Source organism: Schistocerca nitens, chromosome 3, assembly GCF_023898315.1.
Source record: "Schistocerca nitens isolate TAMUIC-IGC-003100 chromosome 3, iqSchNite1.1, whole genome shotgun sequence".
Lineage (NCBI taxonomy): Eukaryota > Metazoa > Arthropoda > Insecta > Orthoptera > Acrididae > Schistocerca > Schistocerca nitens.
The window spans coordinates 623,889,088-624,033,266 of NC_064616.1; positions in this window are offsets into that span (position 1 = coordinate 623,889,088).

The window sequence follows — 144,179 nt, forward strand, 5'->3', positions numbered from 1 at the left end:
CTGAAATGCGACTGGAGAGGGAGGCTAGTCCGCCGTAAACAGGTAAGCATGAGAAATCGTAAAATGCTGTGTAGCTAACAGCCAGGACCTTCATATGATGTCAGTTATTGCGTCCAAACGTGCGTCAGCGGTAATCGCATCTTACAGCGTTCTATTCAGGCAACGATGTACTTCCATATCTCCAGTCATATGTTTTTGTGACGGTGAGAAAACGGTTAGTTACAGTTCGAAACAGCCGATGCAGTGTGACGTTCTTGATCAGTTTCGATGCGTTTTCATGCCGAAATATATCTGGCAAACACAAATACTGCAAAACTGTCCATTTTAAAGTTAATGAAATTATCTTGAGCTCACTGAGATAATCCGGAGTTGAAAGTTCACAGGCATCCTTTTAGAGAGCTACTTGATAATCCGATGTTAACCCACTTTATGGATATTCTATCAATTACTACGTTATTTACTTCTTAAACAAAGGAACAGCACATTTTCAGTACAAGAGTTTAGCAACAAATGCCACTTCCGTCTGAAGGGATTCAATTTATAAACAGCACTATCGACGTGATCAGTCATGAGTCACATCGAGAGAGGGCAATAACCGAAGAAAAACGTATCTTCCACAAAGTAACTGTAGAAATTTCTTTCAGAAAAATTAACACACTGTGTGGTGTTCTCGATGAGTGTACAAGAGGATGCGTAAGATTTTTGTTTGAGACCAGTTATCGTGTGAAATACTTTTCGTAGTAGTATTATCGGAGGAGTGTAGTGTGAGCAGTAGTAGTTACATTCTTTGTAGAGAATGAAATATGAAATCTCTGTAGTTCAGGGATTCGTTTTACTTTAGTAACATAACTAAAGTAACAGACGTATATTTTATTCGATATTTGTATAATTTTTACCATAAATTAGAAGTATGGGTTTTGTCGTAGGTTTATTATAAGTGGGTTGTGCTGTGAGATTTGTCGAAGTACTTTCATTCGGAGAATAGAGTGGGAAAGCCGCTGGGAATCCTAGTGAGATCCTCTCCTGGAATTCCAGAATATGCAGCAAAAATTAGTAAACAGAGAAGAATAAGGTAAGTACACTGCCCTTCGGGTCAGTGAGAAAATACAGAGGAAGAACTAGAGAAGGGAGCTGGGGAATGGAAACTTGCAGTTTGTAAGACGGCAGCTAGGAGAAGGGTAAAATCAGACAGTTTCACTTCGTCTATCAGCAACGGATTTCTCCAAGTGACAGAGTTTAGTGGAGAGTAGTCTGTTGAAGCAGCCCTCAAGAGTTAAGAAGCTTAAGTCAGTTGTAAATTCAGATAGAAGGAAGAGGCTTCTGGTGTTCTCCTGGCAGGTATAGGTGAAGGTCTACAACTGCAGGACGAGCACCGGGTCACCAGCATTGTGGACCCTCATCCAGTGTTGACTCAGCTGGCTGATAACATGGAAAAGTTATGTAGGAATTTTACAAAGAAGATCACATAGTGATTGTGAGTGGAGGTGGGAATAGTCTTGATATAGACAGGGGGTAGGGGATGGATAGTGACCTGGAACAGATAGCTACTGAAACGAGTGGCGCAGATGTGCACCCCGTGCAGCTGTGTCAGCGTCATACTCGGCCTTATCCTAATACAGCTGTTAGGCGTATTAACATGGGGCGTAGGTAGGCAATGATGAGAGAGGGTACGGCTGGCACCACAGTGGTGCCAGTTGAGCCTATCAATAGATCGCTGCTGCATCTCGACAGCTATGGGAAAAGGAGGTTGGCAAACATTATCACTCGTGGGAAAAGTCCTATAGTATTTTTTTTAGGCTGAAGTCAGCTGATGCGTATCCCTGCCTAAGGAAAGTCTCTCTAACAAACGAACAATCTTCAAAAAGTTCAGGTATCGAAGTAACGAAAGGACTAACATATTTCATCAAAATAAGAAGTATTGGAAATAAAGTTAATGAACATCTTATAGATGTTGACTCTTACACTATTGGTATGTCAGAGCACCACTTAAACAATGAAATAATTCAGAGGCTTCGTACATCGGGATACAGTTGAGTAGGCTGTTTTGCAAGAAACTCTTTGTGTAGTGAAAGAGTAATTTCCATTTACGTGAGAAACTCTATTCCATTTCAATCTATTAATGTATCAAATCACTGCACTGAACAGGTAATTCAACGTTGTGCAGGATCAGTTCAATTTAGTGAAACTAAACTTGTAATCATACTTACCTATAAGTTCCCTGACTCTGATTTCAAGACATTTCTGTTCAACCTAGAGAGAGTTCTTGGTTCATTTTAAAGAAAGTACCAAAAATTACTTGCATTTTGTGATTTTATCATTAGTTTTATAAGTGATTGTGCAAGGAAAAGAATGTTGGAAGATCTAAATTCATACGATCTAATGCAGACTGTACTCCCTCCAGCCAAAGTACTCTAGTGCAGTAGCGCGCCACACAGTGACCGTTTAAGAATGAAGTGGTACTGGTTGGTTTGCGCGTGGAATTTCTGTAGCCCATATTCGACAATTCTGTGTATTGACATATCCTGTCAGATGGAAGTGGGCTTCGTCTGTCCACAAAATCTTCCACTGCCAATCATTGCCCGCTTCCACGCTAGCAAGAAATTCTAAAGCAAAGATCTCTCTTGCTGGCATGTCAACAGGAAGCAACTCGTGCACATGGGTAATTTTGAATAGATAGCAAACAAGGATGTTTCGTAGGATTTTACGCACCGTGCTCAAGCGTGTGTCCAATTTTCGGGCTATTCTCCGTGCACTACACGTTTGCACACCACCACTCGTCTCCTCCTGAATTGCTGTTGCCACTGCTTCCACTGACGTCGAATCAATTCATTTCCTCCCTCTACCAAAAGAACTCTTCTTTTCGAATTTCCGAATCATTTTCTCCAGACCCACGGCAGTCATCGGACCAACGCCATTGTTTTCAAACCCTTCAGTGTCCGAAACTTCTGCAGAGTGACGTGTGCACAGTCATCATTCTTGTAATACAGCTTTACAAGCAGAGCGCGATCCTGCATTGAGACAATCATGGTGACGTCGCAGACGCGGAAAGAGGAAAAGCCGTGTACCCGGCGTGTTTATACCAACTTCAAAGGGTCGTGCGCATGACAGGTGTTTTCATTTACGTATACTGACACATACAGCGTCATCTGTTGATCAATTTTCACACTATTTTTTACCTATTATTTTTCTGATCAGTGTTGTTACTTCTGCAGCGTTTTGAAAGTTTAACTCTATAATCACCTTGTACATACACACATCAAAAAAAGTTTTGCATCACCTCGGTTCCGAGAGTTCCGGAACCTGTATAGACGATTGGAATAGAGATCAACATAAAAATCATTCCACCCTTTTTATTTCTCACGAAAACCGCACATTGCATCATGTACCATCATACAGCGAGACCTTCCGAGGTGGTGGTCCAGATTGCTGTGCACACCGGTACCTCTAATACCCAGTAGAACGTCATCTTGCTTTGATACATGTCTGTATTCGTCGTGGCATACTATCCACAAGTCCATCAATGCACTGCTGGTCCAGATTGTCCCACTCCTGAACGGCGATTCGGCATAGATCCCTCAGAGTGATTGGTGGGACAAATCGTCCATAAACAGCCCTTTTCAATCTATCCCAGGCATGTGCGATAGGGTTCATGTCTGGAGAACATGCTGGCCACTCTAGTCGAGTGATGTCGTTATCCTGAAGGAAGTCATTCACAAGATGGGAACGATGGAGGCGTGAATTGTCGTCCATGAAGACGAAAACCTCGCCAATATGCTCCCGGTATGGTTGCACTATCGGTCGGAGGATGGCAACCACGTATCGTACAGCCGTTATGGCGCCTTACATGACCACCAGCGGCGTACGTCGGCCCCATATAGTTCCACACCAAAACAGCAACACTTGATGGAGCGAAGGATCTGAGTACTTCAGAATCTACGCTCTAATTCTGTTATCAGTGACATTGTATGTGATCACATCACGGATGATCATGTCACTACAAAAGTTGCCAAAACTACACTTGAATTTACCCTTCCTAGTTAGTCCTTGTAAGTCGGTGGTGGTAAGTTCCTGCGGGAGCAAACTGCTGGGGTCATCAGTCCCTAGGCTTACACACTACTTACTTTAACTTAAACTAACTTACTCTAAGGACAAAACACACACACACCCATGCTGAAGGGAGGACTCGAACCTCCGACGTGGGGAGCCGCGCGAACCATGGTAAGGTTCAAATGGTTCAAATGGCTCTGAGCACTATGCGACTTAAATTCTGAGGTCATCAGTCGCCTAGAACTTAGAACTAATTAAACCTAACTAACCTAAGGACATCACACACATCCATGCCCGAGGCAGGATTCGAACCTGCGACCGTAGCTGTCACGCGGTTCCAGACTGAAGCGCCTTTAACCGCACGGCCACACCGGCCGGCTAACCATGGTAAGGCGCCTGAGACTGCGCGACTACTCCGCGCAACTGTAAGTCGGTGTACCACTGACGGTACGTCTTTTCCGGGTTTTTCTTAAGGCGAAAGAAATGAAATCTGCCTGCCGCGACCTGAATCTGCTGTTCGTAACACTGAAATTCACCATAGGAGAATGCATCGGGAGACGACGTAGGGTAAAGTTTTTGAATTAAGCGAAACACAGAGGTCCCCGGGCCGGACAGGAAATAATGAGATTTCACAGTACCTTGACTTCGATGAACTTGACAGTGGTCCTGGAACTAGGTGAGATATTCGAGCCATTCCTTTTCTTTGCATCGAAGTGCCGAAACGGTGAAATGTTGTTTGGTGGCACTTGTGGGGTCGGTTGGTTGGTCGGTTGGGCAGCCGACGCAGCTTGTGCAACAAGCAATTGCTGTACAGTAGACAGAAATGTGGTGATTTGCTGGTTCTGAAACTGAAAAATCTGATTTAGTTCCAGAGCAGGAGCAGTCTGCAGGTGAGGCAAAGGGGCAGGGGGTGGAGGGGGCGGGGTAGCCATTCTAATGCGAAGGATTTACAGGAAAATATGAGACAAATAGAAAAGCAATGTGCAAAGCCTCGGAAAAGAGAAATAGATTAGTTCTGCAGCTTCCCTCCTGTTATACATGCAAAAACAAGAACAAATTAGCAAATAGAATCACTTAAAGGTTTATTTTACATTAACTATGAGCTGTCTAACATCTGATATGCAAATAAATACAAGTAATTAGAAAACGGGTGTAACTCCACTCCACCCTAGTCACAACACTAACACCCTACTTGCTGAAAAGAAGTCTCCAAAATGTCTAGTGAACAAACTCGCCTATCCGTTTTGCCTAGGTACAACTGAATTTTGCGTATGTACGTGTCCGTATGAATAGCTCTGGCTGGGCAGATCCAAGTCATTTCGCTCTGACTGTGGTGGAATTCTTCTGCTATTATCACTGCATGTCGATCCCCATCCTCTGACGTTAGCATGATTTCTCCCGTACGTACATCCTCTATTCCGGTGAAGTGCACTCCACTTTTTAAATACTGAGGCCACAGCGCCTTCACTTCATCTTCGGTGAAGAGGTGTACCACCGTACCGCTGCCACGCCTAGGATCAGTTTCATCCAATTCCTTGGTACGCAGTAACCTGGGAAAAGGGAGCCATCATTATTCCCATTCCCCAACCCCCATCCTTCGAAAAGTCTGCAGTTACTTGACAGACATCTTATCAGCTAATGTAACTAAAATCTATATACATAAAACCTGTATCAACAGCAACCGACACCCAAGAAAATGTAAATTCAGAAGTAATAGAGCTGCATATCAGGCGCCAGATGACTTATACCTTCGAGATTGCTGGCCACCTTGTCTGCCGAACTTGGTCGCTGTGAGCCACCAAGACCTCATCCGCTGACATGAAGTTCTAGAGACTTCTACCTCCGGCTGTGTGAGAGCCGAACTGATGGTGTTTGGCGTACCGTCAACCCGACGCTATATCCGGGCTGCGCGTTAAAGGCTACTGCCCCTGACTTGCATCTGTGAGCAAACACAGGTGTCCATGGCCTACCTCTGGCGGAGAGGCCATGCCATAACTGTGCACTGCCACGTACATCCAGTGCAGAGCTGCTGTACTGTACTCGGGCGCACCCCTTCGACATCCACGAGAGTGCCCTCGTAAAATCAGTCGCTGATCTGGTGTTCGACGCCGCTGCGCAAGCTACTCCCGCCGCCCAGTGCCCTGCACGGTACTTCAGTGTTAAGCGAGCAGCCACGACACAGACAACATCCTAAAGAATTTTCTGAGGTGGACGAGTCAGTGCATCCCAAGGCTGTGTGTTAGTCCACCGCCCTCACCACGGCCGTGGAGAAGATGATTCAGTTGTAACACTTAAATAAATATATCTTTCTTTCGTTAAGGCCCAGAGTGCCAAATGGCCTTCACCACATACTCCACGCTTCACCATCCTGCAATAGCAAGGGTCTGTCCAGCCCATTCCAATACTTGTATCTAATGTTCTGTAGTTGCAGTCTTAATTTAGTATGTGGCTTTCGATGTATAATATTTGTGGGCCACGATTATAGTCACCAAGTAAAAGCAATATTGTGGCCTAGCAACATGGCACTGTATCACGCACTAGCAACAACGAAATGACTTGGTTTGAGGGGAAATAATTTACAAATAACTTTTGTAATAAATGAATTTGTTGTTATCGACCGAATGTAGTTGAATTGGAAGTTCACATGGGTCCTCAAAGCAATCCAGAGATGTGCGAATTTCACAGTGAGTTATCGGAATACTAACTTCTCAGTATATAACGTTTAACAAGACAGCACCCCTCTTATAATTCGGGAGAGGATGATAACTTCGAAACTAATGCACGATGGATTTAACATTCGTTAATATAATCAACATCCATTTAGTTGCAGTTCAGCAACCTACGATGTTTCCATTCCTCCATATGGAAGAAAACTGCTGCAAGTCTAATCGCGGAGTAACTGCGAGTAAAGTGTAAAGCAATTTAGCAATCAGTTCCGAAATAACCTATTTGATTCACGTAAGCTTCACTATGGAAAGTAACTGTAAAAATTTCAGCCAGTTTCTTCCCTATAGTGGAAACTGCAGACTAACCAGAATGGCGGAAACACGTTCACGCAAGGAACAGCTCATGGATTCCAAACCGCGAAAGCTTCCCATTGACAAATAGACATACCGACCTCCCAAAGATGCGAAAGTATCTCTTTTATAAAATTACGTTTAAAAAAATGGTAAAAGTTAATTGATCATAAAATAGGACAAACAACGCAAGTGAAGCGAGTTGGGTAAAGACTAAGGTTTACCTGTTTCATCTATTTACCCATGGTCAAAACATGGATAACACAATCTGAAATTATCTAACGCTGAATAGACATTGATGAGTTTATTCTACGCAAAAGTTATACTACATTGGTGCAGCTGAGAATAAGTGGCGAGACTGTGATTCCGTTTCCCTAACAAGCCAGAACAGCAATACTCTACCCCTGTCTCAGGTGACTCTCGTGGTGCAAGCGCCTGCAGATTAGTCATGTACGGCGCCTGTATTTCGTTATCGCAGAAACGAAATATGCAAAGACGCGATCTGGCAGTCTGTTAGAAGGATCGCAATTACCCTCTGATGGAATCCTGTAATCTTGTCAGATTCCAGCGAGTGGTACTCCCATTCACCAGTCACACCATGGACCAGTTTTACTCACTGATACTGCAGTGTGCTCAAGAAGATCAGACGTCAAGGCAGCAGATCTGATACGAATGGCATTGTCCTCAGCACAGCGACTTGTCAGAGATGAGTGATGTCTAAACTGCCGGTACAGCTAATACTTCACCACAGGCTGCCCAGTCAAGACCACTGCCAGTGTGAAGTAAAAGTTCAGTCACTCATAATAAGAGTCAAGACCAGATCTCCTCTCCACACTGGAGTCTGAATTAGAAAGCCCCATTTTTCTGCTTCTCCCTTTCCATCAAACCCTGGTAAACTAGAAAAGAGCACGCATGCAACTGCCCCCACAAAGGTTTTGTGCCAATAACATGACTCCACGAGCGCCATGACTTCCCACTACCTTGTCTACTGTATCCTCTGGCTAACGCTGACGAAAGTTAATAATATTCTTTTCCCTGCTGGAGAAGCAGCCAAACCCTGACTCCATCGATTGCTTCCGGTCAAAGGTGAACATGGAAACTCGAGGATTTTTATGGACGCCACCAGTTTACACAATGAGTATTTATGACACTGTCGAAAGGTCCTGGCCAGCCAACCCAGATTTGCCCTATGCCCCTGTCCGTGCCTTGGCCAGAAACGCTTAACAGGTAGATTCTGGTAGGCAGTTTCTTTCCCCTCTTCAACAGAAAGCATTGTAAGCACACTGGTGTAGGAAGTTCTTGAGACCAGCGTTCTCTCACTGGTAAATGCTTTGAGATGTTCATCTCCCTAACAGCTACACATAGCTTCGAAGCTCCAAATGTCCACTCCAAGATTTACTGTTAAATAACGAATCTGCCTGCTTGTTCTCAAATCCAGAAGATACTATTCAAAGGAGAGCTACCATAAACGTCCTGCAGGTATTAACAACCTACATGCTCCCACCAGTGCCTGCTCTTGTTGATAATTTCCTGTCGTCTCAGAAATATAGTGTGTATGGTGTAGTAATAACATTAAAGATTAGCCTCGAATATGAAAATAAGTGAGAGTGACTTGTCATCTCTCAATCATATTTCGAACATTCGAAATTGAATGTAGCAGAGACAGTCAACGTATTGAGAAGTTAACTGTCACCATCTACTAACAGCAAAATATACTGGTAAAAACGAAATTCCCGGCAGAACAGGCAACTTTTAAGTTATGCACAAGCGTCGTTTTCGTAGTGCAGAATTTGTGTGTGTGTGTGTGTGTGGGGGGGGGGGTCATAAGTTCATTTATGTACTTTTACTCAGACTGTATTTACAAATTAAATATTAATTATGAAAATTCATAAAATAGAACATAAATTCAGAGATCAGAGGTTTGTCTAACTACTGATGATAGTAGATCAGTTCTTAATACACACATTCACGTTACAATTGGTTTCTGCATTTCTGTTTTCTTTAATAGCTTTTGTTGTTTACAGTATAAAGCTATTCCCAAAAAGTATCAGGTATTGCTCACGTCAGTTACTACGAGGCAGAAATCGAACCTGCATTTTGATCGCACCTTTTTGACTCTTGTATAGAAAGGCTTGCAGTATTCGGCTGTGTCCATTTTTAATAAGTTATCACACGAATTGAAAAATATTAGCAGTATTCCTCCCACTTTCAAGTCTAAAGTGAAAAATTTTCTGTTGACTCACTCCTAATCTGTCGGGAAGTTCCTGAAAAAAAGTTAAGCAAATTATGTGATAGAATCTTGATTATGCTAATATACACTCATCAGCTTGTGGTCTATATAGAATGTGTGTAAATTTTATTTTATTCATTATTAACTTCCCTGAAGCTTAAGTCATCTCCAGAGTCGTTCCATGGCCATGGAGACTTATCCTCGATTTGGACCTACAGAGCTACACGTATAAGATACAAACAAAAATACTCAAAATTAAGTAAATGAACACTATTCAGTACATTGAAGGAGTTATAAAGAAACCTAACAAGGGTACGCAACCACACATCATCCTCCCGTCTCCCCGCCCCCAACACACACACACACACACACACACACACACACACACACACTCGCAGTGAGAGAGAGAGAGAGAGCCTTCGGAATCGAGACTGCAGCCATGCACGCGGTGCAAGAGAAATCACTGTCTTCAAAGTTATTTGCTTAACACACATCGAGTGATGTTATTGAAAAATAATATGTACAGTGTTTGTATGCCCACATTTATACTTGAGGAACGTGTAAATGAGGACAAGAACGTCGAAACAAAATGTAAGTACCTACTCATGAAAATATTTTCGCACAACAAATTACAGTGAACAAGCGAATTTTCCGATGAAATGGCTCTGAGCACTATGGGACTTAACATCTGAGGTCATCAGTCCCCTAGAACTTTGTACCACTTAAACCTAACTAACCTAAGGACAGCACACACATCCATACCCGAGGCAGGATTCGAACCTGTCATCGTAGCAGTCCCGCGGATCCGGACTGAAGCGCCTAGAACCGTTCGGCCACACTGGCCGGCTACATAAATAAGAAAATAATAAAAACCGCCAGTACAAATGGTTCAAATGGCTCTGAGCACTATGGGACTTAACATCTATGGTCATCAGTCCCCTAGAACTTAGAACTACTTAAACCTAACTAACCTAAGGACAGCACACGACACCCAGTCATCACGAGGCAGAGAAAATCCCTGACCCCGCCGGGAATCGAACCCGGGAACCCGGGCGCGGGAAGCGAGAACGCTACCACACGACCACGAGCTGCGGACAACCGCCAGTACCGTGTCGGCCCTATCTCCATTTTTTGTACTGAAGGATTACCAGAGATTATTGTTTCTGACAACGGACCACAACTTGTATTTGCCGACTTTCGACAATTCTGCCATGGCTACGGCATCCAGCACATCATAACAACGCCATTCATCCGTAGTCAGATGGTGTAACTGCCTTCACCCACACATGGGTTCAGGCTCTAAAGAAATTTTTGCCATCCTACTGTACTGCTCCTTGCTTTGCGACGGAAAATCTCTGGTAGAACTCTTACGCGCTCAATATCATTGTACTGTTCTGCATATTCAGCAGACGCTTCAGAAGCCGTACGTTCCACCACATCCTACAAGGTTTCAGCCTCAGTATAGTGTCGTTTTCAGAGTTTCTGGCAAGGTTAGGCATTGGGAGCAGGATGTGGTGAAAGACGTTTTAAGCAGGTTGTCATATACCGTCCAGGTCTGATGGGGATGCACTGGCGGCATCGGAACCGGTGGCAGTGTTCTTGGATTCGTCATTCTGCCACAGAATTTTTGTTCAGAGACCCTGTGCTGCGCAGAGATCCATGGTATCAGTCATCATTTCTGCCTCTTCACCCAGAATACTGCCGTCAGATAATGAAACTTTTCTGCAAGATGTAGCACACAAAAAAATGCGGAAGGATGTGACGACCTGTGTGACTTACAAGGCCATCACTCCACTTACCAGCTCAGGACTGGATCGGAACATCAGAGAAGGCTTGAATCCGTGGCAGCACTGTCACCACAACTATACGGCATCCTAAAAATAAATAAGGAAGAAGTTCCACTGCAGCCTGTTACGACCACCATGAACTCAACAACATGCAGGATAGTCAAACGTCTAGCACAGCTGCTAAAACCTCTCGTTGGTTACTGCCCACACCACGCTATGAACTCCACAGAATTTGTGAAGGTGCTCCAAGGGTTACTATTGGACAAGAAGGACCTACTCGTCAACTTTGCTATACATCGCTTTTAACCCATGTTTCACTCGAAGATTCCTTAGCTCTAATCAAGGGACACTTCAATGAGGACACTGTCAAAAACTTTAGACATGTACTAACCATCACCTATTTCAAACGTGATGGGAAATTCTATGAGCAAACAAATAAGGTTGCCATGGCTTCCCTCTTAGCTTTGCGTATTCCTAATCTACACATGGAGCACTTCGAGACTGTAGCGCTAAATACCACCCAACTAAAACCAAAGGCGTTCTACAGATACGTAGATGACACCTTTGTGGTGTGGTCGCATGGCAGAGAAAACGTGCAAGAGTTCCTTAGTCATCGCAATGGCATACATAACATCATCAAGTTTACCATGCAGATAGAAGAGGACAGTAGCCCACCCTTTCTGGATATTTAGATGAAGAGAAACCCTGACTACAAGATGGAACACACGGTCTACAGAAAGAAGAACGATACGGACCTATACCACAGTCCTCGGAGTTGCCATCGTCTAGCACAATATTACTCGGTACTAACAATCTTAGTACATAGAGTCAAATCCAATTGCGACGGGAAGAGCTTCCCGTGAGTTACATCTGCGAATGACTTTCCGCAAAAAAGGTTACAGCGAGATGTAAATAAGATGCGCTTTAGAGACTGATAAGAAAAAGCTAAACATGTGACGTCCCTGCAGTATGTGGGGCCTCAGACAGTCAAGATAGCTAGAATAATGGAGAACCACCAAATAAAAACGGTTTTCCACGCAACACGGAAAATAATGGACATGCTTAGCTCGCCCGAAGACCGGCTAGAACTGAAGACGCTGGGCGTTTACAGTATTGAGTGCGCATGCAGGATGCAGTAGATCGGACAGACACAATGATGCATCACACAGCGCTGTACGTAACACATCACAAACGCTCCACTAAGGCAGACAGACAAGGCCACGGTGGCAGAGCATAGCATCAACGAGGAACACACCTTCGATTTTGAACAAACAAAGAAACTACGCAGCGCCAACGGATTGTGGGACTAGATTGTCAAAGAGGCCGCAGGCATACTTCTCAAAACAATCTAATAAACTGGAAAAGTGCATTTCAACTCAGCGTGGGATTCCGCAATTGCAAAGATACGACAGGAGCAATCTATTCTGAAGCTTGCGGCGTCCGCGGACAGAATGACCAGACACTGGGACTCGACACCCCCACCACCATTGCTCCACCGCCGGCGCGGAACCATCTTCCTGAGGCGCCTGATTGGTCTGCCTACAGACGTGGTCAGCGGTCCAGCGGCTATATAGATACGCGGAACACCATATCCCGACACTCACTGAGTGGCAGTCAACCGTGGATCATAGGTACCCCTTACTCGCGCACGTTCACCAATAGGCACCCGCTTGCACGGGAGTAAAACCAGAAGTGTCTACCGGCTTTGTTTTTATTAAAACATTGACGGGCACTAGCAACGTGGTCTCGCAGAGTAGCAAAACGGCGTTTGGAAAGTTTAGCGTGGCGTTGTCTAACAACAGAGTTGTTGTGTCGTCTCGTCGAAGCGGAATGTCGAGCTTGGGTGGTGCCTTGGGGTCGCGTTTGTCTCATTCCGCCTATGACACGAGGAGCGTTCTCTTGTTGCCGTGGGCCGCTCCGCCCGCCTTTTCGGGCATCTCGGCTGCCGCAGAGCCAGGCTCTGCTCCCCTCAAGAATAGGGAAAAAGTAGGCCAGGACCTGGAAGCAGGCCGCGGAAACAAAGAGAGGTTTTCCGCCGCCTCCGTCCAGAACGCCGCATCTGTCATCATGTTATTAGAGCCAGCAGTGCAACCGGGAAACCCAACGGTGCCAACAAGGTTGTAATTGGCAATCCCCTGGCAGCAGCCCACCTTTCCGCTCCGGACATTACGACGTCCACACAAAATCTGAATACACATAGAACACAAACAAATAACTACATTGTCGGTATTTGCGATCCCCTCCCTCCTCTTTCCTGAGCCCGTTCCTGCTTGCCAACGCCAAAAACCGACTCGCCCAACACATCATCGATCTAAATTATGACCAACAGAAGTGCCATAAACCGACTAAAATCCTCCTCAAGCCCACAACTGCTACCCAACCCCCCACCCGATGCCAATTCCTTAAATCCCCTCCACGAAGGTGCGGCATGCAAAGGACGACCAAAAGGACAGACACAAGAAGAGCAGGAATCCCCCCCACCCAACCCAAATGACGCCCCCCCCCCCCCGGCCCCTGAGGAGCCTGCAGTTCCTGAGCCACTAGTAGCACCTGTTGTTGTCCTGGGAGGGAACCAGGAAACCGCTGCCCTGGAAGGGTACCACGAAACCGGGAAGGTTTTGGAGGGCTTTGTCCTGGCGTGAAAAACCTTTCGCCATCCGAGACTTCCACCTATTCGAGGGATGGAACCCACCCCAAACAGGTTTCAGACGGTGGCCAATGCACCAGAGGAACCACACGAAACAACAACACAGAGTCACACATCACACCGCTTCCCACCACTGACCGTCGCAGAGTTTCCCCGTAACTACGAAAAATTCCACGACTTGATCAAAACACACATCAACGGAGAAAACTTCAAAGCAAAACCTACAGGGGGGAGGGACAAAATCAAAATCACACTACACAGAATTGAAGGCTACAACACCATGAACAAGGCCCTCACTGACAAAAATATACCACATTACACGTTCCCCACCGCCTCGACAAGAGACAAAATCATCGTTATTAGGTACCTCCCCAGACGGCTCTCCTCCCCAGCAAGTCAAAACCGTCCTGACTGCCCAGGGATTTGTTGTAAAAACTGTTGAACAGATGGGCAAAAATGGGGCAGAGAACAAGTGGCCACTATTCCAAGTCACTCTGCCAGGCATACCCCAGAACAGGCGCGAGATCAAGGTTGTTCTGGCAGTCCCTGTCACCACGGAGCCGCTCCGCCGCAAGAACAAGGTGTTGCAGTGATTAAGGTGTCAGGGACTTGATCACACAGCTGCCAATTGCCAGATGCCCGTACACTGCAGAAAATGCGCCGAAACCCATGACACCAGGACGTGCACAATGAAACACATGGCCCCTCAGATAAGGTGAGCTCTGTGTGGGAAATACCACGCCCCCCCCCCAACCTCCCACACGTTAAAACAAGACACTACCACCCCATCAAACCACACAGAGAGACACAACAGGACAACACACAGAGACAAAACTTGGGTAAAACCAAATCCTTACACACCAAGGGCAACATACGCAGAAGTGGTTTCCCCACCAAAAAGCCACGGAAACGTCGATAAATCGACGCAAGACCAATCACCACAACACCAGACACACACGCAAGAACAACACCAGGAGAAACACAACAAAGACCAGGTCCACCAAAACAGAGGAAGTATTAGGGAACACCACACTCAGTCCACTCCCTCGGATCAGTTGTTAGGCATTATGGTCTGGACCATGAACCTCATCATGGAAATGATGAAGGAATTCAAGGAGGCCCAGAGGCAGAACACTCAGATCCCCGTTGCCCTTCAGGCAACAGTCCAGCAGTCGCTCCTCTCTGCGACTTTCTCAGTAGTTTCAAAACCCCATAATGGATAGACGACCAAATATTCAAGGCCTGACAATGTGCTTCTTTAATGCAGAAGGCATTGTTAATCAAGTGGTCGAGTTCGGAGAACTCATGAAGGAGTTCCCCATCGACATATGCATGATGGGGGAAACCGACCTAAAACTGGGAAGAAAAGAGACAGTTCCCAACTACGTTAGCTACCGTAAAGACAGGCCAATCCAAGGTGGAGGAGTGGCTATATATACAAAAAGAGGAATCCCCCACCACCAGGCATACTTACCAGCTACAAATAAAATCGAAGCATTGGCGGTGGAAGTAACAATTGTCACTGGAGCCCTAACCACTGTTGCAATCTACCGAACCCCACAAGACGAGACAGACGAAGGAGACACAGCTGCTCTAGGGCAAACTGAAGGGAAACTCATAACAGGTGGCGACTTCAGTGCCAAACACACCGATTGGAACTCTAGAGTAACCTCCAGAGCAGCGCCAAACTGCAGCGACTAGCGCGCGACCACCACTTCGAAATATGGGGTCCGGTCGAGCCCGCACATTTCCCAGATAATGGTGGTAGGCCAGATGTGTTAGATACAGCCCTCATTAGGAGGATCACGGGATTTGTGGCCGCAAGGACAATCAACCGAATGTCCTCCGATCACAACCCAGTGATTCTAGAGGTCGATGTGGGAGAATGGGTAGCACTCCCATGGTACCATACGTCTTACAAACGTACAGACTGGGAGCGATACCGAGAAACCGTCGCCTCCGATATCGCTCGCGCTCCGCCACCTACTGCCGAAACATTAGAACAAGCGCTACAAGACCGAACAGGTACCATCTTGCAGGAAGCGGAAGATGCCACTCCCCCACAAAGGGACGGCCCGCCCTCACAAGTATAACTCCCAGAACATTTGCTAGCCCAAATCCGACACAAGAACAGAGTGACAAAAGAGTGGAAGATCACCAGAAATAAGGCCACCAGGAGGCTGCTCAATCGTCTACAGAGAGAGATGGTAGCGCTCAATAAGCACAGAAACCAGCAATGGCAAATCCGCCTCACAGATCTCAAAGTAGACGATCACACACTTTGGCAAGCAACCAAGCAATTCGCCAAAAGACGCGCTAGGGTGCCGCCACTACACGGCGGGCCGGCCGGAGTGGCCATGCGGTTCTAGGCGCTACAGTCTGGAACCGAGCGACCGCTCCGGTCGCTGGTTCGAATCCTGCCTCGGGCATGGATGTGTGTTATGTCTTTAGGTTAGTTAGGTTTAATTAGTTCTAAGTTCTAGACGACTGATGACCTCAGAAGTTAAGTCGCATAGTGCTCAGAGCCATTTGATTCACTACACGGCGAGCGGGGTCTGGCCTACAGCATGCTGAAAAGGCCAACACCCTCGCCGACTCCTTCGAGAAACAATTTTAAGCGGCAGAACCCCAGGATGATGAACATGAAGAGGTAGTCCTACCTCAACTGGCTGTCTTCCTCAGTGTTGAGGAGGACCCACATTTTTCCCCCCCAAAAGACGTGGCAATAGTAATTACGTCCCTCCCCATAAAAAAGGCCCCAGGACATGACAGTGTCACCAACCAGTTAGTCAAAAACCTTCCGCCCTTGGCTATCGAATACCTCGCGAATGTCTTCAATGAGATTACTCCCACCCGTGAGTTACCAGCTTGCTTGAAACACGCGCAAGTGGTTGCGATATGCAAGCCAGGGAAAGACCCTTTATTCCCGCAGCACTACAGGCCGATTAGCTTCCTGCCAACTCTCAGCAAGATCTATGAGCGCCTCCTGCTAATACCCATACGAGATCGCAGCACCAACGAGCGCCTTCTGCCGGATTTCCAATTCCCCTCAACAGATCACGAGACTAGTGGAAGTAGCCACAGAGGGCTCAACCACAGAGGCTACTGCGGGATAGTGCTACTTGATGTAGCCAAGGCCTTCGACTTAGTATTGCATAAAGGGCTACTATACAAGTTATACACACAGGGGTTTCCCAGGAGCATACTCAGGTTAATCCAAAGCTATCTCAAGAACAGAACTTTCTGTGTAAAGGTAGAAACAGCGAACTCCACCAAAAGGCGTATTCGTGCTGGGGTGCCACAGGGATCGGTCCTGGATCCCGTTTTGTACAGTCTGTACGCTGTGGACACCCCCACAGCCCCCCTGGTGCACACTGCACACTATGCTGACGACACAGCTTTTTACACTCGTAATGCGAATAAGGACCTAGGCTACAAAGGGTTTTAGATGACACAGAAACCTGGGCCCATCGCTGGTGCATCACCATCAACCCTGAAAAGACACAAGCTATGCTGAGCACCCAGAGGCTTGGGAGACACGGACACCCACACTGCCCCCCCCCCCCCACACACACACACACTTCACCTACACCTACATGGATCCCGACTCTCCTGGCGCAGATCTGCCAAGTATCGCGGCGTAACCTTGTGCTAGAATGTCCACCCTATACCCAGTCCTCAACACAACCAGCACCCTTCCCTGCTCTGTACTAGTAAATGTATATCAGGCACTTATATAGCCAGTAATGGAGTATGCATGCCCAATCTGGGGATACATGGCGAAGCAGCATCTGGACAAACTCCAGAGGCTGCAGGACTGCGCCCTCAAGAGGGCACTGCATCTACCCATGGGATTCCACACCGACAATCTGCACGCCGCTGCTGAAATCCACCACCTGAAAGAAAGATTCCAAATTCTGGCAAGGACTTTCTATGAGAGCTCTTACAGATTTGGAAATAACCTCACACACTCCCTAGGTCGGTATGACATGTCCCATGATAAGCACAAACACCCTATGAGGATTTTTGACGACTAAATCGAAGAGAAAAATCCCAAAATCTCCAAGTTGTAATACCAATCCTTAATCCTTAAAGTACCCAACATCTCGCCAACCTCAGGCAAGTACTAGACTCAACCAGAACACCATCACAATACACAGAGAGCCTAAACTATCCAAGATAATCACACACACACATACAATGTGGAATAAAAGCCAACGGCTACAAACTTCTCCGTACGCTTTCCCAAGAAGGGGAAAGTAAAAGGTGTGACAGGGAGGCAATTTCCGACATTTCGCCCAGATATGATAGGTGCGAAACTCATTGAGACGTTGCTACATGACGACGCTACCGCTCAGCTTATGGCCTAAGAAGATTTTATCGATTGGATTCAGCATACAGCAGGGATACCGGAGTGTAACACTTTCCAAGGATATGAAATGAATTGATCACATATGCTCAATCATAGGTAAAAGGCGTGGCAGACTTCGGCGCATTGGTAGGATATTGGGAAAATACGATCAGTCTACAAAGCAGATTTCTTACAAGGCACTTGTGCAAGTCATCCTGGAATAACTTTGTGGAACCTAAACGAAATAGGATTAATATGGGATACTGAAGGTATAAAAAGAAGGGAATCACGAATGGTCACAGAAATGAGTGACTCGAGGAAGAGTGACACGGTCATTCTGAAAAAGCTGAGCTGGCAGACCTTTAAAGATAGGAGGAGTAAATTATTTTGCGAAGGGGGGACTAAACTGGGTTGGAGTTCATTTTGGAAACTGAAAGCTATATTCGGAAGTAAAACCGAGCGAGGTGGCGCAGTGGTTAGCACACTGGACTCGCATTCGGGAGGACGACGGTTCAATCCCGTCTCCGGCCATCCTGATTTAGGTTTTCCGTGATTTCCCTAAATCGCTTCAGGCAAATGCCGGGATGGTTCCTTTGAAAGGGCACGGCCGATTTCCTTCCCCATCCTTCCCTCACCTGAGCATGCGCTCCGTCTCTAATGACCTCGTTGTCGACGGGACGTTAAACACTAATCTCCTCCTCCTCCTCGGAAGTAAATTCCCAATGTGCTCTAAACAGAAAATCTACAAAGTGTGTACACTGCAATTACTAACTAATGGCAGCGTAATGTGGAAGTTAAATGTTGAAACGGTTAAAAAATTTACGGTTATCCAAAGAGCAATAGAAATATCCATGTTACATATAGTGAGGAGGGACATAAAAGCAAACAAATGGATAAAAAGAAAGACAGCTGAGGGCGAGACAGTGACTCTTACGAAGCTGAAATGGACGTGGGCCAGACTTAGAAGTGGACAGTATGATGGAAGATGGACGAAGGTGATTCTGTGTTCTATTCTTCGTAATGGGAGAAGATCAAAAGTACGACCAAACGGAAGACAGATTGATAATATAAAGAAAAAATTAGAACTAACTTGAGTGGGGAAGACTGAAGATGGTAATGTATGAAGGAATCTGGAGGAGACCTACATCCAGAACTGGATGGCAATGACTGATGACGATGATAATGATGATGGTGAACAAGTGAAATAAGTCACTCTTTACATGTCTGTTAAAAAATAACAGACCTTGTTTCAATAACATTTATATACGAGCTGTAGATATTTAGCTCGTCTCCTTCGAAGGCCTCTCCTTCACCAAGACATTTCTCCCAACTTGCGTTTCCATTTTGCCATGCAGTCTTGGAAAGCTTCCTGCGGAGTGTCCTTCAGTGCTCGTGACCAGTTCCCGTTAATGATATAAACAGTGTCGAAACGCTGTTCGCGATAATTTCAATTTTAGAAATAATAAAAAGTAACGTATAGTGAGGTCTGCGGAGCAGGGTGTATGGGAGACGACAATCACATTAGTTTTCACACACAATCTGAGTAATCACGGAGCTGAGATCGCAGGCGTGTTGCAGTGCTGAAGAACAACTATTTATTTTACTACAACTGTGGTCTCTATTTGCAAACATTCTCGAGACACCAATGCAAAACGAACCAACTGTAAGTCCAGCGTATTTCGTACATACTCTGAAAGTTAGACGATACTGGACGCGGATCAGAACCTCGGTTTTCTAAATGTAAGCACCACCACTTCTCGAAGGCCTTCCTGGACGGGAGTGATCTTCAGCTGAATGATAAACACTTTAAAATCGGGAAAACAGTTCTTAACGCTGCGTTAGGCCTTGAGCATTTCTCCGTAAGTCTTTGCTTCAAAAGATCGGACGTTTACGTAATTGTTTTCAGCTCTGTCATCCAAAGTTGTCACGTAAATCTGACTGCAAAAATTGCCACAAACATTGTAACACATTTCACTCAAACAACTATAGCTCTTAAGCTAAACAAGATATCAAGCACATGAAATGACTTGGTTTCTTGCAAAATTGTGACAGATACTCGGATATCAACTGAACGTCGCTGGAATTCTTCGTTGTGAAAAACAACAAATTTTGTGTGAGGGAAAACCTATAACGAACAGGAAATTTGTTCAAATGTGTATGGAAAATCGCTTTCTGTGTATTAAGTGCGTAATACGATAGACTAGAGGTAAAATTAAATGCGACGGGCGTTCAATAAGTAATGCAACACTGTCTGAAAGTAGGCAGGGTTTTCAGGATTTCAATACACCATATTATTCCCCACTCTTTTGGCTACAAACCCTCTTTTTGAAACTTCCTGGCAGATTAAAACTGTGTGCCCGACCGAGACTCGAACTCGGGACCTTTGCCTTTCGTGGGCAAGTGCTCTACCAACTGAGCTACCGAAGTACACAGTTTTAATCTGCCAGGAAGTTTCATATCAGCGCACACTCCGCTGCAGAGTGAAAATCTCATTCTGGAAACATCCCCCAGGCTGTGGCTAAGCCATGTCTCCGCAATATCCTTTCTTTCAGGAGTGCTAGTTCTGCAAGTTTCACAGGAGAGCTTCTGTAAAGTTTGGAAGGTAGGAGACGAGGTACTGGCAGAAGTGAAGCTGTGAGTACCGGGCGTGAGTCGTGCTTCGGTAGCTCAATTGGTAGAGCACTTTCCCGCGAAAGGCAAAGGTCCCGAGTTTGAGTCTCGGTCGGGCACACAGTTTTAATCTGCCAGGAAGTTTCATATCAGCGCACACTCCGCTGCAGAGTGAAAATCTCATTCTGGAAGCCTATTTTGGAACATAATCTCCGTTGAATGCGACGGCCTTGCGCCACCTTACTGGGAGGGCCTGTACGCCTACTGGTCGACATAGGAGACAACGTCTTACTACATCAATAACCAGCCCATCATCTACGTACTGTTTCCACCGGAATGCATCTTTCATTGGGCCAAACAGATGGAATCCGGAAGATGCGAGGTCCTTGCTGTATGGTGGGCGGGAAGATCAGGCCGATGAAGTTTTGTGAACTCCTCTCGGATGCACAGACTTGTTTGAGGCCTTGCGTTGTCATGGAGAAGGAGAAATTCGTTTGCATGTTTGTGGCGACGAATATGCTGAAATTATTTCTTCAGTTTAATGAGGGTAGCAGAATATACTTCAGAGTTGATAGTTGCACCATAAGGGAAGACATGAAACAGAATACCCCTTCAGAGTTGCAGAAGACCGTCGCCATAACTTTACTCGTTGAGGATGCGGCTTTGAACTTTTTCTTCAGAGGAGAGGTGGTGTGGCGCCACTCCAGGTATTGCTGTTTTGTTTCCGGTTGGAAGTGGCGAACGCACGTTTTAGCGCCTGTGACGACGTTAGAAAAAACTTTGTCACGGTCAGCCTCGTAACGCGCAAGCAATTCCACACAGATGGCCCTTCGTTGCTCCTTACGGTCTTCTGTTATGTGGCAGACGATCACACACCTTTGAGTGCCCCAAGTGGTTGACGGGTGCGTCAGCATTACCAACGTAGACGTCCAGTTGTGCAGCGAGGTGTTTAATTTTGATCCGTCGATCACCGCGAATGATTGTGTCCACACGCGATCTTGCGATTATGACAGACACCTCGCCCAACGACTCACCGTGCTTTTGTTCACTGCTTAGTCTTCGTAGACAATCTGCAAACGCCTGTGACTATCTGCGATGCTCTGGTTGTTCGCCAAAAGAAACGCAATGACAGCTCTCTGCTTGGAACGCAACTCCATTGCAGACACCATTTTGAAGTTTATGTACAGCGCTGCCACCTATCGGAACACCACGAAACTGTAGCGGCTGAAGCGGTTATCTTCCACGATGTCCCACAAATTTCGTATTTTTTCAACCAAAATTGGCTAAAAAAGTTTAATTACTTATGGAACTGCACTCGTATTTATATTTAAAACTCATTCGCGTATGCTGTGTAAAGAGGGAACGCGAACGAATATGTTAGGGAGACATTCTTTCGAATACCAAATTTTTGCTTGGGGCTGTTGCGCATTGGGCACCCGAAACGGACACAGCTGAAGGAATCAGAACACGTCGCAGGCACGGCCTATCTCAAAGCGTTATCAGCGTAGGCGGCAAAAAACTGCAGCCGCTGCTCGTGTCGTACGTGCCCTGACAACGACGAGGGATCGCCGACCTTGGCAAACTCAAGCCCCTAGGGCCTAGCCTATCCAGCATGTAGTTGCTAGTGATTTGCAGTCGCTACGCACCATGGCTGCATTCGCGACATTGCCGGCCAGGTCGGCAGATGGCAGCCGTGATACACTTAAGTGGTACTGCCTCCACCGCACAGTTATCACCGTGAAACGTGCAACACGTCGGCCAACTGTAGTCTACAAGAACGCTGCAGTTGTCAGGCTCATTCCTGTTAAACTCTCAGTCAAAATGTAAATTCGCTTAGCTTCCTGCTACGGTATATGTAGTGCAAATGATATCGTGAAAAGTATTTAGTTAATTAGCATTTCTGCTTTATATGAGAACAATAATAAAATATGTAATGGAACTTAAATAGAGTAAATTTGAGAGTAGGCTTTAAAGCCGATAAAAATAATCCTAAAAATGCTGCAAACAAATTCAAAAGAAAATTGTATAGATTAACAGTGAAGTCATAGAACCAGGATATATTTATGTATTCAGGGTTGCTGAAAACAATTACAGGATGGATATGAAAAGATATAAATGGAAGAGTAAAATAGTTCAAATGGCTCTGACCACTATGGGACTTAACATCTGAGGTCATCAGACCCCTAGAACTTAGAACTACTTAAACCTAACTAACCTAAGCACACCACATACATCCACGCCCGAGGCAGGATTCGAACCTGCGACCGTAGCGGTTGCGCGGAAGAGTAAAACTAGCTTGAAGAGTGTTTGGTAAACTACACAGAGTTTGCAAAACTATGCTTCTGAAGAGTCTGGAAAGAAAATTTTGTATCGTAGCCATACAAAAACTAAACACGTGTCTGTCGCGAACCACGTAGAATGTGGAAACCAGGAATACGATTCGTCGGTGGGTATAAAAGCAGTAGAGAGCGAACGTAATAACCGCAGGTAACGCGAGAATCGGGGAAAAATTTAGTGCGTGATGCAATTATGATCATAATGAAAATGAAACCGTGATCAAGTAGAAGTCGGAGAGAAAACATGATGGAGTGCCATGGATGCATACAGCTGACGATTTCAATAAATAAAATGTCCAGACAAGGCCTTTATTGCAACAGTAGATGGTAAATCACTGTTTTTTCATCATAATTTTGATCATGAGGACGGACATCAGATTGAAGATAGGGGAATGTGCACGTATTGGACAGTCTCATACTTTTGGTACGTCAGTATGTGTTACGATTTAGTACATGTCAAAAAACTATAATGATTATGAAATGTTGCAGTACACACTCTTTTAAAACACACATTTCAGTGCAGTGCAAGGGTTCATGGGATTGCATTTAAATTAAATTTATATTAGGTTAAATTGAAGACAGTATTATAACTTCTTAGAGTCATTTTGCACAGGCATGCATATTCTCTTTGGCTTTGGTAGGTATTTCCAGAAAACAGGGACTCCATAATCAAGTGTCTGCTAGTACAGTTTGTCATTCTTTGAGTTGCGGCGGCAGTGACTAGATCCAACGAATATGTAGGAGATACAGGTTGGTAGTATAACTGGTGTCATCTCAAACAGACACTTTTCATGAGAGTCATACAGAACATGACGCCTAAATTACAAGTGTAAGACAGTGGAGTCTTAAAGAAGTGTTTGCAATTGCAACTACATGTAGAATCCACAAATCACCATAAGATTTGCAGCGAAAGTCATTTTTATGTGACCACCATCTCCTATCTTTCCTGCTATGTATGCGAACAATGCGCAGGAAGAGCGATTGTTGGAAAGTCTTCGCATGACCTCGAACTTCTCTTATTTTGCGGTCAAGGTCATTTTGCGAGATATATCTGAGAGAAAGTAATATGTCGTCTGACTTTTCTTGGGCCTTGCGTTCTTAGATTGTTAACAGTCCCAGACTGACAATACTGAAGAATCGGTCAAAGATATTTCCTCAGTGACAGAATTACATTTCCTTAGGAATCTTCCAAAAAATCGCAGTCTGACAACTGCACTCTCAATAACTTGTTTCTATGTGATCGGTCAAACTCAAGTCGCTCCAGTCGAGACTAACTTTATTTTTACAGTTGTGAATGTTTCCAGTAACGGATCGTCAACTGTGCAACTGGCTAATAATGTGACTTACCTTTATGCGAAGTATGCCACTTTCATTTTGGTGAGGGTCTATTGCCATTTCCTGTACGAAACTTTGATCTTCTGAATACGTTTCTGAATTTCACTACAATTTGCTGTCATTCATTTACAGTATGTATTAAACTAAAAAATAAAAAATAAAAACACCTGCAACGTTAGCTATGTGATGCAGGACTGCCAAATGATCATTTTTCTTGAAGGAAAGTAGTAAACAAATGCCGATTGTGGCCCAAAGACCATATTGGTTCAATGTTCCAGGATATAAACAGTGATTTTAGTTTCGCCATATATGCCCCACCCAAAAATTTATCTATACCTACAAAACGAAATTTTCTTTTAAAATTGAAAAGTCTAATAAATATTCTCTATAAATAAGAACCACCAAACCTCATCTATCTATACCTGCAAAATGAAATTTCCATTTAAAATTTTAGAAATGTAGTAAATTTTTTCTTTATAACTAAGAGCCACCAAACCTCATCTATCTATACACTCAAACAAAATCCACATTTATTTAAAATATGAAACTCAAATAATTTTTTCTCATTATAAATATGCTCTGTCAAACTTTATCTGTCGATACCAGCCTTTGAAAATTTCATTTGACACCCAAAGGTACATTTCCACTGTAAACGTTCTAATTATTGAAAATCTAAATTTTTTCTATATAAATATAGCAACTTCAAAGCCAAGCTGTTTCAAAACTTAGAAAATTGTAGTAAAGGAAAATATGGATTGTGTTATAATCATTTAAAAATTATTGTAAAGAAAATAGTTATTCAAATGTAACTAGACCAGACTTGATGGAATTTATCGATTATTTTAAGATGAAAGAAGTGAAGAAAGAAATGAAGCTATTTCAAAACATAAAAAATTATTGTAAAGGTAAATATGGATTGAGTTACACAGATTTAGAAAATTATTGTAAAGACAATTGTTATTCAAATGTAACTAGACGGATTTGATGGAATTTTTCGATTATTTTAATAAGAAAAAAATGAAGAAAAGAGAACTAAGATATAAAAATATAAAAGAACTTCGATAAGTCTGTAAAACAGAAAATTTAAGGAATTATTCTAAACTTAATGAAGAAAGAATACAATAAAAAATCTCTAATAGGTCTGCATAAAATCTGTAAACCGAAATAAATAAAGCATTATTCTAAACTTAATGAAACACAATTAATAACTCTTGTCAAAAGATTTTAAGGTAAAATTATAAACAATGATAACGATTAGGAAAAGAGTCTTTAAATGATATTTGTAAAATCTATAGAATAAAATATTTTAAAAATTATTCTAATCTTAATCAACAACAATTAATTGATTTCATCAGTAGACCAGAGAGTAATATTAATAATAATGAGAATGATAATTATTTTCTAAAACTTATTGTAGATAAAAATCAAGAAATTAAACAATAAATTAACAGAAAAATTCACCAGGTTTCAATTTTCTAGATGATAATTGTGGTGTCACCGCCAGACACCACACTTGCTAGGTGGTAGCTTAAATCGGCCGCAGTCCATTAGTACATGTCGGACCCGCGTGTCGCCACTGTCAGGATCGCAGACCGAGCGCCACCACAAGGCAGGTCTCGAGAGACGTACTAGCACTCGCCCAGTTGTACGACGACGTTGCTAGCGACTACACCGACGAAGCCTTTCTCTCATTTGCCGAGAGACAGTTAGAATAGCCTTCAGCTAAGTCCATGGCTACGACCTAGCAAGGCGCCATTAGTTACTTCATGAATCTAAAGAGTCTCACTTGTATCATCAAGAGTGCTGTATACCAAAGGACGATATAAAAGTTAAGTGTTCTAGTAGCTACGTTCTTTTCTTTATAGCTTTCATCACGTATCCTATTTCAGACTTCACGCCTGTCAGCGTGTGTGTACGCATGCCCTTTCGGCTACTTCACTGTGGACTGGCTGCCTTGTCAGTCCACTATATTGGCGACGAGTCTCAAAAGGGACTTTAGCGTTCATATTGTCTTAATTTGCTTGTGTCATGGCTTCGCCACACTCTCCAGATGTACTGTCCGAATTTTATCGCTTGCAGAATCAGCAGACGCAGGCGTATTGGATGCCCTTGGACAGCTCGTCCAGGGTCAACGTGCGCTGCAAAACGATGCGGCCGCCGCCGCTTCATCGCTACCGCAGCCACGCCATGCTGTTGCACCTCAATTTAGGCCCTACGAGGCGGCCAACGAGACATGGCCGGAATGGTCCCGACAATTTTGATTTCATCTCGCCGCCTACAGAATTCAAGGTAATGAGCGGCAGCCGTTTTTGCTTTCGTGTGTAGGTGTGTCCACCTACCATGTGATAGTGAAATTGTTTCCCCAACGTGACGTAGCAACTCTGTCATACGAAGAAATTTTGTCTGCTTTAGATGCCTATTTCAAGGAAACAGTAAATGTCGTTGCAAAAAGGTATGTGTTCTTTCGTACAAAACGTACGGCTGGTCAGACTAATAGGGAGTGGGTTGCAACTTTGCAAGGACTTACTAGGGATTGTGCATTTGAATGTGACTGTGGGCTCCCTTATTCAGATACTACGGTGCGTGATGCAATAGCACAGAACGTTTCTGATGTTCGCATATGGGAACTGATTTTGAAACTCGTCAATCCCTCCCTTCAACAAGTGATAGACATTTTAGATAGGCAAGACACACTTGACTTTGCTCAGGACTCATTTGCAACTTCGCCAGCAGTGTGTCACATTAACCGGCCCGCCGGGCGCGCAGGACGGGACGCTAACCGGCCCTCGCGCACGTCCGCGCAGCTGCAGCCTAGCTCGCAAACATGTGTGCCGCGTAAGCATGCCACTGCAGTTCTAAAATCATGCCCGCGGTGTGCAACTAGACATTTGCGTGAGAATTGCCCGTCACGCCAAGCTATTTGTTTTTTCTGTAATAAGAAAGGGCATGTTCAAAGTGTTTGCCAGAAAAAGCTCAGATCAGACACTCACAACCAATCCAGGCCCTTTGCTTCGCGCCGGAATCGAACCAAGGACACTCAGGCTCGGGAACCTTCGCCCGTGGACATTCATGTAGTTAGTGCCACTCCGCCCAGTGTTCCTCTCGCTAACAGTGACTGTGTTCGTCCCACAAACAGTGTGCGTCGACGTCGACGCAACTCCCGTCACGTCGCACGTGATTCTGTACCAGTGTCTGTTCACGTTGCACAAAACAGTCGCTCTTGTCGTCAGCAGGACAATAAATTTTTTGTAGATTTGGACTTTGCCGGACAAGTGATACCGTTCCAGCTCGATACCGGAGCTGCAGTTTCATTGCTCAATCTAGCCACGTACAAACAACTGGGCGCACCTCCGTTGCGTGCCGCAAATGTTCAGCTCACGAGTTATTCCGGACAGAATATCCCTGTGTTAGGACAGTGCAGCCTTCTTGCAACATACCAGGGACAAACAAAACTTGTGTCTTTTTACGTTCTTCGTTCTTCTTCGGCCGTGAACTTGTTTGGTTTAGATTTATTTCAGTTGTTTAACTTGTCTATCGTCAATCAGGTCCTATCAGTGAACGAGACTGTGCCTTCCGCCAGTGTTTCTAGTCTATGTGACGAATTTGCAGACATTTTTGCACCGGGCCTTGGTTGCGCTAAGAACTATGCAGCTCATTTGGAACTGAAAGTAAACGCGCAACCGAAATTTTTCAGAGCGCGCAATGTTCCCCACGCATTGCGTGATGAGGTCGCCAGAACATTAAACGATTTAGAATCACAAGGTGTCATTGAACGTGTGCAGGCTTCTCTCTGGGCCTCACCCTTAGTAATTTTGCAAAAACCTTCCGGAAAATTGAGACTTTGCGTGGACTTCAAGGCAACTGTGAATCCACAACTTGTGACTGCTACTTTTCCTTTGCCCCGCCCAGAAGATCTTTTTGACAAACTGTGCCCGGGAACGTATTTTTCGAAGTTGGACCTAGCAGATGCGTACTTGCAAATACCGGTGGACGAAGAATCCTAGCGCGTATTGGTGGTTAACACGCATCTTGGATTGTACCGATTCAAAAGACTGCCATTCGGGTGTGCATCCGCCCCTGCATTGTTTCAGCACTATTTACAAACTGTTTGTGCATCGGTCCCTACTGCTGCGAACTATCTGGACGATATTGTGATCTCCGGAAAGACAGAAGCCGAACATTTAGCCAACCTACGAACGTTATTTCAGGTCTTGCGACAAAATGGTCTTCGCTTGAGGAAGGACAAATGTGTGTTTTTTTGCTCGTGACATACCATATCTGGGCCATGTCATAAATGCACAAGGCATACATCCGAGTCCAGAGCACCTCCGTGCCATACAGGAGTTGCCTTCGCCACAGAACTTGAAACAGCTCCAGAGTGTGTTGGGAAAAATTAACTACTATGCCAGGTTTGTGCCGCGCGCTTCTTCCATTTCAGCTCCGCTTCATCGCTTACGCCGTAAAGGTGTTCCGTTTGTCTGGACGACGGAATGCGAACGCGCCTTTCGCCGGTTGGAATCGGCGTTGCTTTCCAATACTTGCCTTACGCCATTCGATCCCCGGAAAACCCTTTTGCTGATGGTCGATGCATCGGCATTCGGGATCGGTGCTGTGCTTGCGCACAAAGATGGATCGCATGATCGCCCTATCGCCTTTGAATCCAAATTGCTCTCACCTGCGCAAAGAAATTATTCACAGATAGAGAAAGAAGCTTTGGCTCTCGTGTTTGGTGTTACAAAGTTCCATGATTTCTTGTATGGTCGTCACTTTACCATCATCATAGACCACAAACCTTTGACATCGCTTTTTCATCCGAACAAGCCTGTTCCTCCACGTACAGCGCAGAAATTCATTCGCTGGTCTATTTTCCTCTCGCAGTACCGCTACGATATCTTGTATCGGTCCACTGCTCAGCACGGAAACGCTGATGCGTTGTCCCGTTTGCCTGTTGCTGAGAATAAAGCATTCGATTCTTCTGAACTTGCTTGCATGTTCATTGATTCGGAGACCGATGACGTGGTCGAACCGTTTCAGATTGATTTTCGTCGTGTAGCTACAGCCACAGCTGCTGACCCTGTCCTTGCTACTGTTTTGCGTTTTGTTGCTACGCAATGGCCCTTGTCGAAGTCACGGATCGCGGATCCGTTGGTTCGCCGATTTTTTGCTCACAAGGAGAGACTTTTTGTACGACGTGGTGTTTTGTTGTTGCGTTCTGATAATGATCAGTCCAGAGTCGTGTCCCACGTTCGTTACAGTCCTCTGTCTTAAGGCTTCTTCACCGCGGACATTGGGGTATAGTGCAAACGAAACAACTTGCTCGTCAGCACTGTACTTGGTTCGGAATCGATGCTGCGATTACGAATATGTGCTCTTCTTGCGTGGCGTGTGCCGAACAACAATCCGCACCGCCGCGGAAATTCTTTGCCTGGCCGAAAGCCACTTCCCCTTGGCAACACTTGCACATCGATTTTGCTGGTCCCTTCTGGAATGCTCGATGGTTGGTTGTTGTCGATGCTTTCAGTAATTTTCCTTTTGTTGTCCGGATGTCTTCCACGACGTCTTCTGCCTCCATCCAAGCGTTGTCTGCTATCTTTTGCATTGAAGGTCTTCCGCAGACTATTGTTTCCGACAATGGCCCACAATTCATGTCTGCCGAATTTCAGTCATTCTGCAAGGCCAATGGTATTCAACGTCTGACATCCGCGCCGTTTTCGCCTCAGTCAAACGGTGCCGCTGAACGGTTGGTCCGGACTTTCAAGTCACGGATGTTGAAGTTGAAAGAGTCGCATTCTCAGGAGGCCGCGTTATTGCTCTTTTTGTCCTCGTATCGCTCTCAGCCCCGCGATGGTCGCTCGCCGGCTGAGTTGCTCCACGGTCGTCCTCATCGAACCTTGATGTCTTTGCTGCATCCGCCGCATCAGGTTCCTGTGCAGCGGCAGACTCCTGCTTTTGCTCCTGGCGACGTTGTCTTCTATCGCACCTATCGATGTTCACGGCGTTGGCTCGCAGGGCGCATTCTTCGCTGCCTCGGCCGCGCGATGTATTTGGTTTTGGGGGCCTCTGGTGAGGTGCGTCGGCATCTCAATCAGCTGCGCCTCTGTCGTCGCCTGGGTTCTGCCGCTCCCCGTCTGCTTTCAGCGACGGTGCCGTCCGGTCAGCGCCCTGGGGACCCATCTACTGGCTCGCCTCATCCCCAGGTGTTACCGACGATGCCTTCCATTTTGCCTCATGGCGTCGCGCCGCCGCCGCAGCCGCCGCCGGCGCCGCCCGCAGTGGACGCTTCGCTGCAGCCGCCAAGCGCCTCCCTGGGTCACGCGCCGCCGCTCGCTTCCCGTGACCAGCTGTCCTCCGCCATGGAACTCTTGCCCGCTCCGGACCAGATGTCGTCGCGCGTCGGCTCCCCCGACGCAATGGAGGTCGACCCTTCGGCCCCTCCTGTCTCATTACGGGCGCATACACCGCATGTTGACGTGCACCCTGGACTAGGTTTTCAGGCGTTTCCTAGCTCCCCTCGGTCCGAATGGCAGGGTGCGGGTGGCACAGCCTCGCCTGTTGTTAGGCTCCCCACCTCATCGCATACGTCAACATGGGGTCCTCCCCATGGCGGGCGGAAGCCTTATCTCACGACCGTTCGCCGATTTGCGGGGGAAGAATGTGGTGTCACCGCCAGACACCACACTTGCTAGGTGGTAGCTTAAATCGGCCGCGGTCCATTAGTACATGTCGGACCCGCGTGTCGCCACTGTTAGGATCGCAGACCGAGCGCCACCACAAGGCAGGTCTCGAGAGACGTACTAGCACTCGCCCAGTTGTACGACGACGTTGCTAGCGACTACACCGACGAAGCCTTTCTCTCATTTGCCGAGAGACAGTTAGAATAGCCTTCAGCTAAGTTCATGGCTACGACCTAGCAAGGCGCCATTAGTTACTTCATGAATCTAAAGAGTCTCACTTGTATCATCAAGAATGCTGTATACCAAAGGACGATATAAAAGTTAAGTGTTCTAGTAGCTACGTTCTTTTCTTTATAGCTTTCATCACGTATCCTATTTCAGACTTCACGCCTGTCGGCGTGTGTGTACGCGTGCCCTTTCGGCTACTTCACTGTGGACTGGCTGCCTTGTCAGTCCACTACAATAATGATTATTTAAAATCACCTAAACGAATTTATAGAAAAGCTTCAACTTTTAAATCAAGAATAATAACTTATTGAACTAACAATAATAACACTGTTGAGCCACAAAAATTTTTTAATCAAATTAAAGAAGAAATAATTACCAAATTAGAGAACATTTTAATACAAAGAAGAGTGATTAGAGTTAACATGACATTTTATTGTAATTTTAAAAGACAAGATGAAATACAAGAATTTAATTTTAAAACAACTAAACAAGTTTTATTAAGAACAAATCATTTAGAAACTTATTATAAGCAATAAACGAATAACCTATTAACTGGAATGGAAGAAATGAAAAAGAAAAGATCTGGTTGTCTTTATTTTCTACAGTAGTTTAGAATTAAGTGTCAACAGACACAATCCAGTTTTTGGTTCTTCCTTTATTGCTTTGTCAAAAGTAATTAAATATAAAAAGCTCTAATTAATGGAACAAACACATATCAAAAATGTTTTCTGTCGGTTATAAAATATGCATTATGTCTTGTAGATGAAAAGTCAGAAAGAGTTGATATTCATAAAAATTTTGGATTAGAATTATATTAAATTTTTCAAAAAGAGAAAATTAGTTTTCCTGTACTGTTAACAGATACTCAAAAATTTGAAAAGAAGTCAAATATATCAGTTAATGTTTGTGCACATGAGAGCAATGTAGAAGAAGAAAGAATTATTATATATACTCTTTACCATACAAAAAATAAGTAAGAATAATATGTTAGTCATTTAGATTACACATTCACTTCAGTCATTCTCATTCCATCTAAGTCTACTATTTATTCATGCAACTCAATTACTATAAAAGATATACGAACTACTATACTTTCCCATTATGTATTTTTTTTTTCGTTATGGTGGCACTAACGCTGGTGTATGGCGTGAATCTCGATGAGTGCCGACATCACCAGTCTGCTCACTGTCCTATGTCCAAAACAACTGCTGTGAAATTTTCTTTTTGCTGAAACTGACAGCATTTTCTCAGGTTGATACACAATTTTTTTACTCCAGCTCCTGAAAAAAAAAAGCACTCCTTCTTCAGGCCACGAGTGGCCTACCGCCGGGACCATCCGACCGCAGTGTCATCCTCAGTGGAGGATGCGGATAAGAGGGGCATGGGGTCAGTACTCTGCTCTCCCTGTCGTTATAATGGTATTCTTGACCGAAGCCGCTACTAATCGGTAGAGTAGCTCCTCAAATTGGCATCAGGAGGCTGAGTGCACCCCGAAAAAGGGCAACAGCGCATAGCGGCCTGGATGGTCACCCATCCAAGTGCCGACCAAGCCCGACAGCACTTAACTTCGGTGATCTCACTGGAACGGGAGTATCCACTGCGGCAAGGCCGTTGCCTCCAGCTCCTGAAACAAACATGAAAAAGCACAAGGTATTACCGATATTTGACTGCAAAACTACATTTCTTCCATTCTTCTCTTTCTCACAAATTGATGGTGTGTCTCGCTCACTCTGCAAAAACATACCCAAGTGACTCGCACATTCCGTGCTCATGCCACAAGTACAAACTATCGCCCAAGATCTACCACTCATGTGCTCCCAAACTACTCGCGAAAGTCCACACGAATATCATCACACAGTAGTGCGGAAAACCACATGTGAAAACCACACGCGAATAACAACAGTGAACAACAATCGTATAAGACGTGTTAGCTCATCTGTGTAACCACACTAGAGTAAAATATCCCATTCGCGAGAAGCATCACACCAAAGGCGACATCCATAGACAAAAACCACACGACAAATACATCGCGCCACTGGCAATGACAATAATGAGCCCACAGCGAAGACGCATTGCACTGGACAATGATCACAAACCACGCCAAAACACACAAGAAACTCAACACGCCTCTCATGTGGACAATGCACAACCATCCTGCAAAATTCCTCCAAGGGTCTCGCAAACTAATCTCAGCGATGCTACTCTCACACACTATACTACGAATTATATAGCAGATCGTACAAGGGCGTTTACTGCAATGCACGCACAATAAACAAGAAATTGATTGCAGCTGATCTCCAAGATGTTACAAGAAGAATTCTGTCCCTAATACTCGTGCACTTTTTTCGGATTCGAAGACATAAAATTCTATCGTTGTTGTGACACCTGATCCTGTCGTTTCGTGCAAACTGCAAAATGGCTATGAGAACATATTAACTCGCGCGAAATAGGACTCAAACAAACAACGAAGTTTCCATCGTGAAATCGGCACATTTATACTCTCAACAATTGTAGTTAGTCAGCTCTGGGATGACCAACTGTACATCTATAAACCTGATACATGTTATGAAGAAATATTGTACAATGAAATTCTAACAATCCCTAACTCTTACGACTATCAGTAATGGGAGAAGTTACTATGCTAAATACCATGGTAGAATTACAAAAATATCTAAAGAAATGATTGTAGTGATTAAAACTATTGTAACTAAATAAAACTTATGCTACTATGCTTATGTTCGGCTTTCACCGACCATAAACTATCTGTAGCTTGTTCAGAAGGTCAGTGGCATTGGTTGTCATTTCCTCACGCCCCTCGACCTGGGTTCGGTCCCCGCATCTCAATTTCCTCGACCTGAGCTCCATTTCCGTTTCCTCCGTTGTTCATTGGCGCCCATCTTCTATTGTCATTGAAACCGGATCCATGGTTTCGCCATCCGTTGTTTTGTCGTTCGTAGCCTTAATTACTCCTTCCATTCCAGCCTCTGTTGCGTAGTACATAATTATTGCGGTTCACATTTCAGTCTCTTCGTTGTTCAACTTCATTGCTCCCGAAATTTTCCGACCGTGAATGGTTTCCCTAAGGCGTTCCATTCCGTACATTTCCGTTCCTGTTATTGTAATGGTTATATTGTGGACGCGACATAGAGCCTGTCAGACTTTCCTCTGTTTTCTCTGATATTCTCGGCTCGGAATGCGTACTCTGATTCGTTAAGTGCGTTACGGAAAGTACTGAGCTCCACATTACACCTGCCAGCTAATACTTGTTGATATGCTGACGGAAGTTTGGTGTAACAAAGACGAATGATTTCACCGGTAGATACTGGTTCTTGTCAATCATTGCATCAAGGAACTTGACTGGGTTTTTGTAGCCTAAGCTCTCGAAATCTTTGTCAACAACCATCTCGTATTTTATGCACTCTTGCGTCTCCTTGGACTAGTGGATATTTAAGAAGCTGTCCTTGAACTCGTAACTTCTACACGTCGCTGATATTCCGCGCATTTTTTCCGCAACTGACCCTTGCAAGTGTCCGCAAATAAAGTCTAATTTGTATTTCAAAGGCCAGATTGGAGGTAAAGAGAGATTAAACTATGATATCTAAGTGCGTGGGTGAGTAAAATTACCCTCATCTCGGAAAATTTCGAATTTTCGGACTTGTAAGAAGTGTTGAAAATCAACTGGCATTTCATCGACAACTTCCGTCCTACTGAAAATATCTATCCTTTGGATGTCCTCGTCCGATGTCTCCTCATTTGTGCTCCTTCCACGGCTTCGTGAAAATACGAAGTTCATCTCACCATGTCCTCTGTTCGATGCTAACGGTATGCAGATATCCGTCCCGTCCGAATTTGTTTCTAGTTCTGGTACGTTCGCGCTTGGCCGATTTTGAATTTGTTTCCTTAGCGCCTCCTCCAATTTCTTCTCCATACGCGTTTTGATCGCTTCCTGTTAAGCTTTGAACGAAAGGAGAGTCCAGACCTCTTCAGAGTCACTCACTGGGGTTGCAGTTGTTACCTCCGAACCAGTCCCTAATTCGCGCAGCTCAGATTGTAATTTGTCCATGGCTGCTGTCGCAAGAAGGTCCGTGGCTTCACGTATTTTCGTATCGATGCGCTGCTCCGCGTCATTTTGCTGCTTTTCCACGCTTTCTACCTTCTTGTTTCAATTGATCACCGCCTCCCGTACCTCGTTGTTCTGTGCGTTTACTCGCTTTCGATGCACGTCTTGCGAAAATTGCTACCGCCTTGGCGCTTTCTGCTGTCTTCTTAGCATCACGTGCAGTCTTTAAACCTTTCATTGCCTTGGCGTTTACTTTACGTAGGTTTTCCTGAAGTTTATATGCCCATGACTTATGTTCCTCTCGCATCGGAATTACCTGAGCACCGATATTTTTAATGTCCGTCCTCGTCTTATTAATTTTCTCCTCCAATTTCTTCTCCATACCCATTAAAAACGCCACCAGATTGAAGTCCTCTACGTTTTCATCAGTATTGTGATCGGCCGATCTCATAGTTGATTTCAGCGGTGTTGTATCCGCATCACTGCATTCTGATACCGCACTGGCTTCTCTGTCCGGATTTCTAATAAGCACCTCTGTATTGATATTTTATGGTACGCACACACCTTCTGTCACACCCGATCTAACACTGTCTGTCCCCTCAAGATATGCCATGTGATTTCCTTGTTGCACGTCATCGCTGTTGCTAACACTGTTCAACGGCAACATCTCCCTATGTTCAAACTGTGGCTAAACTGTTTCATTGCGCTCTTCCTCCATGACGTACGCTTTATTTTCCCGCTCACAGTCTACTTGTCTCCGTGCCACACTCTCGTTATCATTCAAATTCCATCTCCACACAAACTTTAATTATCCGTGCAACATGTGCACAACCGTATTTTCTAACTCACAAGATATACGCAGTACCATACGCTGACGTCAAAAAAAATTAGCAAAGCAGTATGTAGTCCGAGACTACGACAATGGTACACTAGATTAAGAATGAAAAACAACCAAATACAAAACAAATACAATAGTAAACACCACAAAAATAATACGACAACGCCGTTAGCAACGACGGGAAAAAGGTCGACAAATGACACAGATGCCACTGACACAAATACAGTGTAAATAAAACAAATAAACACATAAACAATACAATCAGAGCATTAGCTATTACAACATACTAATGAACCATATTTTCCTTTTTTGTTTTCTTTTTATTTCATAATAATGGGGACCTGTTCGGGAAGGACTCAAAATGACAGCCCTGCAGAAGTGCCATGGACCTAGAATCTGGCAGCAGTTCACCAATTGCAAGCCTGCTACTTTCTTTCGTAATCAGGACTTTAATAAAAATGGCAAAGGTAATGTTAATCACAACACAAGGAGGAGTTGTGATCTAAATAAGAGTAGATTTATTCATTCTTAACATCACAAGACAAAAAAATTGACTAAAGAAACGTCACACAATCATTGTCATTTGATAAACGCTTTCACTAATATGGGGTCAATGGTGGACAAAGTGATCAGCTGGGGATCGACACACGACACTAACCGGACCACTAATCGCTTTATCTGACTTCATACAAGTGAATCCAGATTATGGCACAAAACTACACCACCATCAAGCATCTATACTCCAATATTCCAAAAAGAAAAATATAGTTCGAAAGAACAGGGTGCTGAGAAGTATATATTGGAGCCCTACGCCGTAGCAGCGAATACTTTACCCTTCTGCTGGTCAGGGTGGCACACTACGATGCGTTCAGCGACTGAAGTCATGGACGGCAGCAATCTGTTATTAATGGCGCTCCGGAAAAATGCAAGTACGCGGTCTTGCGTTCGGCTAATTCAGAATGTGGGTACTTCCCTATGAGTCTCTGAAACGCCGGTGGATTTCAGTGTGCAGGTGGACCTGTTCGCTGGTCTGCTAAACCAATTTCACTCCGTCCCACGACTAAGCGTGACGAAATATGTCAAATGTTGAGACGGCTGACTCAAGACAAATAAGTACACCCACACATTACTCGTTGTGTGTGTGATACTAGAAGCAGTATCTCTGATGGATCAGAAGGTGACTGGTACAGGCTCTAAGTGGCACACTAGCAAAGGACACAAGTCTCACCGTTTAGGGAGAGACCTGCAGTTCTTTACTAGCATAGTGCCAGTACAAGAGTGCCCACCTCACTTTCTCTCTGCTTTCCTCGCCAACTCGGTAGCAGAGCACATTTACCTCTTAGACTACTCCCAATTTAGCACAAAACCAATCACAAGCTGGAGCGCCTCATTCGAAGATGGGAGACTGCCCTTTGCACTGCATACACAGATTTGACCAATCAGAGATTTTCAAGTTAATTGGGAGAAAAGGAAAAAAAGATTCAGCTTCGCAGTCTCTTTCCCACGCGTTCACGCTGTGTCTTTTGATAACAACATGACCAGGATGGAACCACTGCCCTCCACATAAAGACTGTTATCTCCCCTATTCCACCCATTTTCGAACTTTCCAAAGAACGGCCATAAACTCGCTAAAAGCCTCGTGCCTTCACAAATATGTTTTGTAACAGAGTCTGGACGTCTGGGTGCCAGTGAACTGTCCCACAGAAATTCGCAGAACGCTCACAGTTGCCTCGTCGGCTCCCTTCCTAACAAGGGCCCATCCTCTGCTTTATTGGCGGTCTTCAAGGCTTTGGCCATTGCAGTGGCGTCCCCTTGGCGCTAGTCACCCTACCTGGACGCGACTGGCGATCGACCAGCGCCATCCAAACGTGTCTGCGCAATGAGACCGCGAAACTCGGCAGTCCGGAAATGTTTTCACCCATGTTCCACATAGGAAACGTGCTTCCCTCGGCCCTCAGTCGTCGTATGCTTTTACTGCAGTCGTATAAATCGGCACCCTTTTCCTTTGAATGCAGGTAAAGCTTACCGCTATTCCTTCACTAGAGCAAACAAGCAAGAGCGTTAACTATTGCCCATCATTTCATCATGATGTATGAAGTCAGATCATAATAAAGATCATCTTCTCTAAGAACATAAAGCGACGTGACAATGAATCAGAAGTCTTTGCCACCCACCGCGTGGATGCCTTCCTACTCAATGAAACCTTCCTGCAAACCCCACCACACCATCCACACTTCGCCCTACCTCCTCCACCGCTCCGATAATCCCCTCCCGATTGCGCGTGGCGGAGTTGCCATTGGGCACCACCGCCAGATCCCCGTTCGGCTCCAACCTCTCCTTCCCGACCCCACCGAACACCTGATCCTTAGTCTCTTCTTCCCCGGCCTTACCGTTACCTACGCCACCATCTATGTCCGCCCCAACGCCCCTATTCCCTTCGACTTCCTCTCCCACATCGACCGTACCTTCTCCTCCTACGTGATCGCCGCCGACCTCAACATCCATAGTCGTTCCGCTGCCCAGTTACGGCGGTGGCATCGGTTCCTCTCCTCCCTTCAAGGCGACCTCATTCCCATCCCACAGCACACCCGTCCCGAATCCAACTCCACTCCCGATGTTATCCTCTCCTCCCCCAACCTCCTTGGCCGCATAACGGTGGATGTCCTGGAGCCTATTGGTAGCGACCATCTCCCTGTTCTCCTCACCGTTTCAGACGGTCGTCGCCCCCGCCCCGACCCTCGTCATGACCCTCCCCCTAAGTACGTCCATGACTATTCCCGTGCCAACTGGAATGCCTACCGGGATACCCTCTCCACCCAGGTCGATAGCCACCCTTTCACCTACCACCACCCCGATGATGTCACCCATGCCGCCTCCTTTCTCCAGCAGACCTTGTCTGAGGCCGTGGAGGCCCACGTCCCTACTGTCGCCATCCACCCCCACCGTCATACCTTACCCCCCCCCCCCCAGGCCGTCCTCCTCCTCCGTGAATCCCGCCGTCTCTACCGTGCCTTCCTCCGCACACGTGACACGGACACACTACGACGCCACCGGCAACTCCAGCGACACATTCGTAATTTGCTCGCGGCTAAGAAACGCCGGGACTGGCGACAGACATGCACCAGTTTAACTGCTACCCTACCTATCAACTCGTCCAAGTCATCGACAGACTTAAGAGTAAGTTCGGGCGTGCCCCACGGAAGTGTGTTGGGACCCTTACTGTTCATGTTTCGTGTTAGTGACCTTTCAGACAATATTAACAGTAACCTCAGACATTTTTCATATTATACAGTTGTCTATAATGGAGTAATGTCTCAAAAATGCTGCATAAATATGCGGTCAGACCTTGATGAGATTTCAGAGTGTTGCAAAGATCAGCAACTTGCTTTAAAAGTTCAGAAATGCTAAATCGTGCACTTCACAAAAAGAAAAAACGTATCCTGTGACTATAATATAAATGAGTCACAGGTAGAATCGATCAGCTCATACAAATATCTGGGTGTAACACTTTTTAGGGATATGAAATGGAATGATCACATAGAAGTAGGTGGTAGACTTTGGTTTACTGTAGAATACTGAGGAAATGCAATCAGTTTACAAAGTAGATTGCTTACCAGTTACTCGTGCAAGCCATCCTAGAACATTGCTCAAGTGTGTTGGACACGTACCCAATAGTAATAACGGCGGATATTCAGCGCATACAGAGTAGGGCAGCACGAACGGTCACAGATTTGTTTAACTCATGGGATATTGTCACAAAGATATTGAAAGAACTGAACTGGCTGGCTCTCGGAGATAGACGTAAACCCTTTACATCTTGCTCCCATAGGGATCGTGAGTACAAGAATACATTAATTACAGCGCGCATGGAGGTTTTCAAACAATCATTCTTCCCGTACTCCATAATACACTACTGGCCATTAAAATTGCTACACTAAGAAGAAATGCAGATGATAGACGGGTATTCATTGGACAAATATATTATACTAGAACTGATATGTGATTACATTTTCACAAAATTTTGGTGCATAGATCCTGAGAAATCAGTACCCAGAACAACCCCCTCTGGCCATAATAACGGCCTTGATACGCCTGGGCATTGAGTCAAACAGAGCTTGGCTGGTGTGTACAGGTACAGCTGCCCATGAAGCTTCGAAACGATACCACAGTTCATCAAGAGTAGTGACTGGTGTATTGTGCCGAGCCAGTTGCTCGGCCACCATTGCCCAAATGTTTTCAATTGGTGAGAGATCTGGAGAATGAGCTGGCCAGGGCAGCAGTCGAACATTTTCTGTATCCAGAAAAACCCGTACAGCACCTGCAACATGTGGTCGTCCATTACCCTGCTGAAATGTTGTGCACCCCATACCATCACGCCGGGTGATACGCCAGTATGGCGATGACGAATACACGCTTCCAATGTGCGTTCACCGCGATGTCGCCAAACCCAGATGCGACCATCATGATGCTGTAAACAGAATCTGGATTCATCCGAAAAAATGACGTTTTCCCATTCGTGCACCTAAGTTCGTCGTTGAGTACACCATCGTAGGCGCTCTTGTCTGTGATGCAGTGTCAAGGGTAACCGCAGCCATGGTCTTCGAGCTGATAGTCCATGCTGCTGCAAACGTCGTCCAACTGTTCGTGCAGATGGTTGTTGTCTTGCAGACGTCCAAATCTGTTGACTCAAGGATCGAGACGTGGCTGCACGATCCGTTACAGCCATGCGGATAAGATGCCTGTCATCTCGACTGCTAGTGATATGAGGCCGTTGGGATCCAGCACGGCGTTCCGTATTACCCTTCTGAACCCAGCGATTCCATTTTCTGCTAGCAGTCAATGGATATCGACCAACGCGGGCAGCAATGTCGCGATACGATTACCCGCAATCGCGATAGGCTACAACCGACCTTTATCAAAGTCGGAAACGTGATGGCACGCATTTCTCCTTCTTACACAAGGCATCACAACAATGTTTCACCAGGCAACGCCGCTCAACTGCTGTTTGTGTATGAGAAATCGGTTGGAAACTTTCCTTATGTCACCACTTTGTAGGTGTTGCCACCAGCGCCAATCTTGTGTGAATGCTCTGAAAAGCTAATCATTTGCATATTACAGCATCTTCTTCCTGTCGGTTAAATTTCGCGTCTGTAGCACGTTATCTTCGTGGCGTAGCAGTTTTAATGGCCAGTAGTGTAACTGGTGCAATGGAACGTACCCTCTTCCATGGGCTTCACAGTGGTTTTCAGAGTTTAGCTGTAGATGTAGATTGGGTCTGAAAGGTATAAAGCTGTCCATTCTCAGTTTGCATAGTTTCGGCTAAAGACAGCGTGCACCTGAATGTTTATTAGATGTTGTCTGTGAATTTACTATACACTGAGAGTACTGCATCCTATAACTAATGCCCTCACGTGGTACAGCTGTGTCTGCCCGGTTGCCTACTCGGCAGCCGTTAACAGCATAACAACGCGCTGATGGTCAGGCATACAGAAGGCGCCAACTCGCGTAAGTGGCAACAACGTCGCCGCACTACTTTCTTGCACCAGTCACGTGTAAGAACAGCAGAAGTATGTTTCTGCTCGGCTGGTATTTAGGAAGCCGCTCAGTCCCACGACAGAGGGAAGTCAGTCGTCTGGCAGTCATCCACTAGTTGCAGTTATCCGCAGTTATGTTCGAGCTCTTCGTGAGGTATTAACGGCACCAGCAGTTTTTAGCGAATTACCAACGAGTTGCTAAGTAGTGGTCATTGGAGAGGCGCTCAAGTCATCTGCTATGGGTTACAAGTGTTTACTGACTTGATGACACCCTGCAAGCCAGTTGAACAGTATGTACTGTGCCTTGAATAGGTGTGGAGCCTTGGTTAGTTCTGTTACTTGTAGCTGTGTAGCATCTGGATAAACCGATATTCACCTTGATGTGCAATACAGTACACTGTGGCGACAGTCGCAACAGATAGTCGGTTACATACGTGACTGGGATATCAAACACATTTCGACGAAGCATTTACGCCATCGTTCTCTTGCTTTTATGTTACACAGCGCTGAAACTATTCGTTTCCGGACAAGGGTTCCTGCTTGAGAAATATCCTATTTGCCACGCGGCACAACATTCTAAGTATTATCGGCGTTCTTTCAGACAACATGTATGACTTCTTGCAATATGCTCAAATTTACTTTTACGTACGACCGTTTCCAGCCCTGGTGAATATCGAGTTGAATTCTGTCTACTGAGAATACCAGAATCCATCTGGTGAATAGCGTGTTGAATTCTGTCTACTGAGAACACCAGAATCCAATCACAACGGTGGTCCGATACTTTGTAAGCTTGTATGTTGTTCACCAGGAAGTAGTATGAACTGTTTAAAGGGTTTCAGTGACATAATCCGCATTTCGGCATCGAAATGGATTGATGGTAAAAAGTGAAAATTTGCGCTGGACCACGACTCTGAGCCGCATCTCTCGCTTAAGCCGAGCGGTTGCCTTAACCGCGTCAGCCATCCGAGCACGCCTACCTGCCGACCCAAATACTCAGCCTTTTACACCCTACTAGCGTAGCGTCAGCTACCCGTGAACCTCTCACTCGCTATTTCGGATTCCCGGAAGACATCGGGCTTGGTGTGCGACTGCACTGAAAGGAAGGATCATTGGTTCTAGGTGCGACGACCAATGATCCTTTCATACAGTGCGGATATAAACCAAGCACGATCTCTTGAGGAATCCGAAAACCCGAAACGGCGAGTTAGGGGTTCATGGGTAGGTGACGCTGTACTAGTAGGGTATACAAGCTGGAAATTTGGGTCTGATGGGAAGCGTGCTCGGATGACTGAGGTGGTTAAGGTAACCGCTCGCGATAAGCGGGAGATTCAGGTTCGAGTCCCGGTCCAGTACAGATTTTCACTTGTTGCCATTGATTCGGTTCGATGTCTAAATGCTGTTAATATCATTGAAAACCTTTGAATTGTATTTGTATGGCCGCCCCATCACATGAGGCGTCGGTTCTTTCGGACATGTCCGAAAGAACAGGCAGCACATATACCCGTGTAAGTATGAACTGTGTCAAACAATTTCCGAAAGTAGTGGGACGCCAGCACCCACCTGAGGTCGATTATTTGCCGTCATGTGTAGGTTGTCTTATGAAAGAACAGAACGAGTTAGTCTTAAGCAAAGGTTCTCAGTCGTGGCGCTCAATCAGAAGTAATAGCCATGATACAATAGTTTCCTGAAACGGATCCTTCTATTATCTCCAACAAGTTCCAGTAGTGCACTCATTTGGTGATGCTTGGCTTGTGCTTTCATTACTATTAATTCAAATGTTTGTTATAAACTGAGACCGGCTATTTACGTTAAATATTTAAAAATATTGCCACTACGTTGTCTTAAATGGATTTCTAAGTACCAATTCGTTTATTTTAACTCATGCTGGCCTATAGAGTGGCAACTTACTCGTTCTTTTGGAACACATGCCTTTAGTATGAAATCCTTCTCCCAGTCTTAGGTAGTATCGACAACACGACGCTGTGTGGCTTTAATTAAATTTTCGAAACAAATAAAAGAATTTTTTGTTCTGCCCGGTCACAGAACTGATCATCGTAAATCTCAGAGAACCCTTCCAATGGCCATCTTCGAAACAACTCCCATATGTGTAGTTCCGTGCCTTGTTAGCATACGAGAACCTATTCTAAAAGTTAAAGGCAACCTATTTCTTAAAAATGAGATATTTATACCAAATAAATTAATAAAAGATGGTTCTGGTCCTGATAACACACAGAAAAAGTCGGGCATTGTTGCAGAAGTAACGAAAAAGACGAAGGCAAATTTTAAAGAACACAAAAATCGCCAAGAATGGCGATGTTTTACTGACGCTCGAAACTTAGCACACACTTCAATGGGAGATGTTTTTAATTTCTTCTACAATGAAACTCTGTCTATAAATCTGACAGAAAATCCAAAGTAAAACTGGTCGTATGTAAAGTACACCGGCGCCAAGACACTATCAACACCTTCACTGCATGATATCTATAGCAATATTACCAATGACAGCGTCACTAAAGCGGAGTTGCTAAACTTAGTTTTCAGAAATTCATTCACCGAAGAAGACGAAGTAAATAATCTAGAATTCTACTCAAGCACTGCAGCCAACGTAAATAACTTGGAAGTGTATATTATCATCAGCGTAGCGAAGCTACTAATCACTCAGTAAAGGCAAGTCTTCTGGTCGAGACTGCATACTAGTCATTTTCCTTTCAGAGTATACTGATACAATAACACCATACTTAGCAGTCATATACAACCGCTCGCTCGACGAAAGATCCGCACAAAAAACTGGAAATTTCACAGGGCACACCAACACTCAAGAAAAGACGTAGGAGTAATCCGCCCAGTTCACTAACGTCTATTTGCAGTAGGATTATGGAACACATACTGTTTTCCAAAATTATGAATTACTTTGAAGGAAATGATCTATTGAGACATAGTCAGAACGGATTCAGAAAATATATTTCCTTTGAAACAAAATTAGCTTTTTATTCGCACGAAGTAATGACTGCGCTCGACAGGGATCTCAGATTGATTTCGTATTTCTAGGTTTCGAGAAGGCTTTTCACACCGATCGTCACAAGAGACTTCACATGAAATTGCATGCCTATGGAGTGTCGCTTCTGTTATGCGACTGGATACGTGATTCCCTGGTAGAAAGATCACATTAAATAGTTATAGACAGAAAATCATCGCGTGAAAGGGACGTGATGGCTGGCGTTCCCCAAGAAAGTGCTATAGGCCCTCTGCTGTTCCTAATCTACGTAAACTACTTAGGTGACAATATGGGTAGCATCTTAGATTTTTCAGCTTATGCTGTCATTTAACGTATAGCAAAGTCAGCAGAAGACTGAAACAACTGCAAAATGATTTAGATAAGATATCTTTTGTATGGTGCGAAAATTTGATTCTAAATAACGAAAAGTTTGAAGTCATCCACATGAGTAAAAAAAGGAATCATACAAATCTACAGGTTCAACTAAATACCTACGGCATAAAATTATGAACAACTTAAATTGGAACGCTCACAGAGATATGCTGTGCGGAAGGTGAACCAAAGACTGTTCTTTATTGGTGGAACTCTTAATACATGTAACAGGTCTATTAAGGATATTTATTACACTGCGCTTGTTCGTCCTCTTCTGGAGTATTCCTCGGTGGTATATTGGATCGTTACGAAATTGGATTGACGGACAGCATCGAAAAATTTCAAAGAAGGCAGCTGGTTTTATATTATCGTGAAATATGGGAGAGAGTGACACGTATATGATACCCAGGTTTTTCGTTGTGGAAAGATCTTTTCACGAAATTCCAGTCACCAACTTCTTCATACGAATGCGCTATATATTTTATTGACGCCAATCTAAATAGGGACAAATGATAAAATAGGAGAAATCAGATCTCGTACAGAAAGATTTAAGTGTTTATTTTTCCCACGCACTGTTGAAGAGTGGAACGGAAGAGAAATAGCTTGAAGATGGTCCGAAGAACCCTCTGCCAGGCACTGAAGTGTGAATTGCAGAGTAATCATGTAGATGCACATGTAGAGATGAAGGTAAAGCTATCATAAATCAAAATGGTGGTTTGAACATCGCGGTGTCTTAGACATCGACCTACTGGAGGTGGTATACCCTTGCCTTCCTCCGACCTTGAAATTGGTTTAGTTATAGGAGGACCTACAGGTTAATGTGAACTTCGAACAGCGATCTAGTGAGGCTTAAAGTCAGTTAGGTACTGATCTACAGACTCAAAAGGGCAGAAAACGACCCACTTCTTGGTGGACAGTCTGTTCTTCTTCATCTTCCAAGCTAATGTCTCGCTGTCATCAGGTTCGCTTTTTCCACTGGGATCAGCTATTTCATGATCTGGCAGTTGATTTTAGCGTTGTGAAGGAATGCCATTTCTGCCTCCCCAGTGGTCAATTAACCTAAGGAAGGAAAGTCATGTACGCCTTCAGTACGTGAGTCGTGTACAGTTTGTTCCGTGTGTTACCATATGTGAATGGTTGGCACTCAGTAGCTGAGCGCCCTTAAACCCCCCCCCCCCCCCAAAAAAAAAGAAAAGGTTGGCACTCCGTGTTTTCTGAGGTGGAGACTGGAGACCAGATTACGTGTCCAATCAGCGTGAAAAGTCGCCTGAAAACTATGGTCGGACTGGCCGATGTTCCAGACCAACGGTCGTTAATCCAGCGTCACGTTCGATCTGGGTGTGGCTGCCCTCCCTGTCATGTAAGCCTGCCCGCCGCGCCTTAAGCAGGGATCTGTTGCCGATTCTCCGTATCCTTGACTGCCTTTGTTTGTCCTGCTCCGTCCCCCCGCAGTCACTGTCTCTCGGTTTTCTTCCCTAGGTAACTGATGTTCAGGAGGATGCATCCATCACCTGTGTACAGTGGGACACTGATCTATCTCTCTGCCTGCACCAGCGTCTGAACTGAGTCATTACAAAGTTCTAGTTCAAAAACTATTTAAGGCTATTTATGATTCACAAAAGGAGAAGATTCGGCAACACTGCTGCTATGAGACTTCAAATACCCTACGAAGCTGTGACACACCATATGGATATGAGTGTTAGTTCTGTCAAACATTTCATACCTACTAATGCGCATACTATTACCAATGTTATTTAACGCTACTTGCTCATACGACGCTCTGAACCTCAACCGGCAGTAGCGTATTATTCTCCACCATCACTACCCTGCTGCCACTCAACAAGGGCATCTCCGCGACGCTCTAGCACTTACTAATTCATTCAGTGACGAGACGTGCCGTTCTTCGTTGGTTCTTCTCTTTCTTTTCTGTTAATGGTACTTGATAAGAATCCCAGATTGATGAACAAAACTGAAAGATTCAGTCGAACAAAATATTTTAAGCCATTTCTTTCGCGGCTAAAGAATATTTGCTTTAAAAATTTTGTAATTTGCATCTGGACAAACAATTATTTAGGGCGGTCAAGATAAATGGGACACCCTATATAAGTTTTTGGCAATAAGGTTTCATGTGAAAAGCAATGACGAAACTTGCTTTCGAAACGTCTCTGGTATGCACATTTATTTACATACAAGGTCAATTGCACCATCGATCTTCGGCAGGTGTTTCTGTATCTCGCTACAGTCTTGTGGGATTGCAGCTTTCCTATAGACAACAGCATCGTCTCCAAAAAGCCTCATAGAGCTTCCAATGTTATCCACAAGATCACTTATATATTCATTGTAAACAATATTGATTCTACAAAAATGGTTCAAATGGCTCTGAGCACTGTGGGACTTAACTTCTTTGGTCAGCAGTCCCCTAGAACTTAGAACTAGTTAAACCTAACTAACCTAAAGACATCACACACATCCTTGCCCGAGGCAGGATTCGAACCTGCGACCGTAGCGGTGGCGCGGTTCCAGACTGTAGCGCCTAGAACCGCAAGGCCACTGCGGCCGGCCATTGATTCTACAATCCTCACTTGGGGTACTTTCTACATCTCTCGGTTTCATCTTGTTAAGAATAAGGTATTACGTTCTAGCTCTTATAAATTCCTTAATCAGATGAAAAATGTGGTTCGCTACTCGATAAGCTCGTATTTTGTTCACTAAACCACAGTGCTGAGCTGTACTAGATGCCTTCTGGAAGTCAATGAACACGGTATCAACCGGGGCGCCTTCGTCTATGTCACTTTACGTTCCATAGACAAACAGAGTGAGCTTTTTCAGGAATCCATCTTCATTTTGATTTTCTTTCTCCTCAGACGTCATAATAGTTGAGTACATCGCGTGTTCCTTAATTCTATAGCAAATTGACGGTGGTGATATACATCTATAATTACATGAATCAGTTGGACGATCTTTCTTGAAGACTGGAGTGACCTGTGCTTTTCTTTTTTTTTTTTTTTTTTCAAAACGGTTAGGACGTTCGTTATTCTTTTGACATACGATAGACTACTGCTAGAAGGAGAGCAATTTATTTCTATTAATCCCTGTAGGATCTAACAGATATCTCACCGGGTACCATTGTCGTTCCACTGCTAGGCGATTTTAGTTTCTTTCCTAATACACAATCACCTTTTTCACTATCTGCGATTTCAGCGTTAGAGTGATGTTTGAAAGGAGGAACTGTGTAACAGTATTTCGTGGTGAAACAATTTTGGAATACTGAATTCAGTATGTCAGCCTTTTCTCTAAAGTCTACGGTTTCGATGCCATTATGGTCACTGGGCTACTGAATAGACGACTGTCATCCGCCTACTGACTTTATTCATTTATTCACAAGGAACAACACATACAAAAGATATTACAAAACCATTCTCAAGAATAATTGTAATAAAACAATAATAATATAACAATTGACACTAGTAATAACAATAATAATAATAGTAATCGGCATTAAAATTATATAGATTAGTTTATCACATTTGAAGCTATAATCAGTATTATCAGAAGCGGAAGGCATAAACAAAGAAGAGATTGAAACGACAGTGAAGGTGGTTGTTAGGAAAGAAAAGAATTTAAATAAAGAACTCTGCCGACGAGGAGGAGGGATAAGTTGCGGGGAAAGGGGACTGACGAGAGTGAGCTGCAGATGTTACAGATCGCTGTCTATTGTGATAGAAGGCGGACCATTATCTTTTAGAAGTTTGGCAGGCATTTAATTTCTCCGGTATTTTGGGGAAGATTGTTCGACAGTCGGGTACCTGATACAGTCAATGATGTAGAGAACAATAAGTGTTATAGGATGGCACAGAGAGGATTTTACTTAGTTGAGAACGAGTACTTCTGCTGTGCTGTTCAGAGAGCAGTGTAAGAGCTGAAGATAAGTAGGAGAAAGTGCAGTGATTGATACTTCACGTAAGATCCAAACTTCTTAGGATTTCTAGTGAGAAGGATTCTTCCATTATACTTCTTACGCTCAATTGGGCTTCGTTCAGCTTTTGCTTGTAAACTAGACTGTGACTTCGCTTAAATCATAACGAAGCTCTCTTTGCTTGCGAAGCATTTTTCTAACACGGGTATTGTCCAACGTTGGGTCATTACCATCCCTCACAATCTTGATCCGGGCGTCCTCGACTAAGATATACACACATCAAAAATTTTTTTTCGTCACCCCGCTTCCCAGAGCTCCTGAATATAGACGTTGAGTGTGGATATTGTATCACAGACACAGTCCGTTGGACTCTTCAGAGATGTCACTAAACCCGCCCAAAGACGTAAACATGCATGAGCAGCGCCTATTAGACGGAAGGGGTCCGAGAGCCCATCAGTTCCAGTCATTCCACCTGGAAGGTGGTACACGGCTCGTGTTGTTTGTAGTTCAAACTTGCCTAGACGGTCAATACCGCGGTTCGATCGCGTCCGCATTGTTACTTTGTGCCAGTAAGGGCTATCAGCAAGTGTTCAGGCGTCTTGGAGTGAACCAAAGCGATGTTGTTCGGCCATGGAGGAGATACAGAGAGAAGGAACCGTCACTGACGTGCCTCGCTCAGGACGACCAAGGGTTACTACTGCAGTGGATGACCGCTACCTACGGATTACGGACCGGAGGAAGCCTGACAGCAACGCCACCATGTTGAATAATGCTTTTCGTGCAGCCACAGGACGTCGTGTTACGTCTCAAACTGTGCACAATAAGCTGCATGATGCGCAACTTCACTCCCAAAATCCATGGCGAGGTCCATCTTTGCAACCACGACACCATGCAGCGCGGTACAAATGGGCCCAACAACATACCGACTGAACCGCTCAGGAATGTCATCACGTCTTCAACCGGACAATTGCCTTAGACACACTGTTCAGCGAGTGCAGCAAGGTGGAGGTTCCCTGCTGTATTTAAGTGGCGTTATGTGGGGCCGACGTACGCCGCTGGTGGTCATGGACGGCGCCGTAACGGCTGTACGATACTTGAATGCCGTTCTCCGACCGATAGTGCAACCATATCGGCAGTATATTTGCGAGGCATTCGTCTTCATGGATGACAGTTCGCGTCCCCATCGTGCCCATCTTGTGAATGACTTCCTTCCGGATAACGAGATCACTCGACTAGTGTGGCCAACATGTTCTCAAGACATGAACCCTATCTAACATGTCTGGGATAGATTTAAAAGGGCTGTTTACGGACGAAGTTACCCTCCAACCATTCTCAGGCATCTATGCCGAATCGCCGTTGAGGAGCGGCACAATCTGGACCAACAGTGCCTTGATGAACTTGCAAGTAGTATGCCACGACGAATACAGGCACGCATCAACGCAAGAGGACGCGTTACTGGCTATTAGAGGTACGGGTGTGTACAGCAATCTGGAGCATCACCTCTGATGGTCTCGCTATATGGTGGTACAACATGCAATGTGTGGTTTTCATGAGCATTAAAAAGGGCGGAAATGATGTTTATGTTGATCTCTATTCCAATTTTCTACACAGGTTCCGGAACTCTCGGAACCGAGGTGATGCAAAACTTTTGATGTGTGTATTATAAGATGCCTCAGAGTTGCGTCCATTTTTACTCCACATCTTCGCCCTCAGAGCTGAATTTGTTTATGTTGGCTATTCAGATACTTTGCAGTAACATCAGTTTATTAAGCTCTAGAGGAGATGATGCAAAAACATCCAGTGATCAGTTTCAAACAGCACTGTTGTCGTGCGTTGCAATAAATCTGGTGAAGGAATTTCCCAGGCAATACCAATCCGTAGCACACGTAGTCCAAGAGAAGTAAGTCTGTACACAAGTCCAAAAATGGCAAAACTATATGCACAGTGGAAAATTTTGACTCATTCAAATCAGCTGTCCTTAAGCAGACGATCAGCAAAACGCATCGTCGCTTACAAATCAGACGTAGTTAGTCTTCTGAAATTCAAAAATGACAATCACATTCAGAGGAAATAACTGCAAACTGGTCATTTCTTCACAGATTTGCAATTAAACTACACTATTTTAGTTATATCTACATCCACATGCATACTCCGCAAACCACCGTACGGTACGTGGCGGAGGGTACGCTGTACCACTAATAGTAGTTTCCTTTCCTGCTCCACTCGCAGATAGAGCGAAGGAAAAGCGACTGTCAACATGCCTCCGTATGAGCCCTAATTTCTCGTAATTTAGTTTCGTGGTCCTTATACGAAATGTATATTGGTGGCAGTAAGTTAAGTAATTCACACTGGTAATCCAGTCATATTACTTGATCAGAATACGTATCAGCAGTTCGGAGACTCTGATACAGGAATCACGTTGCACCTTGCGACCTACAACAGCAAAAGTATATCTGTCCCGAGGACGTGCACTTTGCAGGGCAAATGTAAAAATATGACTACATTTGTGCCAATGTTTTTTGCATGACTGCATTTGATTTGTTTGAATTAGATATTCAAGACTATGTATATGGTATCGAGACTCGAGTTTTTCGTGCCAGCATTCATCAACTGTGTGAAAGATATGGACATTCGGGCACGCGAAAGATTTTCAAGCGCACTGTCTAAAGACAATGCACAAACCAAATATTTACTACGCAAGTCCGACACCTAAGGCCATTTGCAAGAATTTGGTCTGCTGGTCCCGGCGGAGGTTCGAGTCCTCCCTCGGGCATAGGTGTGTGTGTTTGTGCTTAGGATAATTTAGGTTAAGTAGTGTGTAAGCTTATGGACTGATGACCTTAGCAGTTAAGTTCCATAAGATTTCACACACATTTCTGAGAATTTGGTTCTGAACTCAACAGATCGGAACAATATGGTGTTTTGAAACCCATTTCTGCAAGCCACTGAGCCTCTCCTCTAGTTACTACCAGGCAATCAGAGGAGAAAATCAGACTTGTTGCATACTTTAAAGCAACATTTAACTCTCAAACAGTTATTGATTCTTTCCTGTTACCTCGTATTCAGGACTTTAAGGGTCGCCTAGCAAGTGGAACATTCTTTTCCAGAATTGATTTAGCCGATGTTTACCTTTGTCTTCACGACCGAGTGGGAATGACACGTCACTAAATACAAGCCCAGGTAGTCAGAACAATAGAACTTTATTAGGTTAATAAACAAATACAACAACTGTCTGCAGGTGCGTAATTTGGTGCAGGCTTAACCAGTCAGAGTGCACTGAATATCATAGGAATGCCTGTAAGTGGCCACAGTCAACAACAGAATGAAGTTCAAAAATGGCTCTGAGCACTGTAGAACTTAATATCTGAGCCGGCCGCGGTGGCCGTGCGGTTCTGGCGCTGCAGTCCGGAACCGCGGGACTGCTACGGTCGCAGGTTCGAATCCTGCCTCGGGCATGGGTGTGTGTGATGTCCTTAGGTTAGTTAGGTTTAAGTAGTTCTAAGTTCTAGGGGACTTATGACCTAAGATGTTGAGTCCCATAGTGCTCAGAGCCACTTAATATCTGAGGTCATCAGTCCCCTAGAACTTAGAACTACGTAAACCTAACTAACCTAAGGACATCACACACATCCATGCCCGAGCAGGATTCGAACCTGCGACCGTAACAGTTGCGCGGTTCCCGACTGAAGTGTCTAGAACCGCTCGGCCACCCCGTCGGCAACAGAATGAAGTCCTGCAAGGCATAGGCTGCGACACGATGGATGCAGGCCACGTCCTACGACGTGGCGCAAAGGAGCCACTCGGCGGTGACCCGGCAGTTTGACACATGGTCTTTCACATGCTTCTCGATCTTTAGCTGTTTGGGCGAAGTTCGTAGTATGCGGTGTTCCGCAAGGTGATAACTCGGAACTGGTGTCGTATGTGGTGTGGCTCGAAGCGCTACAGGGGAGGCACCCGGCGAGGTCACAGCGATTCAAAATGGTGCTGGCGAAGTGCTCCTCGATCTTGGGCAGCAGACGCTGACTCCCGAGACGGTAAGTCATGTTCTTTAGGTAGGTTGGTATCTCTAAGTGTGTGTGGCAAGAGCAAGCCGTTAATGCTTATTTTCCCTTTGTATCAGATGGTTCAAATGGTTCAAATGGCTCTGAGCACTATGGGACTCAACATCTTAGGTCATAAGTCCCCTAGAACTTAGAACTACTTAAACCTAACTAACCTAAGGACATCACACACACCCATGCCCGAGGCGGGATTCGAACCCGCGACCGTAGCAGTCCCGCGGCTCCGGACTGCAGCGCCAGAACCGCTAGACCACCGCGGCCGGCCTTTTGTATCAGCTCAGGTATCAAAATATGGATGCGTATACACAAAACGGTTAACACATACCGAAAGGCGTAGTCCACTTAGTGGTGCAGTTACAACCACTTGGAAAACATCAGTTCTTAAGTCTGTGTCGTGTTTGTGGGAAGACTGTCCGACAACCAACACACTGATGTGTGTACATATTAAGGTACCACATATGAAAACAACTACAGCTATACCAGTTAGACCTCTTTATATTCACAGGGTTTCTCTCCTATGGCTCTTCAAGCGCATTTTCTGTGGTGTCTGCAATTCCGTTTTTGCAACGAGTAGCTGGAGTCCACCCACACAAATAATGCTCATCTCGTCTTTCATACGACGCACAGTGGCGACGGAAAGCGCCGGTTTGTTTCTCATTATAAACAAAACTATTTGTAAAGTTTAATTTTAGTGTGCCCATTCGATAGAGCGCTCCAAAATTAGTCTACTGCGTTATACGCTTAGTCTCTATTCATTAAGAGAATTAGTAAAACACGAAGAATAATCAGTAGAAAGCGATTAAGAAGCTCTTCTACATGGCGGTTGCAGTCAACGCGAACCAGGGCGCTGCTGTTGCTGCTGGTGTACTGCTTATTCCTCGTGTTTGATTGTCCCTGTTAATACAAACCGATAACAGACTAGAATAATTTGGGACCGCCCTGTAGAATGGGCACGTAAAATGCCACTTTAAAAATCATTTTGTTTGTGACGGAAAACAAACCGACGCTTTCCGTCGTCATTGGGCGTCGTATGAGGGACGTGATGAGCAATGTTTTCTTGGCCTGACTTCAGCTACACGTTGCAAAGAAGAAATTACAAAAATCTGCCGAAATACCAGAGAAAATGCGTCTGTCGTTTCTTAGGAGGGATCCCCGTTGTGTGTGTGTGTGTGTGTGTGTGTGTGTGTGTGTGTGTGTGTGTGTGTGTGTCTCCAAAATCTCTGTGATGAAGTGTTCTACTCACCGCTAATTGTAATCATTCTATTACTTCGATTGCGTAAGTGGATTTTCTTGTAGAATTTGCATGTCAGTGTTGGTAACGTTAGTGTTTGTGTTGTAGGAGCCGGCCGCGGTGGCCGTGCGGTTCTGGCACTGCAGTCCGGAACCGCGGGGCTGCTACGGTCGCAGGTCCGAATCCTGCCTCGGGCATGGGTGTGTGTGATGTCCTTAGGTTAGTTAGGTTTAAGTAGTTCTACGTTCTAGGGGACTTATGACCTAAGATGTTGAGTCCCATAGTTCTCAGAGCCATTTGAACCATTTTTTGTGTTGTAGGAAACGTGAAGATGAGTGAGTAACAGCCGGAACCGGTTGTTTAGTATTACTAGACCAGTGAGACAGTGTACTGCTTACTGCAACTTGAGTTTTCTTCTGTTTCCCTACATCTCTTCGGCGATGTCACCGCTCCTTTCCCGGCCTGTCCACGCCCAGCTGCCTCTAACGATATCAACACCGGCGGGACCATAAACTTTAACCTCTCTTCCTTTAAGTGCAAGTAATATTCTCACGGTGTACCCGCAGTAGCACTTTGCACGTTGACATCGTGGTAGCACTCCAATCCTGTGAAACGGAAAGCGAATGTCTTCTCCCTGATGACACAATCTGCAGAAAAAATAACTCGTTGGAATAAATTAGACTAGTTTACGAGTTCTCGTCCACCTTATCGCGTCAGATCATCTTTCATATTTAGGTATCAACAAAATGTCAGTACGTCAAATAGATAACATCTCTTTTATTGTGGGTCAGAAGTAGCCGCTGTCATTTTGAGTCTCTGAGATGAAATAATCGAGTGACACGATCTCCGCATAACATCTGAAGAAACCGGTCTAGCCCCTTTTTTTATCCTACGCACACACAACATCGCTGGTTTCAGTTCGTGGCCGGAAGAGTATTAATAGAAGCTATCTGCACGGTAGCTAGCGGATGAGTAATTACGTTCCTTATGCATATCACGCAATGACGAAAGATCGTGTTATGCTAGTGAAACTCTGAAAATAGCTGCATGTATAATTACGTTTGCTTTCACTTGCTTCGATGGCTGCTATGCCGCAATGTGTAGTCCTCGCCCTACTGCAGCTTGGAAAGTAATCTTCTAAAATCGTCCTCGTGATTCCAACTACTTAAATTAGGACTGTCACTTCAAAAAAACTTCGTTTTATGTTTGTCTTTGAAACATCACGTAGAACAAGCAATCTCCACATAGTGCTTAGCGCAAGGGTAAGGGTAACTGCGGGAGAAGGTAATTGAAGCTCACCAGTAAAGTTCAGATTCGCTCACCCTACGGTGCTGCTGCGATGAAAAGTTATCATATTAATTTGACTGACTCAGTCATCAACAGCTCCACTCGACATGCGGATTTACTCTGACGGAAAAGATGCCTACGTCATGGGCGTAAATTAAACGCAGTCATCGTTAAGTACATTGTCAAGTCCCTCAAGCGATTCATCCGCGAAAAATCTGAATATGGGACGAGCGCACAACGAAAATTTTCCAGATCAAAAGCCGCAGGAAATTATTTTGCATGTACACTCTGCAGAATATTTCAATTCGAGCGAGGTGACGCAATGTTTAGCACAATGCACTCGCAATCTGGGGGACGACGGTTGAAATCCGCGTCCGGTCATCCAGATATAGGTTTTAGGTTTCCCACGGTTTCCCTAAATTTCTCCAGGCAAATGCTGAGATGGTTCCTTTGTAAAGGCACGGCCGATTTCCTTCCCCAACCTTGACACAGTCTGAGCTTTTGCTCCGCCTCTGATGACCTCGATATCGATGGGATGTTAATCCACGACTAACGTGCTCTGGACACGGATCTCACCTCTCGTTGTTGCGATCTGCTCTAGAGAGGGCTGTGTTTCCCCATTTAACTACCCTCACTCAAAAAATACAGTCTTCACAGCCGTGACTGGAAACTGATCTTCCACTAGGAATGCTTCTTCTTGTCAATCTGATGAAACTTTTTGTCTCTGAAGCAGAAAAACAAAACGTAGTTATAAATCCTCTGTAATCATTGTAAGGGCAATTGTCGCTTACAACAGCGTAGCTTAGCGGTTTCCTATAGCACGATAGTGAACCATTATTGGCAGTTGGACTGTTTGCCTAAACCTGTATAGTGTCGCACTAAAAGTAAGTGTCCCACGCATTGCTGTCTCTATTGATCTGGTTGTCTTTATATATGAACAGGTCGATTTCGTCCTTTGGGACTGTGTTCTAAATGTGGCTGTTGAAATTCGAGTGGCCGGCGGCCTAATCAATAGAGACAGTGACTTCACTTACAGTAAAGCGTGAGACACAGCGCTCAGCCAAGTGAAGCCAAAACGTTGGCCAAGAACCATTTCTTCACCTGACGGAGGCGGCAGAAGCACCGAGGGACTGAGTTCGAGACCGGCACTCGGCTATCGCGTCCTCCCGCCACACCATTAGACGCAGCTTGCTACTTCACGCTGCTGGACACCCCAAAGACCTACAAATGTGTAAATGTTGCCCTCAATGTGGTGTCACCGCCAGACACCACACTTGCTAGGTGGTAGCCTAAGCTTGCTACTGCACGCTGCTGGACACCCCAAAGACCTACAAATGTGTAAATGTTGCCCTCAATGTGGTGTCACCGCCAGACACCACACTTGCTAGGTGGTAGCCTTTAAATCGGCCACGGTCCGTTAGTATACGTCGGACCCGCGTGTCGCCACTATCAGTGATTGCAGACCGAGCGCCGACACACGGCAGGTCTAGTCTAGAGAGACTCCCTAGCACTCGTCCCAGGAGTACAGCCGACTTTGCTAGCGATGGTTCACTGCCTACATACGCTCTCATTTGCCGAGACGACAGTTTAGCATAGCCTTCAGGTACGTCATTTGCTACGACCTAGCAAGGCGCCATATTCAGTAATCAGAATGAATTCTGAACAGACAATATTGTGAATCATGTACCGTCAAGAACGACGTTCATCATTAATGGATTAAAGTTAAGTAACAAACTAATCATGTCCGCTTTCTGAATTCTCATTTCTTGTCATGTTCCAGACCTCACGCCAGTATAGTTCTTCCCTCTTCACGCCAGCCTGCGTGAGCTAAAACGCGTGCATTATGGCCTCCACTAGTAACACGGTGTTGGCTCTTCTGCCAACACAACACTCAAGTGCCATTATTTAGTTCAAATGGCTCTGAGCACTATGGGACTTAACTTCTGAGGTCATCAGTCCCCTAGAACTTAGAACTACTTAAACCTAACTAACCTAAGGACATCACACACATCCATGCCCGAGGCAGGATTCGAACCTGCGACCGTAGCGGTCGCGCGGTTCCAGACTGTAGCGTCTAGAATCGCTCGGCCACTCCGGCCGGCGCCATTATTTAGTATTAATTATACTTCACAAATATGTGCCTAACACAATCACTAAGATCTGTTCTACAGACTGACCAAGTAGCACGTTGGTAGGAGCGGGCTGATGTGGCGGAGCGGTTCTAGGCGCTTTAGTCTGGAACCGCGCGACCGCTACGGTCGCAGGTTCGAATCCTGCCTCGGGCATGAATATATGTGATGTTCTTAGGATAGTTAGGTTTAAGTAGTTCTAAGTTCTAGGGGACTGATGACCTCAGATGTTAAGACCCATAGTGCTCAGAGCCATTTGAACCATTTGAACGTTGGTAGGAAGATATTTCCTGACTGCATGACGTACGCTAGCTGTTCCACTTGAATTTACACTTCTTCGACAGACAATAATTATGAGAACATCTGAGACTCTAGTTGTAACCGTTTGATAGCTTCTTCTTAGGTGGAGTGTCAAAGCCTTTAAGTGAATGGATGGTAGTGTCTCCAACTTGTACCATGTCCGTTGTAATATTAACCCAGTTGCATCAAATTGCGAGCTGTGGCCGCAGAGTAAAAAGAAGTGAAAGTGCATGGTAGTGTAAAATGTGTGGAGGTTCTCTACATACAGAAGACTGTTCAGGCGTCTACCACACGCAACAATCATTCTGGCTTATACATAAAACAATTATATTATATGATATGTATTAAACCTGTTTTCACGGCAGCCAGTAGGGTATATGAATATAGTGTCATAAGGTTAAGCTTTTCGTGACCAAACTGTGTAAAACTTTTCCGAAGGACTTAATATATTAGGGGGAATATTACCAAAGCAACTAAAAACAGAGTAGTGCATTGTTAATACATATATTTGTCTTAATTTATGTACAAAACACAAGTGGAACTGCTGATTACGGGCAGAATACGTTCATCGTATCTGATCGGGTTATTTACTTATTGCATTAGTAATATCCATTTTTCATTAACCAAACCAATACGAAACCAGATTATAGATATCAGAGTACAATAATATCCTTCCACGGCAGTATCGCTCCTTAATCCTTGTGATGGTATGTAGAACACAGCGGTACGACAGTGTCATTTTCTTCCGTCCGCTGTGATCAGAGATATTGAACTGTCACAGCCCAAGAGTTACCCGTGTTACAGCAGGGGTACACAAACATCCCGAGAGTATGCCGGTCCATAAATTCCACTCCATATTGTTGATCACTCTAGAAAGTGAACGGAACTTCAAAGTCCGTCGGGCAGGATAGGGTTAATAACAATTTCTGGTTTCAGCCCTGATCGGTCAAAGCAATCGAATTACACGTAATGTCGACCGCGATAAAGTGCCGTCATTTGAACGCGGCGAGAGCAACGGCTCCGGGCATGAGCGTTGTAGCAGCCTACTCGATGCTACAAGCCTCCTTAGACATCGCCACGTGTTAAGAAGTCACTGAAATCACCTCCCTTTGTCGCCTCGACCGAATTCTCGTGAGTAAGTTGATCTCTCTGATCTCTGTGGTTTATTTGAATAGCTTTTCCCCAACAGTATCTACTGTGTAAAGGTTTAATTTAGCTTTTAGAGTAACGGAACGTTGTCCGCCTTCTGTAAGCGCAATCTGTTTAGTAATTTCCAAGTAATGCCTGTTTCCCTTTAAGTTTCAGTGTTTTGGTCATGACTGTCTGGAGTGAATTCTTGGCTGCAACCGTAATTTCGTGAAACACTTGGTTCTTATAAAGGGTGAGCAAAATAAAATTGATCCGCAAAATCTTAGTAGCACTGACGAGGAATCGACCGTTTTTAACGAACAAGGTATCTGCTGATCACAGAAAATGCTGGAAACCGAGATTTCGATGCACCAATCGATTGCTGTCACACGCTTGCGCATTGTCTGTACCGAGCACTGCGCTGTGTCATTGCATCTGAGCACGAAGGTAATCACTTTATACAAGATTAAAGTAGACAAAATATCCTAAAAAAATCTCTAGTCAAGTCAGAGTTTCTGAATAGCGATATCAGTGCCAGACCACGCTGAAAATCAGTGATTTTTGGCCCTTCTGCGATCACGTCAAAAACGCTCACTCCCATCCCCTACAACTCGAAATATATACATGTTATCAACAAAGACCCATATACAACTTTAAAGTACATCAAATGTCCTCCATGAGACGTCTGTAACATCCAATTTACTCATAAGGGGGAAGAAACAATTTACAAAAAAATTACAAAAAAAATTCTCTGCGTTCAGTAGCTAAACGACACGTCGGCACCTGTGCATCTCTCATCGGTGCTATACTTTCGGTGTATTATGCGTAGCAGAGGACGTTTTGATTCAATTGATGAAAACATTAACATATTATGTTTACAGCACATTAGGTACATGACACTGAACAGAAAGATAATTGTGAAATGTACATACATCATGAAACTAGTGAATGTTGAACCCAAGATTGGGCCATCACCTCGTGTAGGTTCTGGATCTGGAAAAGATAGAAGGCATTTAGTGAGGGAACGTGGATACAAGGAATAGATGGGCTGTGCAGTGAACTGTCGATGTATGAATAAATACCTGTACTGATTAGTAAAGGTGCATGATGCTGCAAAATAATACTGAATTAATACTTTCTGTCGCATCAGCTGTTTTTCTGTATGAAAATCGTCGTCGATGCTGGAGCGCGACCCTTCACATTGCAGGCACAGTTTCGTGCAGAGTTCTGCTGGCCTAGATCCATACCGACCATAGCAGTCTATCTTCCGTGTGCGAGATATAAGCTGAAGTAGCCTCGCGTGGGTTGGGTGTTTTCGTGTGGTAATAGGGGGCCAACCGATTTTTTGTCGCCTTACACCCCCATCAGTCTGGAACCAAATATGTGAATGATGGGGGCTCTTTGTTGCACAGATTCGTATCGTCGAGTGGGCACACCCTCGAACAAATTTGCCTCTCATACCTCCATTATGTACGAAATAAGTACATCGAAGTGCGAGCCGCGCGGGATAGCCGTACGGTCTCAGGCGTCTTGCACGGTTCGCGCGGCTCTCCCAGTCGGAGGTTCGAGTCCTCCCTCGGGCATGGGTGTGTGTGCTGTCCTTAGCGTAAGTTAGTTTAAGTTAGATTAAGTAGTGCGTAAGCCTAGGGACCGATGACCTCAGCAGTTTGGTCCCATAGTCCTCACCAAAAATTCCCAAATATCGAAGTGCGATAGTTGTGTTCGATGAGTACTCTGGCGGACAGAAGACTACCAAGTATATGGAGCGCTTGAGGAGTTCGACCAAAAAGCAGTCCATGGAGATACAAATTAGCAGCACCATGACTTCAATAGTTTCACAAGTACATTTTCCATCGAATGCGAAAAATAAGGATAGAGTAATCACCATGCTGATGTCAAAATGCAATGACAGTGGAGTCGCCTAAAAGCAGGCGGCTAATGATGCTGACACACTGACCGTGTGGACGGCAGAATTCCTGGCTTCGGCTAACAAGAGTGTCGCAATTGTGGGAGAAGATTTTTATTGTCTGTTCATAATGATGGTTCAAATGGTTCTGAGCACTATGGGACTAAACATCTGAGGTCATCAGCCCCCTAGAACGTAGAACTACTTAAACCTAACTAACCTAAGGACAATACACACATCCATGCCCGAGGCAGGATTCGAACCTGCGACCGTAGCGGTCGCGCGGTTCCAGACTGGAGCGCCTAGAACCGCTCGGCCACCCAGGCCGGCGTTCATAATGATGGGTCTCCATACTTCCCCCAGTGTGCACTGCCTCAAGACGGGAGTGGTAGAATCCCTCAGCTCCTCTACCATCTGGGAACTGAATTGGAGAAGTGTTGCTAACCACATACTCATCCCCCATGCAATGAGTGGTTGCGACTACGCACGAGTTATTCAAACAAAGTTAAATTTTTCAAGATACTCTTCAAAACTATGGATCTCGAATCATACATTACTAAATGCAGTGGTCCTTCAGCCTATGCAAAGCTAACTACAGATTTTAAGGCTTTGTACATGACTGTAACAGAAACCGTAGAATGAAATCTTATTGCAGAAGTAGAAAACCGCCAGTCACATACAAATTGGAAAGTTTATTAAAACCCTTTTACCACGGTTTCAACGTTTACAAAAACGTCTTCTTCAGGAGGAAAATATGGACATTTGGGTTTCATGTTGTGGCAGAGGTACATTAAAATACAGCCACCTCCATATTAAATTAAAATATGCACACCATGATAATTATGATATGGTGCATTTTCACCAATGTACAGCTAGTGCACTAACTGGTTAGAAAGTTGTCTCTATGGATGATGGTACCGGATACGGGTTTCCATCTGCAGTTTATTTTTCTCCTGTAAGCTTCTGAACTCTCCGATGTTTTTCGGTATACAGAAGAAAAATAAACTGCAATGGAGACCCGGGTCTGAAACCGTCATCCACCAAGGCAACAGAACATCGCATTCATATGAAACAACCGAGCGAGGCGGCGCAATGGTTAGCACACTGGACTTGCATTAGGGAAGACGACGGTTCAAACCCTTGTCCGGCCATCCTGATTTCGATATTCCGTGATTTCCCTAAATCGCTTCAGGCAAATGCCGGGATCGTTCCTTTGAAAGGGCACGGCCGACTTCCTTCCCCATCCTTTCCTCAGCTCTGGCCGCAAAGAGACGTACTCGCCCTCACCCCTCACCAACCAAATTCCCGTTAAAGGCCGGCTGGGTGTGACTCTGGCAACCACGCCCAGGAAAAGCCTGCCCAACATCCTACTTGCCACCACTACAACCTCCATGTTCGTCTTAGACGCCAACTGTGATGGACAATTATCAGTGATGGGAGTCGATGGAGGTTGAAGCCATTCTACTTATAAGCCACTTTTTTAGTTTGTACCAACACCAGAGACCCCCATTCCCCCCTCACCAATACACAAGAAATCGACGAAGGTTGGACATTCTTGGACTGAGGTGTCTGTGGATGCTGACGCGCTGTCCCCATCTGAACCGCGTCCGTCACTTCATCCCCTTTAGGCAGGAACACGGCGCCCCAGAAACTATCGATCGGCAGGCAAATCTGCAGACAGCGCCGACATTCTACCAGGTTGGTTGCGACGAGGAAATACCTCTGGGGATTTGGCGTGGACTCCAGCGCCTCTGTTTCTCCTTCCTTTATGAAGTAGGGAGCTCTGAGGTATCTAGTGATTCATGAAATTTATGTCGAAAATACCGATTAGATGCCAGAGGAGGTGGTGTATTCACTGCAGTTGACAAAAATTTTGTCTCTACCGCGGTCGAATCTGTGTGTGACAGTGAAGTTATCTGGTTATGTATAACAGGTTTAGATGAAAACAAGTTAACTGTTGGATGCTTTACCGGCCATTCGAGTCCGCTGTTACGGTTTTAGAATCATTGACATAAAGTCTACGGTTAGTAGTGAAGAAATACCGATATCATGCAATATTAGCTGGAGGCGACTTTAACTTACCGAGTATAGACTGGGACGTCTCTGGATTTATTCCAGGGGGTACAGAAAGACAATCTTGAACACCTTTTCCGAAAATTGCCTTGAGCAGCTAGTTCGACAGCTCACATGCAATGGAATATTTTAGATCTTGTAGCTACGAACAGGCCTGACCTCATCGACGGTGTCGATATAGAGACACAGATAGTGACCATCATGCCATCAAAGCGACTTTGATTATTTAAGTCAATAAATCAATCAAGAAGGCTAGGAAAGTATTTCTGCTATAAAGAGCATCCCATTTAGACAATGAACTGACATCATTTAGTTCCAGTACGAGGGACGTAGAGGAATTATGGGCAAAACTTAAATGGATTGTGAATTATATTCCGAAGAAGTATATGTCAAGTAAGTGGATTAAGGCTGAAAAAACCCACCGTGTTTTAACAACGAAATTCGAAATATGCTGAGGGAGCAAAGGCTGTTGCAATCTCGGCTCAAAAGAAAACGCGCAAATGATGGCAGGCAAAAGTTAATAGAGACTTGTGCGTCTGTAAAAAGGTCGATGTTCGAAGCTTGAAACTACTTCTACCGTTATACCTTAGCAACAGACCTTGGCGAGAACTCGAGAAAATTATGGGATTACGTAAAGTCGCTAAGTGGGTCTAAGGCTTCTATCCAGTCACTCGGTGACCCGTCTCGTGTAACATAGAACACAACAAAAGTAAAGTCGAAGTTTTAAATTTCGCATTTAAGACATCGTTCACAAGGAGAGTCGTACAAACATATCGTCGTTTGACCGTCGCGTGGACCCCCGTATGGAGGACGTAGATGACGTAGTAATAAACATTGCTGATGTAGAGACACAACTGAAAGAGGTGAAAGCAAATAAGATCTGGATGGAATTGAAATTCGGTTTTATAAAGCATGCTATACAGCATTGGCCCCTTACTTAGCTTGCATTTTTCGCGAATCTCTCGCCCAGCGCAGTCCCGAGCAACTGGAAAGAAAGCGCGAATGACTCGTGTACATAAGAAGGGTAAACGAACGGACTCGCAAAATTACAGACCCATATCCCTAACATTGTTTGCTACAGAACCCTTGAACATATTCTCAGTTCGAATATAACAAATTTTCTTGAGACTGAGGAGTTTATATCAACGAATCAGCGTGATTTTACAAAGCATCGCTATTATGAAACTCAGCTAGCCCTTTTCTCACATGATATTCTTGTGAACTATGGTTGAAGGGCTGTCCGTGTGGGCGGGAGAGGTTGTGTGCTTCCAAGGAAGCTGAGAGCTATATCGGCGGTAGCGTAGCTACTGGCAGGTCCAACCTAGCCAGGCAGGTCTCAGCAGAGGAGCCAGACAAAGTGTGCCTCACAACGACCCGTCTTATTATATCCTATTCCCTACCCTCTCCTCAGTTACCATTCCTTTTCTTTCTCTAATTACCTTAACACACCACTGCCTTGTGGTTGGTCTCGGAAGTGATGAAGGCTAAGGGAGAAAACCCTGAAAGAAAATCTGGAGTGGGACCCCAAAGGCGGTTGGAAGGTGTACTACGTCCCCTTCCGGCAGCTCCTGCAACCGAAGTGATACCACACGTATTGGCTTGCCTTTCCTCTGGATATTATCATTTAGGTCGAGAGGGAGACCGTGATGATTGGGCAACTCACGTGTCTTCATATTTATCGCTCAGGCTTGTAGCATCCTGGTGAGGACACTTCAGCGACGTCCAAGGACTTCGGCACAACACGGGAAGAGGTAGTTACCGGTTATAAGCTCTGACTGATTGGCGTAAGACTCGAGTGCCAGGGGCCACTTCCGACGGTGGGAGAGATCATTGTATCTCATTGGACAGTTACCGCCCTCCTCAAGCTGGGCAGCCCCCAGCCAATAAGGTGCTGTCCCGCCACTATCCGCCTGCTTCACGGGGTGTGTGGAGCTTAGAAGTAATCTTCGACAAGCGGGTTGATATAGTACACCTACCAACAACAAAAATAAAATAATAAAGAAATCACTATTTCGTATTGCCACCTGGAATGTTAGGACCATGTGTCCAAGGTACATTGACGATGCCGAAGAGATTGATTTCATCCGTAAGACTGCCGTAATTGACAGAGAGCTCCATCGTTTGAATGTTGACATCGCGGGGCTGCAGGAGACTTGGCTTCCAGACGCGGGCTCTATCAGGGAGGATAATTACACATTCTTCTGGCAGGGGAAGTCTCAAGACGAGCCAAGACTTCATGGCGTAGGATTTGCTGTTAAAAACACTCTCCTGGACTGTACTGTGCCACCATCCGGTGGAACAGAGCGAATTATTGCTTTGAAAATATGCTCCTCAAGTGGCACTGTCAACATCCTAAATGTGTACGCTCCCACCTTATCATCCAGCATGGAAGAGCAGGATCTGTTTTATGATTTACTCAGCGACAGAATAGCCAAGGTACCTAGCACCGAGACACTGTATATTCTAGGGGACTTTAATGCTAGAGTTGGATCATATAATGACACATGGCCGAATTGCCTGGGACATCATGGGGTGGGAAAAATGAATGAAAATGGCCAGAGACTGCTTGAAGTTTGCTGCCTTTATGGACGCTGTATTACAAACACATATTACCAGCTTAAGGATCAGCGCAAGGTGTCTTGGAGACACCCGCGCTCTCATCACTGGCATCAACTTGACTTAGTCATAGCTAGGCGTACTGGTCTCAAAAATGTGCTACTGACACGAAGTTATCATAGCGCTGATTGCAACACTGACCACGCCCTGGTGGCGTGCACATTGAGGCTCACTCCTAAGAAATGTCACCACGCTGAACCGAGAGGTCACCCCCGTATCAACACAGATCATGTTCATGACACACAAAGAAAGCAGGATTTAGCCAGTAATTTTGAAAGTGCTTTCCCAGGAAACGTGCAAGCAAGGGCAACTGCCAGATCCTACAAATGGTTCTGAGCACTATGGGACTTAACATCTGTGGTCATCTGTCCCCTAGAACTTAGAACTACTTAAACCTAACTAACCTAAGGACATCACACACATCCATGCCCGAGGCAGGATTCGAACCTGCTACCGTAGCAGTAAACGTGCAAGCAGAAATGAATGTTGATAAGAAATGGACAAAACTCTCAGGTGCAATCTACAACTCAGCAGTATTGGCCTATGGAATAAAAGGAAAAAGAAATATGGACTGGTAAGAGCAAAATTTGGAAGACATGGAACCAGTCACTGAGGCTAAACGGAAAGCCCTGCTTGCTTACAAAAGAAACCCAAATGAAAGAACTCGATATGACCTACGAAAAGCAAAGAACAGGGCACAGCAAACATCCAGGAGATGCGCGAATAACTACTGGCTGAATTTATGTGCAGGTATACAGAAAACGGCCGATTCTGGGGATGCTAAGGCTATGTACGATGGTATTAAGAAAGCAATTGGACCAACTGCCAGAAAAACAGCTCCTCTGAAGTCCAAGACGGGTGAAGTCATTATTGATGAAGGCAAACAAATAGAACGTTGGGTTGAACACTACCTCGAGTTGCATGCAGCCCTTTGGTGATGGTGCAACGAAGAGTGGAATCAAACGGCTGACTTTCTTGTGCAATGCTGTTACTGTTCTCTTACCGCAAAAAAAAAAAAAAAAAAAAAAAAAAAAAAAAAAAAAAAAAACTGAGGTGCTTACTGTAGGAATGAAATTTGTATGATATCAGTTGAGGAGTCAGGGAACCAGTCTGAGCATAGGTTTCTTCTTTTGTGATAGAAATTAACGAACCTGTATCAGCAAGGAATTTTATTAACTTCTTGTTGATCATTAGTGAAAGAGAAAACTTCGGCAGTTGTGCTGTGAATGGGTTCAGCTGTCGCTTTAGCGTATGTACACTGAGGCGGTGTTGTTGGTGCAAGGCGGTGCGGCCTTTACAAACTTCCGCCGCATACCTTTGTTTACAGTACCGCACAAAACGCTTTTCCTTATGCGGACACAGAGTGCGCGTATGTTTAAAAAAACAGTATGATCACGCAGCGTACTGCATCCTGCTGTCTGGTGGAAAACATAAATACGAGCTTGTATTGTATGTATTGTATGTTAACCGGGGACCTAGATACGACGGGGAGGCTCCGTCCCCGCCGCAGCCGCAGTGGTCCACAACCCCAAGACGACCACCGCAGTCCATTTCACCACTCAACCACCCCACACCGAACCCAGGGTTATTGTGCGGTTCGGCCCCCGGTGGACCCCCCAGGGAACGTCTCACACCACACGAGTGTAACCCCTACGTTTGCGTCGTAGAGTAATGGTGGTGTACGCGTACGTGGAGAACTTGTTTGCGCAGCAATCGCCGACATAGCGTAGCTGAGGCGGAATAAGGGGAACCAGCCCGCATTCGCCGAGGCAGATGGAAAACCGCCTAAAAACCATCCATCACCGGACCGCAACACAAGGCCGACGGGATGATTCGTGCCGGGGACCAGGCGCTCCTTCCCACTCCGGAAAGTCGTGCGTTAGACCGCTCGAAAACCGGGCGGGCAAATACGAGCCTACGGAGTATCAGGACAGATTTCCTACTGGATTCAAGACTTCCTTGAGGTTAGAACTCAACACGTCCCTCTCAACGCGACAAAAACTACAGATGTAGAGGTAATCTTCGGACCACCCCAAGGAAATATGATAGGACCCTTCTTGTTTACAACGTATATAAATGATCTAGAGCTTCGTATGCTCTTTAAGACCATTAGCAAGTGTTGCGGTTGTCTATAACAAAGTAGCTGCGCCATCAGACAGTATCGTTTTGCAGAATGACCTGTAGAGGACTGATGAATGGTGTAGGATTTGAGCCGGCCGGGGTGGCAGAGCGGTTCTAGGCGCTACAGTCTGGAACCGTGCAGGTTCGAATCCTGCCTCGGGCATGGATGTGTGTGATGTCCTTAGGTTAGTTAGGTATAAGTAGTTCTAAGTTCTAGGGGACTGATGACCTCAGAAGTTAAGTCCCATAGTGCTCAGAGCCATTTGTAGGATCTGGCAGTTGCCCCTGCACGTCAATAAATGTAACATACTGCGTGTATATAGGAAACAAAAGCCAGTACCGTAGACCTACACTGTTGATGAGAAACTGCTGGAAACAGTATCTACCATAAAATATCTAGAAGTAACCATCCAATGCGACGTTAAGTGGAATAACCACATAAAAGAAATAGCAGGAAAAGCAGATGCCAGACGGAGATTCATAGGAAGAATCTTACGTGTAATTCATCCACGAAGGAAAAGGTTTATAAGGCGCTTGTTCGACCGATTGTTGAATGTCGTTCGTCGATATGTACCATGCAGGACTGATAGGAGTGAGAGAAGATCCAATGAAGATCGGCCCTTTTCGCCACGAGATCGTTTAGTCGGCGAGGAGCGTTACCGAGATCCTCAACAAACTCCATTGGTAAATGTTACAAGAAAGACGCTGTGCATGACTGAGAGATTTCTTATTGAAATTGTGGAAGAGCACTTTCCGGGAAGAGCAGGACAACATTATTTTCTCCCACATACTTCTCGCGTAATGACCACGACGAGAAAATTCGAGAAATTAGAGCTAATACAGAGGCTTACCGACAATCATTCTTCCCACGCGCCATTCGCGAGTGGAAGAGGGTAGAGGGGTATCAGATAGGGGTACCAGAAGTACACTCCCCACAAAGTATCTTCTGATTTGTTCAATGGACTTCGTCTCAAAATCGCCGTCGGATTTGAATCCCGAGTTTGATGACAAAGATTAAATTAGTGAGTTCTGATCGTGCATATAATGGCGTCAACGGCAAAGACGTTTTAAAGAAAATACGCCCACTTTCATCAAATTGTGACTGTGCTCCATCTGACATTTCAATTTTTTTTTCTGTTGCTAACACATCCTCTGAAGCAGGATATGTTAATTACACTGCCTGCGTGCAAACTTTCTTATCGAGTGCTTATGTAATTATTGCATCATGCAGTAGCAATTCGCCATCATATTGTTTACAACTTTGATTTGCACACAAAAATCGACACTTTCTGGACAGCTCTTTGAGATCATCTGTTCATGCAGCATATGACTGGCGCGACGTGTTGAGAAAATGAAAAAATGCGACTCTAGCTTGTACGATATGCGTTTGCTGCTTGTAGTTTAGTGGTAGGGCGTAGAAGAAACATTACTCTGGGGGCAGTAGATAACAGAAAAGCACATTGTTTAGTAACGTTGGGCCCAGATTCAGCTATCCAGGAGGGAGCGGAGGCCAGCGTCAGCAGCAGTAATCCAATAGTTAACATTACGCACTGTGCACAGTGTTTAGTGCTTTTCTCACGAACTACTTCCAGTAAGTGAATATTATTTGTGTTATTTTATCTGGAGTCACTAGTACATTTTCTACGAGCTTTTTTTTTGCGCTTTAGTTATGTGAGCTGAGTTTCCAGTGCAAAGTAACTTTTGATATATCCTTTTTCAGTCTGCATCTGCATGGATACTCTGCAAATCACATTTAAGTGCCTGGCAGAAGGCTCATCGAACCACCTCCACAATTCTCTATTATTCCAATCTCGTATAGTGCGCGGAAAGAACGAACACCTATATCTCTCCGTGCGAGCTCTAATGGTGGCGGAGTATGTGTGCCGTGCACATGGGATTTTTTAAGATTAGAGAAATCCCCCATGGGATCAGTGATGAGCTGGCCACGGACATCTGATAGATCATCTGCATTATTCTCAGAGAACGATTGTCCTCGCAGATCGGAAACAGAAAAGGTCAATGTGATATTAATAAACCGCAGGATCATCCGTGTCAAGGTCTCAAAACTAGTATCGTTTGGAACGGTGGTCTGATCATTTAATATTAAAAGACTACGACCAAGGTGTGGACGGGGCCAAGGAATTGACATATCAAACGTGATTTAACACATAAATAATTTATTCATAACATACAATACATAACACCAACTACATAAATCGTGCTTTGATGCTTACAATTGCCCAAAATGGGAGGGCCACCACTTTAGAATTGGAAAGGCTTTAATTTAAGAAACTAAAACGCCTATTATAATTTTTAAAAAATAATAATAACACAACACATAAGTAAGCACTAAGTGAACGCACTCTTAAATCTTTAATTATTAATCACAAAGCGTGGGTTTACCACATTTAAATTCTCATTGCAGTATAAAACATAAATACATGAATTCACAACACAGCATGGCTTCCAAATTTCTACCTGGACAACCTATGATCCTAAAAACTTTCGTATTACATTCCAGCCAATCACATTAATAACTTACAAACACGGTCGGTAAAATACAAACGTTTGCACTATACTGGATTTTAATAATCCACAATCACTCAAAAAAAAAAACAACATCAGAAGTTCGATAAGGAGCATGTAAGCCTGTTTATAGAATCTTTCGGACCAAAATAGGCACGAGGGCCACCATAACAGAAGTGCGCTAGTTGCTTTTAGGATAGGTGCTCCCATTAGCTTAATCACTGAGCATATATTTACTTGAGCGACAGGTAAGATAGTTAACAACACAGTTCCATATTCCTGACACCCAAATAGTCGGGATCAAAACAAAACCAAAAATCCCAAGAGCGAAAGATCCAGCATAGCTTCAGACAGATCTTACTTCATGCGGCTGCCTTCACAAATACAGGTATCGAAATGGAAACAAGAACGTGTAACAACATTCCCTAATCAGCACAATGTTCTTCTTTAGGTCCCGGTACCGCTAGACAACGCTGACATGCCAATGTTAACAAACCTCTCTGGCAACACCCTCCAACTGACAAGCCGAAACCAATGTGACCCCTTATCAGCTCCGTGACAGGACTCGAACCCCCAACTACTGTCAGTGCAACTCACTTAGAATAAATACAGCGCAAATAGTATGGCGGACACATATACCCATGGATTAACAGAACGCTAGACTGAACTAGAATTAACCTTAATAATACAGCACTAGATCTTGGGAGACAAGGAACTAACTCCCCACCCGAAACTCTGCAACCCCAGGGCGGGAGGATGAACTACCAAAACCCAGAAGTGCAAACGTACACAAATAACTACCAAAATGCACCACTACACCGGTTAGCAACGATGCGTGGAGGAATCTGCACTGTCAGAATTGCACAAGTGAACAGAACAGAGGATTGCCACAGCGGTGGCCGCAAGGCGGGAAAGACGACGGGATGAACTCAGTCCCAAAGGACGATCAACTTGAAACATTCATACTTCACTTCTTTTCTCCTTTCCTTCGGCGCACTTCGTCGTTTGCCCGGGACTGCTGTGCACAATTCTGAGCCGTCCCCAGTCGTCCCGGCAGACAGCGACCCAGCCGAACTGCTCCCGGACTCAAACCCTCGCCGAACGCCGGCTCCACCGCCCCACGATGGTTACTGTTTGTTTGCCTTCGTCGACGCAGGCGATGGTTAGACTGCCATCCGCCTCCCGCGGACAACCAGTGAAGAGCAGACAGAGGGGCTCAACCAGGCCGGCGTTCCTCCACGGGTACAAGTGCGGGTTCGATAACAACACCCGAACGCGGAAGGCAGGATGTCGACGTCACCAGAGCAGACGCGAAGGCCACTGCGCGACAACCTCCTCCAGAGTTTTTTTTTTTTCTTTCTTTATTGTGATTTTGAACACCTTATACAAAGGCGGGCTGTCAGCAGCACAATACGCCGCTCTTCAGCCTCGAGTTTGACAACAAGTAGCACATAAAGGTGGCACAGAGAAGACAGTCAAAACGGTGGGCAAAAAATGTAGACACTAAAAATCGAAAAAACATGGAGCCGTTCACGCTAGGACGAGAAACAGCAATAAAACTAGGCGACACGGTGCACAGAACATGGATGATGGCGACGGCATGTGAACCGTGGTGGCGTGACGGCGAACAACACTATACACAAACGAAGGCACACACACGAAACACTGACGGCGACGATCTCCGGCGCGCGAATGTTCACTGAGCGTGTACGAGTCCGGGGACCTGCCAAGAGTGGAGGTGGAGGAGGAGGAGGGGAATGGGAGAGGGGAGAGCAGAGATGCCATGGGCAGAGGAGAGAGGGGGAGGGAGGAAGGGGGAGGGGAAGCCCGAGGGAAGAGGGGAGGAGGAAGGGGGGAAAGGAAAGAGAAGGGAAGGGAAAGGAGGGAGGGAGGGAGGGAGGGTGCCTAAAGGAAAGGACACAGGAAGGGAGGGAGGATCAAAGTTGATAGGAGGGGTAGATGGAGGGGAGGAGGACATCATCAGGGAGGGGGAGCTGGCGGAAGCCACCTTGGGAGAGGGTAAGGAGGGTGGAGAGATGGAGACCGGGTGGGACGTGGGAATACAGGCGCGGCAGCGGGCGGGGGTGGGAGAGGAACGGGGAGACTAGCGGGTGAGGAGGATCGAGTTTACGGGAGGTGTACAGGATCCGTATCCTTTCAAGGAAAAGGAGAAGGTGGGGGAAGGGGATGAGATCGTACAGGATCCGCGTGGGGGATGGGAGACGGATGCGATAGGCGAGGAGGAGAGCATGTCGGTCAAGGATTTGGAGGGATTTGTAAAAGGCAGGGGGGGCGGAGATCGAAGCTGGATGGGCATAACAAAGGATAGGGCGGATGAGGGATTTATAGGTGTGGAGGATGGTGGAGGGGTCCAGACCCCACGTACGGCCAGAGAGGAGCTTGAGGAGACTGAGTTGGGAGCGTGCCTTGGCTTGGATTGTCCGGAGGTGGGGAGTCCAGGAGAGGCGACGGTCGAGGGTGACGCCAAGGTACTTAAGGGTGGGAGTGAGGGTGATAGGACGGCCATAGATGGTGAGATAGAAATCAAGGAGGCGGAAGGAAGGGGTGGTTTTGCCTACAATGATCGCCTGGGTTTTGGAGGGATTGACCTTGAGCAACCACTGGTTGCACCAAGCGGTGAACCGGTCAAGATGGGATTGGAGAAGGTGTTGGGAGCGCTGCAGGGTGGGGGCAAGGGCAAGGAAGGCGGTGTCATCGGCAAACTGGAGAAGGTGGATGGGGGGTGACGGCGGCGGCATGTCCGCCATGTACAAAAGGTACAGAAGGGGGGAGAGGATGGAGCCTTGGGGCACACCGGCGGAGGGGAAAAAGGTGTAGGAATCCGTGTTATGGATGGTGACATAGGAAGGACGGCGGGAGAGAAAGGAGCCGATCAGACGGACATAGTTAATGGGGAGGGCGAAGGTTTGGAGCTTGAAGAGGAGACCGGAATGCCATACGCGGTCATAAGCACGTTCGAGGTCCAGGGAGAGGAAGATTGCGGAGCGACGGGAATTAAGCTGTTCGGAAAGGAGATGAGTGAGGTGAAGGAGAAGGTCGTCGGAAGAGAAGGACGGCCGAAAGCCACACTGGGTAACGGGAAGGAGGCGGTGCTGGCGGAGATGCTGGTGGATGCGTCGGGTTAGGATAGATTCCAGGACCTTGCTGAAGACCGAGGTAAGGCTGATGGGACGGTAGGAGGAGACGGTGGACGGCGGTTTGCTAGGTTTAAGGAACATGAGGATACGGGAGGTTTTCCACAAGTCAGGGTAGTAACCGGTGGACAGGACTACATTGTAGAGCCTGGCCAGGGTGGAGAGGAAAGAGACAGGAGCTTCACGAAGGTGACGGTAGATGACACGATCGTGACCAGGAGCGGTGTTGCGTCTTGTGCAGAGTGTAGCAATGAGATCCTGTGTAATGATAGGGGCACTGAGTTCCGTGCGTGCAATGTTGTCCAAGTACTGGAAACCAGGAGCGAGGGGAGGGACAGACGTGTCAGTTCAATCGCGGATATCCGGGAAGAGGGAGTAATCGAACTGGGGATCATCGGGGATGGAAAACACATCGGACAGGTAGGAGGCAAAGTGATTGGCCTTACTAAGGGCGTCAGGGAAGGGGTGTCCATCATGGAGAAGAGGATAGTAGGGGGAGGGCTTAGTTCCGGTAAGGCGACGGAAGGCTGACCAGAACTTGGACGAGTTGATAGGTAGGGTAGCATTTAAACGGGTGCATGTCCATCGCCAGTCCCGGCGTTTCTTAGCCGCGAGCAAATTACGAATGTGTCGCTGGAGTTGCCGGTGGCGTCGTAGGGTGTCTGGGTCACGCGTGCGGAGGAAGGCATGGTAGAGACGGCGGGATTCACGGAGGAGGAGGACGGCCTGGGGGGTAAGGTAGGACGGTGGGGGTGGATGGCGACAGTAGGGACGTGGGCCTCCACGGCCTCAGACAAGGTCTGCTGGAGAAAGGAGGCGGCATGGGTGACATCATCTGGGTGGTGGTAGGTGAGAGGGTGGCTATCGACCTGGGTGGAGAGGGTATCCCGGTAGGCATTCCAGTTGGCACGGGAATAGTCATGGACGTACTTAGGGGGAGGGTCATTACGAGGGTCAGGGCGGGGGCGACGACCGTCTGAAACGGTGAGGAGGACAGGGAGATGGTCGCTACCAATAGGCTCCAGGACATCCACCGTTATGCAGCCAAGGAGATTGGGGGAGGAGAGGATAACATCGGGAGTGGAGTTGGATTCGGGACGGGTGTGCTGTGGGATGGGAATGAGGTCGCCTTGAAGGGAGGAGAGGAACCGATGCCACCGCCGTAACTGGGCAGCGGAACGACTATGGATGTTGAGGTCGGCGGCGATCACGTAGGAGGAGAAGGTACGGTCGATGTGGGAGAGGAAGTCGAAGGGAATAGGGGCGTTGGGGCGGACATAGATGGTGGCGCAGGTAACGGTAAGGCCGGGGAAGAAGAGACTAAGGATCAGGTGTTCGGTGGGGTCGGGAAGGAGAGGTTGGAGCCGAACGGGGATCTGGCGGTGGTGCCCAATGGCAACTCCGCCACGCGCAATCGGGAGGGGATTATCGGAGCGGTGGAGGAGGTAGGGCGAAGTGTGGATGGTGTGGTGGGGTTGCAGGAAGGTTTCATTGAGGAGGAAGGCATCCACACGGTGGGTGGCAAGGGTGTGCAGGAAGAGGTTCTTGTTGGCGGGAAGGGAGCAGATGTTGTTGAAAAGGATACGGTGCTGCCGTGCCATGACCAGGAATTAAACGAGGGTGTCAAGACGGGAGAAGGTGAAATGGGCCTGGTTGTTGGAGTAGGTGGCGTACATTTTGAGGTGGAAAACGGAACGGGCGGCGAGGGAGATCTGTTGGAGGGTGTGCGGGCGCTGAAAAGGTTGAACATTCTGAAGGACAATGGTGAGGAACCTGATGATGTCCTCAGCGGTAGGGGGTGGGCGAAGGGAGTTGCCAGGAGGGGTGGGGGCGTCCAGAGGGCGGACAGGAACGGTGAGTTCAGGAGTGGTAGGAGAGGGCTGGGCCTTACACTTCTGGGAGTATGTAGGATGAGGGAGGTTACAGGTATTACAGGAGGGGGGGGACTGGAGATTGGGGCACTGCCGTAAAAAGTGGGCTTGCCTACAGTGCGGGCAGGTGGGGGCCTCGCGGCACTCAGATGTTGGGTGCGCATTATACCGCAAGCACCTTTGGCAGCGGAGGGATTGAGGAGGGGAAGGGGAGGGGTCAACCTTATAACACTGGTTAAAAAGGAGGGCACCCTCCTTCAGGAGACGGTCTATGGAGGGGGAGTGTTCAGAAAAAACCCGCATAAGGCGGGTGGAGCCAGCAGCGTTGTGGATGCGGCGAACCGGACACACCTCCAGATGGGGATGGGCCTGAAGCTCCGCCAACACCTCCTCCTCTGTGAGGGTCGGCGGGCGACGCGGGGGTTGGGGTTGGCGGGAGGTAGTTGGGGAAGGAGCAGGGGTGAGGGAGGCATGAGGGCCAAAGCGGGTGACAGGGATGTGGGAAAGGAGGTCCGTGTGGAGGGTAGGGCTGGGGGAGGAGATGAGTACCGAATCATGGCGAGGAGTGAGGAGGGAGATGGGGGCACCAGGACAATTCTGGCGAAGGAAGAGGGTGAGTTTCCGGGCTTCAAGGAGGGAGGGATCAGGACGGGAGAGGAGGTAGCGGTAGGAGGAGGTGGTAGAGGAGGAGGAGGGGGCAGGGACAGGCGGGGAGACATCCATGGCATCAGGGGTGGGGGAAGGGGGACGTGGCGGAGCCTTTTTGGGAGCAGAGGAGGCAGGGGTGCCACTGGGGCGCTTGACGGTGGTGGAGGGGGTGTGGGGGAGGGGAACAACTGGAATGTGGCGGGGAGTGGCAGGTCCCGGGGCTGGAGTCGGCGCCGGAGATGGTGAGGGCGATGGCGAAGGCGATGGTGAAGACGACGACGATGAAGGTGAAGGGGAGAGTGGAGCGTGGGCTGTAGCCCGCCGGGCGACCACCCTGGCGGGGGCCGCAGAAACGGAAGGAGCAGGGGGAGGGAGCGGAGGGAAGGGATCAGAGGAGGTGCGGGAGGGAGGAGCTGGGGACGGGGCGACAAATAGGGAGGGAGATGAGAGAGTGAGGAGGGGGGGATGGCCTGAGGGGGAAGTGAAGCGGCACACCACGTGATAGTGGTGGCAGCAGCGGAGGGGGAGGTGTATATAATGGCAGTGGTGGTGGCTGTAGAAGAGGTGGTGGGGGTTGACATTATGATAAGGGGGAAAAAAACAGTACCAGACAAAGGAGCAAACAAGAGACGGGCAGGGCGACGAGAGACACAGAGGAGAAAGGGACAGAGAGGGACGAAGGAGACCGGGGCCGAAGCCCCACTCTGCTGCCGATGGGGGGGGGGGGGCGACCCGGCTGGCTGGCTGGTGGGGACGCCTCAGCTGCTGCTGCTGCTGCTGCTGCTGCTGCTGCTGCTGGCGGCGGATGGTGGGGGCAGCGAGGACCACCGCTGGCTGCGACCGCTGGTGGCGAGGACTGCTGCTGGCCACTGGATGCTGGATGCTGGCTGGTGGCTGCTGGCTGCTGGCTGGGGCCGGCGCATGCGAGGACCGCTGCGTGCTGCTGGCGGGGACGCTGCTGGCGGAGACCGCTGCTGGCTGCTGGCGAGGACCGCTGCTGGCGAGGACCGCTGCTGGCTGCTGGCGAGGACCGCCTCTGGCGAGGACCGCCGCTGGCTGCTGGCTGCTGGCTGCTGGCTGGACTGCTGCACGCCGACGGGCTGGCTGGCTGGCTGGCTGGCTGGAACCTGCAACACCTATCACTTCGATTGGTACCAGAACAGCACAAATCGAAGGGCGGTATTCAACCGAATGACCGCCGGAGATGCCTCCTCCAGCGTGACCGCTCTCGCCTATAAATAGTACAGGCCAAAGAGTCTGCTGCAGTAAACATGTGAGTCGGTCGTGTTACCAACCTACGGTTTCTAAGTACACCAAAGACAGAACTCGCAATCGATAGTGGGTACACTATGGGCGGGAGTTCAAACGAAAGAGCTTCATAAAAGACCAACCCTGAACAACCGCGGAAAAACGAAATAGAAGCGAAGCAATAAAAGACAGCAACGAGATGCTAGAGCCCTATCGCATCCAAACACTGTCGATTACAAAAATATTGGCTCCACACGACGCTCAGGAAACGAGCCGTGGAAAGATGGAAGTGCACACGGCTCATCTTTATTGAAAGCTATATGCCCAGGTAGTGTTAGGAACAGAAAGTTCATTAGTTCATTCAAACCTGAAGGGAACAGCAACGGAATCCTGAATACAGATTGGATAAGGTTGACACCATTGGCGACGACGTATTTATTGCAGTAAGGATTCGATTGAAAATTCGGAAATTTGTGGTAAGTTCCTATGAGACCAAACTGCTTTAAACTAACTTACACTAAGGACAACACACACAACCATGCCCGAGGGAGGCCTCGAATCTCCTGCTGAGGGGGGGGGGAAGGGGGGGAAGGGGGGGAGCAGCACGAACCATGACAAGGCGCAACAGACTCCGCGGCTACTCCACGCGGCAGGGATTCGATACTAGGTAGTGGACCAAACATGGTAATTCGATGTGGTTATAGACTGCCTGCGCCAGGAGACGTGCTGTTAGAATGCTTGAGAGGAGAAAATGCAGAATTTCGTGTATAACATTCCTGATCACGCTATTGCAATAGGGAGAGACTTCAATTTGCAGCTATAGAATAAGAGTGTCGTGTGATCAAAGATGGTGCCACATACAGGAATTCGTACGGCATTACTCTGAATGTGTTGTGTGAAAATTACTTCAAGCAAATAGAGAACCAACTAGTGAGGGTGAAGTCTTCCGCCTCATAGTAATAAACAGACGTGAAATTTTCGAATCAGTAAACTTTACATAGGGCATGAGTGACCACAAGGCTTTGATAGCCTCATTAACTACGGATTTTGCAAATAATGTGAAGAAAAGTAGAAAAGTATTTTTCTTAGCAAGAGTAACAGAATAAATCTGCAGAGTATCAGAGTAATCAACATAAAATATTCAGTGTTAAGGACGAAGATGCTGAGCACAAATAGTTAAACGCAAAAGCATCGTTCTATATGCCTTGGACAAGTAATTTCCGAGCAAGGTTTTAATCAATCGGAAAACCAACTGAGGTTTAATAGCCATGTCAGAAAGCTGCCAAGTAAACAAAGATAGATTTACCACAGATTTTGGAAAAGTCAAAACCTACCTGTCAAACGGAAACTGAACGAAGCGAAAATGAGCGTAAGTAGAGCAATGAGAAATCTGTTAACAACTCTGAAAAAAATTATTTGCCAACCAGTCTGACTTAAGAAGTTTTGGTCTTACGTAAAATCCGTAAGCAGATCGAAAGGACTCAGTGACCCCACTGGCACCGAAACGGAAGATGACAGAGCAGGGGCGGCCAAGAATTCGGCTCTCCAGCCGTGACCTGGCACGAGGGCCACAGCGCTCTGCCTCACTGCACATCTCCCTCACCGCCACGCCGCGCTGTCTGAGCATGCGGAGGTGGAACAGGGAGAAACTGCGGACGAGCCGCATTTAAATTACAGTGCAGTCGCACCGCATACGACTTGGTTTTATATTTCACATTTCTCAAAAACATAGATAAAAAACAAAACGAATTTTCAATATTATTTCATCGTTTTTTCAAGGCCACAACGAATTCTTCAAACATCGCATTTTCCTTAACGGCAGTGACCTTAGGGAAATGGGCTGTGTTTGACAGTCTGCGACCTTTCTATAATGCGATTTTCTTTCTAAATGCATCCCCATCAAATCAGAAAGGAGTTGTTTCTCATATTGCAGGACCTTACTTTGGGCACTATGCAGTCAAGCCCATTTATAATGTGAGGTATGCAATCCATTATGGGTATTCTAATTTTCGTTCCTGCACTCTTTTTTCCTTCATAAATTCAACAATACTGAGCTTTCGGTAGCAAAATCCTGCCAGACATGTCACACGACTTAAGCAACGTACTTTGCAGTAATATGTGTTGTCTCCATACTATTCGTTCAGTTCCATCGAAAACAATTGCAACTGGCAGTGGAGTAATGCGTGCGACTTCAGTAATTTTGCTGTTCACGCCATAGGTTTCTTCCTGGGCTGCATGTCTGAAAATTTAGCGCAAAGTGCATCTTGATGTACGGAACACTGAATCCAGACGGTCGATCTTTCTAGATTTTTACGCCTTCATTGCCAACTAAATCTTTAACTTCATTCTGCATGGTAGTGTAACATTATTTCATACCAGATTTGTAGTACCCATTGCTTATGCGACTGCATAACACATATTGGGAAATGTCGCCCTCTATTCTGTCATTCCCACTCATTTTTAAAAGCTTGTGACTATGAATTGCTGGCCTGCCTCTTTTTGTGCAAACAGCCACTGGCTCTTCGAACGTCCATCATACCACGAACAAACAGTGAAGGGTAAACAGCGATGACACCATGATACTGAGGAACTGAAAAGAGTTGGCTGAACGGAATATCGTGCTGTTCAGAGTGCTTCTGGGAAGGAACGAGCAAATCCAAGATAGGCCGATCCTTGGCCCGCACTTGGCCCCCACAGCTAAGCACGCTGTGTGATAGAGAGAATCCCGAAATGCTGAATTCAGTATTCCGAAATTGTTTCACCACGGAAGATAATCATACGGTTCCTGTTTTCAATAACTTAGCGCTAATAGTGCAGTGACGGTTATTGTAGGAACTGATGGAGGAATAGAACACCAATTAAAATCCTTCAGTAGTTCAAATGGCTCTAAATACTATGGAACTTAACATCTGAGGTCATCAGTCCCCTAGACTTAGAACTACTTAAACCTAACTAACCTAAGGACATCACACACATCCGTGTCCGAGACAGGATTTGAACCTGCGACCGTAGCAGCAGGGCGGTTCCGTACTGAAGCGCCTAGAACCGCTCGGCCACAGCGGCCGGCTCCTTCATTACTGCTCCTCTTTTAGCAGTAGTACACTACCTGAAAAAAACACGAAGCATCCAGAAGGGAAGGAAACGAAATGCAACTCACAAGTATGAAGGGTATATGATGCTACTGTATTTCAGCGACTACGAAACTGAGTCAAATTTACAAAGAAATGGGCAGTATCGGCCCACTTACCTGTATTTTGCGGTATGTTGCGTCCGCTCTGGCCTTGAAGCATGGACTGAATCGTTTAATAAGGATTTTATAAAGCTGTTGTCTCCTCTCCTGAGGACTGGTGACCTACAACTATTGTAACTGATCCTTGATATCCTGGATACTTTTCCTGAGATGAAGTTCGAGCTGTTTCCACACGTTCTATCCTGGGGACAGATGTCAGTATGTTGCTGTCCACGAGGGAACTTCTTCATCAGGAAAACAGTTCACAGAGACACCTGTAATGTGTGGACGAGCATCGTCGTGTTGAAAAAGGACACCCGAAACAGTGACGTGAGAGGTAACGCATCAGGATACAGAATGTCCTGTCGCGTCATTCTGCCATCATAGTTCCCTCGTTCGCCACCAGCCATGACCTGAAGTCATGTCCGATGCCTCCCAGCGTTATGATGCCAGGAGTTTCTCCTCGAAACAGAAGCATGGGAACTCTCCCAGGATCACAGCCATAATCGCCGAAGATGGTCATCTGGGGTAGTGCAGAGCTGCGATTCATCACTGAACTCAGTGCGAAGGCATTCATCAGCAATCCGTACCTCCCAGGCACGACACAACTTTAAACACAGCCGTTTGTGTAGTGATGTTCACGGCAGGCTACACATGAGACGATACCTCGCTAATTCGGCTGCTGCTAATCTCTGACAAATGGTGAAGGATGACACAGGATATTACAGGGAGTGCAGTACTTGTTCCTGAATGGCAGGTATAGATGTGAAGGCATTATGATGTGCTTGGTGCAGAATACGGTGGCTCTACCATGTCGTGGTCACATATGGTCGACTGAAATTTTCACAACGAGTATGCCTGCCTTCACATTCACAATGTAGTCCAACATTGGTTAGCTGTCACGTCAAATGCACCACAGATCTGGAAATTGCACGATTCGATTAATCAGCCATATGAAGACCCACAATGAGGCCCCTTTCAAAGTCTGTCAGATACTGATATCGTTGTCTCACAAGAGCATGTGGTATCTCCGTGTCCTTCACAGTGATCACTGAACATCTGACACTGTTTGCGCCCCTTATATGCCCTATCTGGCCTGGTGACAACACTAAACTCGTGTAACATTAATGCACACTGGTGGCCGTTGAACCTGTCACAGGGAATTGCAACTCTAATCATTTACAATAATGCCAATGGTATGTATGTGTACAAAGTGACACTGACTTCCTAGACTACTAAGTTGGCAAGATGGGTGCACACAGGGGTAAAATAATGTCCCTACTTTTTGTGAACCAGGTGGTGGTACAGGGCACCAAAGTAAAAAAAAAAAATGTATGCAATTTAGAATGCAAGACCTAGCACTGTGTATTTATGAATAAACTAATTAAATTAGAATTTCTAGATAGTGAAAGTCAATATCCTTATTTTTACGTTACTTCATTTCTTTGTATCTCAGCTTAATATTTCCTTCTTCAAAAAAGTTGAAAATCCCAACCAGTAATTAATTTATAGTATCTGTTTGGAAAAATAATTTTAAATTTATTATCAAATTTCATATAAATTTTTTCACCATGTCTAGTATTTAAATATCCACATCTTGTAATGTAGTAGGTCACTAATTCTTATAGAATATCACTTCACTTTACTTTTTGGCTATAATTTTTTAAACAGTGCAAAACAACCCACACATTGTTCTTCACACAAATTTTGTGTTTTGACTCTTCTGTCACTATGTACACGATGTTGCACACAGACTAACTTCAGAAATAACTGAAGTCCTCCATTCTTTGGGTCATTATTAAATACATAGGTGAGGATATTGGTTGGTTTAGCCAAATGGCAGCACTCTCTACAAATCACATTATAGTGACCTCCAGTAATATGCATTCACTTCAGTCAGTGTCAGTAACAGAGTTTGGAGTAAAGTTCCTAGAACATTGTATATACAATTCATGATATCACACTGAACTTCATTCTAAAATGTAGTGCTTTCAGTAGATTATTTTGCATGTAAATATATGATCTTCCTCAGATTACTGTATTTTATTTGAAGGGATGAATGTAAACAATGCATAATGACAATTACAGTACTCAAATTAATATTAAAAAAGAATAATGTGTGTTTAAAACAAAGACTGTTCCCATATTAGTTTAAGTGGAGCTTGCATCAGCTCTATTTGTTGACAGATTTCCACCCTACAGCTCAGCCAAAAATTCCAAATGTAACTTTGTTTGCCTACATTTAGGAGCATAAAAATGTGTTTTTTATAACTTTCTTATTTTTATAGATAATTGAGTTCTGAATGCATATTCCGATAGGACCCTGGCCTTTGAAAAAACGCTACTCCCATTACACGGATGTTGGGTTGCCTAACTTGATGAGGCAAGGGCCAAACTCTGTTTGTCAATTTATCACTCTAATATTAACTGATTTTAAAAATTCAAAATGCTAACTTAACTACAAAAAATATACAATGAATAAAGTTGGATATCACCTTCTGAGTGATATAGTAAATTTTTCCTCCATCTTTCTTAAAATGCTTCACAAGGAAATGTAAACATTAAGTAAACAAACCTACAGTTTTACATAATTAAAAAATTTCAATGCTGGGCATCATACATTAAATTTTTCTTACTACAAATGACTATTTAGACAAATATTTCATTCGGAATTTTATCACAAAATATGGCACACAGCCTCACTGGCGATTTCTGTGAGGTGAATACATTGATTCTTCTTGACATATTTATGACATAGATAGTCTAATCTGTTATGAAATTGCATGAATTTACATTAACATCACCACTGAATGGCGCAACTCACTTAAAATATGAGGACGCATCATATGGCACCAGACAATTGTTTGGTGGACCGAGATTCCACATGTCTTGAGGAAAAATATTATTTCTTTCATTCTTTATACAGATATTCTGTGGTTTTATATGACCAAACAGAGAACAGTCATTCTTCTGATTCTTTTTTTGATTTGTTTGGAAAACAAAAGATAAAGTAAAGCATACCAAATTCTGCGGAAATGTAACTGGTAATATTTAGCTCAAAATTTCCTTTTTCATTCAATCCAGCTATCTCTATGGTTTGTGGTTCAAAGAAATATATGTGAATCTTCGAATTTTTAATCTTTCTTACTCTAACTTGAGTGAATATTCTGTTTCATATCTAACTACAGGAACACAGATTGCTGTTCATTCCACAATAATTGTCTTCCTTGCAAAGAGTTGTTACATCTTCAGCATCAGATAGGTTATGCTCATCCCATGGAAGAAGTCCATCACGTCCACTAGAACTTAAAGTAGAGATTACAGCTAAGTCTTCTTCCCATGTCACTTCTATATAATCTCTAAATAATGCACCAAGCAAGTCTAGTGGAAAAAGTACTTCGATTTTCATACTTTTTACCATCCAAGGTTGATATGTTGGTCAGAGATGAAGTTAATTGCATATCAACAGATCAAGAAATAAATGTATGTTCCATTCTAGAATAAATATTGTTTCCTTTCTTTATGGTAATAACATCAAACAATTTTGTCACAGAATTGTCAACTGATTTTTATTAGATTTTCCCTCATATGTTGGATAATCTGCACCATCAGCGCCAATAATACTGAAGCTCATGTACATTTCAGCATGTTTAGCATGAACCGAACCACCTCCAATTGTTACATTAATCTCTATGTTCTTATTGGGAAGACTTAGGTTAGTTTCAGTCTTCTCATTCACTGGGAATGAGAAAAACTGGTAGCTCTTGATCTTACTCACTTAATAAGGAAAAAATTTTATTAAGTCATTTCTAAAACAACTGACACTCTACCTCCATTAAAGTCAATCAAATTACCATTTTCAACAAATGTGGTTATTTCTATATCCTGTATAGTATCAAAAATTGGAATATATATTGGATAATGTGGTTCATGAGTTTGTGGTCTGCCAAATTCAGCATTAGGCTTGAATGATGGAATAACATAAGTTCTTGATAAAAATGATCAATATGATTCACAAACATTCCATCAGGTAGATTAAAATTAATTTTGATTAATCCGAGGAGAGTAACTTGAAGAACATCATTAGCAACAGTCTTTATCGCAATGTACAATAGTTTGGTTACCAAATCCAAGCAACCCCCAATACTAGCTCTTATGTCCATATAAAACTTAACATCACTATCAATAAAAACTCTGTTTAAAATTTCATCTGCTTTAAAATGAATATTTAGCTTTTTCTAATGAATATTTTCCAAGCATTTCAAACTATATTTACCAACTGGAATTTGTATTTTTTCCATCATAATACAATTTATTGTTTTAATCTAATATTTGAAGTTAGAAATGTATAAAAACCAACTAGTACAACATTACTATTGCAGTCTTGTATAGTATGTCAAATTTTTTTGGAAAGCAGATGACTTACTGCCCAAGTGAAATAAGTGACTAATTTAATGTTAATAAAATTGTATTTAATTAAATTAAAATTCTTTGGGAAGCAGAAATAAAAGTTCCAGAAATGAAATTAAAAATAATAAACGTGGAAAGCTCTTGTTAATTCTATTTGGTGTGCTATAAGAGGCCCAAATGGATGCGGGGAAACAACAATAGTAGCTGACAGTTATATTCTAGTTCTCGAATGGTTGAATTGGAATAAAATCAATCATCTGTAAGTTTACTGTAAACGTTTAGATCAACCAAAATGTCAAGAATTTATAAAACATTTTGCAAGAAAGTGGAAAACAAAAATAATGAGAAAATTGTAACATTTATTGAGAGTAATGAAGAAATTATACCACTGGATCAATCTCAAGAAAATTTGTTTATAGTATTCGCTGATTTCCTTCTCAAAAGTTGAGATGTAGTTGGATAAAATTTAGTTGAAGAAGACAAAGTAATAGATAGTTTTTATTTAATACAGACATAGGCCTATTCAAAAATTCGAAAACTGTTATTAAGACATAATCTAAGTTTTTAAATATATTTAGACAACATACTGGAAATTTAAATCATATTTACCAAAAGTTTGTTTGTGTTGATTTAAAGTTTGATGATTTTAAACAATGTTGTAGTGAATATTGGAATGAGGATCAGTTCAGTTTTTGTATGATAGACATGATTAAAAAGCCTAATGAAGGCAAATACAAAGATAGAATTTAAAATTATATAACAATTTAAGATTAGTGAATTGCTAATTTTGATTTTTTGGATTCTAACCCCAGGCTTAAAGATTATTTTATTAATGTTTTTATCTATATTAAATGTTAGCGAAATATGAGACAGCAAGAAGACAAAATAGAAAGGTAAAGAAAGACTTAAATGCAGAATTTAAAAAATGAAAAAACAGCTGAGGGCAGAATGTGAAAAATTTAGGGGAGATAAACCTGTTATTCATGCAGTAGAACAAATAAAACAAGGAATTGAAGCTTTAGATGATAATTGAAGACAATTGACGAAAATGGAGAGGCTGAGAGGCAGATGGTTTCTTATCACTTTTATCTTGAAGAATTTAATGATATATCAACAATAAACCACTATGATTATAATAAAAAATACAAGATACTTTGAAGAAATATGAAGAAAACCTTACAAATAGAGACAAGTTAAAAGATGAAGAACAACATGTCAAAAATAAACATCACTGAAAGAATGCTAAAAAATACTAACCATAGTGAAGTTCAAGTTTTGTATTAAAACCTGTTGGCACATTTTAATTTAATTCTATATGACCAGTAAAATTTGATGGAGATGACAGTTGGTGAAAGGACGTGTGAGGGTACAGCTAGATTAATGAATCTTTTAACTAAAAAACGTGTTACTATGAATAATATGGGTACAAAATTTAATAGTAAGAATTTACTAAATTGTCCAGATATATTTTTTCATTCAAGAGTATTATATTCTGAAAAGAATCGAAATAAAATAAAATCAAGTAGAGGTATTAAATATAACAATGTGACTAAAGAAACTGTTGGTGTCTGTTTCTCAAAATCAGCAGCACATTTAGACTCAAGTGTAAATGAGGAATCAGGACAAAGCTAAAAAAAAGTACAGATAAACCTGTTCGATATATCTGAATGAATGATGTGCAAGAATTAATAGATGGGCTGTAATTCATGGTGAAGAATTAGATGGAAATAAAAATTATCATAATGAAGAGGTCGGCATCACACAGATGCTGCCAAAAAAATGCAGTGATTTCATCATCAGCAATCCACAGAGGATTTTATATTTGATCAGATTTGTAAATAATCTTCGTAACACATTCTAGTAGAGTGAAAAGCATGATAAAAGATTAGTAAATTTGGTTTTAAATAACTTTTCAATGACACAGATTCATCCACATGGATTGTCATACTGCTAACTAGTCACAAAACTAGATGAAAGACTGGCATATAGCGATAACGGTGTAAATCCGATAGATGAAGCTTGTAAAAAGCATGACATCACCTCTAGAGATAATAAATATTTTGAAAAGAAGACATGAATCAGGTAAATTAGCAGTTACAGCAGTTAAGAATGCAAATTAGATGTGGGTTTTAGATGTTCAGGAAGATAGATGGGGGCTATAAAAAATTCAGACAGCACCGTTTTGGGACTAAGTAAAAATATTAATACCAGCATTAGGTGCAATTAGTTCATTAACTGGTGGAGCAGCTATTGTAACTAATTCGGTAATAAACTAGAAAAAAACTGATAATGAAATAGAATAAAAAAGCCCTGAAGAATAGGAGAATTTGAGTAAAAGGAAACTAGAAAAAATTCCAAAATAATTCAACAAACCTTTATCAAATTTGATCTGGGAAAGTTAGATAAACAACAAAAATCAAGCATTTCCGTGGTTTCATGATGTTTGATGAACTACTTAATCGTCGTATAGAATATGAATCTGAAAAAGTTAATTTAGGTATTTTTGATAACACCAGTATGCAATGAGTATGTTATTTTAAAGAAAATGACAAGAAATTTGTTTTTGATTCATTTTGAGGAAATGTAAGGAACTGATTAACTGTCTTGGTCCAAGTAAGCTGTACTGTAACGGCCAGAAAATATAAAATTTTGCTGAAGTAATACATGGCCATTTGTGTCTGTTTTAAAATTCTTCTCAAGTAATTACCAGTTAAACAAAATTTTGTATCTAGTACATGGGCTTTTTGGAAATAAGCTGTAGTCTAACGTTCAAGTAATTAATGAGCAAATAAACCTATAAAATGTCAAAAATTAATTATAAGCAAAAATTGATACAAAAATAGAAAATTTAATTAAACAATTTAAAAAACAATTAGGTAAAATTTTTAAAACAACTAAAAGCTATATTGAAATCAATGTAGAAGATTAGTAGATTTAATAGATCCAATAACTGATTACAATGCTGTTACCAAATGATAGCTGGAAACAGAACTATATAATCTTATGGAAAAATACTCTAATACAGATCAGTAACTATTTTGCAACAACACATTTTAATGAAATGATTAATCAGATTCATACCACTACAAAACATCTTGATGAAAAGCACGGATACAACTACTACATTTGGTTTGGATAGGTGCAATTGACTAGAAACTGCATTACAGGATAGACCAATAACTGAATTGACTTTTATGACTGGAGATAACCAAAAAATTCACAATTTCGAATAATTTCAGGCTGAAAAGAATTAGTGTGGATAGTAAAAACAATAAACAACGATTTGGCATTTAATGATTTTGATATGACAGTAAGTGTATCTGATAAGCTGAATGAAATAAATAATAATGATCAATCAATAGTGGTACACAAATCAAATTTTATAACTGTAACATTAAAACATATAGTTACAATGATACCAGTAGGTGTAAAAGTATTGTATTTGGTGACATAAATCAAACATATTAAGTTTTTAATCTATATAAGTAGATAACAATATACGGTGTTTGAATTGTAGAACGTTTATTGTAACAAATCATCCTCAAAGTGTAAGAACTAAATATGGAAGACAGAGAGCTGGACTTTCTACAATTTGTAAAACAAAGAAAGTGGATTTAAAAAAAATGTAGGTACTAGGAGCCAGCCTAATAATATTCATGAAGAAATGATTACTGAACTATATAATCTGATGAGAAAAAATGTTTAAAGAAGAAATATGTCTTTTGGTGTAGATGATTTTTGAGAAGCTGATCTAGTAGAAATGGATTCTGGCAACTGAAAATGAATTTCAAAAATTAATGAAGTAAATATTTAATGACTGTTATTGGTGTTTTATTAAAATTTTCTTAAGCTATCCCAGTTAAAGACAAAACAGATAAAAATGTAGCTCATGCTTTCGAAAAAATTTTGAAGGTAAGACATCCAAGAAACTTACAAACAGATAATGGTAACGTATTTTATAATGGGGATTTTCAAGAAATTATGAAGAAATATAGCATTAATCATTACGCTACTTCTTCAGAATTAAAAGAATCTGCTGTTAAAAGTTTTAATAGAACACTGACTGTGGAAGGAATTTGCTTTCCAAGGAATCTATAATTGGGTTAACTTAGTTACAGAACTAGTTGATAACTACAATAGTACAAAACATTCAACAATAAAAAAAAAGCCAATAGAAGTTAATGACCAAAATCATAAATCAATTGTCATTATATCTAATTATAAACCAAAATTTAAAATAGCAGATAAAGTTAGAATTAGTAAATAAAACAAATTTCTGAGAAAGGATACATTCCTAAATGGTGAACAGAACTTTCTGAAGTTGAAAGTCTAATTCAACCTTATCCAGTCACATAGAAATTGATGCCTTGGATTTGAAGTGATAGGAAATTTTTATGAACAAGAACTACAAAACCAAATTATCCTGATGTATATCTTATACAGAAAGTTTTGTGGAAGAAAGGTGATAAAGCTTATGTGACGTGGCTAAATCTTGATGAATCATATAATAGTGTGGTGAATAGAGAAAAAGTATTCTATAAAATTTCATACATGTAAATATTGTATGAGGTTGCATATTTAAGAAGTTACCTAAATGTTTTAATAGTTTTTTTCATTATCTTTTAACACTTAGCACTCCTTGTAATTTTATATTTCTCTATAAAAAATTAAATCTTATAAATGCAGAACCTACAAGCCCTGAAAGCAGGAGCAAAAGAACTAGGATATAAAGGATGTTCTAAAATGAGGAAACAATAACTTATTGATCTTATCCAGAATATATAGAACAACAAGACGAAGTCTGGTCGCACTGGAGTGATGGAACTGAAAGCTAAAGCAGAGGAACTAGGAATTTAAGGACATTCTAAACTGAAAAAAGAAAAACGTATTGCAATGATTAATTACGATTTGGAATTATGATTTTGAATATTTGTGTTTTAAAAAATTATATAAATGCTATAATGTTATTCAACAACAACTGAAACATATACACTGCTCAACAAAAGTTTGGAATAGTATCGTAAAATTTAGTCTATGATACTGGAAGTCTCATTAACCTAGGCACTTCATGGCTCGTTGGTTGATTTGGGGAAGAGGACCAAACAGTGTGGTCATCAGCCCCATCAGATTAGGGAAGAATGGGAAAGGATGTCAGCCATACCCTTTCAAAGGAACCATCCCAGAATTTTCCTGAAGCACTTTACAGAAAACATGGAAAACCTAAATCAGGATGGCTGGATGTGTGTTTGAACTGTCATCCTCACGAATGCGAGTATAGTTTGCTGACCACTGTGCCATTTCACTTGGTAGGCATTTAAGCATTTTCCAGTTAGAACTTATCCACCATGTGATGTTTACTACTGGAATGTTCTGTGGCCATTTCCCAGTCATGTAAACATACCACTTCTCAGCAGCACACAGTGAGCAGTCCAGTAACAACAACAGCTTCATTCACTTTGTCTTCAGCATTCCAAAAACATGGCACAGTGGCATACAGCACTTTTATAGAATCAGGGTAGTGGATTTAATTTGAGCAGGACACATACAGGAAGGTTGGTTCATTTGAGGGAGGGGACTAAACAGTGAGGTCATTGGTTCCATAAGATTAGGGAAGGATGAGGAAAGAAATCAGCCATGCCATTTCAAAGGAAATCATCCTGACATTTGCCTAAAGTGATTTAGGGATGTTAAGGAAAACCTAAGTAAGGATTGCTGGACATGGATGTGAATTGTCATCCTCCAGAATGCGAGTCCAGAATGCTAATCACTATGCCATGTTGTTCGACAACACAGCAAGATTTTGCTGATCAGTTACACATCACCCGAAGCGGTGTCTCGAAGGTGTGGAGAAAGTACAGAGAGATGACAAATGTGAACGATAGACCAGTAGTGGTTGTCATCGTGTGACAACACTAATGCAGGACGGTTTCCTTCAATTGTCAGCGCGAAGGCGTGCAACATCTACAGCCAGAAATATTAGAAATGACATCTCCCGCGCAACAGGGCTTCGTATCTCAGACCAAACAGTGCATAGAATATTGCATCAGAGTGGTCTTTCTTCGAGAAGTCCTGAGAGAAGTTTTGCGCTGAACCAACGGAACCGACGCAATCGAAGGAACTGGGCTCATGCACATTAACATTGGACCATTGCAACATGATTTGTGACTAGACACTAGACGTATTAAAGTTTGAAGAAGAGCTAGATGACAAAAGGAATGCTGATACATTCAGGAAGTCCATCTGTTTGCAGGTTGAGGTTTAGTGTTGTGGGCGGCAATAATTAAGGGGGGTATGGATACCTGTAATTCCTATGTACCGCAATTTGACTGTTTCCCAATATCTCCAAGAAGTCCTACCAACAATTGTAACAATGGGAAGTCGGTGACAGCTTCATCACAGTCAATGACAATGTAAGACTACACAATTCTCTAGCAGTGTCTCTGTGTCATTAAAGATGCAACATTACTCAAATATATTGGCCAGCACAGTCCCCAGACGCGAATGCAGTTGAACATGCAAGGGACTTGGTGAAAGTGGACATTGCACAATGTCTGAATCCACCTGTCAGTATACAGGACCTCACTGAAGCTTCCACTGAGTTGGACATCATACCACAAGATAAACTTGATGGTCTCATCCAAAGCATGCCTCGCAGAGGGGAAGAGTTCATCCGTGTGTGTGTGGGGAAGACATATTCACTACTAAAGACTGATAACCATCATCATGAATAAAGATTTTCGTTGCTTTTGTTTTCAAGATGTATAATTAGGAGAAGGCTGCTTCGTTTTGTAATAATTTTTTGTAACTAACCAAAATCGTTCTTGTTTTCAGAAATAATGTTTATTTTGTTAATAAGGTGTCGTAGAAACCTCAATGTGCGTACTATAAGAAGTCAGTGTAGCAAACTCTATGATATTTAAAACTTTTGTTGAGGTGTGTAGAAGTAAAGTTGTTGAGTATAAAAAGAATTATGTATTTACTAAAGGTGGATGGAAGTTTGCATTAGGATATTTTTAATTGCCCAAAGATTTTATGAGAGAAGTTCAAGATAGACTAAATTGGAATGCAATATCATCACAAAACTTAACTAAAAATTTTGTAAGAGGATTTCAGGGTAAGTAACATTGGATATGTATATGAAGACATCATAAATTATCTGAAGTTTTTGTAAGATAATTTCAGGATGCAATTGATAGAGATTATGTATCATTTAATCAAATACCTCAAAATTTTGTTAGAGACTTTCAAGACAGATTAGACTGGAATGATATTTCAAATAAACAACAGTTATAAGAAGATTTTTTTAGAGAATTTCAAAATAAATTATATAGGGAGGACATATCAAGTGATCAAGAATTGTCTGAGCATTTTATGGTAGAATTTAAAGATAAAGTTGATTGGGAAAACAGTTTAAAATATGAAAATCTGTCAGCATCTTTCATACAAAAAATGACTTATGAAATAACAGAACTGCCAGAAGGCAGCTTCTGTTTTATGTGTTTAATCGATCAAAATTATTTCTTTGTGAAAGTGAAATGCACTCATATTTTCCAAATGAATGCGTTGATAAATGGTTAACAGATCATTCTTCGTGTCCAATGTATGCAATCTTTATTGAAGGAATGTAGTGCTCAAAATATATTTTTGTACTAACTCAATTGTAATTATATCATTTATCAACTGTTCTTGTGTGTAGCCATCCAAAATACTTAAATACATATAAAAACAAATGATATACAGATTTTCTTTCATTCTGTGGTGTAAATTAAAGGAATTGGAATTATAACAAAGTGTAAACATTTCTTTACAATTTGGGTGTCTATCTTCGATTCTGTATAAATGCCTTTATAAATTTATACGTTCTGCTCTAATGAGACAATAATTACATTTACAGTTTTCAGCCAATTGAATGAAGTTGGTTTCAAATTAATATCGCCAGTTTGTTGTAGTACATACAGTAACAATCTGCCTATTTCTCTGTTTCTTTTTTGTATTATTTTTAAAGTGTTATGAAATATTCCATTAAAATTTTGTATGTGTTGTTCTCCAATTTTATTTAAATTTTCCAAGTGAGTTATTTGACCCTGAAACATTTCTTTCACTTTATTTTTAATGTAATATTCTCCATGTTTACAAATTGATGCTACAACTTCATGGGTAATCTATTTTCTGAATTGTTTGGCTTCTTCATTTTGCGTTTTCAAAATTAACAAATATAAATAGGATTCGTTGATAAATATTATGTGAGGTTGTGAATTCTGAAGTGTCTCCAACTCAGGAACAAAGATCAGCAAAATATGCCTCTTCTTCATTATCTACATTTATGTTAGCTTCTTTTTGATGAAGTCTACAATCGACTCCATTTATATAGAATAAAAGTATAGCCAATAAAATATTTCCAGTTATTAAAATTTTATCTGTTGGAAAACTAAAATAATGTCATGTTTTTCTTGGGAAGGAAATAACTTTTAAAATGCAACTGTCAGTTTTTCTGGGCCCCCTTTAAGAATATGAATAATAATTGGTTGAAGTTTTTAATTATCCAATGCAGTTGTTTTTCATTCTACTACTTACTGATCAGATTCTCTAGCACTCAGTCAAAATTTGTTCAGAAATTTTTGCTCCTCCTTTATTTGATCAACAATAATATTAGACTGATGACATAATTTCCCAAAAAAATAAAATAAACTATTGAAACAAATATTGCACATTTCTACTGTGTGTACACCAAGTTAAACGTTTAGCGTATCTTCTACTAATTTATAATATGAACATTCATATTTTCTGAGATAAAATGATATCTCCTTATATCTGCCACTATTATAAGTTGATAGACTTTCTGAAAGATGTCTTTTAGGCAATATGCCACCAGCTTTGAAATAATGTTTCTTTGCGTATATTTTTGATGTAGCAATATATACATTTTAATCTTTATTCATCTCTACTGCTTCAGATGTTATGTTTTTAAGTTTTAAGCACTCGCAGTCTTCTGTAGTAGTTCTTGATCTTTTCTTGTATTACAATGTCTTTGATTTTTGTTTGTATTCTAATTCTATAGCTTGCTGTACAGTAATTTTTTGAGCTGAATGACAGTATATATAGTGCTGTATATTGTGTGAAATCATTCAACATTTTTTCTATAGTGAGATAATATTTTCTACTTGTTTGCATTGGTTTGTGTTGAATGTCATCACAGACCCTTTGAAGTTATCAACAGTTTCCAAAATCTATTCCTTTCAGACAGGGTTATTTACTTTTAATTTTTTCATTTAATTTTCAATGTATTCGTATTTTGGAAGTAATGGACCATTATGTTTTGTCTCTATATGTGACATCTTGTTGTCTTTAAGAATTTTAGTGTAATGTTTCTGGTTTTGTTTAAAATTTTCATGGCTCAGGTGTTAGACCCCTGAAATATCGTAAAAAAAGCACAAAATATCGTTACTGATTAACACATTCTTTTGTTCAAACAATGGTAACTAAACATTTATAAACCAAGTACCAAGACTTAGTTGATCGTTGATATAGTTAATGAATTTAAATATATTCATAGGTTGAGACTGGATACACTCCATTTATGTAGAATAAATTTTATTAGTAAAATTTAATATACAGTAAATGGGTTGTTGCTGTTTGATTCATGTATTGATAAAATTTTTGTGCTATTGGTATATGCATTACCACTAATAATCATTAAAGTAGTATTCCATATCTTTAATGAAAACTATGATAATGAGGCAATATCATTAAATAACAATTGTGTATTCCTAAAAAGTTGAATGACTTCAACTTACCTGAAGCTTGTGCATGATTTTTATTTTTAAGCTGCTGGAGCAGTCTTAGAAAATGCATTCCGTTGGTTGACCAAAGAAATTAAAAAATTTCCTAATTTTCCCTGCATCACATGCTACTTCCTTTTCACATAACTTAATTGCTTCTTGATACCAGTTAATATTGTCTTCATGATTAATTAGTATACAATTTTCAGTTTTTCCAAATTCTTTCTCAGACCTTCCTCTGATATTTCTCTCTTCAGTAATCTGGTCTTTTTCTATATATTTTTCGACTTTTTCCTACTGTATTTAAAATGACATTTTCTTTATTAACTAATAATTTTATTTACTTCTAATTAAATTGTTTCAAAGTAATTGGAAGGGTCCAAAAGTGTACAAATTATGAAGTGGAGAAGTCAGTTAATAATTTTTATTCACACATAACGCAAAGGATAACCATTTACATATTTCTACAGAATTTGATAAAATCGTCATTAAAGTATATATAATAATAATAAACAAGTTCTTTGTATATGTGCTAAGAATGTCTCCTCTTGCTGTTACAAGAAGCCTTTAAAAGTAGTGTTTGATGGCGATCATTCAAATTTTTTGTTTTCAATGACAAATGATGATCAACAACAAAAAGGTTGTAAAAATTTGTTAAATGTCAAGAAGTTTAAGATTTTAATTGATTTTGCATCATGTCGTAAGTTCTCAAGTAGATGTGAGATTTATCAATGAGAAGATTAAAAAAATGAAAATGGTGTGTAAGTACAAAAAGAAATAATTGAAAAGAATTTCAAGTATTTACTGTCAGCCAAACATATAAAATCAACTGTAAATGAAATTTAATCAATCGCTACATTTGCTACTTTCTTTAACTATCCATTTTTCACAAATCTAATTAAAATTGTTGTCCTTAAATGAAACAGATTTTGGGAGAGTATACGCGTGCTGAATTTCATTACACTTGTACGAGATGTACTTTAACATTTTCGTGGGTTCATATTTTGTAGCAACTCATCAGAGATAACTTTTTGGCTATCCTATTAGACTTGTAATCAACTGACAATATTTATTTTTTGATAATTTTATTTTTGTGATTTACTACCAAAAACTATGATGGTACATATATCTCCATGGCACTATTTTGAGGTTAAACTATGTAGGAAGATGGATAATCTACTTCCGTTTTGTGAGCTGTTACATACTGACATTACACTTAAAAATAATGAACAATGTTTCCTGTTTTTATTTTATGTTCCCTTTAACTTCATTTCAACAAGAAATTGTTACCAATATTAAAGTTTACTTACCACAAAGTGAAAACAATTCTTGAAACTTTATCATCAATTAAGGTTTGAGATGATACAGCCACAATAATGTATATTGCATATGCAAAGCGATATTTTCTGAAACTGTAGTGATGCCACAACATCCAAACCGATTGTTGTAGCGGTTTTTGTACTCCTTGTACAGTGTAAGGTGGTAAGAAATATTCCCAAAAGCTAAAAAGTGAGAAGGAGGTAAGCTCAATATAACAGCAGCAAATCTAAAAATCTTTTACTAAATTTCTAAAGGCTATAAAACGTCAGATAATATTTGACAGTCTGTTGAAGCTTTGTGCTATAAAAACAGAGGTATATTACTATCTGATGGGTGTGTTGATATACTTGACAGTACACTTAGTATTTAGATGTTAGCAATTCGTATAGGCAGCAGACGAAATAAAATAATAAATTTAGTTGATGAAAAAAAGATTAAAAGCCATATTACAATAACTGATAATTGATAATATTGATAAACTATGTTGCCATGCAGCTGTAATAGTGGCATTAACATATCACACAAATAATACTTTGGATAGAGAACTAACTCAGCTGAGATTAAGAAAATTAGAGTAAGAAATGAATACAAATGAATAAATTATGTAACCAGGCAGGAGAGTACAAAAAAGAAGGATTTACTGTAGATGACATTAAAATTGTTGAGCAAGTATTAGATATCCAAATTAATTTTGGCTGTGCATGGTAGCCATGCTGTCTGAGGAGCCGGTTCACACTGTTCCCCCCATCAGAGGTTCAAGTCCTCCTTCAAGCATGGGTATATGTGTTGTTCTTAACATAAGTTTGTTTAAGTTACATAAATTAGTGTGTAAGCCTAGGGACCGATGACCTCTGCAGTTTGGTCCCATAGAACCTTACTACTAATTTCAAATTCTTTTCCAACAAATTTTTTTATATATTGATGTGAGAATTTCGGTTAAGTTGTCTGAAGTAGTCCTAAGAAAGCAATAAAGATATCTATCCATAAAAATCAAAACTATTTTGATGTAATTAATGGTATATCTGCAGTCTTAGGCTCATCATACTATTATAATATATGTAATAAACAATATAAGAACAAGCACATGCATAGCTGCACAGTAGAGAGAAAAGTCTACATATTACACAAAAGAGAAGAATACAATACTGAGGAAAATAAGCTATATTGTGAAAACTGCAATAGGTATTCTTACCAAGAAGTTTGTGATATAGTTTACAAATGTGAAGAATGTAAACAGATTTGTTTTAAATACTAGGTACATAAATGTGGCTTTGAAATGTGTAGAAATTATTAACAAAGCGTAAAAATTAAAAATCAAAAGTGTTACATACAATAAAGAATGCAAAACGGCTGTATATGTGAAACAAAGTTTGATTTAGAATATATAGTCAAAGGTTGCAAAAATTATAGTAAAGTTGGTTGTTATGTTAATCGAGAATAAATGATTATTACGTTTTCCAATGCTGGAAATGTTTAAAAAAATAGTTTCAGGTAAACAGTTTAACTGGTGTGAAAGGTAATACTAATGACCATTTCTTGTACTTATATATGTTGTTTGATTATGATGTTCAGCAAGAAATGGTATACATATTCCTAAGATAATAATATTTCGCAATTTTAATTGCAATACTCTTTATAAATTTTAGACAAATTATAAATTTTGTAGGTGAATGATGTCTGATAAATGTAAGAATTATAGTTTTATAGTTCATTATGTTAAATTTATGATTTGCAATTCATTCAGAAGCATTATTTTGAACATATAATGAAAAATATATCATATACACAGAAAATAAACTGATGTTATCTGAGATGAAGCATTTAGAACTAAAAATTACAGATATGTGCCATTTTGAACATAGCCCATCTACTAGCTTCCCAAAAACGTTTGATTTGAAAGAATTGAAGACAAGTTACTCCTCACATTTGTCCAGTACACAAGAAAATGGAAATCATGTGGGACCAATTGCTGATATCGAATATGACTGTGTTGACACTGTGTAATCAAGACATAGATATACTTTTTCAATTGATGTAGTCAAAATTCCTGGAGAGAACTAATATTGATTAATTCTGTAATTTAACAATTGCTGAAGTTTGCATGGCTGTATACATATCTAAATATTTGCCTGATGGAAGAACTGCTGTATTGGGTAAGGAACAAAAAGAAAATTATAGGGAAGAATCTAGTGAAACATGAAATTCTGGATATGATTTAGTGAATATGTGAGTATGTTAGTGGGTTAACTCAGCAGAATATAAAACAAATTAAAAAAATTAAAATAGTTATCTGAAGTTCTCAAACCATTGAACCCCAAGGGATGCTTTCTATGGTGGCCATACAAATATGTTAAAATTAAGAGCTAAAGCAGATGTTGTTCAGACGAAAATAAAATATGCCAATTTGTGTAGTCTCTATTGAACTGTACAATATTATGATGATTATCCTGAATTGCGAACTAACATCCCAAAGATGTTCGGGCTCACATGTGGCTCCTCTTCGTCGAAATGTCTTGGCTCAATCGCGTCTAGGACTTGAACAGCGCGTGTCGCGTTACACTCCCTAAATTACACACTTGTGACCCTTTCGTTAAATTGTCTGGCTGATGGCAAGTTTGCGAAATGCAAAGTTAACACAACATATAATAACATTAATAATAATATTGGGAACTAAACTAACGACCCACAAATGATGTAGGCTACACAGTTGCGTTTTGGTTAGAATAATGTTTATTCAGAAAGCAAACTAACAGCGAAAGTGGTCATATTTAGAGTTCTTGATACACTCGAACGCATATCGATTTGACACAGTTGGATCATTCACAATATCATCGTGAATTAAAAGTGCAACACCCCACATCGTTAACTACGCAAAAAATTAGAATTCACACCAGGCGCACAGATACTCACCACTCAGAGACGTAAGTCCCGCGATACTACACAACGCGATATTTTCTAAGTCGTATTACTTCCTATCTGCCTAAAGCCGACTGTCCGCTTTTGAGTCTCAATCCGAACTGTACCCTATGATGTCTCCAGCCGAAATGTCCACTTTCACGTCTGCGCCAGCACCCTCCTCCGTCCGTCCTGGCCACGTTTGCCGTACGCCGAACATTCTCGCTCAACGGAGTAGGGCAGTTGCCTTTCCAGAAGCCGTCCATCTGATTGTCTACAGCTTACTCTACATTATTTTACATTTTAACATATTTAAATAATCATAGCTTGACCACTTTCACGTTCTAAATTAAGTAACAATAATATCTATTACACTATAAATGTTAAATTACTTTAGATAAAACCTATACAATTTCCTTCTTAATTTTGTATTTCCCTTTATAGCCGCTCTTAGGTCCGCCATATTTAACACTGCTACGTCTCCTTGGCCACACACAGCTTCTACTGGGTTTCCCTATGATATAGGTTATCGTCTGTCTCACTAGCACACTACAGGGCTTAGGCCTCAATAGACAATAGACGCCTGTGAGTTTCCCCATCCGGTGGTGAATTTGCGCCCTTTGTAGCATCCAGTCCTGGACGACAGGGTTCGTTTCACATTTCCTGTAGGCTGACTCTTTCGGCCATATATTTAAATGAGAACGCAATGCTCATTAATTCACAATAACACCCAACAAAAATATACAGATGAAGATTTTTTTAAAATGGAATGGATTTATGAAATGTAAAATATCTGCACCTAGAGGAATGTGAATTACAGCGGTGAAGTAATTATAGCTGGAGCAAAGGTATATGGTTTTGATCAAGCAGACAATAATAACATCGCTGTTTTTGGCAAGGTTCTAAAATGTTTTATAAAAGAAACGATTAACAACAAAAGTAAAGAAGCGATGGCTTATCGGTAACAAAAAACTGTAACAAGAGGTAGTGAAATATGAAATTCTGGATATGATTTAGTGGATGTCCATACAGGAGTCTTGTTTTATTTGTGCATAAAATATGCAAAACAGAGAACAAAACAATGTAATCACAACAGTGATTAAAGTTGTTTTATTGGAAATTGAAAAACGGGTGAAGTAAGGAAAGCTGTGAAAAGTGGATTTAACACTCTAAATGTCTATGAATTATCAACTTTTAGAACAGAAAGCAATATTTTTTAATATGTATGTAAGGAACTTTATGAAAATAAAATTATAAACCAGTCCTCATGATTTTGAAATCAATGAGATATTTATCAAAACAGTTAAAGAAAAATTGGATACTGAGTTAGATCCTCATAAGATAAAAGAAACTGCAATAAAGTTGCTGTTACCAAGATATGTTTAAATTTATTATGGGGATAATTTGGACAACAACAAAATATTAGTAAACTTGTCACAGATTTATGACAGTTTTATAAGATATTAATGGATGATTGATTAGATAACATAGACATAAATTTTATTAATGATAAGATGGTTCAAATGAAGTACAATTTCAAATTTTAGTATGTAGAAAATAACATTGTCAAAAATATTTTTATTGCTACATTCAGTACAGCAAACGCAAGGTTTAGGATGTATGATAAGTTAGATAAGCAAGGAAATCTGTTACATGTTTTGACACAGATAGTATAGAGTATATTGGTCATGGAAAAATACTGTATAACTGGGATGTATGTTGAGTGAGTGGACCAATGAATTAGGAAATGACTGGATTACAGATTGGTCTTCAAGTGGACTTAAAACTTTCTGTCTTGAGAAAAATGATAAAAATACTGTGATGAAGATAAATGAATTTACTTTAAATTATACAAATACTCAAAAGCTGAATGATGAATTTCTGGTAAGATTAATTGACAGAGAAGTGAAAGAAAAGACACAATTTCATTACAACCAGACAACTTGAGTTGTAAATACCAAAAATGTAATCAACATGCAAGTTAAGAAAGAATTCTCATTCCAGTGAGATAAAAGAATAGTTCTAGAAAATCGTGATACAGTGCCACATGTCTATTAAAATAAATTTTCTATGTCTTCAAACGCAAAAGTAAAATCTATGTCAGGTATTTCGGTATAACAATGGAATAAATGTATTAGTTGTTTCTTTATTGTATTCTCTTTTTGTTCTAAATCGATTTCCTATCTAGATTTTCTTTTGTTAATTCATAATTTCAAGAATCATGAAAAATATCATCAGAAGCAGAAAGTAGAAAATCTGGAAAATATTTTTAATATATCGATTTCATTATTTTCTGAACAAAGTTATAATTACTATATAAATGTTCTTTATTGGCATATAGACTTTGTTTTATTATTCTTAAGTTCTTCAGTTTATTAATTCTTTTAAATATTTATCTGTTCTTTATGAGAATAAATTTTTTTTCTATTTCTATTCCTATTTTTTCCATTGGTATCTTGCAAATAATTCTTTTTTTGATCAATTTACTGTTGCGAATGTTTTCTCTTTTTCATACGAATAATTTTGTTATTTTTAATATATATATATATATATATATATATATATATATATATATATATATATATATCGAATAATTTCTTAATTTTAATAAAAATTTTCTGTATAAATGGAGCCTCTACTCAATAAGCTCAACGATTTGTTCAAAAAATTAGCAAGCCACAAGGAAATCAATTATGTTTCTTTACAGTATGTAGATATTTAAATATTAGACCTGACGAAAAAATTCTTGTGGAACTTGGTAATAAATTTAAAACTATTTTGCCAACCAGATATATTTAATTACTGGTTGGGATTTTCTGTTTTTTTTTTATAAGAAGGAAATATTAAGCTGAGCTACAAACGAATGAAGAAACTTAAGAATAATGATAACGAATTTCATCATATACAATTTCTACTTTGATTATTTAATACATAAGTACACAGTGCTGAGTCTTGCGTGATGAATTACATAAATTACAAAAAATAGGGATATTTAACCCCCAAATGCAACAAATGAGCCCACTTACTAGTTCCTAGCATGTGTTGTGTGTGTGTGTTTTCTTTTCGAACCACGAAGGGTACCAACCGTTGGGGAAAAAAAGGCGTAGGTCATTCTCGTTTCATAAAGCATCGTCTTTGTAGATACCGATGGTGCGCACGTGTACCAGGTGACTCTGACACCCTAGCAGGTGCTTCACTTTCTTTTGGTCAGGCAGTATACATCGTAGATTGCGGAAACAACGAGGATATCAGCCGTTTGCGAATAAATAAATAAATAAAAGAAATCCCGTTTGAGGAAGGATCTTCGAACTGATGCACGTAACTGTAGGACAAAACACTGGCTGGAATATGTTGTAGCATTATGGAACATGTTCTGTGCTCACCCGTTATAACGTTCCTGAAGAACGAAAATCTCGTCTGTAAAAATGAAAATGAATTCCATAAAGATCTTGCTCTGTTCATCCATGAACTACAAAGCGCCGCTGATAATTGGCTCTGTTTGATATCGTATTCCTTGACTTCCCGAAGGCATTCGACACATTTCCACATTGTTGTTTAGTGAAGAAAATACGAGCTTATCGAGTATCGACCGGATCTGTGACTGAATTCAAGACTTCGTTGCAGATAGAACCCAATACTTCGCTCCTAATTCAACAAAATCGGCAGATGTAAAGGTGATTTCAGGATTATCTCAGGAGAATGGGACAGGATCGTTGATATCTGCTATATACATGGTGGTCCATCTGAAGTTTCGGATGAAATTATCTCGAAAACTATACATCGGGTAAAAATAGTGGGTAAGACAAGTTAGTAAGCTAAAAGGGGGACATCAAATGATACTACACGTGACCCCCAGCCCCCGCCCCCTTTGGTAGGGCGTGGGCAACTTTTAAATCTTAAATGGAAACACATATTTTTTATTGCAGATTCGGATTCTCCATAAAAAAGTAATCAAGTTTTGTGTGAAACTTTTTTTAAGCCATTGACAGATGGCGCTGAAATCGAGAAAAAAGTAAAATTGGGGAAGAACTCTGATTCATTTAGAATGATCTGAGAAGGAGGGATCAAATCGATACAAAATGTGCACCATTTCTTTCATTACGCCAAATGAAGCTTTTTTTTACATGTATCCTACCCGCCACAGTTTTCGATGGAGGGAGACGGAATGGTATTACAATCTCGTTAGGGAAGTCTTCACAATTACATTACTCACCCGGCTGTGGCACTACCGTGGCCAAACTGCCAACTATGGCAGTCGTTTCCCAAACAGACGACATCCAAGCGAAAACATTACTCGAAGTTGCACTCAACGAACTCGAAATGGATATATGTACCGTCCACCTCGTCATCGCGAATACAGTGAAAATGACGCACGTACCCTTACCGGTCTCGCATGTGTTAAACTGGATTCCGAAATTAGCAGTCATGCGATTCAGAGACAAACTAGAACACCGAAATCAACTGTTTTGAGGATTTTGAAGGCACATAAATATCATGCGTATCATATCACACTGACACAGGCATTAACCCTGAAAGATATGCAAATACGTGCACATTTCTGCCAATGGGCCTTGGAAATGATAAGAGATGACAATGATTTTTTTAGACACGCTATATTCACCGACGAAGCGACAGTCAAAAACAATGACGAATTAAATCGTCATGATTTTCATTACTGGTCCCCTGTCAATCCACACTGGCACAGGCCCGTTGACAATCAACACAAATGATCGTTAATGGTCTGTTGTGGAATTTTAAACGGTTACTTGATAAGACCGTATTTTTTTGACCGAGATGTTACTGGGGAATCTTATTTGCAACTTCTCCGCGATGATTTGTTGGAGCTAATGGAAGGTGTTGATTTAGAAACTAAGCAACGAATGTGGTTACAACATGACGGAGCAGCTCCCTATTATGTTAACAATGTGCGGAACGTTTTAAATTTACGGTACCCTGGTCGGTGCACATGACGCGGCGGACCAATTCAGTGGCCTCCACGTTCACTAGACCTAACATCTCTTGATTTTTTCTTGTGGGGCTATTAAAAAAATGTTGTTAATGGAAGACAGCCCACAACCAGAAACGAAATGGAGCAACGCATTTGAAAAGCGTGTGCAGCAATACCAGGGGATGTGCTGCTCAAAACTGTGGACAACTTTCGCAGACGATTGACTTTATGCATTGAAGCAAATGGGGATAATTTTGAACGATTTCTTCGTGGCTAATTTCATTAATTAAGCACCGCAAATTGTGAGAGGCAAGGGGACTCACACTAATGAAACACCACATGGAATCATCATTCCACTACGTCGTTGTTTCTGGGTAACGGTAAAAGTAGGATACAGTACATTTTGTACAAAAATCGCTTAATTTGGCGTAACGAAAGAATTAGTGCACATCTTTTTTTTCGATTAGATGCGTCTTTCTTGGATAATTCTAAATAAATCAGAGTTGTTCCCCCATTTTTTTTCTCGATTTCAGCGCCTTCTGTGAATACCTTAAAAATGTTTCAGAAAAAACATGATTACTTTTTTTATGGAGAATCCGAATCTGCAATAAAATGTGGGTGTTTCTATTTAAGATTTAAAAGTTGCCCCCAGCCCCTCAGGGGGCGGGGGCTGGAGGTCACGTGTAGTATCATTTGATCCCCCTTTGAGCTTACGAACTTGTCTTACCCACTATTTTACCTGATGTATAGTTTTCGAGATAATCTCATCCGAAACTTCAGATGGACCACCCTGTATATAAATGATCCAGTGAATGAAGTCGGAAGCTCCATAACGTTGTCTGCAGATGATACTTTTCTCTATAAGAAGGTAGCGACGTTTAAAGACTCTATCGAACTGCAGGAAGACATGCAGATGATTGATGTATGCTGCAGGGGCTGGCAGTTGATCGTTAATGTAACCAAACGTAACGCAGTGAGCATACATAGTAGAAGAAATACACTACTGTACAATTACATTATTTGTGACAAATTGCTGGAGACCGTAACTACTGTAAAATATCAAGGAGTAACCACCTGGAGGGACCACATAAAACAAATAGTAGGGAAAACAGATGCCAGGTCGATTCATAGGAAAAATCTTAAGGAATTGTAATTCATCCAGGAAAAACTCGGCTTACAAAACACTTGTTGGAACGATTCTTGCGTATTACCCAATTGCTTGAAGAAGTGTGTTCAGAATGATTGTGCATCTATGTTACTCTCGCTGTTCGATTTTGTACAGTCAATTCTTCCTTTGTAAGGACGAGTACCCCAGAAAGTTATTCCATAATACATTAATGAATGGGAATATGCTAAATTTGTTATGAGTGTGACTGTTAGCGAAACTAGAAATCATGCGAAGAGTAGAAGTTGCTTGAACTTAGTTGTTTAAACAGCTCTGTAATATGCTTCTTGAAGTACAAGTTTGCATCAATGTGCACACCCAGGTTTATGGAAAACTGTAACATCCACTGCAGCTGTCCATGTGCTACGTTAATTATTGATGTTATTTTGTTTCTTGAACATAAATAAATGCTCAGGTTCTTTCTTTAGAATTAAGGGAGGGATGAATTATAATATTGGTGTGGTCTCGTAAAAATAGTAACATTGATTCACATATGTCATGCGGAAAATCATTAAAAAACTTAAGAAAAAAGATTTGATGCAAAATTGAACCTTGTAGGAGTCCCTTCACGATTTCTTCTGTTAGTCAAATGTTCTGTACTTCCAGCACTGTTTGAGTTATTCACCACCACTTCTTCATTCACTTTGTTTACATTTAATGCTACTTGCCCATAAATCACGCAGTTCCATTGAACTTACGCTTTTCTCAGACAATATCATGATCCACAATACGTACCAACATGTGTTTTTTTTTATTTTTAGTTTTATTTAAGACCTGTAAATATTGAGATGTAAAAGTACAAAGGCATTCTCAGTAGAAAAACGCTTCCTATTCAAAACTAAATTTACACACAGATTTATTTTCCCTTCATTTATACTGTTCTTATGTTAACCTATAGTAGCGTTCCTTGCTTTAGCAGCTTTCATCATTGCGGTAGCGCATTCTAACACTGTCATCAAATGCGAATCAATTTATACTGATGAGACTTGGATTGTCAGCTCTTTAATAAGCTAAAGAAATGCTGTAAGCAAGGCAAGCTCGGACTTTGCCCGGAACGCCCTTGAGAACGTCTATTGCAGAGTATAACAGAAATTCGTAGGGAATATTTGAACGCACTGAAAGACAAAAGAGAATCGGATTTCGCCACATCCAATCGACCTTAACGCAACATAACGTTTGGAAAAAAGTCAGAATGTAACGGACTGTATTAAAATAAGGTAGACGTTATGTGATTTATTTCGTTTCTTCATTAAGCCAAATGTCTACTATAAGTGATAATTTAAAAGCATATAATCATTTGGTCTTCTGTAAAGCGTGGCGATCATAGGTAACCGAAGACCCTAATTATATTCGATGGGCCACTGTGCCCGTTGGCTCGGGGCGAACGCTAATCCACTTTTCCAATTAGAGTAACTGTTCAAACGTAGTACCGCCAACTTCAGGACTCTTGGTGATCCGCTTTTCAAATGACCGTAAAGGGTACAGAAGCATATCTGCGGGAATGTCAGTACAAGCGTTTATGATTCGATCGACCTTGTCTTCATGGCCTGTTCACACTTGCCGGTACACCTTATCTTTTAAATATGCCCACAGGAAGAAATTTGGTGCCGTCAAATACGGCAACCTAGTGGGCCAGTTGATAGGTCCACCTCTGCCGATCCATCGACAAGTGTAAACAAGGTCTAATATCTTCCGTGCTTCAATTGCGTAATGCGCTGAGCAACCGTCATGCTGAAGCCACATACGTTGTCGAACGTCCAGGTCAACATCCTGCAATAGTACCGGTAGTTCCTGTTCCAAAAACGCTCGATAGCTGCGTGAATTCGACGCAACGTCGATAAAATACGGATGAATGAGTTTGTTTCCCATGATACCATACCATACGTTAAATGACCAAGGACGTTTATGGTCAGCTTGCCGTAAACAGTGAGGATTGTCCACACTCCAGTTATGCATGTTATGCCGGTTAACGCTAACATGGTTTGTGAATGCAGATTCACCAAAAAATAGTACCTCGACAAAGAACGTGGGGGTCGTTTGCATTTGTTGATGTGCCCATTCACAAAACACTACTCCTTTATGGAAATCGGCGTCATGAAGTTCTTGATGCAGTGACACGTGGTATGGATAATAATTATGACGATGCAGTATTGTGACAATACTATCTACGGACATACCAGAATCGCGATATAGTTGCTGGGCGCTTATTCGTGGATAGTGGTGCATTGCCGCTAGTGCAGCTTCTCCTGTACATGTTGCTTCGTTTCCTTTTGCCGGTGTATACACTGACATCAGATAAAGGCGTTCACAACATTGTAAAACAACGAATGAGAGCGAGCTTTCTCTGGAAAACGCTCAGCTTACAAGGCAACAGCAGCCTCGACATTTCTCCTCCATTCTGTGTCAATCAGGATCATTTTATCTTTTCTTCTGTGGTTGCAACATTCATCGCCCACTTGCACATCTGTTCTCCAAATGATAGGTACGTGTGCAGGCAATAAACACTAAGCAAGTATTGTAATGTTTTGAGCCGCGATGTGCTCTCCAGACGAGGCTCCGGTCGCAGTGTACTGCCTGTTATGATACGTGGTAGATTGCAACACAGCCACGGTAGCTTATCGAGTAGGCCCCTATTCGATACGTCAGACGAATACAGCGTACTGAATGGGTTACCAATTAGAAGTTATGAAATACTGGCCTATCATACCCTCGCAGCATGGAGGTGGGGACCCACGTGCCATTGGATCTTTAAGGGCCATTGAGAAGCATGTCGTAAATTACGATTGTGTACCTATTACTATTCCTCCCATTACAGCACCATCTGTGGCGAAAGGAAGAAAACGCTTCAGAAAAAATGTATGTATATTTTGCTGTAGTACCGTAACCGGCAATAAATAAACGGGGGCTCCCATTCAAGAATTCGAAGTGGCCCCCGCCACACAGGGTTCAAAATGGCTCTGAGCACTATGGGACTTAACATCTATGGTCATCAGTCCCCTAGAACTTAGAACTACTTAAACCTAACTAACCTAAGGACAGCACACAACACCCAGCCATCACGAGGCAGAGAAAATCCCTGACCCCGCCGGGAATCGAGCCCGGGAACCCGGGCGTGGGAACCGCCACACAGGGACTGGGTAGGGTGGCAGATCGAGTGTGGTATCGTTGGATGTCCCCCTCCGAGACATACAAACTGGAGTTATAACTTTATTTGATCCCATGTGTAATTTTCGCTATAGTTCAGTATCTTCAGTTAAAATCAATACTCTGTATAATCTGGGAATATCGAAGGAACACACACACACACACACACACACACACGCGCGCGCGCGCACACACACACACACACACACACCTACATACACAACCGCACTTGCGGATAAACAGTAGTGACCATCAAGTTAGTTCATATTCTGCGCAAATGGAAAGGAAACTAGGAGACAAACTCTTCGCTATCTTTCCCCACATATCAATTAAAATTATTTACACTCTGATAAAATGAGATACGCAATAATCAATGAAAAATCAAAAACTGCTTAACATTTAAAAGGAACCTGAGTATCTTCCTCCTATCATTAAAGTCGTCATCTTGTCGATATAAGCAATTTCCCCTCTGTCCAACGTATCCATGTTCTACCCATAGCCCCCATTTCATGATTAATTTTCTTGTATTTATTTCTTACCACTATGTATACTTTCTTTAGTGACCTTGTTTTCGACTTTTCTTCTGTGTATCACACTGAACCGTAAATTACCTTCCCTTTTCCATTTTTCACTGACACTTTATGTGCTTTCCCATGAGTTGCACGCAGCTCTCTATCTCTCTCTCTCTCTTTTTCTTTCTCTCTCTCACCATCTCTCTCTTTCTTTCTCGTGTCATATTATACCATTCCATCCATCCACTTTTAGCCCTTCTGTGCTTTCTCTGTATTGCTTGAAGATAATGCCGGTATCTGTAACGACCTCGTCGGCGATACGACGTGAAACTCCAATAAAGGAAGCCATTTTCTTCCACTAAGGGTTGAAATAACTTAAAAATACGACACAGATTAATCCACTGCTGTTAGTGAGTTATTTACAATGATTTCCTTCAGTTACACGATTTTGTAGCCACATCGGTTAAGAAAGGTCGTAGTATTGGCCACAATAATGCTGCCACCAAATGGTTCAAATGGCTCTGAGCACTATGGGACTTAAAATCTGAGGTCATCAGTCCCCTAGAACTTAGAACTACTTAAACCTAACTATCCTAAGGACATCACACACATCCATGCCCGATGCAGGATTCGAACCTACGACCGTAGTGGTCGCGCGGTTCGAGACTGAAGCGCCTCTAACCGTTCCGCCATAACGGCCGCCTGCTGCCACCATACCTCATATTAATAACGTTGCTACTGTTGGAATTATATATATCCTTTATCTGCATTCTTCTAATTCGTTTCTACATTAATTTTAACAAAAATAATCGTATTAGATGTAGGAAATTACCCTGCAGAAAAAGAATCTAAAACTTTATCAAATATTAATCGCTGTATGAGAACCAATAAGTCGCATGTTGTAAAAGCTGACAGAGTTAATACTGCTGTAATGATATATCACTAATGTTATATAGAAAATATACTTCCCTTTTTAAGTACTTACATTTCTTTAATCCATCATGTCTGAAAAATTCAAAACAACTTCAAAAACTACTTAATGGATGACACAGAGAAACGAACTGAATTGCAGTACCTATTATCCAAATACTTAAAATATGCTATATAATAAGTCAAGCAAGCTGCTAAGAGTTTTCAAGGGGTGTATTATTGTTGACACCTATCACGACACTACTAAGACTTTGATACAGTCTACATAACGCTCAGGATAAAATCAGACGACTTTACAAGTCTGGTACTGGCAGGGGTAAAAAGGATCAGAAGATAAATTGGTACAAGGAAACTCCTTGTTATTTGCGATAGAATGACAGCGAGAGATAACATTGCAGATGTGGAACATCCAGAGTGCAGTGACTTATCGCAAGCACGAGTACAAAAGGAGTTTTTGTTTGCAAAACAGTTACAACGGAGGTACAAATTAGGCGGCAGCCCGTACACTGATCTCCCACGCAGCGGTCGTGTCGTCTCGTAAATAATGTTGTAGGACCCCGCGGCTGCGGTGGAGTCGCTTTTTGCTGTGGTCGTGCTGTCTTTATTTTCCCTGCTCCCTGTACTTACAGCACGAGCTCGTTGTAGCTGAGGCTATTTCCGCTGCTAATTTCGGAGGAACAATCGTTGCCATCTCGAGAAGGTACAACGGTCCAAGTTTTTTTCGTTAGGTAGGAAGATAATCAACGATCCAAATGATTGCCCCTACAGTAGCTAAGCGGCTTAATTGATATAACTAGAGCAGTTTCTTAAGCGCTGCGGGTTTTCGTTCACCGCTCTACACATCCGCCCATCGGCAAAGTTTGTTGAACTTGTAACGACGTCAGGTGGGCAATAGCACACGGCACGATACGCTAAGCGTTCTTTTTCCTTGCAGCAGCGGCTAAGAAAAGTTCTGGTTTAAAGATAATTATAGCCATTACAGCTGTTGAGCTCCATGACTATTCCAGGGACAGTTCAAATCCCTTTCCTATAATGATTCATCTTTCCATGACCAGCTTCAAATTTATGTCCATCGTCACAAGTTAGCATAAAACTCTTAGTAAGACTATATTCTTATGCCCGTCTCTGCGACTAATTGTAAGTAAAATGATCCTTGTCTGTTTCGTCATGTGTGTTTCGCTTCTTTTGCTTTTAGAGCATCCTCAGCGACCTCTAATATATATATCCCGTGCTTCCACACTAACAAAATCTTTTAAAAAGGAACAACTGAAACATGGGTGAAAACACAGCCGTGTAGACAGTAATACTCTAATAAAATTATGTCAGTGAATGCGCTAATTGTGAGTACCAGCTTATACAGAAAAGTATAAAAAGTAATACCGCTTTCTTATAGAAAGAATGAGCGGTAGTGCATTGATTGAATGAAGATAACAAGGAACATATGCGTTATCTAATATTCAAACGAGTTTTCTCTCTGTAGGTTTTGAAAGTGAATAATAAAGGCATATAAATGAAAGTCTGAAAATGATCTAAGCGTCCATCCAAATTGCAAAGAACGTAAAATCTACAGCTTTCTAAGCGTTTTACCGCATCTGTAAGTTACAGCACTGGCTTTTTGCACTAAGAAGGCTGACGGAATATGAAATGATTCAAACCATTGTTTTTAAAAGAAATCCACACTACTTATAGAATTCAGAGGGGTAAGTACAGGAATAGTCTATACGTTCGCAATACGATAGTCTCCATTGCCTGCAGTACATGCTGTCTGCAAAAATCAAACGGAAGGTGTGTACCATGTTCATAGTCCATATTATGTGTGGAAAACATTGGCATTGTGTCATCGTACCCAAACAAGATGAATAGTCGTAATGCTTTGCTTCTGTTTTGCAGCAAGAGGTCATTTGAAACTTCCTAGAAAGTCGTTTCTCATATTAACAGTGCTTCTTTGGTCATAAAAATTCTGATTTATTCCAGAATAGATCGTTGACTTTGTAGTGGAGTATGTCCTGTCTTGAAATAAAGTTTGGAAAGTTGACGAGAGGTGATGGTAGAAGCGGATCTGTCAGCGACAGTCGTGAATAATGGCTTGGTAGGGTCCGTTAATACTAAAGGGAACATTTAAAATAAACCTCAAACTTCACATTTAGTGTCAAAAATATAAGATGACAGCCTCTGTCGCTCATTCCTCCAGATTTACAGGACGAGAACAAATCTGGAACTGAACAACGAAAATAAAATCACGACTAATAAAATAGTATTATTGGATTGGAAAATTTCCCTCAGGACTAGAAATGACAGCCGCACCTGCTTAATGGGGCATTTTGTATATAGTAGAGACAACGAAACAGCAGTAGGAGGCTGGATTTGCTGTACTAAACAACAGTGCTGGATCACATGTAGAAGAACTCGTCAAAGATATTTAAAACTTACGGTAGGCAGTTTGGATTAAAGTCTTATGCTTGAACACATTTCTAGATGAATTACTCAGTCGGTTGGGACATTGAAATGAAATGATCGTATGGCATTGTTGGACAGGAATCCCCACCTACTGAAGTTCAACTTCCGAGTGGCAAGTCTTTTCAGTTGACGCCACATAGGGGACTTGTGTGTTGACGATGATGGTAACACAACACCCAGTCCCCGAGCGGTGAAAGTCTCCAACCCGGCCTAGAATCGAACCCGGGCCAGCTCCGTGGCAGTATGACATGCTGACCATTCAGCTAAGGGGTGGACAGTTGGGGTATTGTTCCACAAGAAGAGTTTACAGATTCGAGTCCCAGTCCGGCACATAGTTTTAATTCGTCTATATTGTCAACAGCATTTCGGACACTGATAAGTGAACGGAGATACTTTGTATTCCATGTACTATGATGCGTATATTTTTTTCTTTAGACGTTGGACGTTGAAAATATCAAACTCAACACAGGAAACTATTGTCGAGAAAACATATAATTTCGGTGTGTTAGTATACTCCAATTTTAAAAATTAGTACCCTATAAATCTTCATTCTTTATTTGAAAAATCTCATAAGATTTCCATACTTCGTCTGAGAATGTACGAGTAATATTCCGGACATTCCTAATACCAAAGGTGGCCCTGGTGGTGTAGTGGGCAAAACACTCAGCTCCGGCCCTGGAGGTACGAGGCATAACCCTGGATTGGGGTGGAGATTTTTCCTCGTTCTAATCCGTGAAAGACGCCCCTAGATCCACTCAGCCTGCTATTCTAGGGATAAATGGCGACCAGGCCAGACCAGTAGACCGTTCACAGGCCGCACGTCACACACTCTCCTAACACTTCAGCAGTTTTGCATAAAAATTTAAAAATTAAATTTCATCCATAATTACATGTAAAACCTAATTATGTAGTCGCTATAATGTCTTTTTAGTAGCGATTTTGAATTATTTGTGTGCGTGTGTGTGTGTGTGTGTGTGTGTGTGTGTGTGTGTGTGTGTGTGAATCGAAGTGCTGCTTCATCTTCAGTTCTTAACTGCCAATCATGGGATCAATATCGTGATGTCAACACAACAGAAACGCATATCTGAGAATATGCTGCTTTTTGATGTGTATGACATCACAATGAAGTATATTCCTAGAGTCATTGCCACTCAGATGTGTACATACACAGAAAAAAATTGACAGCCAACTGAATCCATGAAAGTAAGGTTCTGCTTCTAAACATACATTAGCGAAAAAATATACTATTGAAAAGACAGTAGGCGGCCTTTATCATTAAGTTTTATGCTCATTTCAATGCCTCATTTTGCCAAGATCAAACTTAATTACATGCACAAGTTAAGTACTGAGTACATATTTTGAACATCATATCGATATTTCACATTTTTGCTGTGCTGGCATAAGCTGGCACCAGCACACCAGGGGTCAAAGAGGTTGCGAGATGATCGATACAGGCCAAAGACAGAATCGCAAGAAACGCGCCACCAACGCCTCTCGGCCGCCAGTATTTAGATCGCCGCCATGGACCGGATGGCCCAGTCACGCCCAGTCAGTCCCTGTCAGTCATCCAGTGAGTGAATGAGTCGAGACAACAGTCTCCGCCCATTGGGAATCGCAGTCACAGTTAGCTCAGCCTCTAGCTCAGAGTCAGTCAGTACCTAGCGACCAGAGTAGCGTACATAGCAGAACTGTACTTCACCAGTAGTGAGGGTAATGTGGACTATTACGGAGAGCTTGTACCTCAACACCTGGACTGTCTTAAGTTAAGTAGCATCCAGTTTATGTTAATAAAGAACCCTGTTAATACATGTGTGCAGTTGTGTCATAGAAAGAGGAGCAAACAATATCCTCTCCCTGCTTCCCGTGGTACAAGCCTACAGTGACTTCGGGACGACAAAAAATACTGGCAACGAGTGTAATTCACTGCAGATTTTGCTTGCTTCTCTTGGGTTTGAGATTGCAGGGGTGATTGTATTCATGTGTTTGCTAATTTGTTGTTGTGTTCTTGCATGTATTCCACGAGGGGAGCCGCAGAACTAATCAAATTCAGAGGCATTACTTGCTTTTTGCTATAACGTATTTGTGTAGACAATGGCAACCCCGCCCCCTCCACCCCCTACCCCCGCGCCTCAGCCGTAGACGGCCAATGTGATAGATCTAACACAAGCTTTTCAGTTTCAGAACCAAAAAATTGCTACCATACTAACGACGGTTCAACAGCTAATGGCTGCACATGCTGTGTCAGCCTCACAATAAGTGCCACCAGCAGCATACCACCGTTCTAGCAATTTAACGACACAGAAGAGGAATGGCTCGAATACCTGACACAATTCCAAGCACATTGTGAAGTTCATCACGTTATAGCTACTGTGAAGCTACAATACTTTCTTTCGATTGAGGAGCCCCAGTGTTCAGGTTAATAGAAAAATTATTCCCAATTGCGTCTCCCGACGAACTCAGATATGACGAAGTTCAAAAATAGTTCAAATGGCTCTGAGCACTATGAGACTTAACTTCTGATGTCATCAGTCCTCTAGAACTTAGAACTACTTAAACCTAACTAACCTAAGGATATCACACACACCCATGCCCGAGGCAGGATTTAAACCTGCGACCGTAGCGGTCGCACGGTTCCACACTGTAGCGCCTAGAACCGCTCGGCCACTCCGGCAGGCGTATGACGAAGTAATGGCTGCATTAACTCAGTACTATAAACAGCAAGTCCACGCAGCTGCAGACAGATATCAGTTTTTCCGTTTGACGAAAAAGCCGGAACAGACATACCGTCTGCAGAATTAACGGACATGATTAGGAAGCGTAAATTTAAGTGTAGTTGTGAAAACTTTTACAGTAACTTAATGATTAGGGATGCAATAACATTCAGTGTCCCCGATAGTAGAATGCGAGAACAGATCCTAAAGTACTCTGATCCATCACTTCCCCGAGTATTGCAAATCTTGGAACAATATGATTCGGGTGCCTCTGCTGGCAATAAGTTTGATCAGGCCCCGATTTGTCGTCTCGACTCGCCCCTTGCCCGCGACCGCTGCAGGCAACCACAAGAACGAGTGCGCACACAGCCACGCGGACAGCAACGTAGGCATGTAAACAGACCTGTGAACTTAGTGAAGACTTGGCCTAGGTGTTTTGCTCATCACGTAACCGAACGTGTTACACGTGTGGGGAAAAAAGGCCATGTCCAAGCAGTTTGTTTGCAACGGCAGAAAAACACCAATTTTGCCCGCTCACAGAAGAAACAGGCTCTTGCACATGCAGTGAATGTTGTGTTTTCCAAACCTACAACAGGTTCTGATAAATGTAAGATTAAGGTTGTGCCTCATTCTCGCCCTAGTGCTGTGCAAGGACATTCTAACAAACTATTTGTCTGACTACCAATTCCTGGCCGTCGTGTGAACTTTCAGTTAGAAACAGGTGCCTCAGTAACGTTGCTTAATCGTGCCACGTACGAACAGTTAGGCTCACCATGCCTTTCTAGGTCTAGCAAGCACCTCATTGCTTACAATGGACAGGAAATCCCAGTCCTTGGACAGTGCAACTTACAAATCTCACACCAGGACAGTGAATTTTACCGTGTTGAAACTGAGGCGTCGTGACACTGGTAGCGGGATGAATAAATCCACTGCTACCAAATCCAATCGATTCTGTGGTTCTACAGAATACATCTGACCTTGAATAATTTTATTGTTGGCTCTGACTTTCTGACACTGATCACATGACTCTAACCGCTGTTGAAACCTTCTCCACATGTTGTTAAATATCACCACTTCACTCAACTTAGCTATGCACTTACGAGCTCCGTAGTGTCCGTACTTACAGAGTATATATTCAATTAATGCATCTACATGCTGCTACGGGAAACAAATTTTCCAGTTCTCCTCCGTATTTTTCCTACGCCTAAATAAGACATCTTTACGCACGTTATAGTATACAGATAGTTTTGGAAAATCAGGATGACCTAGTCTGCTTTTTACTAGTTTGATATTGTCGTCTTGGTTTTGCCCCCTTCGCAGATTCTTACAAATACGTTTGATCGAGCCTTTATCCTGCAACTGCTTAACTGCCAACAACACTTCATTACATTCTCTACTACAGATGGAATTCACTCCCTGTCCGTTGTCTTTTACACTTCTTGATAAGGCGTCCGCCACAATGTTCTCCGAATCCTTAATATAGATCATCTTATACTTAAACTGTTGTAGATACAGGGATCATCTCCTTAATCTACCATTTTAAGTTGACAGGTATCTAGATAGGTGAGTGCATTATAGTCGGTGAAAATTAAAATCTCATATCCTAAAAGGTACTTCTCGAATTTTTGTAAGCCAAAAACTACAACTAAAGCTTCTAATTAGGATATACTGTAGTTATTTTCTGCTTGTTGAAGGGAACTACTTGCAAAAGCAATGATTTTGTGTACTTCTTCTTCTCCTTCTTCCTCAATCTGAAAACAGTTCAACTCCTAATCCCTATCCATAGGCATCAGATCCAAGACAGAACGGTTTTGAAAAATCTGGGTGGTTTAAAACTTGACTATTAACTTAAGCTTCTTTTAGATCTTCGAACGGCTTCTGACATTCAATAGTCCACTTATATAATACATGTTTTCTTTAACGGTTCTCTTAAGCAAGGTGCATTAAACAATTTACCAGACACAAATTTTCTGTAAAAACCAAACAGACCAAACATCCCCTTCAGTGCTTTGCGTGTTGCTGGTGCAGCATAGTCTCGGACAGCTTTAATTTTCTCTGGATCAGGCATGATACCTTCTCCACTTACTACATGCCCCAAGAATTTGATCTCGAAAAATGGTTCAAATGGCTCTGAGCACTATGGGACTTAACATCTGAGGCCATCAGCCCCCTAGAACTTAGAACTACTTAAACCTAACTAACCTAAGGACATCACACATATCTAGGTACCCAGTTTTAGGTATCTCCCCGTTCTATATTGAAGTTGGACACGCAAGGGGGGCCGCGAGGTCCAGCTCCTCCATCCTTTAGCTGAAAACAACAGCGTTTGAAACTCCATTTCGGTCTACACTGAAACACCAGAGAAACTGGTATAGGCGTGCGTATTCAAATACAGTGATGTGTAAACAGGCAGAATACGGCGCTGCGGTCGGCAACGCCTATGTAAGACAACAAGGGTCTGGTGCTGTTGTTACATCGGTTACTGCTACTACAATGGCAGATTATCAAGATTTAAGTGAGTTTGAACGTGGTGTTATAGTCGGCGCACGAACTATGGGACACAGCATCTCCTAGGTAGCGATCAAGTGAGGAGTCCGCAACTCCTGGTCTAGTGGCTAGCGTTGCGGGTCCCGGGTTCGATTCCCGGCTGGGTTGGGGATTTTCTCTGCGCGGGGACAGGGTGTTTGTGTGGTCCTCATTCCATTATCATTCAGAAAGTGGCTAGACTGGACTGTGTACGGAGTGGGAATTTGTACGGGCGCTGATGACCGAGCAGTTGAGTGCCCCACAAACCAAACAACATCATCATCATCATCAAGATTTTCCCGTACGATCATTTCACGAGTGTATCGTGAATATCAGGAATCCAGTAAAATATCACATCTCCGACATCGCTAGGGCCGTAAAAAGATCCTGCAAGTACGCGACCAACGACGACTAAGAGAATCGTTCATCGTGACAGAAGTGCAACCCTTCCACAAATTGCTGCAGATTTCAATGCTGGACCATCAACAAGTGTCAGCGTGCGGACCATTCAACGTAACATCATTGATATGGGCTTTCGGTGCCGAAGGCCCACTCATGTACCGTTGATGACTGCACGATACAAAGCTTTACGCCTCGCCTGGGCCCGTCAACACCGACATCGGACTGTTAATGGCTGGAAGCATGTTACCTGGTCGGACGAGTCTCGTTTAAAATAATATCAAGCGGATGGGCGTGTACAGGTATGGAGACAACCTCATAAGTCCATGGAAACTGCATGTCAGCAGGGGACTGTTCAAGCTGGTGGAGGCTCTGCAACTGTGTGGGGCGCTTGCAGTTGGAGTGATATGGGACCCCTGATACGTCTAGATACGACTCTGACAGGTGACACGTACGTAAGCATCCAGTCTGATCACCTGAATCCATTCATGTCCATTGTACATCCAAACGGACTTGGGCAATTCCAACAGGCGAATGCAACACACCACACGTCCAGAATTGCTAGAGTGCTTCCAGCAACAGTCTTCTGAGTTTTTACTTCCTCTGGCCACCAAACTCCCCAGACATGAACATTATTGAATATATCTAGGATGCCTTGCAACGTGCTGTTCACAAGAGAGCTCCACCCCCTCGTACTCTTATGGATTTATGGTCAGTACTGCAGGATTCATAGTCTCGTTTCCCTCCAGCACTATTTCAGACATTAGTAGAGTCCATGCCACGTCGTGTTCGGGTACTTCTGCGTGCTCGGGGGGAGGGGGGGGGGGGCTACACGATATTAGGCAGGTGTACCATGTACCAGTTTCTTTGGCTATTCACTGTACATGAACTGCGTTGGCTGCGATGGTCGTCGAAATATTTCGCATAAAGTGTTAACAAATACTCGGCAGAGCACCCAGAAGCTGAGTTACTTTTTCAAAGCACATATCGCTTTCACTTTGTGGATTTACACTCGAGATTCAGAATGAGCTTTCAGCAGACTAGCGGGCAATAAAATGCCGTCTGGGTCCCATTATATCAGGCAGCAGACTTGCGGAGCTTACTGAGGTGACAACTTCATTGGAGAATCGGATATATAACTTTCGTTTCACTAAATGACTTCCCGTTAGTTACCAGGAATTGTGGCATTTCTGATAGGAAATTATGAATCCAGTTGCACAATTGAGACGATAGTCGATAGATAATCACCCAGTTTAATTATGACCTGCTTCTGGGTAAATGTGTCAAAAACCTTCTAAACATCTAGAAACACGGAATCAACTTGAGCTATCGTGTAGGAGATGTTTACATGGGGCGATACAGGGATTCTAACATGCCTACCATCGTCTCTCACCAAATAACGATATAGGAATCTACTATCCAGTCATATGTTCATATGTGTCCTTTTGTTCGCCAATAGCATCTCCAAGACGAAATGTAATACCGTGCATCACTCCACCGCTGCCGAACAGCAACATGGAGGTTTCAAGATCAAACCACAGGCATGAAAGTGGTGAGCACATGTGAGAGAGATGTGCGGCCTTGTATTATGCTTCGTGAGTTGTGGGAGGTGGTTCAGCAGTCATGGATCAGGTTGGCTCTCCAACGCTCTTGACTGTATGTGGAGTCCAGGCAACGCCGCGGTGCCGTCATCAGCAGGTTACAGTGCTACACTGAACTAGCTGTATGTTTTTCATTCACTTGTCTTAATTAGCGCACTCACTAAGGAGGCCAGTTCTCAATAATTTAATCTTATTACTAAAGTTACTAAGCTAAGTGATAAATTACGTTGAGGAAAACTTTCCCATCACTTGCTCAGTGACAGGGCCAGACTGACAACAAAGTTAACTTTGAAAACAAATGGAACGTATTTGTTCGTTACAACAAATTCTATTTTGATAATGTACTTCCTATGTAGAAAATCACTGTATTGATAGTGTAAAGGCTTTTCGTGATTACTACCCTCCAAAGCTCACCTGAAAATGGGCATCATATATTCAGGGATAGACATGAATTGAACAACGTTTAATCCAAATTTCTCCACATCATTCCAGTACGAGCTAAGCAGCACGTAAATAACCAACAAATTAACTCATACGTTATCTTATTTCAGAAATGGGATAACAGTAAATTGCTTATTATGATATTCTTATTTGTATATATGGTCTGTGTCTGCCACTGAATAAAAGGCTTTTAGCTTTGTGCCATATCCGTATACCCCCTTAATTTTTATTTTTGAAGCATCCTACAGACAGTAAATACAGAAAAAAGCACACTGGTGAAATCGTGAAGTGGTATAGTGATGGTTCAAATGGTTCTGAGCACTATGGGACTCAACTTCTGAGGTCATTAGTCCCCTAGAACTTAGAACTAGTTAAACCTAACTAACCTAAGGACATCACAAACATCCATGCCCGAGGCAGGATTCGAACCTGCGACCGTAGCGGTCTTGCGGTTCCAGACTGCAGCGCCTTTAACCGCACGGCCACTTCGGCCGGCGGTATAGTGAAATGCTGACGTAAATATACGTAATAGAACATTCTGGGCTACGTAGATAACTAAATAAGTAAACACAGTTCTATCGCGCCACATACGTGTAGAACGGACGACACAAAATCGCCCAACGAGTTTGTTTCAAAAATAAAATAAGCGAAACGCATGCTGTACGCAGACAAAATGCCTTTTGTTTAGTTACAGAGAAACAACATGTGTACTTAGAAGATAGTAATAATCAAGTTACAGATTAAGAAACCACGGCAGACATAAAAAGTGCATGTAAATAACTTAATCGAGCACTTTGTGTTTGAACTAACTCTAGAACAGTCCTTCACCGCGCAGTTCTGTGCCTCGAACTGCTACTGAAATGAGAAGATGTTGATGACATCACACTAAAAGACTATGAAAGCCTGATCATTTGATCGACATGGAAATTTAACATTAAGTGTTTTAGTGGTTCAGCGCAAAGTTGTGGTGTTCCGCTATCATTAGCCTTTAAATTCCAGTTGTCCAAAGTGATGTCCAAAGGCACAGAAATGAAGGAGTGGATACTTTAAGCGTATCTAAGGACGGCGATGTTCTATGCTGCACTTCATACCCGTATGCAAGCACTAATAACCGTAATTAAGAGCATAAGCGTCTTGCACGATTACGTAGACACTACCTTACGGCGAAAATGAAAAACTGGCACCGCCGGATTTCAGAGCACGTAGTCGCGGATCTCATTAATGCCTTCCCTCCCACAGGCTGATGAGTTTGCTCGCAGCGCACCGCTTCGTTTGTCTCCTTTTTTCTTCCCAGTGGCTTCTAAGAACGCCACTCGTCGAATTTCAAGCTACCGCGTCTTTAGTAGGTCGGAATTGTCGAAAATGTAATAGCCTTTGAGCACACTTAAAGGCGGGAAGAAATTGAGCTTGTAGCGTATTCCTGTGAGGCTTTAATCCAATGGATTTACCGAGAAATAACTTAAGGAATTGATGCAATCTATAAAATCACTTACCAGGATCCGTAGTGTAAATCTGGGAGATATGGACCACATTTTTCGTCAGTTTTTTTTTTTTTAAGCATAAACTTCAGTACAATATTTTATTGAGCTCTGCCACTCAGAAAACAAGTGATACGATATAATGAAAGGTCTAGGGGTGAGATGGACCAGTGTACTGGGAGGGATGACCGATATAAAAATGACTGTACATGAAGAAAAGAGTCAAGTAAAATTCCATATTTTTGTTTGGAATATACTGGAACGAATACAGAATTATGCTATTAATTATTCTGAAACAATTTTATCAATTTATTATAAATCTTGATTGAACATTGGCTTTTCTAATGAGTTGTTGTTTTTGTTCAGGCATTAGCTGGTCTTTCTCTCTCCATAGCTATTTCACTTGTTACCAAATATTGACCATCATATACAGGGAACTCACTGAATCCAGTAGCAACTTGTATTAGTTTCGTAATAGAATTCAACACAGCCGACACATTCCTCCTCATCTCACCCATTAAAGTTATTTTCGTAATCTTCTACAATGTCTGCACCTGATGAACACTGAGAGCTATTTTTAATATTTTTCTTATTGGGCTTCTTCAGTCTGTTTTTCTCTTCACTAGTATTTCCCTTTGGTCTTCTTTTTGTGACTATTTTCTGTGTCCTTTCTTTTCTTATCCCTCTCTTCCTTTCAGTGTCTATATTTTCAGCATAATTTAGCCGCTTTTGGATGTATTTGCTGCCTTCCTCTTAAAATTCATGACTTAATTAATAGAATGACCAGGTGATATTTCTTCCAAAAATTTTGTCTGCGTTGGATTAGAAGTAGTCTAGTTTTATGTGGTAACTTGGAAGTTTTAGATGTAGTAGGAGTGGGGTGCAAAGTTGTGGCAGTGAAGGAATTTTGACTTGTGCAGTTAACTCTGCTGTTTTCGTACCCTTGGGATCAGTAGGTCTTTTGAAGAGCGTTGAAATGGTTGGTTGGCCTACGAGTATGTACAAGATTCTGCTCTTCCATTTGTTGCCACAGACATATCGTCCAACAAATAAGTATAGTCTGAGCTTGTGGTCATCTTCAGTGGGATTATTGCACATGTCTTGAATCTAAATTTAATTGTGCTCCATTTGTCTCACATTATAACAAGTGGTCTATCTCTTCCAAACAACATCCGTCCATCTATGCCGATTTACTGGGAATAAGGACCACTCGACTCCCGTCTGTAGGTAGCGAACTCGGTGGCCACTATAGGTTAGTTCCATGCCTATACGTTTGTCAAGCAGTAAAAATCCTCATCAATAATGCGCAAACTAAACCGTAATGCCAAAATTATGCAACTGCACGATAAAACTTTTCGGCTTACCAAAATAGAGAATGTGGTTTTTCTCCAGAACTAACACGAAAATGACAGTAACACTTCTGCACCACTTTTTCTCGCAAGAGAGCTTCCTTACAAATAGCAGATTCTGATCTCCAGCGGCGCATTTGTGAAACATGCCACAGGTCCGTCTCACCTAGTGGTCCCACTCTCCCTGACGTACCCAAATATTTGACCATAGCCTGTCTTCTGGCATTTATATTGAATGAGTATAAATAGTGCCCACAACAAAGAAAAAGGACACGATTGTATCCACTTATAAGATTAGTGGTGAACATCTAGAGCATGCAACACTGATTAACCGTCTAGGGAAAAATCTAAAAATGGAAATGAGACGAACACAGTAGTACGGAAAGCGAGCGAAATATTTAAATTTCTTGAAAGGGCTCGGAGAAATTATAGTACATCTGCAAAAGACCAGATTCCAGACGCTCTTGTGACCATTCCTTTAGTATTGCACTAATGTTTGGAGTCCCTGCCAAGTAAAAGAACGTGTGACAATAAACACTGAAAGACTCACTGATTGGATCGTAACAGACCTGTATAGCACATACGTAAATACTGTATAACAAGGATGCTCGGATAATTTCCGGAAGAAGGCGACTTTTCTCTCCCGAAAGCCTGTTACGTAAATTTTAAGAATCGGTATTCGACCAAGACAGTGCTACAATTCAGCTGCCACCAGTGTATCTTGCGTAGTACTCATGACAATAAGACAAGATAGGTTATGGCACTTACAGAGACTTATAGACAATGTTATTGTTGTTGCGGTCTTTAATCAGAAGACTGGTTTAATCGAACTCTCCACACTAGTCAATCCTTTGCAAGCCTCTTCATCTCCACATACCCTCTACTACGTCAATTTTAACCTGCTTAATGTATTAAAGTCAAGGTCTCCCTCTATAATCTTTACCCGCACGACTCCTTTCATTACCAAATTCACGATTCCTTGATGCCTCAGGATGTGTTACATCAACCGATTCCACCTTTTAGTCAAGTTGTGACACAAATTTACTTTTTCCTAACTTAGATTCAGAACCTCGTCTTTAATTATTCAGTTTACCCATGAAATTTTCAACATTCATCTTTATCACTATATTTAGAAAGTACTTGTCCTCTTGTTATTTGAAATGCTTCTCTTCCACGCTTCACTTCAATACGATACTACACACCGTACAAACACCTCAAGAAATGACTTCCGAACACTTAAATTTGTATTCGATGTTAACAAATTTCTCTTTTTTCAGAAACGCTGATGCAGTAAGTCTTTTATATCCTCTCTACATCGCCTATCATTAGTTCTTCTCACGTCCAAATAGTAAAACTCATCGACTACATTTAGTGTCTTATTTCCTGATCTGATTCTAACAGTATCGTCTGATTTATGACGACTTACTTTTGTTGATAGAAATCTTATAGCAATTTCTCAATACGCTATCCTTTTCGTTCAACTGTTCTTGCAGGTCTTTTGCCGTCTCTGACAGAATTACAATGTCATCAGCAAACCTCAGATTTTTATTCCTTCTCCTTGAACTTTAACTCTTTTTCCTAATTTCTCCTAGACTTCTTCCACTGCTTGCTCTAGGTACAAACTGAGTAACCTCGGGAACAGGCAACACCCATGTCTTGCCCCTTTTTCAACTATTGCTTCCATTTCATGCCCTTCGACTATTATAATAACAAGCTAACTTTCCGCTCCATGTATTCTATCTCTGCTACATTAAAAAGACTGTATTCCAATCGACATTCGCAAAAGCTTTATCTTAATCTACAAATGCCAAAAACATAGGTTTGCGTTTCTTCTAAGATAGGCGTGGAATGCTTTCTCAGGACAGAATTCCTTCATAAACGTCGCATATCAGGCATCTCAATACAATGTACCATCAGCTATTATCCTCACGTTTACCATAGACTGGAGTTTTTACTTTTTTATTTTTGTAAAGACGTAGCAATTCGACTTGTCCTTTGATTCTGCCCATAAAAATGTGCGATTTGCCATTTGATTCAGCACCCAAAAATGTATGTACACTGCTTGAGCTTCAGTATGTAAGCCTTCGTTGAAGGTGCAGCTCTAGGTAACTACTGTAACGTCATCTTGTTTGATACCAAACAGCCGCCCCTTTTTTTTAAGTGCTCCATTAGCTATAACGTAAAATTTACAGGTAAGTGGACAAATGTGTGAAATTAGTGATATGCATTTAATTTTTTTATCTACGACGTGCTTCTGCAGTATACAAGCTGTTAAAAATTTCCGTTTATGAGACAGTAGAGGAGACTTTACACTGTTAGAAACAAATGTCCGGAAAAGCTATGTTTCTCTGTTAAAAGGAATGCAAAATCAGTTCATATTTTTAATTATAGTTTGCAATGCCTTGAACTGCCAGAAGGCCATCTGATCAGACACGTGATGTGGAGGGGATGGAGGACGGGCGCTAGCTGCCAAGCGTTATCTGGGGTCCGGATCGAGAAGTCGAGAATGCTGCCGTAAGATGCCCTCCTAACTCTTTTACGTGTCCGGACATGGACTCAAGACATACTGTTGCATTTCAGCGTCAGACTTATGCAAAATAAAAGGCACTTACCGAAGAAGCGTGGCAGATGGGTCACAAGGCTGAACTTGAGTCGGGGCTTGTATCGGGGAAACTGTAACTCGTGATAACAGAAGAATGCTTTCAGACAGGAACTTCCTTGGTGATATTGAGCGTCATTTTAGCATGGGGAAAGAAGGCACTACAGAACAGTTACAAAAGTTGTTGTTAAATAATTTTATGGGTTACGAAAAGCGTCCAAGCTAGGCAGTCAGATGTATGGACATGTCATAGGTATGGAAATGCCCACTGAAACCTTTGTGGAACAATAGGGGAGAGATGAGCCTGGTATGATACTTAATTCAGGGTGTTTGAAGCTAGCTTTCAGAAGAGACATTTCACTGGTACGCCATCTACGAGGCACTTGACCATTTGATGAGATGTCGCACTAGACAGTGCTTGCATCCAGGCTGCAAATACACAAATGTGGCCACTTGAGAATGGTGCCGACGAGTGCACGCCAACATGAATCTCTCAATGCTATCAGACCGATCATCGCCTTTAAATGACATGTACTTACACACTCCTGTCATGGTCCACCTGTCAATAGTCCATTTATCTTCGAATAACATCAGATAAACCCTGGATCGATACCCTGTGAGATTCTCATTAATCTCAAGGCATTATATTGTTGCTTTGTATCTTTAATCGTTGTGAGGAATAGATATAAATTGTTCCATATTTGTTTTTTGTAGAGGGTAGCTTAGATTACATGTCTGTGATCCAAATAGAGCCTTTTATTCTAACAAAACTCTTGCAATCTACTGACATTCCTGCAGCTGGCTCCCCTAATACCTTCATTTACAAAATCAACCCCAAATTCCTCTCTCAAGCGCTCTTGTATTATATCTGATAGCTAATGAAAACAATTAAATTTCAAGCATGTACCTCAACTAAATCCATCACTGCATGTGCTAATACTGATGTTCAGATAGTAGTTAACGAAAAAATAGTCAGACATGATTACCAATATATTCACTGCACAAATTGTATCTTCGCAATAAGTTCTAAGACATTTGCTTAAAAATACATACATAGCGTACGGTGAATCATTTCTACCGCACCCATGACCTATGCATCAAGGTCTTCCTCCAGCTGACCAGGGTTGCTTCTCTTGTAAAACCATACATAAATCTAGAAAAAAATCCGATTTGTGAGCGTTAGAGACCAAGCATGGGCAGCACTTCTACTTGGCCACGGACACTTTTATCAGAATCTTGCATCTGGACAGTCTCGCACGGAAATTGCAAAATGGGCTGGTGTGATACTTTTCGATCTACATTTCTTCACCATTATTCAGTGAATATTTTCCAATAAATACAGCATTACTTCATGTAAGAGAAAAAGCTCATTTATGAAATCAGTGTTAGTGCAGAAGCTAAAAACGTGGATTGATGACATACGAATGCATAGTCTTGCAACGAACATGAGATAATAAAATCTTGACGAGCTTCCAGCATCGTGAAGTGTGTAAAACGTCAAGAGCAAGGAAAGTTCTTGGAATAGCTGAACAACATTAATGGTCGCATCAAATTAACGGTGGAAGTAGAGATAGACGGTGCCTTCCATTTTATCAAGTCCTCGTCCACTGAAAAACCAATGGGTGTGCCAGCCATAATGTGTATAAGAAACCTACCCAGACGGACCGGTATCTGCAAGTTCTCAGTCACAAGCATCCGGCAGTGAAGCTCAATGTTCTGAAGATCATTTATTCGTGGTTTTTTTAATTGTGTCCTGTTACCTATAATTTAAACACAGGCTGTATTTATTTGTAGTCGACTTATTGCTTTCTTATACATCGACATCTAATGAAACATAATGCACAATACTACTTCACATCACCATAATTTCTTCTACTTTAAATGAAGTCAACATTTGTTTATCGTGCCTAACTGTACCATCACTACTTCGTCCAACAAATTGTTGTTCTCCTATCGGAACTAGTTACTAACTAACTGAAATAGATTATGAACAGTAATGACTCCAGTTTTTGTCTGCCATATTGTGCAATGTACTCCATTATTCTTCGGTCCTTGGGCGCAGCGGAGGGCGGTGTGATGGAACCTGCGACTTCCGCTGTCTGACAGCTCCCTGGTTGCAAGGGGCGACTCTCCTGTTCCGAGCGAGCAATGTTGTTGCCGGTGAGTAGCGCAGTAACATGGCTGCCCAAGTCATCCCGGTCCTAATTCCTTGGGTGACGAAACACGGTCCACAGCTGCACTTCCAGTTTGGTGCTATTGTTATAATCGTGGTGTATGCGCTGCTAGCTGTTCGCTTACCGTAACTGTTGACCTCAGCCGTCTTCATTGCGTAGCTTCTCGCCCTTCCGTCGCAAACCACTCGTACTGCAGCAGATAGGGGTTAACTGATAAGGTTAAGCGCTACCCGAGCCTTTCTTGAAACAGCATCGGCGATATTGTCCAGGATGTGTCGTTCTGTCTCGCAGCGCAGTATCTCCTTGACAACGAGTTGCTGAAGGTCAGTTTCAGAAACATCGCCATACAGCGGACATTCCCAGATATTATGTTGGGCAGGCAACGCTCTCAACAACTCTTAGGTTGGGTTGCCTGCCCTCAGGTGCTACAGCAGCCGCGAGGCACCGCTTAGTTGAATGGGCGTCGAAGTCTGTGACAGGTACATTTTTAATGCACTCAACAAAGGTGCACTGGTGGCACCGGGGGTGTTGCCGAACTTCGGGATCTTACAGGTGCACTATGCCGTTTTATTCACGCAAATTTCAGTGTTGGATCCCTCTGTGATCAAGCCACAGAGCCTGCGAAACGGGAGGTCTGGAAATGCATAAGGAACCTTTGCTGTCTCTGATCACGTTCAAATTTCTTCGAATGGTTGTGTACGTTCCCTAGTTTTCTCAACCTGTGAGAACCAAAATTGCGGTCGTGCTCTAAGGACATTGTGGGGCCCCATCCCCAATGACCGTGACTGCACGCGTTTGGGGGAAAAGCGTGCAGTCACGTTCAATGGGTATGGGGCCCCACAATGTCCTTAGAGAATGGTTGAAACGTCCGGTGGTGTCAGCAGTGTCAAAGGTGATCATGAACGTCGTCCAGCTGCTCGTCACGCTGCGAACTATCGTTTTCGACAAGAAATGTAAGGGGTGGAATGTGGGAAAGATGGGGTGTGACGACCTTCCCTTCGTGGGCACGTCTACGATGGCGTCAGGCAGATTTGTGGTGAAATTTGATGCTAATGTGATATGATTAAACCATCTTACAAGTCATATGAACTTCTGAGCTCAAGCCTTTTTCTTCGCACGTTTGGAGAATCGTTGAACCCGACGGTGACTTCGCAGGGTGCCACACTTGCGCACCGTTACAGACGAAGGTTGTAAACATTTTTGAGTAAAATTTCAAACTTCTGCGCAGTAATGGGTGACAATTACGGGGTTTCGAAAAAGTGTTTCTTTAATTGTGTTGCGGAGTGCAGCTCGCACGCTCCTTACCCAGGGTGCTGATAATACAGCAGAGAACGGCGTTTTGCATTTTACATTTCAACAGGTGCAATACAGTTACAACTGTGCGAAGCGAATTTCGTTGGTAGTACGGCTCTGCACCTGTACAGCTCTAGGCATTTGACTACGGCACCAGCAGTTTCAAAACATTGATTGTTTGAGTAAGGGGAAAACCCCGTGTGCTCGTTCAAGGCACAGAGAGCATTCAACTGAGTTCTGCACGTAGTCCACAGAAGGCTGCTTGCTCGCACAAGCCGAGAGTTAGTCAATCTTCGTACGTCTGTCTGGTGTGTTTTACGGCGACTAAGATGTTTCAAACCATGAAAGATTCAGTTGCTACAAGTGATCAATAACAAGGTGTCAAGTTTTGTGAATTCAGTTTGATCATGAGGTACTCTGAGATCGTATATGCTTGCATGCAGTAGATAAACTTTGTAGACACTGATAGTTATGTTGTAGCCACATGCGTAAGTTGATCTTTACCCCAAGTTTCTATCGTCAGTCTTTCTTCTGTCTTTTTGCTAGCCTTTATCCCGTATCTTCCAGGGGTCGGTGAGTTAATTTTGTGATTTGGCAATGTTAATGCTAGAGGGTTGACGGATGCTCTTCCTGTCGCCTCCCCTTTCCCTCCCGGGATGGAATTTGTGTACGCCAGCAGTCTACCAACGTTCTGTAAATGTTTGCGTATCCTGTAACTGCAGCGATACGTTGGTACCAGTGTAGTATTCACCTAGTCGGATATGGGAAACCACCAAAATATCACATCCTGCTCTCCCGCCGTCGTCATTAATCCGCCGGACAGATTCGATCCGAGCTGTCTACATTCATGTTAAAGATATAATGTCCTGAGATCGGATGAATCACATTAGGCAAACAGCATACTCTGTGAAGCCGGACAGAGCGTGAGATACGTTTTCGCCTACGCCATCACAAAAAATCATCCGTGGCTTAACACACATTGGAAAATGAACACAGCATTACATCCAACTACACATCTATCGCTGAAAGGACGAATGATTTCGGGAATAGCATAATAAAAGAAGCAATCGAAATTAAAATATCAGAAAACAGCTTCAATAAAGAGAGAGAGGCCTGAAATTTGGTGCAGCGTGATATCCGACCATCACGAGACTGGAGCTATCGGGAACGGCGCGGGAAAGAAATGTTTCCTTACTTCGAATTGAATGGAGTACCGCCGCGCGGGATTAGCCGAGCGGTCTCGGGCGCTGCAGCCATGGACTGTGCGTCTGGTCCCGGTGGAGGTTCGAGTACTCCCTCGGGCATCGGTGTGTGTGTTTGTCCTTAGGATAATTTAGGTTAAGTAGTGTGTAAGCTTAGGGACTGATGACCTTAGCAGTTAAGTCCCATAAGATTTCACACACATTTGAACATTTTTGAATGGAGTACCAGTGACGTCATAGTCGGCTGCACGACTATATAAGAACGAGGACGGCAACGACACAGCAGTTAGCTTTAGCTATGGTTTTCAGGGGTTTCCTCTGGCAGGAAGGTGAATACCAGAGCTGACCTCAATAATATCCTATTAATTGCCAAACCGCTGCACTCGGTATCAAATAAATTAATAAAATAAACACAAACTAATATCCGCAGCCAAAACGACTGCGAAGAGCGTAAATAGACACACTCAATGGGCCTGTCCACCTCCTTATGAGGTGGAAATAGAAAAAAGGCAACACAGCCGTCAGTTACCACTTGACAGTGGCCGATGAGAACACGGACGGTAGTGCTAGGGATTATAAACATTTGACACGAGTTCATTTTGTTTCCGTTTAACATGGAATCAAACTGTTCCCGGTTACACGTTCTGGTCTAAAACTTTATTTATAAAGCCACTGAAACTGAATTTTGAAAAATTATGAAGTACTGACTATAGTGCTTTCTGAATTAGTGTAGGGATTCGATTCCAGATGTGTAGAGCTTAATAGCTCGATAACTTTACCAGCGGTCCTAGTATGACATTCTAAAAGCGGAATTGAAACATATCTGCAGCTGTTCTAATTAAAATATGAACATCCCTTCTCAAAGTTGTGTAATACACTAACTGTTTCGTTTGGAATGCGATGGATACTATTCTTTGATTTAAAAAGCGTTTACTTTATTGGGAATCGAGTGTATTACATATAGAAAATGGTTCAAATGGCACTGAGCACTATGGGACTTAACATCTGAGGTCATCAGTCCCCTAGAACTTAGAACTACTTAAACCTAACTAACCTAAGGACATCACACACCTGCATGCCCGAGGCAGGATTCGAACATGCGACCGTAGCGGTCGCGCCATTCCAGACTTAAGCGCCTAGAACCTCTCGACCACACCGGCCGGCTATTACATATAGATGACATGGTTTGCAAGATAACGTCTTTAAAATACTGTATAGTGTGGGGCAGTGTAATTTGCATAATTTAGAATAGCGGTTTGTGATGTCATTTGAAAGGTACTTGCAGCACTCTGGCTAGGTTCCTAATTACGAGCACATTCCCAAGGATCCATTCGATCGGTACCCATAAAACAAGCAAATTATTGTGGACAAATTGTTGTTATAATGACATACTGGCTGTTGAAGAGTGGACGCATTATAGGCGTGTGACACTTGTTATGTATGGTGTTGCTTCTTTTGCATCTCTGATACCGAATGGTCCGACTCTAGTAGTGAAAATTGGACCTAACGACATCTGATTCGCGTGTATCACTCAACGTATGTCATACCTAGATAATTATTTCAAGCGCCAGCAGTATGAGATTTATGTGCAGCACTTGTTTTTGATAACACCTTGCCAAATCAGCTGCCGGCTTTACAAAATAACTTTTCAAAACCTACATTGCGATGTAATCATTAGCTGTCAAAACATTTATGTCCAGCCTTACTGGCTACGTTTGGAACCCTGACTGTTAAGGGGGAGGGGGAAGGGAATTACTTATTTGTATTTTCTGCTACCAATCGCTCTTATTTGCTTTATGTTTAACACATTGCAACTTGTTTCGAACATGTTCTGCCCATCTTCAGACATTTATACATGCAGAAAATTGCTGCTTAAAAAGACATCACAGGACATAAATTTCTGGCCAACTACTGCCACCCTCCCTCCAGTTACCCCAACAGCCACAGCAGAAGTGAACAATAAACAAAAAGTCCTATGTTAATTTAATTCAATACATTTTATTTTTAAGTAACCACTTTTCGTATGTATAAAAGCCTAAAGATGAACAGAACATCCCCTAAACGCTTTGCAATATGTTAAATTAAACATAAACCTAATAAAAATGACTCGTAGCAGAAAAAATAAATAATTATCAGAACATTGGTGGAGCATCGTCTCTATATCATCCACATGCCGTAAATAACTATGAACCATTTTGTAAAGTTCTTTGGTCTTGCTTCTGAACTAGAATTAAGTAAACTGCGTTAAGGTTGAATTGAACTCTGAAATATTATCAACGATTTGTTTACTTGTTACGAAAATTTTATGTCGGATAGAAACGGTTGCCAGCTCATCATTCACTCTCTCCATTCCTCTCTTGGCTAATTATGTCTGTCATGCCAATTATTAGGAGGCCAATTGACATATTCTGACCGAGGTTTCTGCCTGCAAAACGTCGGAGTACAGACGCCCAGTAATGCTAGCGAAAAATCTGAGGTCTGTTATGTCCACTTAGACTCCTCGAGACATTCTACTGACAATTTCGATAGAGTTAGAGGTCTAAGAATAGCCTCTACAAAGTGTCCCAAATCTTTACGGTCGAAAATATACATGCGGTACGGGACCTTAAACTTTTATTTTGAGATAGGGAACGTATGGCCGCAAATGACATATATCAATTGTTATGAAGTCTTGGACGAGGCGTGTGTTTGCAACACTATCTGCCTCATATACTTTATTAACACTACTTTGAAAAAAAAAAAATTCAAAATCGTTTGTGATATGTCAACAGAGGAGTTTATCACTAATAACGGTTCATAAATAATTGTCGAAACGGAGCATTACTCGTTACAGAAACTTGCAGACATGTATTTAATATATTGTGTAGCAGGATGTACTGCTGGGAAAGCCGAATTTTGCCAACAGGCATCATTGTAACTGTAAGACATTTATCTACGTGGACGGAAACTTAAGCAAATTTGGTTATTCGACCCGCTGATAGTTGATCTAGGTTCTCGACAAGTATTTGTACGCGCAGTAGAATTTGAGGAGATGGTGCTGGATCGTGTAGAAAAAATCCGCACTTCGAAAAATATAGTGTGGAGAATACCGGTGGAACAGCAATCGCCGGCCGGAGTGGCCGAGCGGTTCTAGGCGCTACAGTCTGGAACCGCGCGACCGCCACGGTCGCAGGTTCGAATGGATGTGTGTGATGTCCTTAGGTTAGTTAGGTTTAAGTAGTTCTAAGTTCTAGGGGACTGATGACCTCAGAAGTTAAGTCCAATAGTGCTCAGAGCCATTTTTGAACAGCAATTACTCCGTTATTATTAATAACGTGTGCAGGCCATGGAACAAATAATTTTAACCCAGAATTTAATTCTGTCCATGGATTATCCATTGTAGTACTGTAGAAGACTGTACTTATTATTGTTCACGTTAGGATGTGGTTATCAACACGATAGCGCTTCCATTGACTTCTACCTTAATGTCCGTGATCATCTGATCGGCAAATAATTTCATCGTTGGAGTGATTTTTTTCTTTCCAAGCCCTGTTAGGTGGTCTGTGGTGAACAGGCGATCTTATCTACCAGTATTCTTATCTGCCTTCCGTCGATCAATTCGTCAAAGGGGTACCATGTCCAATCGTGGGCTAACTTTTTCAGTATGTTTTCGATTTTTGTGATATATTCCATCCATGTGGAGTGTCGTTGCTGACAGTGGAGTCTGGCTAATCTGACTACCTCGTGGAAGTTGTTTTCCACTGGCTTCCTAGTCACATGACAGAAACTGATCCTGTCTACAACTACAGGGATTACAAAAAAAAATGGAAATACCAAAAAACACAACACAGTACCATGCCTTACACCGCAGCCCTGACAGCCCTTCATGATAGCTAAGGGATTTAGATAAGCAGAGTCTTTCTCCTTCCGCCAGATGATCTGCTAGATACTGTTAACAACTAACCTCCCTTCCCAGCTGAGCTGACACAATGAGTGCCTGAAGGCCGCCTGAGCATTTCCTGCACTGCCGGTAACACTTCGCACTACTGGATCGGCTAGTTCCACGACTGCTGTAGGCTGATTGTCATTGTTATTATTCCGATACCGCCTCCGCTTCCATCTACACTGGGAGGCCTGCATTCCCATAATCTGGTTCCTCTGTTGGTCCTGCTAACGATTCCGAGATCGCCGATTGTTTTCGCCAGGTCGGTTGTTAGGTCGAGATGAGCTGTTACTACTTTGATGGTTGTGGCCGGAAACCCGTCCCTCTGATACGCACGCGTAACTACCGATGAATGTTTCCTTCCGTTTCTGCTTGGAACTTGTCTACGGCAGAGAGAACTTCGAGAGAGTTCTCGATAATTGAAATGAGCCCCGTCAGCAATTGTTGCGTAGCCCATTTGGACATTCATCAGAGGGTTTATCACCTCTGGTTGCACTGAGGTTTCTACATGGCAAGCACTTGCTACAAGAAAAATTTAAACAACGTGCCTCCGCTGGGATCACAAGCAAGGCGCGTCTTGAGAGTTCTCCTTACTCTTTGTTGCTGAGTTCGAGTTCAGTATCGAGCCAGGAACTCTTTACTAAATTGAAGAAGGTGTCACAGAATTGGCAGTCACGTCCCACCAGAGGCTAGCCTTTGACGTGAGGTGACTGTCAAACAAGTTGATTTGATGTCGGTTGGTCAGGGAGAAATAGCGGAACAATTCTTTTAAATCTGTGTTAAAATCTGCTTGGTGAATAACGGAGCTTAACACCTCAAATTTTTCCCAAATACACTCCTGGAAATTGAAATAAGAACACCGTGAATTCATTGTCCCAGGAAGGGGAAACTTTATTGACACATTCCTGGGGTCAGATACATCACATGATCACACTGACGGAACCACAGGCACATAGACACAGGCAACAGAGCATGCACAATGTCGGCACTAGTACAGTGTATATCCACCTTTCGCAGCAATGCAGGCTGCTATTCTCCCATGGAGACGATCGTAGAGATGCTGGATGTAGTCCTGTGGAACGGCTTGCCATGCCATTTCCACCTGGCGCCTCAGTTGGACCAGCGTTCGTGCTGGACGTGCAGACCGCGTGAGACGACGCTTCATCCAGTCCCAAACATGCTCAATGGGGGACAGATCCGGAGATCTTGCTGGCCAGGGTAGTTGACTTACACCTTCTAGAGCACGTTGGGTGGCACGGGATACATGCGGACGTGCATTCTCCTGTTGGAACAGCAAGTTCCCTTGCCGGTCTAGGAATGGTAGAACGATGGGTTCGATGACGGTTTGGATGTACCGTGCACTATTCAGTGTCCCCTCGACGATCACCAGTGGTGTACGGCCAGTGTAGGAGATCGCTCCCCACACCATGATGCCGGGTGTTGGCCCTGTGTGCCTCGGTCGTATGCAGTGCTGATTGTGGCGCTCACCTGCACGGCGCCAAACACGCATACGACCATCATTGGCACCAAGGCAGAAGCGACTCTCATCGCTGAAGACGACACGTCTCCATTCGTCCCTCCATTCACGCCTGTCGCGACACCACTGGAGGCGGGCTGCACGATGTTGGGGCGTGAGCGGAAGACGGCCTAACGGTGTGCGGGACCGTAGCCCAGCTTCATGGAGACGGTTGCGAATGGTCCTCGCCGATACCCCAGGAGCAACAGTGTCCCTAATTTGCTGGGAAGTGGCGGTGCGGTCCCCTACGGCACTGCGTAGGATCCTACGGTCTTGGCGTGCATCCGTGCGTCGCTGCGGTCCGGTCCCAGGTCGACGGGCACGTGCACCTTCCGCCGACCACTGGCGACAACATCGATGTACTGTGGAGACCTCACGCCCCACGTGTTGAGCAATTCGGCGGTACGTCCACCCGGCCTCCCGCATGCCCACTATACGCCCTCGCTCAAAGTCCGTCAACTGCACATACGGTTCACGTCCACGCTGTCGTGGCATGCTACCGGTGTTAAAGACTGCGATGGAGCTCCGTATGCCACGGCAAACTGGCTGACACTGACGGCGGCGGTGCACAAATGCTGCGCAGCTAGCGCCATTCGACGGCCAACACCGCGGTTCCTGGTGTGTCCGCTGTGCCGTGCGTGTGATCATTGCTTGTACAGCCCTCTCGCAGTGTCCGGAGCAAGTATGGTGGGTCTGACACACCGGTGTCAATGTGTTCTTTTTTCCATTTCCAGGAGTGTAGATGATGGTAGTACGGCAGGCATCAACCGGGAAGGGATCGCTTCCACCACTGTAAACTACGACACTTTCCTGAGACCCGAAGGTTGTCGGTTCGAGTCATTAAAAAGCTTGGAAGTAAATTCCGTGAGAACAACAAGCCACCCACCCCTATCTCCTGTGTTTGTGGCACTTCGATATCCCGGCTGCTTGTTTGCCGCCAAAGCAGAAATTCTAATGATGGTGGCCTCGGCTTTCCTGCTCAAATTTTTCGGAACAGCTGTTTCTGTCAACACTCGTGTTTCCGCACAGATCGCACTAGCTCTCTGGTTCATCATAGCATTTAAAATTTGCGTTTTTGTCAACACTGGTGTTACTGCACCGACCACAGTAAGTTACCCGTCCACCATAGCGTTTCAGTTTTGCACCTCCATGTCTACACTGCCAAGGACATTTCCACTTATTTCCTGATACAGGCTCTGAATCTTATCATCTAGCCGCGCGGGATTAGCCGAGCGGTCTGCGGCGCTGCAGTCATGGACTGTGCGACTGGTCCCGGCGGAGGTTCGAGTCCTCCCTCGGGCATGGCTGTGTGTGTTTGTCCTTAGGATAATTTAGGTTACGTAGTGTGTAAGCTTAGGGACTGATGACCTTAGCACTTAAGTCCCATAAGATTGCACACACATTTGAACTTTTTTTTTTCTTATCATCTATTTTTCGACTGAGAGTGCTGAGCGTTTCCCTTAGCTTCTCATATTGACTCTGAACTTTATTATTTAAAACTGCTCCTCCTTCCCGTCTATCATGGATTCCATTGTGGTTACCACGTCCCAAACTTCACACAACGCTTCGTACAAAGTTTCTACAGCACCAGTTGTCTCATCTACTCTAAAAGCTATATTATCTACTTGCTCATGAAATCCATTGAGCCTTTTATTCAATGTTTTAACTTCTCGCTGTCTTCTTGTGGTATTCGGTCCAGCAGTCGGTTGTGAGCATTCAACTGTTCATCTAGTTTCTTCCCAAGTGAAGTAATTCGAGATTCCAATTCCTCGGCTAAGGTATTATTAAATGAATTACCCAGCTCCTTACCTGCCTAGTTAATGTGAGTCATCAGTGTCTGTATGAAATCGGGGATGATACCGGTGACTTGCCTGTACAGCGCAAAATGCCTGGGTTGGCGCTTCTGCGACAGATGGTTATTGAAAATAGTCTCTTATTTCTTCGTGGCCGCTGTGTATAGTATGACAGCAATGCTTTTGAAGGTACTGTAATGATGTTGTTCCTCGCCTTTTTTAGAATACTATCATCTCTGTTTTTATAGTAGTATGTCTATATAATGATGGTCGGATGCAAGTCTTTCAATTGGACACCACTTCGGCGACTTGAGAGCCCTTAATCTGCACAGGTATTCAAAAGAGAAAGGGTGTCGCAGTTTAACGTGGAATCCGAACCACGTATCGTTCCTGGTGACTCCTTACATCGCTGAGAGGTGACGGCTAAATGTAAATGTAAATGTCGCGTGACTAGGGCGTCCCATCGGGTAGACCGTTCGCCGGGTGCAAGTCTTTCAATTCGACGCCACTTCGGCGACTTGCGCGTCGATGGGGATGAAATGACGATTATTAGGGCAACTCCACACCCAGTGCCTGAGCGGAGAAAATCTCCAACCCAGCCGGGAATTGAACCCGGGCCCTTAGGATTGATATCCTGTCGCCCTGACCACTCAGTTACCGGGGGCGGACGACGGCTAGATCAAAGGCTGACTAAAATCTTCTGTGGTCCGACTGCGATTCGATGGCGCGACCTTCCAGTTTCCAGGCACGCGCTTTACTACTAGATCACAATGCCTGAGTTAGTTAGTTAGCTAGTTACTTTCATGCCAAGTGGATCATTTGCGCGACAAATCGTAATGACGTGCACTGAGTCATTTTACATTCAAATAACAAATAAATTTGTAGATATAGTTACATACTGACCATTTTTTAAATATGCGGGTGTGAGTTATTAATTCCTGTCCATCACCGTTACACACTACAGTAACAGAAATTACTCTGCGGTGTAGTAGGAATTTTCAACGAAAAAATTTATCAGTTTGTTTTCAAATTTTACTTCGTTGTCTGTCAGACGTTTTGTATCACTAAGTGATAAAAATTTTTGGTTGCAACGTTGTGCACCCCTTTCTGTGCTAAAGACAACCCTAATGTGGAGACAAGGCTGTCAATTTCCTCTTCCGGTATTTTAATTATGAATATCATTGTTCCTTTTTATCTCCAGTGCACTATTTACAAGAAACTTCATGAGGGAATAAATATACTGTAAAGCAATAGTCAAAATTTTTCCTATCAGAGTCTCTTAGAAAATCTAAATTGAAAGCACTACAGGCTTGCTGCTGTCTGACAGCTAACATAGTAAGGAACTAAACAGTTCAAAATTTCTCGGTGGAGGTCTATACACAGTTACAATTTAAAGTGAACTATATTTCAACACACATTCACAAGCACACACTTTAATCAGCTGATCACTACAAAACCCAGCTGTCTTTATACTTTTGAACTTGTGTTCTGCTCAACATATGTACTATTCATCCTTTTCCTATATTTGTTCTACCTGAATAAGATGCTGTAGTTTAATCTTTTGTATATAATTTATGTATTTTTCAGAATTTTAAAAATTTTCCAAATATACACGAAGTCCTTCTAACGTACTACTTAATCCTCTAATATTATGACGAAGTAAGCTAACCTTACACTATGTAGATGGTTACCATTTATTGGTTTTCTGCGTTTATGGATTGTGTTGCCCCACGTTTCAGTACAGTGATATGTTTCTCATACCAGATGTTGAGGTATCTGGTTATAGTACTACTATTCTCTGAACACCAGCAATTGATTTTGAAATGGTATCCTCCCATACTACAGCGAAACTCTTTTCTTTCTGCTATTGCCAGTAATTGACTTTAGTCTATATGGTGGATTTTGATATTTGTTTTCATTCCTTGCTTCGTAAAAACGTTATCTACTTTGTGTGTGACCTAATTATGATATTCTGCTGCATACAACCTCTTTTTTTTCTTTTAATGCTGGTTTTTATAGAGATAATATCATCTGTACGAGATGTGTGTATGCAAGGGTATGCGCAATTTTTGGGTTTTCTGATTTTGTTATATCTTTGATACGAGGGTTGCCCAGAAAGTAACGCACCGCATTTTTTTTCTCAGCCAGAAACAATGCTACGAGTGCGAAACTTTACGTATGTATTATTTGAAGTCTCCGGAGTGAGCGCGCCAAGTTTCCGTCACTTCCGACAGATCGTGTAGCTGCAGGACAGTTCCAAAATGGCGTCTGTAGTTGCAAGTTACAAGCAACGTGCCGTCACTGAATTTCTCACTGCAGAGAAAGAAACTGTGGGGAATAATCACAAACGCTCGTGCAAAGTCTATGGAGCATCTGCTGTCGACAGACGTACAGTTAGTCGCTGGCACGGAGGGTTAGATCATCAGAGGCGGTTCGGCGAAGCTCCACGATTTGCAGCAGTCGTAGAGGCCATCCACGGCTGTCACACCTGACATACCTGACCTATCCCCCTCGGACATCAACTGGTTTGGACCATTAAAGGATACAATTCGTGGAAGACATTTTGAGGACGATGAGGAGGTGATTCACACAGCGAATTACTGGTTCCGCCACCAGGACAAGAACTGGTATCGACACGGCATACAATCCCTTGTTTCGCGCTGAAAGAAGGCCATAGAACGGAGTGGAGATTACGTGGAAAAATAGGGAGTGTAGATAAAGCACAATCCTTTCGTGTGTGCACTTCTCATTATGTACAATAAAGAATTGTTGAAGAAAAAAAAATTCCGTGCATTACATTCTGAGCAACCCTCTGACAAACGACTACGACTGCACTCTAAAAATCAGTAAGATACCAATAAATTGTAATATTTATAGTGACTGAAAGATTTTTTTGTTTTACAACAAGTGGAGATGTACCAAGCGACTATAACCGCCACGAAGCCTGTTAAGTGCATAGACATACGAGAAAAGAAAGGAAAACATATCTTCCATGCCCAACTCGTCTCCCTTCCTCTGACCGATTCCTTCGTCATTCGTAATCACTCCATCCCCCTTTCTTTCGATATACAAAACGAAGCAACACAGTATATGTAGATTTAGGCAGGGAGGCAGGAGTCATTTGTGAGCTACGAGCTCTTCAGTGTCAACAGAGACCAAGCACATCTTCCTGAATTAGCTCTGTCACGCGCCTGTGTCATTCCGTGGCACGGTGGTCCAGTGGGAGTGGACAAATGATGCGCACTCCGCGAACTCGTAACTACGGCAGGTGCGATCTGCATATCATATCCAAACAAGTTTATCTCCGCAAGATTGTGCAATAGATGCCTATTTCTCATCAATAATTCAGGTACTTTTCAAAAATAAGAAGATACAGAATTGTCAGTACGATGTCATAACTGTTATTGTATGAAACAGTGCAACCTAAAAGCGAAGATTACGTAATGTAGGTTTGCGGCTAGATCTTCAGCACAACGGAAACATTCCATGCGTCATGCAAGGAGTTTATATAGACGAGGCAAGCAGGTGCCGAAAAGATAAAATTACATTATGGCTTTGGGTAGTATTGCCAAAGAATGCGAATTCAGACCCATTTAGTACAATGCACATAGTTGGGTCGACCACTTCACGCCAGAAATGTAACGACATCGGAAGTAGTTGCTGCAAACAAGCAAATGACACACCACGAAAAAGACGGAATTTATTTAATGGTCCGGACTTTTTCTGGGATTCAAGCGGAATTGTTTTTGTTGATTAACTTTGAAAACTGTAAAGTTGTAAGTGGTTAATGATCCGAAAATCTCAGAGCTACTGTCTGATAATAAAACTTAAGAAGAGGCCTGGATTCGAAAAGATCAAAGGAAAAAAAACGAAAACACATTTCGACAGGACAATGCACAGCAGAAAAACGTGCCTTGCAATGGAAAAACAGAGAAAGTTGATGTAAAAGTTATTGGAACATTAACTCTATTCATGACATTTAGCATCCTCTGACTGCCTCCTTTGACCGCCTCCTTTCGGAACATTAAGTGTAATCAGTGCCTGGGAAAGTGGGAAAGGTTTTAAGGATATGGCAACCTGTGACTTTTCTGACCGCTTCCATCAATTTTTATGACGAAATATACTTGGCAAACGCCACAAGCACGCTAATGTCCATCCGCCCATTAACAAAAATATTTACCCTTTGATCGATAGCGTTATCCATGGTTATATGATCTCAGGTTCACCAGGTTATAGAAAGTTATGTTATTAATATAATGAAACATACATTATGTGATGAAAAGTGTCCGGACACAGCTGAAAATGACTTACTAATTCGTGGCGCCCTCCTTCGGTAACGCTGGAATTCAATATGGCGTTGGTCCACATTTAGCCTTGATGACAGTTTCCACTCTCGCAGGCATACGTTCAGTCAGGTGCTGGAAGGCTTATTGGGGAATTGGTGCCCACGCTGCAATGATGAGAAGTATCAATGTCGGTCGGGCAGGCTGGCACGAAGTCGACGTTCCAAAACATGCCAAAGGTGTTCTGTAGGATTCAGGTCATAACTCTGTGCAGGCCATTCCATTACAGGGTTGTTATTGTCGTGACACAGGCCGCGCATTATGAACAAGTGCTCGATCATGTTGAAAGATGCAATCACCATCCCCGAGCCGGCCGGAGTGGCCCAGCGGTTCTAGGCTCTCCAGCCTGGAACCGCGCGACCGCTACGGTCACAGGTTCGAATCCTGCCTCGGGCATGGATGTGTGTGATGTCCTTTGGTTAGTTAGGTTTAAGTATTTCTAAGATCTAGGGGACTGATGACCTCAGATGTTAAGTCCCATAGTACTCAGAGCCATCTGAACCATTTGAACCATCCCCGAATTGTTGTTCATCAGTGGGAAGCAAGAAGGTGCCTAAAACATCAGTGTAAGCCTGTGCTGTGATAGTGCCACGCAAAACAACAATGGGTACAAGCCCCCTCCATGTAAAACACGACCGCAACGTAACACCACCGCCTCCGAATTTTATTGTTGGCACTACACACGCTGACAGATGACGTTCACCGGGCATTCGCCATACCCACAGCCTGCCATCGGATCGTCACATTGTGTACCGTGATTCGTCACTCCACAGGAAGTTTTTCCACTGTTCAATCGTCCAATGTTTACGCTCCTTACACCAAGCGAGGCGTCGTTTGGCATTTACCAAAAATGGTTCAAATGGCTCTGAGCACTATGGGACTCAACATCTTAGGTCATAAGTCCCCTAGAACTTAGAACTACTTAAACCTAACTAACCTAAGGACATCACACACACCCATGCCCCAGGCAGGATTCGAACCTGCGACCGTAGCAGTCCCGCGGTTCCGGACTGCAGCGCCAGAACCGCTAGACCACCGCGGCCGGCTGGCATTTACCGGCGTTATGTGTGTCATATGAGCAACCGCTCGTCCATGAAATCCAAGTTTTATTACCTCCCGCCTAACTGACATAGTACTTGCAGTGGATCCTGATGCAGTTGGGATTTCCTGTGTGATGGTCTGGATAGTTGTCTGCCTATTACACCTTACGACCTTCTTCAACTGTCGGCGGTCTCTGTGAGTCAACAGACAAGGTCGGTCTTTAATCTTTAAGCTTTTGTGTTGTACGTGTCTCTTTAAGTTTCCACTTCACTATCACATCGGAAACAGTGGACCTAGGGGTGTTTAGGAGTGTGGAAATCTCGCGTACAGACGTATGACACAAGTGACACCCAATCACCTGACCACATTCGAAGTCCGTGAGTTCCGCGGAGCTCCCCATTTTGCTCTCTCACGATGTCTAAGGACTACTGACGTCGCTGATATGGAGTACCTGACACCAAAATGAACCTAATATGAAAAACGTATGTTTTTGAGGATGTCCGGATACTTTTGATCACATTGTGTAATAGTTTATTTTGTAAACGAAAACCATATTATTCTTCCAGCACAAGCTGACTTTTCTAATATGTTTTCAAATTAAAAATATTAAGAAAAAGCAGATACAGACGGTTGTAGCAGACACATGTCTGATTCCTAGAAGAGCTCAGTGACAGCCACTTCTGCCTCCAGCGACTCTGTTTCGACGTAGCACTGTTCACGAAATAATTGTGAGTCAATAGTCAATTTGACGAATATTGTTTTTGGCTGAAGAAAAAATGAAAGTATAAATCAATAGATTTCTAAAAATACACCTTGCAGAATGCAGGTTCTATTGGTTTGGAATCATGATTTATAATTATTATATTGAACTTACTTTTGGAAAAATATACGGTTATGAGCCTTTGGTCTTTACATGTGGCAAGGGTTTTATCGACCTTGCAATTGTTCTACGAGACTCGTCAGTTTCATTCTGTCGAGTGCACTGTTCGTCCATTCGAAGCTGATGTTGATCCTAGCTGTGTTCTCGCGGATGATACCTCGCCATGCAGTATCAAAGACGCTTAAAAATAAAATATCTACTTTTGACTTAAAATATGAAAGTGTGAAAATAATTTCTTATATGGAGGACTTACTTTTATTTTGAAGGTAACGATCGTTTCTGATATTAAAACCAAGCGAGGTAGTTCAGTAATATGACAATGAAATCGCATTCTTTGGCTCGGATCTTATTGTGGCAACACACTAATCAAAGATCAATGGGAGGTCATTTCCAAACGAAAGACGGGTCTTTCATCACATTTATCTACAAAACCTCGTAAATCGTACCTCCTATACTAAAATGTTACGCAGATACGGGATACCTACTTGGATCAACGCAGGCCCGCTGCTTGGCCCCATAGCGTCCGCGTGCAAACCAGATTTGCTGCCCCGCCCCCCTCCCATACAAAGTTTTTTTTTTCACACTCTTATTAAAGACATGTCATCGGCATTTTAATGATATAAATTTCTTTAATAATAATTTTTACAACAAGAAAATCCATTTACACACTAATTCATTAGCTATTATATATAATTGAGAATCACTGCTGGCAAATCCAAGAATACTTTAATTCTAGCTTGTTTGCTGACTTGAGTGAAAGTTTCTTCGACACTTCCATATACTCATAAAAACTGAACTTCTCTTGCTTTCATAATTGCGAAATCTTCTATTGTCAGTTTAGTACC